Below are 143,342 nucleotides of genomic sequence, written 5' to 3'. Positions count from 1 at the left end.
TGCCTGGTTCATATCAAACTGTTAGGCGGGATGGTTAGAAAAACATCCATGATGCGAATTCAGACATTTCACTGTTATTTTAGAGCAGAAGGTTTCATTAAAGCTGCCTTCATGTTGAGATTATAGTCTTTTTCTGTGGTAACTGTTTGCTTTTGTGACAATATGGACATTTTCATTGGATATGCTCTGCAGCACAATGAAAAAAAAAACATTACATTTCAAATGTAATGGTCATCATGGCCACTCAAGTAGAAACTGGACAGTAACGTCTCTGACCTCCCTGCCTCACCTGAAATGTCCTCAACGATGCCACCAGACTGTACAGACACATTGGGGCCAGAAGCTCAGAGAACTAAAGGTTCAAGGAGCCACGAAGGTTTCAGCACCTGCTGTTGGTGAAGACCAGGAAGTTACAAACCAGACATGATCAGTCTGATGGTGGAGGAAAAACCAAGTAATGTAAGTGCAGACACTTCCCATCCAGACAGGACAAGATTAAGAATACCAACGTCAGACGGTCACATGGCCTTTTCATTCAAACTGATTTATTGAGACGTTTGATTTCAGGGTTTTTGCAGTTAATGCAGTCGTCCTGCAGGAGAGTTTGGACGTTATTCTATGTTTGACTCCCCAGTTTTTAGGCACTGAACACTGTTTTAGCACAAAGTGGTTTAGGGTGGAAGCAGGTCTGGTATTTTGGGTTTGCGTGAACAAATTTACTTAACAATATGGGAAACGTTCAAAGTAAATTTGATCTGATTACATTTCGAACAGTGATTGAATTGAAAATTGCTCCGTGCAATTAATTGTGGATTAATTTTTGAGGTGATGCACTGAAGCATTTATCATTACTACTATGAAAGAGTCGAGCTCCTCCTCTCATGTGGAAATGTATCCTTAACATGTTGGATGCGTAGAGTGAGGCTGTTGTTTGCGAAGGTACACAGAACAGCGTGACGTGTTCCGTTGTCTGACGAGAGGACCGAATATCTGTGGGTGGCTTGGGACCCAAAATACCAATACATTGAAGATTACAAGGTAAAGTTGATCCATTGAAAAGGATGAGAGTGTCTGAGAGGTTTTGAAGCACTTCATACTTTTAATCGCTGAGGATTATGACTTTAATTGCTTGTTTTAATATATTTCTTTTATTTCTTTGTGAAGAACTGTGAATTGCCTTGTGTCTGAATGGCGCTCTGTAAATAAATTTGCTTTGCCTTGCTTTAAAGGGATAGTTCGGGATTTTTGACATGAGTCTGTATGGCATCCCCGTCAGCAGTGTTGTGCATTCACACAGATTGACCCCTGACCCCTGACCCCTGACAGCGTCCAGTGAGCGGAGATCCTGTCCGGTTTTGGTCCAGATGAAAGTAGTCCGGCAAGTTTGCTGGGGCCACGAAAATTTAACGTTTTTCTTCTCAAACCAATACGTGTTTGAAAGAGTGATATATTTGCACCACAAACCGTTTACTGCGAAAAAGTCAGACCTCGTCAATGCCTTGGCACTATTTTCTCTCCCTTCATATCACTCCGCGCCGCCTCCAGCTGGCAGCCACACTGGTTTCACTTTGTTTCCCGCTAGTAAAGTTAGCTCCAAGCTGATCCTAGAAGTCTGGAACTGAACGACTCTCCAAGATAGCAAAAGAGTCCATTGATCCGAGATCCACACTCTGAGAGTGGAGAGGCTGGTCTAAATCTCAAACCCAGTGGATCTTTGTGGAACCCACCTGGGTGTGGGGCTCACAGGTTCGCTGACTTGGTGGCTCTGCATTGGCTGTAGATTTGTATGATTATCAGTTTTTCTGTGGCGGACACACAACGTGTTCGGGGGTCCACAGTACTATTGCCTAGAGTCAACTGGGACAAGTTCCAGCCCTCTTGAGTCTGGATGAAACAGGAAGTGGGTGTAGGAGGCCGATGGACGACGGCCATGACTGTTGAGGCATTCAGGAAGTGAGGCGGACGTTCTGACTGACACTAAAGCTCCCAGCTCAGTGAAGAGCCAAGCGACTGCCAGAGCCGGGATCAGTTTCTGAATCAGAAGCCGTCTATTGTGCAACAGGTGGTTAAAAGGGTCTTGCTCCAGCTCATATTGATTTTGGCCGTTTCACTTTATTCTTGTTTAAATAAACACACATCTTCTGCGTTAACACAACAATCAGAAAAAAACATACTGCTACTAAACAGCCTCAGTCTCCAGAAAAGTACAACAAACTTTCATCTTGAGTGATTCTTGCGGCTCTTCTGCTTCATGTCAGAGAGAATTTCATCCGAGGGCGCGGGCGGAGTCGGGAGCTTTTGCTTACTTTTGCTTTTCAAACAACATGAAAAAAAAAGGGGGATCAAAACCAGGTCAGAGTGTGTTCAAAGGAGACCGTCGCTGGGAATCTGTTCACAGGTCGCCGTAACAACGCCGCCCCGCCATCTCAAAGCTAACGAGCCCCGCTTCTCAAAGCTCTGAGACGTAGCCACCGGGCAAAACTGTAAATCAAAGTGACTCGTGGGAAATTATAATATTTATTACATGATGAAGTGTCTGTTTATTCTGGCACTCAGGACTGACAGTATCTGTCACAAATCTTCCCGCGGTAGTTAAGCACCGTGAGAGTGCGGCTCTGACAGGAGCTAATTAAAGCAGGGCTGGAGGGTCCGACTCGTCTCTCTGCAGCGCGACTCTTCAACCTGTACTTATTTGTTTCTTTCATCTTTACCTTTTCAGTAAGACTCTTCAAGTGAGCGACGGACGGAGGGATGTGTGCGCACACGTTTTCATCGGTCGGCGGTTGGTGCCGATCGGACTCGTCAAGCAGAATTCAATCCGATCGGTTGGTTTTGTAGAGGCGGGGGGGGGTTCGCTATTTGAGCGCAAGAGGGAGCCTCGTGGATTTTATGTTGGAACAAGTTCCAGCAGAGTGTTTAGCATTTCAGAAAAGGCCGGCGCGGAAACATGTCTGTGCAATATCAGGTAGTTCAGCGATACGCAGTACGTAATACGCAATCCGCAGACATCAGAGACTCACGGTGGGGGGTCCTGGCATCCTCCGTAATTTTAAGGGCTATAACGTTTTCAATGATGAGTCGGCATTGAATTCATTCATGTCGCAAAACTACGAAGTTTAAGCATTTCCATTAAAGTGTAATCAGCAGGAGAAAACAGGGCCTTTCAGGCTAAACCATCTTTTTCCTTGCTCGTCTGCATCTCTTCATGGAGATTCCTCCACCTCTCCACCCCTGCAGGGGGGGCCTCCCGTGCAGGACGGCGTCGACATGCGCAGCACGAACACAGTGCATTCAGACAAAATGAAAACATCGCAATGACAATACATTTGCCATAGATTGTGCAGCCCTGCTTTGGAAACGCTCGCTTTGCTGATGGATGTCCCAACACAAACATGAGTATTGATCAGCCTGTTCCAGATCCCATTAATCCACTCGCATGGCGTTCGGTGGCCGGTCCGTGGCGAGCCGCGGGGCTGCGAGACGGAGGCGAACGGGCCGGGGGGGGGGGGGGGTCCTGCGGTGGTGTGTGTGTCACACGTGTCGCGCTCGGCGTGGATTGACACAATTGTGCGGCGCAGAATGGAAGTTTATCTCTTCCACTAGACAGAGGAGTGACAGACAGCCAAGGATAAGCCCGCTGATTTTTCAAGCTTTTCTGTCAACAGATCCGGTGAAAAGACCAACGCTGCAGTGATTCTGCTCACAGGCATTGTGTGCGTATCTAAAGCCTGATGGATCTTATTGTTCCGGGACATTGTTGTCCTAATGCGATGAGGCAACTCGTCAATGGACCACACTGGAGCACTGGACGCTCCACCAAGTCTGATTTTTGATATTTTAACTAAAAAAAACTCCTTTCCAAAGACAACGACAAGAAGAACGCGTAAAAAACGTAATGTCCTGTAAAACGTCATTCCTGTACGGCTACTGAAGTAACACTGAACTGAAAACTAACCTCCAATCCATTTACCTTAACTTATTCATTCAACAGGTCAGATTGAAGTAGTTTCCTCTTCTGTTAAATATTTAATATCGAGACTAATAGCTTCTGCTAACCCTTCTGATAAACGTAAGTGATAAATGTGAGTTATTAGGGTTTTTCAGAAGCAGAAAATTACTACATTTTGGCAACTGTAAAAAAAAAATTTTACAAAAAAAACACATCATGAAAGAAAACACCGTCACACTGGTACATGAAACGCATCTATCCTGAAACTTAACTGAACTGTCATTCAGCCTGTCGTTCAGAACCGTCTGTGAATTTGATCCTCGAGCTTTTAGCCCACGATGAGCCTTCTCTCTATGTTTCAGCTGAATCCGCAGGTTCCAGTCTCCTGCATGTGGTTTTAAAGATGTGGCTCATCAGTGATGTGTGTTTTTTTTTTTACATTATATTTCATAAAAATCTATTTTATGAAGCTCCTACACTGAAACACCTCAACATGAGTATAATAGCTCCCTTTTTAAAGAGGATCTGTCATGGAAGTGAAATAGAAATTACATTTTTAAATAATTTAAATAGCTTTAAGACATAAAGCCGGACATGAAATATGTTAGTGGGCAGGGAGCTTTTATGAAACACGAATAAACTGAAAAATATTCATGAAATGAAAATGATAAAATAACTTAGATTTATTATGGAAATGAATGATAAAGGTTTGGTCATTTCACTGCTTCATTAATCTTACATTAACCTTCCTTGAGCAATGTACAGCATTTTATGGCACCCAGTTGGTACAGATGAAGGCAAGTAGCGCATCAGAAGAATCAGAAGGTTTTCTATTGTTTGACATGAACAGTGAAGCTGTTTGCTACGGAACAATTTTCAGTCATTCTGTTTTGACAGAGTTTAATCACTTCACAAGCTCCAAGAGTGAGTGAAGGGAGTCATTCACAAGTAGAACTAGCAATGCAAAATACACACACACACACACACACACACGCTTGTGGCTCCACAAAATAGATAAGAATTCACCTCCGAGGTTGGGAAAGTATGGAAAACAAAGACACAGACATCAAACTATATCACTGTTTACTAGGGCGTTAACAACTTCAGTTTTTTTCAGGTCGACTTATCCGTCAATGAAGCCGAGATCGAGTCGACAAGTCATCAGGACGTCTTCACATTGACAGGAGGAACAACACGGACACACAGCTCTCCAGCAACTTGTGTCAAAGTTCACTGCAACGTACAGCCTCGTCCACGCTTCGGAGGATGCTTTCGACGGAGAGAGCAGACTCTGGAGGGAGGAGAAGGTCTGCCGACAGAAGTGAAAGTATCTAATCGCTCCGGCGCCGCCCCGCGATTCAGAAACAGAAAAAAAAGGCTACACAAATTCTAATACTAAATGGTAATATATTGACAATGTATGTGTTTCATTTCTTTTAAATAATCTGTAATAAAAGAGCAGATAAACAGTCTGTAGAGCCGGAAAAGCTTCTCGAGGATGTGATCGGTGCAGCTGCATGGAACGCACCTCTGAGCCCACAATGCAGTATGGGAGCATCAAGATACAAGATACAAGAATCAACTGTCCTTCTGACATTTTAATCCGAACAAAACAAAGGCTAACACCTTGAGTTTCTTTTAAATTTAACTGCACAACATAAAGTGCAAAAAGCTTAAGGCAGCGGCAGCCGAGACGCCACCATGCATGTCCGCTTCATGTTGTCTTAATGAAATAAATAACAAAATAATCAAAACCCAATGGCTGTCTGAATTATAATTCAATACTGGTCTTGCTTGCATGGTTCACAGAACATTACCGAGACAACAGTTTTCAACGTGAAATAAATGGAAATTAAAAACTTCTGAACCGCAAATAGGCACCACTCAGAAACCAACTTCAGCTCGCAATAACAATAAAAAAATAGAACTCGCCACCGTCTAAAGATAAAGGATACAAAAATTCATCCTTATTGCTGTAATATTCTTAGATCTGAATCAGTTTTCATCTTCCCTCACTTTCTTGGACTTGCGCTGCATGTTTTCATGGGGAGAGATGAGCGCATCCACATGCGCTGGATGAAGGCTGCAGCGCTGTCGGGCGATCGGGTGAGAGCGAGAATAACCTGCGACTCGTCGACTCCTCCAGATTTACGTCGACTTGTTTGACGTGAGTGAACTTGTCGACATTTCCTATAATGCCCTACTATTTACAAGGGAAAACACATCATTATTGTGTTTCTCTTTCAGAAAACTGAGCAACATTTTGAAGACAATATCTGTCAACAGAAATGCTGAAATGATGCTGTTAGTATGTCGGACCATGAGGGGGTGCTGTTGGGTGTTTGTTGTGAATTAAACCACACACAGCTGAAATAGGCTTAAAAAAAAATCAACAATAGGAAAACACAAGCATTCACATGGCCAGATGACAAAAATGTGCCTTTTCCACATTTTCACAGAGACGTTTTCAAGAAGCTGCACATCGGGAGCTGTTATCAAAAAGTTTTCATTGGCTCTGACTGCCATTATTGTGCAAACAGACACCCAAAACACTCCAAAAGTTTTGTGTTTTCACATGAATTTAGGGCCGTAGAACAAAGTTTGACCTTTGCCCTTGAACTCACTTAATAGTATGAGGTCTAGGACGGTCGTTTCAAGTAATGTAAGGCCCGACAAAGTACCTAAAACAGGAAAGTCTTCCACACTCAAAAAACTGATTCAAGCCCCTCTTCGAGTTGACACATGAACATTTGGTTTTCCTTATTAAAGCATATTATACCTAACAAAGCCTAAATATGTTTCACGAATGTGACCCAGTAGTGATTCATTGGCCCCCTGTACTGCTCTTCAACCAAAAATGAAAGTGGTTGAATTGGGGTTTAGTAGTGGTGGCCGAGGTGATGGTAGTGCCGCAATGCATCATGGAAGTTTGGGATGAGATATTCAATATTTGCATTGTTTTTGTAGTTTATTTCAATGTCCTGATGTTTATAGTGTTATTGGTAGTTGTTTTTCAGTTAAAGCTCGTGTCCGGAGTTTTGAAAGAGAGAGGTTTTTTTAAATCCAATGTCTCGATGTTCCCTCCTCCCTCTGCTTACATGAGCGACCAAGCCACGCCCCTTTAATTGTGCACGCTATTATCTGTCGGGTGAAAATGAGAGCCTCCGAAACCTACAGCATCCTACATGTTTAGCTGTTTACGGTGGATGTTCAGCAGACAGTGGATATATCCGAGGTAAGCGGGGCGGCTGCTGTGTTGCTAACTCTCCTCTGCCTGGGCGAGTGCGCGTGCTCTCTGGCTGTGCGCACATTTTGATTGACAACACGAGAATGCGGAAGCTCGAAGTCTATTGGCTGACGCTGACCGGCGCTTTTTCGGATAACATTGGGGTCTATGAGACGAAGGCGGGGCTCAAAAATAAATTTTTATATTGCTTTATGCTAATATTATATTATAGTATCGAACCAGACTGACACATTTAAGCTCTGTTGAAAAATGATACATACGTTGGAAACGAACGGAAACTCCGGACACGAGCTTTAATCTAAATAATTTTGTTACTTTTCATGTCAAACCTGGAATTTGAAGTGTTTTGCTTTTAATCTGGCCCTGCTGCTGCCTCCAATTTTGGAGATGTTATTATTAAAGTTCCCAATTGCTGTCGGGTGCGAGCAACAGCCAGAGACCCCCTGGGGGTATATGCGTCTATACGACGCACACGGCGGTCCGTTACCTTGGCATTCTGCGCCACAACGGTGTAACGTTACGGGGCGTCCAGTTTCTGAAAGATCTGTCTGAAAATCAGTCATTGGTCCAGTGCTGCTTTCCAGTGTGTCGTGGCCCAGTTGGACAACACTGAAGCACTTGATTCAAATGTGATTTGTCATGAAAGAACACCCAACTGTTTCCAACCTTTAATTTTGCGTGGCTGCAGAGCACTTCAAAACGCTCTCTTCAAAACAGAGACTTAGTCATCAGTTCACCTCAAATCTAGGCTTTTGGAGGAAACTGGAGAGAAACCACACTCACCAAGAGAGACGGAGTGAATGTGAAGCTCAGAACGAATGTCTGTATAGTCTGCGACTTCTAAGAGAGGAAAAACACCTTGAAAACACAACTTCACCCTCAGATCCAAACACTCTGAACAAACAAAGTAGGGCGGACCCCACAAGTGCAGAAAGAGTCTGGGTTCACAGACCCGACAGGAGTTTGAAACAAGGACACACACACACAGATATACACACACCTCTCCCTCTGTGCAGACTTATTACGAGTCCGTTCCCACCCTCACCCTATATGTGACAAGTAAAGAGTGTAACACGCTGTGCTGTCATCCAGCAGACACACCTACAACACACACACACACACACACACACACCACCTCTAACGTTGTGAAGGTCAGGTTTCTCGTCAGTGTCCTGTCTGAGCCAGTTGCCCACAGTGGAAACTGCAGAGCGTGGACACTCTGTCCTGTCTACAGCTGGAGGGGCAGAAGGGGCAGAACACGCCGCCGTCACTGCGGGTGGGGTGGGGCGGAGGGGCAGCCTGTCAGCGGGGCAGGAAGGCCCTGCAGTCACGCCATTAGACTGATGAGAGGACAAAATACATAGCAGGAAAATATCTAAAGAAGCCCTGCATCTTAATGAGATGGCTCCCGGATGAAGTGCTGCACTGCAGCAAAGTCAGGGGGTTTCTGATCACCTGCCAGTTGCATCGTTCTGGAAGCTTCTTTGGGGCAGTTACAGTTTTTCAGACTGCAATATAAGATTAACTCCAGGCCGGAGTGTTTGAATGCAGCACGCGCTGCAGGACCGTCACTGTGTCACAACGGAAAGCGGAAAAGCTGCAGGTTAACAAGAAAACATCCTCCTGGACTTTAGTTGTCATTATCGATCCTACTTCATCATCTGTCCATATGAATGTCCATGTTGTTAATGTTTAGAACGTACCGTTCTCTGTGTGCATGTGTGTGAAGGTACGAGTACTGCGACACCCCATACTGGTATCGGTGTGTTCCTGATCGTTAGTGTTGTTAGAACCATCCCCGTGTCGATGTTCTCCAGACCGACAGTGCGTCAGGAAGCCGAGCAGCGCTGGTGGATTGTTCTGGCTGCATACATTTTTAAATGGGCTCTTTGAGAAGTGGTGTAAAACACTCGTACATGAAAGGAGAGGCCACGATTTGAGTGGGAACAGCTCAGCCTTTGATTCTCAGGTGAAAAAGGAAATCCTGCACAATTCATAGCATGGTTATGAGTTTGCTTAATTTCTTATGGGCCTTTGATTTGCTGCCATGTGATTTATTGATCACTCACGGTTGAATTTTTAATGGTGGCTCGGATCTGCGAGCAACACATCACAGCACAAGCCTCCAAAACAACAGTCGCCGAGCTTTGCCTGGCGCCTCCGATAAAGCCCCCCCCCCCCCCACCTGCCCCCCACCAGGCTCTGTTTAGCCCCGTTTTCAGATTCTCACTCTAAACAGTGAGCGGTGCTAGCCGCGGGCTAGCAGCCTTCATGGAGTGACCTGAAGTGAGGTGTCAGAGCGCACGCTGCGAGCGGATGTGTTCTGGAAAACAGAGGGGGGGGAAAAAAAAAGAGAAAACGGGCTCAAATCCAAAATGTCACCGGATTCCTTCAAGCTAAAGCAAAAAAAAAAAAAAAGAATGTCAGTGGCACATTTCAGCAAAATAACAAATCCCGAATGAACGTCTGCTCGCAAATGTCACTCAAAGTCTGTAATCAGCAACACAATGCCCGCTGAACTCGGGTAAATGACATTAGTCTTAAAACACTGAAGAAAAAATGTCAAACCTCACTGAGGAAAAAAAAAAAAACTGTTAACTTTCAGCTGGAGGGAATTCACTCACTCCCAAACTTCTGAACACAGAAATCACCTGAAATCGGCAAAGTCGAGGCCAGGACCAGGCGAGAAGGAGACTTGAATGTCAGGAGAGTGACCACAACACACAAAGCAGCGCATGCAATTCCAGGAAGTTTAAAAAAAAGTGGCAACAATCAGGCTGAGCGACAGGGCTCGTGGACGACCGGGGCGTACTGACTGAGGGACGGTCTGAGCCAACATCACGGTCCTGATCACTTTTGTTCACACTTTTCATTCAGGTTTCAAATTCTGTGATTTTGTTTTTTGTATTGCTATGTATTTGTGAAGTAATCCAAACAGTTAGCTGTTAGCTGTTAGTTGCAAAATAATAAAAAAAAAAAAGACGAAATAAAATTTAAAGACGCACGAAATAAAAAACGCGGGAGGGCGCTTTTTGACCCTCCTCGCCTACTGCAGCAAAACACTCGCTTCACAACGGAGGAAGACGAAGTTGAATAAGCTGGCGCTCCTTCGTCAAATAAATCAGTTGTGTGGACCTGTTTTGGCTTCCCATGTAAACAACGAGAGGACGGTGAGAAGATCGCGGATAAAACAAGAACTGTGTGCAAAATATGCCGCTACAGTTCACCAACTACTGTGAGGAGGAATGAGGACGGTTCTGTCCTGTTTGCAACAACAAAGCACTTTTTGCGATTTTGTTTGTATTTGCATTGTTGTCCAAGGACAAACACTACAAGTTTTGCTTTTTCAAAAAGCATTTTGTTTTGAACTGAAGACAGGCAGCAGGAACTTAGTTATGCTGTAGTTATCCTGTTTGTTTCAGCAACAAAGCACTTTTTCACTGAGATTTTATGCTTGTATTTGCACTGATTTTGTATTTTTTTCAAAGAGAATTCATTTTGTATTGATGCAGCATTATTTTTTTATACGTCTGCATAAAGAATAAAATAAAGAAAATGAGATTTTTGCTTAACTTCCTATTGTTGGGGATTTTCTTTTCTTTATTTCGTATCGTGAGTGTTTTATATGGTGAGTCCTGTTTCGTATTTCCTACCGTTGCGTGAGTTGACCATTTCGTCACGCCCCTATTAGTTGTTGATGTTAGCTGTCTCTGTTAGCTGTCACTGGTCGCTACACACGGGCTTAATATCAATCCATAAATATTTTTTTTCTGTAAATGAATGTCTGCACATAACGTTGGAGTTAGAATTTAGAAATCAAGTTTTGCCATCCTGTAAAAAAAAAAGAAAAAATCTGCCCCAAAAAATTGTACTTGTAGAATTACAAGTACTTCTATACTTCTTGGATGTGTTGAAACAGATTTGCATTGTTGTAAAAAGGATTTGCATATGAAAAAGCAAACTGTCCAATCAGGGAGAGGCGGCTTCTGTCCTCCCGCCACACACAGTTTCAACTTTCAACTTGGACCAAGGTGGGAGTACGTCTGCAAGGCAGGTGGGGTAGAATTTATGATACTATGGGAATTAAAATTCACATTTAAAGTCAGGATTTTATTGAAGGGAGCGATTGTCTTCCTATCCAACCATCTTGGTCCATGCTCAGAGTGACGCTGCTAGCGGTCACTGCTCGCTGCAGTGAAATCGTAACTTTGAGATCGTAATTGAGACTCAATTTACACAAATTCCAGTTTACACAACCTGTAAACTGCCTTTGATTTGTCGCTCGAGCCATCGGGAAACATTTCAGAATACACCTCGCCATACATCCCACTTTCACGCTGAAACAGACCCACTGAGCCGGTGTTTACAGGCTCCAAGTTTGTGTTACTTCCAGATCACTCATGTGCTCACACTGACGCGTCAACACGTGGGTCGGTCCTTCACCGGTTAACAGAGTTTGGTCTGAATTTACAAAGCAAACAGTGTTAAGCTGAGTGGATATTCACACTGGGGCAATAAGCTGCAGAGCCGTCGTCATTTGTCAAAACAGCAAACAACAAACAGTGATTAGGTCTGGAAACACTTTGGGTTTGGAACAAAACGTGAAGCGGTGAGACACTGAGACAAACAGCCGAGCTCAAAGAGCCGAGACGTGACCCCGCTTTCTCACGCCGGGCCGTCTCAGACATATTGTGGTGTGGGAAGCTGTGTTTTTGGTGGCAGCGTTGCCAGTTTAATGATTTTCTCACTACATTTTGCAACTTTTCAAATCTATGACCTTCACTGGAAAAGCTGTGAAGCTTCAATTCAAAAGACTAATTGGTTCTCCTCATTGTCTTCCAGCTACATCTCCGGGTTTTGTTGGTTTGAACATGATTTCACACAACTATTTAGATTTAATTTGATTGTAGACGAGTCGCACAGTGAGCAGAAAACAATAGATGAGAAGGTGCAGATGTGTCAAATTGAAGTTCAAGCCTTTTTTTTTATTCATGTGATTCGATAAATTTATTTCCAATGCTTTGAAAAGGTTTGAGGGGGATTTCACAGCTGTCGGTCGTTTTCAACCAATGAAACTTATAGAATAATGGATGTTGTGTTGAAGAGAGTGTGGGTTAACGGAAGAAAAGACTAAAACTTTGGAAACATTTGAGTTGAGTTACGCCCTGGTATTCGGATGAAGTGAAATCAAACTTCTGTCTGTACGAGTCAGACGCTGCAAACGGTAGGGCTCAAAACGCTTCGTCACACCGCAGTGCATTGTGGGCCACGGCAGCCATATTAGTGGCTTGCATTGTTTGTTTACATCTCGAGCTTCTGTGCGCCGTGCCACGACAGACGTTACACTGGGTAATTATAACAAAGTAGACTGTACCACAAAAAAAGTTTGATCCTGAGTCCAAGGCTCGGTACCTGGAAACAATCTGTGAGATCAGAGGAACGTGAGAAGCTCGCAGCGCCGTCGTCGTGCGGACGGACATCCAGAACAAAATGAAAGGAAAGTTCAGCCCTTATGAATGGAAAATCTCCTGGAGAACGTTCAGCTGAGTGGAGGAGAGACTGGCGGTGAAGATCCCAGCCTGCTGCCCAGCGTTCTGTTCACTGAGAGCGGCGTGGAGCCGGCGCCTGACGCTACAGCCGTGAGCGTGCACGGTTCTGATTGGTCACAGCAGGGCTGGGTGACATTGCAGTAAAAAATGAGCCCGGCTCTTTCTTTTTTACCCTCCGCCAGGCAGGAAGTGCGCGCCGGCACACAGGTTTATCACTCGCTGCCACATCCGGAGCTTCATCCCTCTTTGAATGCTCTCACAGAAAAAAAACGAGCGGCGTTCAGCATCCCGGCCGGGCTTTTCATCCCGGCGAGCTGACGGCCTGAGTCACGGCTCCACGTTTCTGTGGCGCCGCTCGGACTTTGAACCGCCGCGGGAAACCCAGGCCTCCCTCTGGAGGACGGGAACGAGTAATTACCCACAACTATCCATTACCTGAGAAGGTAAACTCTTCCTGCGGGCAAACGGCGGTGAATCAGCCGCCGTATTATCACACCTGCAGCAGAAAGCCGCTCCGCCGACGTGACGCCGCAACAGACGCCTCCACGTATCGCAGATCGCCGCGGTGGGAAACCGTCCCCAAGCAATAAATTAACAGTCTGATCAACCGGTGCTGAAGATATCTGACGTCAGCTGAAGGTGAAGCTCATCGAGAGGAAAGCTGTTCGAAGCATATTAAGTTTACATGAAACAACAAATACAGAGCAGCATTACCACTAACTTGTTACTGCAGTTAAAAACTGTTCTAAAAAGCACAGCAGCTTTAAATTAGTAAACAGTTTTGAGGAAAAGGCAAGCAGTAATAACATGTCAGCATAATGTCGTTTTCTTTTACCCTTTAATATAAAAGCGAAGGGAGAAACTTTAAATCCATACTTTACCTCCCTTCAAAACATACCAATCTTGGAGAGTTATTTAGCTGAAGAAGAAAGAATATTTCAAACAGCACAAGGTTTTACATGCTCCGGGTCTCTCTCTCTGCCCCACACAATCAATATTGTGAATTCCTCTCCTCAGCCGGAGAAAAGGACCCAAATTAAACCAAAAGCACTCGACAACACGGAGGCAGACGGGTGCCTGACATACACTGCCACATATGGATATCACACACTCTCAAGCAGCCAAAGTTCTCTCTTCAGTCTAGACATGTGGGCAGAATAATGACAGGGGAAGGCAGCAGGAAAGTGACAGAGTGAGGAAAGGAGGGACCGAGACAGGCCGAGAGATAATGAGAGCTCAAAAAAAAAAAAAAAAAAAAAGAAAAAGAAAAGAGGAAGAATGGGAGCGAGACAGCGGCAAACTGTGAGCAGACAGAAGTGGGTGGGCCGGGACAGACGGGGTGGAAGGTGGGCTCCTTCACTCTGTGTAACCTGCAGCGATCGGTGAGAGGAAGGCGCTGAAAAGGTGCGAGTGCAGAGCCGACCGAAGCCTTCAGCCACAGAAATGATTTTAACTCGCAGAATAACCACTGACCTCAGTGCAATGCTGCATTTCTGACTCCATTCACGACTTAAAATACCTTCTTTCTTTTTTTTTTTTTTTTCTTTTAAAGATCAACTGCTGGGTGTTTTGTCCATGAGGGAGTTCAGTTGATGAGTTAAACAGACACCCACAGAAAGACTTCACTTCATCAAATCTATGAAACATGACGGGAGGTTTTAGCTTTCTGAAGCAGTTTTAATATTAAAAGGTTAATATTAAATAACAAAAAATTCTGACAATATGTGAGAATGTTAAACTAAAGTTAAGCATGGAGTTTAGGGATGTCCCGATCAGGCTTTTTTTCCCACCGATTCCGAGTCCCGATCCGATTCTTTTCTAATATAGTAATTACGTACATTATCCATAAAAAAAACTAAAAAACTTATGAAAAGTTCTCCTTTTTTATTTTCTTAGAACAGTGCATTTCTGTGACTAAAAATAACAATCAGAAAATAAATACATTTTCTCTGTAATTACATGTTTCTGTAGCTCGGAAAACCTAAATACTTCTCATTTAACCCATTAAAGCCGGGCACGCATTACCGCTGAAGCATGCTTCAGTGAGCAGCAGTGGCCAGAAACCTTCAACGCAAAGTTAGGAGGCAGTGCAGCAACACGATCTGGACCCGGAAACAGGACCAGTTATGCATATGCGCGAGTTTGACACATTTCATTGCCCAAGAAACAGCTGATCAGCGTAAAGAAGAAGAAAAAAAGACCCAGCGTCAATGGTAGAACTGCGCTACAGCGCTTCCGGGTTTAATGATGGAATTGCGCAACAACGCCACTGCCGTAACTGTGTCCCTGCTTCAATGGGTTAAAAAGGAAATTAAAGAAAAAATAAACATCTGTATCCAACCGAGTCCAAATCGGGAGGAAACTTCAGATCCCGATCGAGTCCGTAATCACGTGATCGGGGCCGATTTCCGATCACGTGATCGGATCGGGACATCCCTATTGGAGTTCCACAGGGTTCTGTCCTAGGACCTATACTCTTCACATTAGACATGCTTCCTGTTGGGAACATCATCAGGAAACACTCCATTAACTTCCACTGTTATGCAGATGATACATCTATGAACTTGTCAAACTAGAAGCTCCTCTTAAAGACATAAAAACCTGCGTAAGTCGTAATTTTCTGCTTCTAAATTCAGGTAAAACAGAAGTTATTTTATTCTGCCCAAAAACATCCCAGACGTGAACGCTGGATGGTCTTACTCTAGCCTCCAGCAACACTGTGAGAAACCCGGGAGTTTCTTTTGACCAGGACTTACCCTTCAACTCCCACCTTAAACAGGTCTGGTTCTACAGAAAGCCTCCTCCTCTGAGTCTGGTTCTGCATGTTCCTTCCTGTGAAGCAGTTTCTCTCCTCTGCTCGCTCATGTGGAAAAGTTGGATTAGTTTCTTTTCTCTGTAAAGTGCCTCGAGATGACTGTGTTGTTATTGCAGCTATATAAACCCCCATTAGTTTTTTTAAACTCTGAGCAGCAGGAAGTTGTGGATAAACTCTGGAAGGCTTTAACAACTGCAGCTTCAGTGTTTTTTTTTTCACACAGCCCGAGTGAGATGTCCCTACACGTCTCGGCTGTCTCAGCGACTGGTTGGTTGGGTCCAGTGTTATGAAATCCTCCTGTTTTTTCGTGAGGCCGATGCAGAAGTTCCATTCCCACTGGAACAGCTCGTGTTAAAGGTTGTCTGGGGCTGCATCCACACTGACCCGGCTTCAAGAGGCAGGCAAACGTTCTGACATTCAGTAGATGTTGATACGGCGGCACCCCCCCCCCCCCCCCCCTCCAGAGCTCGAGTGATTAAACAATGTTTGGCGCTGTCTGCGCCGCCACGTGCACCACTCCCCGATTAAAGTTCAGCGCGGACCGCCGTCTGCCGACAGCTAATGAACTCCGGCATGAAGACGGGGCTGAGGAGGATGCAGGAGGGAATCGATCCAACACGGCGGACCGACGGTGGCGACCAGGATCCAGCAGGAAGCGGCAGAAAAGTGCTTCCCAGGCCAAAGCCGGCTCACGGCGTGTACGCACAACTTAATCCAACTTATCTCTGCGGGCTTTGCATCTCCTATTTGCGCGAAACACCACAACGGGTTCTGCTCGTGGTTCATGTCGGAGTCGTTTCCTCCAGCGTGGAGAGAGAGGCAGCGGTTGTGCGTTATGAGAGGGAGATAAGGGCGAGAGACGGAGCGAGGAGGAGAGAGAAAACAGAGCGGGAGCACAGAGGACGACACACTGCTGCATTGCAGCAGCCCGGCGAACCGCTGCTGCCACTTTGCCCAGCTTCGTTCCTGAGTTTCCTGTCCTATCGGAGGCTGATCTGAAGGGTCGCTCAACCCTCTGAAGATCATCATGTATGACCCGGAGGAGGAGGAGGAGGAGGAGGAGGAGGAGGAGGAAGGGGGACACGTGGTCAGACACATTACGGCCCTCTTTATCAGCGCAGGAGTCCACCGCCGTATCTCAATGTCATTGATCTGATCAGGCAGGAGACGCCCGCTGGCGTGTTTTATGGCGCTCCGAGTGCGAGCGCGACCAAGTGTGTTATAATCCGCTCAGGGGCGACGGCGATAACTTTATTTGTATCTCTGACAAGCAAAGTTTACACACGGCCCAGAGAAGCCGGGGAGACGCTAAAAGGGCGCGGGCTCAAGGTTAGACGAGTGAAGATTTCACGAGACGCCGAGCATCTGAAATCTGGACGGCCGCAGATCTTTCTGGTCTCCGCGAGGCGTTCAGGAGACTTTGTGTTTACCAACGCAGCGTCCGAGCAGCTCCACAAAATAAAGTCCGACCATCAGTATTCTCTTTTATATGGAGCAACTTACTGCTGCAGTGCTGACAGACAGAGAGAGAGGGAGGCAGACAGAGAGGAGGAGGAGGAGGAGGAGGAGGACGAGGAGGAGGGCAGAGCTGTGGGGACACTGCTGCATCCCAGTCATCCAGTCATCCAGTCATCCAGTCATCCAGCACAAACAGGCGGCCGGGCTGAGGCTGTCAGTCAGTTCTGCTGCTGCTGCAGAGTGGCGCAGTGCCTCCCTCTCTCTCCTCTCTCTCTCCTCTCTCTCTCTCTCTCCGTCCTCTCCTCCACGCCGTCCGGTTCTCCTCCTGCCTCGCCACTCTCTCCAACTCCCCGTCGCTCTCCTTCCTCCTCTCCGCTCCCGTCCTCCACATCCACATCCTCCGCCTCCTTTTCCCACATTTGCGCTCCTCCTTCTCCTCAGCAGATCCCCTTTCATCTTCTCCAAAACACTTTTCTCCTCTTTTTCTTTCTTTTTTTTTTTTTTTTGTCTCATTGCTATTCTGTCCTTGTCATCCTCCCACTTCCCAGTCAAAACTCCTCATCTCCTCACTGTCTCTCCGTCCTCATCTCCCGTCCCTGACGCTCCGGCATCCAGCCGTAATCAAAAAGAGTCTCTTTTCTGATTTGTAAGATCAGAGCGGATCAGTTGTCTGCCTCAGCCTCGATGCCGTGGCCGTTTGTGTCGACACTCCAGAGGAGCAACGCCGCGATCCTCTGGAAGCAGAAGTTTTATCCATATTTGAAAGAATTTGTCGGAGTGTGTGTGCAGATATTAACAGCAACTGTTCTGGGAAGAACCTCCAGATTCTCCCGTAGTTGGTACGGAGAGCCTGTGAAGACGGCTGAAGAGGCAGAACCGTTCACGCGCCGCTGAACAGACTCGCGAAACGCCACATGGCGATCTGACGACGTGAGCTGGCCTGAAGGGCGCTCGACGAGGCAGACGGGTAAAAACCTGGATGAAGCCTGAATTCCAGGATGGTTACAGGCCGGGAAAGCGGCGCCGAACGATCCTTCTGACTGTTTGGGTTTTAAACAGGAGGCAGTAGACAAACTAGCAGAGAAAAACCTGGAATTTTCAGCCAAGATGGACAGTTTCATCAACTCCTTGCTATCTCATCATCTAATTGTACTTCACGGTTTACACCTTTTGCAAAACAAATGTAAAACAACGTCTCTCTAAATTCCACTGTACTCGGCACGGAAAGCATGAAATAACCTTAAAAATTACATTCTTCAGGATTTGTTAAAACATTGTTCATTAATTGTTGACTTTTAGGAATTTAGTTGTACTTCTATGGACGAAACCAATTTAGTCCAAATCAATGATCAAATAAAGCTTTTTGAGATTTCAGCTAGTCCAAGCTGTATCAAGAGACAGAAGTGCAGCGATTATTGATTTTTTTCAATCAGAAAACGGAGGTTTTGAGAACACTCAGACTTTCACTTCAAGGAAATAAGTTGACAGAAGTTCAGTCGTGATAAAAACGGTCTTTTCCTGTTAGTCCGATAATGATTTTGCTCCCTGAAAGAGTCCAAGGTTTCTCATCCAGATTCAATGTGTGGTCCAACCGGCTGGAGCTGCCGGGGCCGAGCCGATTCTGTTTCCCAACAAAAAGACTTCGATTGATTACTGAAGCAGCCGGACTTTAATTCCGTGCTTTGTTTGAATCGCTGCCGGGGAGGATTAGAAACCCTGAGACCCGGTCAGTGTTTCAGAGTCTTCCTCGTCTCCTCTCTCTCGTTTTCTCCTCCGTGCTCGTGCGACCTTCTCTGTCTCCCCCTCCTCCACCCCACCACCTCCCCTCTGCTTTCACCTCCGCTCCTCTTCTGTCCACATTACTCTCCTTTCATCTCCCGCCCGCTCGCCACTCTCAACATTTATTCTGCTGGAGAACTCCTGGTCCGCTCGCCTCCTCCTCCTCGCCTCCTCCTCCTCCTCCTCCTCTCCCTCGCCTCGTCCTCAGATCTCGCCGGCTGAAGCTCTCTGGTCTCTCGTCTCCCCGGGCCGGAGGATCAGCCAGCCCATTTCACACATGACGGAGTGCTGCGCGCCTGTGATGTACGAATGCTGCTGGAGGTGGCGCTACTGGAGCCCCACACCTGTGTGCGTGTGTGTGTGTGTGTGTGTGTGTGTGTGTGTGTGGACGGTGGACAACAGAGCTGACTGGAGTCCATTTGAATTTCAATTCTCTGCGCCGAATAATTGAGATTCCACTCGTACGTTCAGAAATATTCTGAAATAAAGGACGGGGAGCGGAGCGCCCTCTCCCAGGCGGGAGCGGGCGGCCGTCGATATGCTCATTTACCCCCCGCCGGCAGGGAGAAGGGCCGGGCGGGCCGGGAAAGAAAAACAGGCAGGCACAGAGGGCATTACTTTTCGGTAAAGGGGGCAGGAGGTGACGGCGCAGCGGAGAGACGGGTTATGCCGCTCAATCACACATGAATCAAAGGGATCAGCTCTGCCGCAGGGCGAGATAAACACCGGCGTGTGAGAGCGGCGGCCGGGAAAGAGCGTCCGCGAGACGGATCCTGTCCGTCGGCCGAGCGAAGGCGGCGATCTGAGAGATTGGCTGGAGGGAGTCCTTCGACCGAAGCTCATCTGTACGCCGCACGGCGAGCTGAGAGGGCCGGGCTCCGCCCGGACCGAGATCTCTGCTCGGAGATGTTTCCACGCACGGCGCCGTCAGGCGCTGCACGGACACATCGTGCTCGGCCAATCAGACGGAGCCTGGCGGCGAAGGTCTCGGCGTGTGAGCAGAGAGCGAAGTGAGCGAGGTCGCGGCCGAGGAGGCCGAACGGAGGCGAGCCCCCCCCGCCCCCCGAGTCCGGAGGCAGAGAGCAGGAAGCGTCAGCGCCTCCACCTGTTCAGCGATCGATCATCCAGCAGGACCACAGGTCTGGTTCTGTTTAGACGACAGCGGCGCTCAGAGCCACTGGGAAACAGATCCCGAGGTGGAACTCTGAGGAAACACTCCGTCGCACAGGGAGTGTAGAAACACGACAATAACAGGCGACAGAATCCACTGCCTGAAAACAAGGCAGTGGCTCCAGATGTTTCTCTCAGATGTGTGTGAACACATGGAGGTGGGTCGTCTCCAGATGCTGGACCACAGCGAGACGAGATTCTGTCCTCATTCTGCACTGCAAACATTCTAAATCTTCTCTTCTCAATCTTAACTTCTCTTCAATGAAGTTATTTTTCACTTCTTCTTTTGACAGATTTTTCTTTCTTTTTCATAAATTAAGGTACCTTGAAAGTAAAATGATTGCAACAAGTGAAAATTGTCTTTATTTAAGAGAAGTTGTCTTAAAGCAAGTCTTTTATCTTGTTGAAATCTAATTTTTAAGTGTATGTATCAAGTAAAATGAGATGTTTTCACTCAGAATAATGTTTAAAACCTCGGTCAGATGTTGGGTTTCTGCAGTGTGGAGGTTTTCCGGCCGACTCGGCCGGAGAGAGAGAAATCAGTCTGCTGAGGAGCTGAGTCCAGGCTCTTCCACAAAACTCACTCTGAGGACCAAGAGGACGTTTCTGAGTGGAAGAGTGGAAACGGCAACTCCAGTGAAAACAACCGGATCTCTCAGCACTTCTCACATTTGCTCGATATTTTTTCGGAGGATCCCAGAGAAAGATGGATGTAGGAGTTTTTTTGGAGCCGTTTTCTGTGGATGGCTCCACAAATGACACTGATTCCTGCTCCTATTTCCAGCTCGTGGAGACTCTGCTGGACCGGGACTCTTCCTGGACGGCTCTTTCAAAATAAGACACCTGTCTTCCACTTCCTTCATCGTACCGGAAGTGATCCAGTTTAAATGATTCACTCTCTTCTCTGCAAGCTGGTCAATGTATTTACTGTTTTCAAATCAATGTTTTGACTGTGACATCTCCTGCCTGTTGAATTAAAAAAAAAAAGATACACACGAAAAACAATTTCCTCTCGGTTTGAAAAGGAGAGGCAGGAAGCGACTCTCTCGCTCCTCAAACGCCGACTGGTTTCAGGACGTCAGTGTGAAACTGGCTCCGGTTCTGACCAGGGCTGCCAGATCTACTGAGGAAACAAGCAAGGCTTCTGAAAACAAGGCAAATACAAGACACTTTACTGGAAATCTAGAGAAAAAATGCAGATAAAAAAAGATGAATGTAGAAATGTAGAGCATTAAACTGATGTGGGAAGGACATGAGATACCAAATAAACCAAATACTTGCTCTTTAGTTTTGGTCTTATTCACATATCTCCTTTTTAACCTATTTTCAAATACTTCAAACCAACATTTTCCCTTCTTCAGTTTCATTTCCAGCCTCTCAGAAAAACTAAATATAAAGAGAATTCAGCGCAGATCGTCAGAGACGCTTTGGAAACAGAAAAGAACATGTTTTACAGTAACTACATCCCAGAACCCCAACAAATTACAATTAATATGCTGTAAATAAGAGACTCCTAGATTAACAGATAAATCAGTGAGTGAGAAAAAAAACCTCACATAAATGTAAATGTTTTTTTCCCATATTTCGTCTTCACATTTCTCATAGAAACAAAAAAATCATCATGATCTTTGCCGTTTCACTTAAATCTGCTCCTATTTACTGATCCAGAGCCAATCAGCAACAGAAATATCTGTCTGATAAACTGTGAAGACGAGAACACGCCAAAAAATAAACACCACTCGCAAATAAACAACTGCAGCAGAACGAGCCCGAAGTCGCTCATAATGAGCAGACTTGGCAACGGAGGGAGCAAATTCAGAGCTTAAATTCAGCTGTTTGCTTTTTCCACTAAACCGGAATTAGAGTCAAAGCAGCTGAACAGGTGGTCGGGACTAACAGACAGAAATAAACACCGAGTCCGGGGGAAGCGCTCGGAAACGGAGGGAGTGTGTGAACGAGGGAACGGTCGGGCTGAAAGTCAGAAAGAGGAAAAGTCTAAATTCAGCAAATCAAAGGTCATGAAGACGGAATCAGCAGCGGCAGCTCGAAACCTGGACCAGGCTCCAGTCATCTACACACACACACACACACACACACACACACACACACACACACACACACCGAAGGGGAGGGCTTCCATGCAAGGTGTCTTCACACCACTGGGAGCAACACTGGGTTCAATGTCTTCCTAAAATACTCCGACACACGGACGGAGTGAGATCAGGATCAAACCGCCGGCCGGCCCCGCCGCTTCTGCACCGCGCACAGCGTGAGCCCCACGTACGGCGCGAGCGCAGGACGAGCTTCCAGGTTGTGGATGCGAGCAGGCAGACTGCGGTGTGAGCAGACATATTGATAGGAATCACACGCCGCCTTGGCCGGCGCTCAAACCGCCCAGCATGCTACAGCTGACAGACGACTGGTGCGGCGCCAGCACGGTCCAGGTGGAGCGGGCGGCGGGCGGCGGGCGCTCTCCGCTTTCCGCTCGGGGAGTATGAAGACATAAATAGACTTCTGACAGGAAGTGGTCTGAATCGAAGTCCTAACGCTGAACGGCGGTCCCGGACGAACACGAGCGAGAACCCGTCGACGGAGGAAGAGGGTCGAAGAGGAAGAGTCAGAGAGGAGACAGAACACAGCCCTCCGGCAGGTTATCCAGGAATCAGGCCATTTGTTGTTGTTGTTTTGCATCTCAAGGCAGTGTTCATCCCATGACGTAAAGCATATCAGCTTTTAAATCAGAATTAAAAGTCAAGGTTAAAATTTCAGCAGGGCGACTTCCTGCAGCCGCTGATTTCTGAGCGTCTCAGCTGGGAATAAAACACCGAGATAGAATTTTCATTTTGACCTTGTTGGGTTTTTATTTCAAAATAAAGTGCCATGTAGACCAATTTAATACAACATCTATGTTAAACATACAGTTTTCAAACTGAAAGAAAGTCCTAAGCCTAAATATATGATTAATCGCGATAAGAAAAATTAATCTTTAGTCATCAGATTAATGTGATTAACTCTGACAGCCCTACTAGAAATATGTGAAACATACCTCTGCTTCTGGTCCAGTCATTCATTCATTCATTCATTCAGGGTTTTTTTTTAATGCTAATTCTATTCTTTTTAATTTGTGTGGGTTGTTCTTTAAAGACATTTCTGTCTTTATTTCATAAAACTGTCAAATCAAACGGCCTGTTTCATTCAGCGCAGATTAACTGCGATACGTGGAGCCGTTGCTGCGAAGGCGTCGAAACCCCGGAGGTTCTGGGAGGAACTTCATTGTTTCGACGCAGATTTAAAACTGACAAAAAGAGACTTTATGTCAGCGGCGCAGCGACATAAATCCCAGGGTCTGGCCTTGTGCTTGACTTCCATCGACCTCTCTGGAACTGGCCTCCAGTCACCAGGAAACCAGAACGGGCTGAAAGGTTAGCATCACTCCCAGAGAAGCAGAAACGTGTGATTTAGCTCTCATTGTTGAGCGAGCGAAGCTTCCACCACACCTCCGCGAGACGCTCGGCTCGGATGCTAATCTTGTAGAATTCAGGAGGCGTGAGCTGATCTGCCAAACACCGGCGCTTCCAGCTGAAAGCCCGACCTGCGCCAGGTGATTATTTATCCTGTTCAAACAGTTGAACGGCGACCAAGCGTCTGGTTGGACGGCGCGTTTTTCTCTCGCCGTCTGGGTTTTAAATAGAGGAGCGGCTCGGCGGCGCTCTGACGGCAGCGAGGGTGTGATCACAGCAGTGGGTTCGGGTTGGAACCTTCCCAGCAGAAAGAAAAAAATAAAAGCAGGAATCGTAAACAAAAGCACACAAATAGCATGTTTACGGTGGCGTTAGCGGTTTCGCAGCCAGCGGGACCAAAGCTGCGGCTGAAGTTGATGATTAAGGACACAATGTTTATTTTCCCCCTTGAATGACAGACCTGGACTGTTTCTGAGGATCCAGACTTGATTGCTGTGCTTCTGTGACGACTTTTACAGCTAAATCATCTGATCTTCAGAGTCTGCGAGTCCCAGGTGAGCCATCGCTCTCCGGTCGGGTGTAAATGTTGTAATTCTCAGCTCGTTTGCTCACATTTTCTCGTCTTCCATTCGGCTCGGATGGAAACTCAATTAAATCAGAGAGCAGCGGCCCGCGGAGCCGCCCTGGCACGAGCGGAGGCCCCCGGGCAGACAGGAAGAGCCACGGAGCGGCGGCCGAGCGGGGCTAACGGCGGCCCTTCGGCGGCCCGGCGAGCCACCATCTGCCCCGGGGCCGGGCAGGCCGGGCCGGGAGACCGGCTCCGCTGACGGCGTGTTCCCGCCATATGCTGCCAGAGCGCCGGCGCCAGCAGACTGGCTCTGGACGGCGGGATCCGGTCTGCCACCGGCGGCCCAGATCACAGGAGCCTGCGGCACGGTGCATGTGGCGGTTCTGAAAGGTTCCTAAAGGTCCCGGAATATTCAGCTTTTCAACAATTCCACATCGGTGTCAGAGATCCGTCCATGGGGTTCGCCCCAAGTCCAGCCTCGATCATGAACTCCAGGGCGTCTCTGAGTCTGGAACTTCAAATGTTCATGAGCTGAGTCTGTCCACGTCTAAGCCACGCCCCCTTCTCGGGTCGTACCAAGCGTTTTTCAAACACTTTGAAGCTGAATCAGCCCCAGAAAGAAAAACTCCTGAAGGTGGTTCATTACAAGTACTGTGCCTGTTATCTGTTAATCTGGCCGTGTGTGTCGTTCCAGTGAAGGAATCTGATTGTGAACCAGGGAAAACTCAGTTTTTCCTGAAGCCTCGTCCGTAGCGGAACGTCTTCAAGACAAAATTCAGCAAAGTTAAAACGAGACATTTTGAAAACGCTCTGAACCCAAAACGTTTCTGAAACAAAAACACCCAAAACAAAGCGTTCTAATTTCAACTGTTGCTGTGTAAATAACGGCTAAGAATGAGAGTCTAAACCAAGGCTTAGATTCACTGCTTGAGCAGAATTTAGAGCAGAAAGTAAAATTTTCTGGACTTTTTGTACATTTTGTTACTTTTACCTTCACAAAGTGTTTGTTAGTGTCAAAAAAAAAAAGGAGTATTTCAGAAGAAACTTGACTGTTTCCTCCACAATGGAAGATGCGAGCTGGAAGTTTGCCAATCAGCAATTAGGAAAGACACTGAGTGGCTCACATATGGAGGGAAGCAGCGCGGTGCTGGCTGGACCCGAGCCACACGGCTTCAGCCCGCTGGAGATCCACTCCGTTCTGAAACAGCCACGAGCGAAGTGCTGAAATGGAGAGGAAATGCCGAACGGTGCGGCCTCACAGGACCGCAGCGACACACTGAACCTCACACACACACACACACACACACACACACAAACACGGGACGGTGAGGCGGCTGCCAGGTGAGCAGACTGTCGGGTCTTATGATCCGTGGACGTCACACACAGTGTGAGACAGGATCACATCCCGAATCTGCCACAGTCCTCCAGGCGGTGAGCTGTCTGTCCCCTAGTGGACGGTATCAGAATTACACTCAGTCAAAAAAATAAATCCATCCCTGCAAAAACAACTTCCATTCTCACATTTCTAAAACTACTAATTGTCATCATTCTAAACATGGTGTAATATTATGACCTGAACAATAAACTGAAGCTGCAGAAAACACAAACAGACCAGGAACCGGTGCTGAAGACTTTTTGAAAACGCTCCGTCTCCATGTAAAGGTGAGAAAACACAACTTTTAAGAAACGTTGCTAATGCAGCATGAGCACTCTGGATGAAGTAGTTCTCTGGCCAGTAGCACCAACTCGGTACCCGATACGATAACACAATATCATTTTTCAAAACGCTGCTGTGAAAACGCAAACTTTTCGGGAGTGAAAATGATAAAACAATCCATTTTTACTAGAAGTGTCGTGTAAATGGAGAATCGAGCTCTGAGTTCGGATTTGGTACTGAGCTCAGACTAAAGGTGTAAATCCACTTATCATCACGGTATTTTCTATTTCAGTCCAGCTGTTGTGTCCACAGTCACTTTAACAACTGATAAAGAGATGCTGTCAGTCATTCAACTCAACTCTTTCAACATTCACAGGACAGGAACGTTCCAAAAACATTTTAAACAATTGGATTTTGTTGGTTTCTCAGGCCTCATTTACACAGCAAGTATCAGTTTTGGAGAAGTTACACGTGTGTTTGATAATGACTGGCCGATACATGAGAAAGGGAGCATTGAGTCACAGCTTATGCAGATGACAGTGTGGTAAATGTGAGTCAACGAAGCTTTGAAGAGGCTGTTCTATATGAAACAGTTAGCAGCACAAACACTGGAATCCTCAACAGTTACTGCCCATCTACATGCAGGTGTACAGAAAACTGTTGTGTGCATGTGCATATGCATGTGCTCCACGTTTCAGAGAAGTCGGGTTTTGTCTGTTCAGACAAAGACTGAGAAAGACGCTTTAAAAACTCTTCTCGGTGACAACATTCATACCTTTACTAAGTGTCCCTATTTAAAGAATATTAGTGAAGTGGATGTCATGGAGGTGATGAATAAACACTCTATTGGCTCCACATTTGATCCAAAATGACAGAGGTCGTCTGTGACGCGGCTTTGGCTCGTTCCCCTGAATTCAGGCAGTGGTGTATGGAAAGTGACGCGCGACAGACGGCGGGACGAACAGATCCTCATCCTGACAGGGTGGAGGTAACGTGCAGCAGCTCCCATCTGCTGGAGCAAAACGACTCCACAGTCCTGTCAATAAGCACCGCCTAATGGTAACGCCGCCTCAGCAGGTTCCTCATACCTGTGGCACAATCACAATCAGCCAGAACATTATGACCGCCTGTCCAGTATTACTTCAGTGCTATCTTTGGAATGACGTTGGGCTTTTAAGGATATAAAATCATCTCTTTTATAGGATTCTTCCATAAAGAGCTGCAGCTGAAGAGACACATGGATCCACTCATCAATACAGTCTCAAACTCAACCAAAACTCTATTGCTTCATATTTTCTGCTTCTGAAACATCAAATCTGAGGAAAATAATGTCCATTCCCTGCCCGACGCAGGCGCTAAAAGGCACCATGCCACTCCTCCTCTCGGTGGTCATAATGTTATGGCTCACTGCTGCTGCCACTTTCTCTGCACAAGTTGGACCGTGCTGCTACTGCTTCTTTTTTTTTTCTATTAAAATTACTTTCATCAGCAGAAACTCAGGCCTCAAAAGTTGCCAGGAAATTTGCAATGTCCTATCAGCTGTTGAGATTTGATATCTCACGATTTACATAATAATACTGGAGGAGAGAGAGAGAGAGAGAGAGAGAGAGAGAGAGAGAGAGAGAGAGAGAGAGAGAGAGAGAGGCGGAAACACGGAGAAACAGACGGAGAGCAAAGTAGGGAGATAAGAAGAAAACAAAGATGCACACACTGAGACAAAGTCAGATGGTGTGTGTGTGTGTGAGGGATATTTCCACAAAGTGTATGTGCATGCGCACACACACAAACACACGCACGCACGCACGCACACACACGCAGAGTTCCACACGACAGACCTTCTATAGTCCATGGGATTTTATGGCGCACACGTTGCTGAAGAGCGCACACACCCCTGGTGGCACTAAGCTCATTTCAGCCTCGCTGACAGATTTATGGCATTTCCATCACCTCATGTGCCTGAATGGAAGAGTGTGTGTGTGTGTGTGTGTGTGTGTGTGTGTGTGTGTGTGTGTGTGTGTGTGTGTGTGTGTGTGTGTGTGTGTGTGTGTGTTCGACTTGACGCCCCAGAAAGTATTGTCACAGTTGGCCAGGTGCCAACTTCTGAACAGTTGGCAAGATGAGACTGCAGTGTGGTGCACACACACACACACACACGCACACACACACACGCACGCACACAAACACACACACTGCAAAGGTGCTACGGCTGGCGGTGAAGAATTGATGTTTCCAGAGTGTGCCGTTACGTTCAGGTGTGGGTCTCAGCTGAGGCAGAGGGGTTGCGGTTCAATTCCCCTCAACATGTACAGCGGCGTCGGGGGCCGACCGACACACTGGTGTGCGTGCACGGCGTCTGAAATGAGCACTTCGCATTAACATCCAGCGCTCCCCACGGTGGAGGAGGAAACGCTCCTGCAGAGCTGCTTGGCAGCGGCGCAGTGGATGAACTCGGCTTCAGAAGGTAAAAATTAAATTTCATCATTTAATGTTTCGACTGTTGAAACAACAGAACGAGATTAAAGACGCAGAGACATTCACTACTGAAGCAGCAAAGCAAACAAACCAAAAGCTTCAGTCCATCCGCATGAAGCATGTTCCAGTCGGTCCCACCCACCTGTTCACACACACACACACACACACACACACACACACACACTGCAGGGAGCATCTTGGGTTTCAGCGTCTCACTCAAGGACGTTTCCACACATGAGCGAGCGGGGAATCAAACCGCCGACCTTGGGACGGGAAGACGATCTGCTGCAGCGGCCAGGCCGCAACCGCAGTGTTCAACATCACGCCTTATCTTTTCATCTTCACCTCACACACACACACCAGTCCGGTCCGGCCCGGTCCGGTCCTGACCGGCTGGGCGGACCGAGTCGGTTTGACCAGCAGAAGTTCTCAGCAGCTCGACTTCTCCTCTGGAGGAAGAGCAGCTGAGTCACATGACCTGGTGGCTCCTCCACACACAGGATGCAGAAGGCTTTAGAGGCTTCGGCGAGCCGACCGCCGGCCGCCGAGGGAGAGGAGAACAACTCAAAGGCCGTCTGGAAACGTGAATCTGCTCCAACTGGCTGTCAGAAGAACCTGAGAGCGCCGCTCACTGCACCACCCACCTGCCGCCGCCACGCTCAGGATGTAAACACACCCCGGCGCTTTGATAGAGCAAGAAAGAGAAGAACATCAAGAGAGAGGAGAGAGTGGAAGAAAGGTGGAGAGTTAGCGCTGTCCCTTTGGTATTCACCAAGACTCCCAGCAATTAAAGCTCAGCGCTCAGAGCCAGGGAAACTTCCTTCAAGGTCCTGGCAGCGACTCCGAGGCTGTTCCTTCCTTCAGCGCACACACACACACACACACACACACACACAAGCACACACACTCTAAAGCGTAACCTGAACTAACCTCCAACAGCCAACAACAACCCACCTTATCTCACATTAACAGGCACCGAGCGATCCTACCAGAAACCTACAACAACCTACACCAACCCACACCGACTGACTCATCACACACACACACACACACACACACACGAACACACACACACAGCTGCCTAGTAACAGGTAGGATATTTTTACCGTTCCTAGCGTCTGTGGGAACTTGTTTTTTCCCCCTCGTGTAATTTAATTCCACAGTTTAAAAAAAAAAAAAAAAAAAAAAAATCACTCTGACGGAGTAATTTTAGTCGGCGGCGGCGATATGAGGGAAATTTACTCACCGGCTTCACTGCCAGCAGAGCACTTTGTGTTGGCATCCTTTCCGGGAGCCGCTTTTCCGAAACAAACGCACACGAAATCTGCAAAACAAAAGAAGGATTAATATGTTTGCGTGCACGGCTGCAGAGGGAAAACTCCCTTTTCCCCGCCGTGGAAACGCTGCGAACGCTGATTCTGACAGGCGACATCCACTCTGACGACAGGAAAAAAGCAATGCAGCATTAGCAGAGGTAAATATAAACGCTCAAACACAGAAAAAGAACTTAAAATCTGAAAAATACACCAATTTGTAAACCTGCAGTGACATCTAGTGGCTGGAGAAGGTATAGCAGGAATTGGTTTTTGAGTGGCTTTTTTTTTTGATGAACCGTTTTAACTAACTTGTCAAATATACAATAAAAAAAGTATATATTGCTTCTAGAAAACAAATCTTGAAAACGATAAAACCTGGTGCTGTTACTGTGATGATCCGTAAACACCTAACCGTCGTCCTTTGGTCCAGATCTTCATGTTTTGTCTCTTTTTTTATCGTTAAGAGACATTATCGTGCCAATTCTGTTACTGAAATATATAATAAATATGATGCATATTCCATCAATATAAATATTTTTGATAATCACACTGCACAAAATATATATTTCCAGTAAACGCAACCATATTTAGGCATTATTACATCATTAATGCTGCAATGCCAATATTGCGTTAACCTTAAGCCATTTTAATCTATTTAAATTCAAATCTTCAAATCGCTGCGCTATCAGCAGATGTTACGTGGCTGTGCGTGGATTTACTGGATCCGAGTCAGATGTAAGAGAATGGAAGTAAGAGTCAAAATATTAAACTCTTAACAAAGATCCTTTTAAAAATCTCTGCTTCGATGAAGCTGAAGATGAGAACAGAAACCTGAGACCAGCTGATGCGGATCACTTTCAACTTTTTGACTCTGCCTCTGTGGCAAACCACAAACCACGGTTTTAGTGAAGAGTTCTTCTGCACATGATCAGTAGCAAACAATAAGAACTGTTTCCTCCAGAGGGTCCGGACTCCAGTCCAGGTTCTCCTGGTCCTGGTAGTTTTAAGCTGACAGTCACTTGCAGCATTTAATTCTCTGCACACGTGTGGTTTAATAAAATCCATCTTTTCTGGCTGTTTTATCAGTTTTACCTTTAATTAGCAGCTTTTAGCCTGGAGACGAGAAACCACTTTTGAAAATTAAAGTGAAATGCAAATTAAAAACAAGAAAACAAAATGTTTACTTCCACATAAAAGAGTGAAATCTTCAGGGAGCCGCTGCAGAGGAGCTGTAGAGCCACATGTGGCTCCGGAGACGTGTACATTTTCAGATTCAGAACAAGTCAAAACCAGCTTTTCCATCGTTACAATCAAACGCCTGTCATTACTTCTGCAGTTCACACAACGTAAACCAACACTGTACGGCCTCAAAGCCCTGATTTATTGTCCAGTTTGTGCTTTTTAGTTACTGTCCTATAGCATAACCACATGCAGAAAAGTTTGAGTTTGCTACGAATTATTGATTTTCATTTCCTCAAAGTTCCTGCTTTACCTCCTGGAGTGTCCCTTAACTTCATACACTCATTGAGCACACAGAATTTGCAAGTGGAAGCAGTCTCATGGAGAATAACAACACGTTTTATTCATGATTCACTTTTCAAAACGAAGTTTCAAAGCAGCAGAAAAGCAGAATCAGTAAAACAAAGCAGAGTATAATTGATTTTGAACTATTAGCGAGCAGCCTGGAGCAAAATCTGGGACACTTGGGAGCATTTCCAGATAGTTGTAGAAGAGAAAATGCTAAACTCCAGCAGGAAGAACAAAAGCACGGCGAGGGGAAAACTGCAGAAGAGCAAAGTTTAAGGACTCTCGTTGAACACGGCGCAACACTTGAGGAAATGGGCGCAGAGAGGAGGATTTCAAGGAAGAAATCCAGAACGCTCCACTGGAAGAATTCACTTCAGATTTGTTTCTTTGTGGCTGACGAGGGAAACCAAGTTTCCAGGTAGCAGGGCTGCAACATACACGACAAACTCAACAACATCTGCAATATTTACACAGCTGGGTTCCTGTTGTAACGACATCTGACCAGTCTCATCCCAGGCTCTGGCATTTACTACCAGGAGAGCGACCAGGTTTTCAGCAAAACCTGCCAATGAAACAAAGGAAAACACTGTGTTACAAGCACAATTTAGATATAATTTATTACATTTTTATTTGTATCTTTATTTTTAATTCTTGAGCCTATTTTAATTTCTTGGGTATTTTAGCCTCTTCAGCACTTTCGTTGCTTTTAGCAGTTTTAGCTACACTAGTATTGTTTTTCCTCTGATATATTGAAGTTTTTTTCTTATTTACTTTTTGCAATTTTTCCCTTTTCCTTGATTTTTTTCCTTCCTTCATTTCATCGAAACTTATCTGTTTTACCTCGTTTATCTGTCTTTATCCTGGAGATTCCACTATTTACAAAAATCTATGTGGAATGCAAAAAAAATAAATAAATAAATAAAAATGAACACAAATTCTTATTGACAGTACTTATTCTGGAAACTTCCTGGAACCGCTACAGAGGAGCTGAAGAGCAGCAGGTGGGTCCAGAGCTGCAGGTAAGCTGAAGCGCATTAGAGAGAGCACCGTAATTCAGCAAAAAACCAAAGCTAAGAAGCATCAACCGGCAGACTGAGAGGAAGTTTCTTTCTCTTCTCACCACTTTGTTGAAGAACTCAGAATAAGCAGAAGCGGCATTAACAAAACTTTTCTTGTCGCCCGATGCTAAAAAAAAAAACCCCTTCAACTTGGTTTCAGTGGACGACGTCTATTGTTCTAACTTGACTTCATTAAAAGAAGTGTGTGGGACTCGTTACAGAATGCCAGCTGGCAGATTCTCGTTCCTGATTTAAAAGTCGTGCTCATGTCCGGAGGGCAAAATGACGTCAGCTGCCGATTAGCATTTCTGCGGCGTCAGCAGCCGCACTTCGAGAGGGTCTGCAAGTTTACTGAAGTACCAACATCTCCTCGGCAGCTTGGATTACATGAACGGACTCTCTGAGATTTAATTAGCCAAAGTTGACATTTATAGAACATCTGACTTCCGATCTGATGTGACTCAAGAAAGTAATAATAAAAGTGCTCAAGTGAATCAAATTTGAGGCATTGGAGCTTTTATTAACAGCGTAATTTGCATATATCAGTAACGAAAGCTTGAATAATTAAACAATATCAAGTTCTCTGCCAGGCACAGTCAGCACAAGCTGTGGAGGGAATCCTGCAGCAAACCTGAAGAAGACGTTCAGGACGAGCTGTGACTGCAGGGAGCGAGACATAGCGGGAACAGAAAAGTCTGGAAATCTCCTTTAAAAACACAAAATCAGTCAGTTCTCCAGCAAGCAGCCAGCAGAGAACACACAGGCGATCGGTAATGTCATTCACAAGTCAACACGGAGCCAACACGGTCCAGACAATGATTCCAATGTCTTGATAGGCCGACGGCACACGGTGCGGTTCTGACGATCTTCACCGCTCACAGCCGGACTCACTGCACCACACGAATCTGAGAAACCTGGACCGCAGCATGAAGCTCTCTGTGCAACCCGCAGGATGGAAACACAGGCTGAGGATGCTCGAGTCTACGGGATTACGCCTGAATAAAAGGTCATCAATGTGCACCATCCATCATCCATCCGTCCGTCTGTCCATCCATCCCTCCAACCATCCAAACAGCCATCCATCCTTACATCCATCCATGAAAAAGAAACTAGTGAAAAAATGAACAGAGCCCTCACGCTTGTGGCGTTTATGTGTTTGGAGTAGAATCCCAACAAAAGGAGAATGAAGGGAAGATGGATGCATAAACAGAGGACAACTTGGGAGCTGGAGGTGAGAGCGAGTGTGGCACTGATCACTGTGTCATTTCCATTGGTGGGTTGATGAAGGTCGCAGCAGCAGTCTCCATCACCTCAAATTTCTGACACTCAGAATCTTAATGCAGGTTGTCTTTGGTTGCAAGACCTTGACTAGAGCCGGTCTTGAACTGGCCTGACAGTGAGACCAAGCACTACTAATTTAGAGCCAAGGCCAAAGATGTCGCCAGGATTCTCTCATCATTGTTATCTTTAGTCTGGGACGGCTGGAAATCACCCAGTGTGCCGTGGGGATGAGTCGACCTGTTAGGTAAACGTCTGCAGTATTTCAGTGAAGAGGTACTAGCAAACACTTTTAATCTGCTGGTTTTATTTCCTCCAGGCGAAGGTGTAAGTACTCATGATGCAAGTCAAACATCAGTCTCTAATCTCCATAATTTGAACCACGCCGACACGCTTTTGTTAAAGGAATCCAGAGAATGGGTCCCTGGAGGGAACGCAGTGAGGTCCTGATCTGTAAAACACATCTGAGGAAATGGGTCACACAAGGCAGATTGTGATGGATGAGATCAGATGAAGACAACCGAGGTGGAAAACGACGGAGGGCGTGTGAAAGCAGCAGCTGCTACACCCATGAGCCCGTCTGTAAAGAGATGCAACAAGCTGGAGTAAAAAAAATCAGATGATCAATACGGGGGATTTCTGGGTGAAGATGGATCATGTGTAAAACCACTGATCTGATAAACACACACACCTCATCACACGCTGGAGAGTGAATCCAACGGCGCCACCATTCTGGTTGGGGAATCTCACTCTGGAGTCAACGCAGAGCGACTGCTCGGGGAGCAGATCGCAGGAACTCAATTTGGAATTTAGAGCCATCATTTCATGCCTTTGCGAATTTGTTGTCTTTGTATTGTAAAGCTGCTCCGCATCGCTGAATTAACTCCCCTGGAGGTACCTAGTATCAGCACACACACACACAAAGCGGTGCAAAACTGGTGCTTTTCAAGGGTTTTAGCTCCAGAGCCTCAGTTTCAAGTTGAACTGCGTGGTGGAAGATACTGGAATGACCTGGAACTTATTTTTCCAGGCCTTTAAAAAAATAATGATGAAAAAAAAATGCGTTTGGGAGTTTCTTATAGTATGTACTCTATGTGTTAAATCAGTGAATATCACAAACAGGCGTTTCACTCAGTCCAGGCTATAGCAGAATCTGTCTTCCTCAAGCCTGTGAACGGTCGTTTAAATGTAGACATGTCGGGACAGAAATTGTGTGTGTTTGTTTACGTGTGTTTAAAAGCAGCAGTGAACCGTGAGCCGACACACACTGTGAGTTGGTCCACAGTCCGGGGAGTTACGCTTATTGGAGTTGAGCAAACGGCTTCCTCTGATGAATTCACTGCGGGCACATGGGGGACCCATCCAAGATGGCGGCCACATGATACATCAGCCGATGAGTCGTCTACATATATTATCTCTATCAGTGCGTTTACATGGGACTTTTATTCCTCTTTAAATCCAAATAAAAGTTAATTCCACTCTAAAATGATCACATAAACACCTGAAATCTTTATTCAGAATTAAGTTTAAATCCGAATAAACTGGCCCATTTATTCTCCTCCGGGAGTGGAAATATATGCAAATCATCCGTTGCAATGCTGTCATATTCCAGGAATATAATTCAGAATTACTTAACACAGAATAATCTAGTTCCAAATTAAAAGCACCATGTAACCACAATCTGTGTGTCAAACAACCAACGCCAGTTGCAAAGCATTGTGGGACCTGTCCACGGACAGAACGGGAAGGCAAACCGGCACATCCGTCTGATCACTTTATTAAATGAGTCAATCTCGTCTTTCCGCTGCAGTCACGGGAAAGTGAGCATGTAAACGGAGCTACTGACACATAAACACGTGCTGGGAGGAACATGATGCAGCTGATGCAGTCAGGGAGCGATCAGGCTGGCGGCGGCCACCGGGGACCCTGGGAGCGGAGTCATGATCATGATGAAGCAGGATCTGAGGCAGGCGTGATAAAACCGAGAAGAACAAAGTAAAGATCCAGCGACGTTCACCTGCACCCTGACCACATCACCTGGCGGTCCTAATGTTCTGGCTCATCTGTGGGAAATGACGCTGGGAAAACCGTTTATCTGCTTGAATAAATTCACTGCCATCATTGCTGGGAGGATTTAGCCATTAAAAAAGTGGTGTTCAGCTCCGGAGGAAGCTGTTTTTTGGGAGCGGTTTGGTTTTTATGCACCTTGTCAAACATAAACACGAATCTTCCAAAGCAGCTGTATTTACTTCAGACTCGCCTCCTGCTGGGCCGCCGCCTCCCCGTTCTGCCGAATCCCACGTACAGGTGAGGATGGAGCCTCTCACGAGTGGGAAACAGTGAGATTTACATAAAAAGAACACGGCAACGTCTCACTGTTGCATTTTCGTTTTCAGAAAAGCTGACGAAGGCAGTGTTTCAAAAACGATCTGTTTTGAAAAACTTGCGTTTTCAGTGGCTCCGAACACCATCATAGAGCAAACCAACACCCAAAACGCTACCAAAGGTTTCTGTTTTCACTGGAAACCATCTACTGAACGCCTGTCGTCAGCAGATTTCCACCTCCAGTCCAGGTCCTGTCAGGAATTTTCCTGCCACTTCATGAGAGCAAAACCACCCAGACGAAGCATACTGTTTTCTTTGCACCCGTATGTATGCGAGCAGAGAGTGTGGACAGGCTGCTCTCACCCTGACCGTCGCTCTCCGGCACTGAGTAAATAAAAGAGGATGTACTTAACTCCCGCTTCCTTTCAGGCGCCGGTAATGTGATCAAAGCGCTCCGTCGACGCTCGAAACCACCAACACAAAAGTATGCAAATAGGATGGGTTCAGGTGAATGAATGCATTTATTAATGTACACATTCATGGCTGCAGAGTGGAGGGCGGGCTGCAGCTTTATGCGCTGGTGTGGTGGAACTGATCTCAAACTGTAAAAGCACAAGGCGACTGAGAACCTTGCTGGAGGGTCGTGTTGAGCCGTGCACGGGAAGGCCTGCCGGTCTGCCCTCCGCCGGGTGATTTACGCCGTCGGGCAGCTTTACGGTGTTGTTGGTGGCTCTTCTGGGTTGATTCATTCGACCAATGCAAACACCGTAAGGAGGAACGATATATTTACAACAGTACCGAACATGAATTGTACCTGTACTATGAAGCATTTCGTGCATTTGTTCAGTAATACAGTGATTTAAAATGGAGAGAATTCCAACAATAAAACACTACCTGCAAACCGGACAACGCTCAAACTCTGTCTCTGTGTAAATGCAGGAAAACACAACTTCTGGGAGACGAAGCTGCTGTGCAAAACAGCTGCAGTAAATACATCTTCTGCACATGCACGAGGAGAAGTTTTCAAAAAGCTGCGTTCTCAATGGATCTGAGCATTCATTTCAGACCTAAAGCCCACAAAACAAATCAAAAGTTTCCCGTTTTCACTGGAAACCCTCAGAATGAATGAACAGACAGAAGTGACCGGTACTGCTCACCTGCATTCAGAACCTTCCCTCAAATTCTAAACTGAAACTGCTCTGAAACAGTCGTCTTGTTGTTTCATCCTGCTAATCACCGACTTCTTCCACATAATCACATAAAAGCTTCGCTCGTACTTCATAAGAGCTCCTCTGGAAACGAGCAGAAGTCCTCTGGACGCCTCCTTTTGAAGGCTCTTTCTCTGTAACCTGTTTCATTTCCTTCCACGGGGCTCAGCCTTCTCTTTAAATAGCCTGGTCTCCTCAGTGCGGCTCAGCCCCGATCTAAGGCAGACTGTCTTAAACTTTTCCGGCCCACGAGCCAAATTTAATCATCTCGAGTCTCGCCCTGGGACCCGGGCTCATTAAAAAGTACTGGTAAACTCGTCGTGTCGCCGGAATCAGGTCGTCTCTCAGCTCCCAGACCGAGACACCTCTGTTAGAGTCTGAACCCAAAAAGCCTCCCGCGCCTCGCCGGCCCCCCCGTCTCCGCGGCCTCCTGCTAAATTCACGGCGGGTTCAGCTGGAGTTCACTCCACCTTGTGGTTTCTTCAGCTGTAGCCTATGGCCCACGCGCACCCCATCAATAATGCAGAGAGCGGCGCCGGCGAGCATCTCCGCCGTGAGCGGGAGGTCTGCGCACAAAAGCAGGCCGCCGACGTCTCAGACGAACGCCACGAGGACCAGAGCACTAAGACCCGGGCTATTTTCGGTACGAGTACACACTCCACAACTCCACACACACAGACTGTGGAACACACAGGCGGATGTGCGGATGAAGAGCTGAACACACTGCGCCGCTGATAAAAACACAGCCGCGTCAGATAGCATTCAAAATTAAAGAGATTGCGAAACAATGAGTGTTTTTTTTTTTCTTTTTTTTTTTTTCTGTTGTGGAGAAAAAGGAAAAGCTGAAAATCTGGAGTGGAGTGCAGTCATTTAAAACAGAAGGATGCTGGTAATCTGGTTAATTTTCCCACTTTTATCTCTTCTGGATGCAGACAGAAGATGTGGAAGCGTCGGCCGAACAGGTGGTTCTAATGTTGTGGCTGGTGAAGCGGCATCGGCGAGCGAGAGGAAGACTTATAGACATCTTCTTGGCAAAATGTTCTCTGCTAAACAGTACCATACAGGACACACAGTGATAAAGAAAGGAAGTGTTTTATGTGTGAATAATGTATATTGTGATGATAGCTGGGGCCTATTGGGCCAATAAGTGTGTGTGCGCGTGTGTGTGTGTGTGTGTGTGTGTGTGTGTGTGTGTGTGTGTGTGTGTGTGTGAGATGAAGTCCTTCAAGGCTGGCGTGCAGAAGTGGCTCCTCAGCCTAGTGGCTCCTCTCCTGATAAATGATTGTATACAAACCGTGGGAAATATGAAACTCCACAATATAGAGGACAGAAGTGACGTTCACGGCTTTCTCTGCTGCTTTGCTGAGCTTTTTTTTTTCTAGATTCCTGAAGAAGAAGAAGAAAAAGAGCAAACGTGTTTGCTGAAGCCGTCCGAATAACACACACACACACACACACACACACACACATATATACGGGTGTAATCAGGAGTGCGCAGCCACTCTGTTGAATTAGTTGGAGTCGCTGGCGGCTGCCCATCAGGCCGATGAGAGACGCGTCCAGCTGTCTCATGAACACGTCTTCAGGACGACGCGGCAGAGTTCAGACGCCGCGGCTGGAACGAGGTTTAGATCTCCAGCTGGCTTCGGGTAAATCCTGACGCTCAGTCGAAAGAGAAAACCTGAGAAGGCGAGAGGTCGTGTGACGAGTGCGTGGCGAGGTTGGTTTGAGGTGAAGCAGACTCACAAAAACATGAACCCAAAAGAGGAGCTTACACTGACAAACTGAAGCATGTGGAGATATTTACACAGACGAGGCCGGGCTGAGCTTTCTTCCATCGGCGGATGTTTTCTTTAATTCAAGATTAAGTCATTTAAATGATACAAATGATAAAGAATTCACCTCCGGAGCACTTAACAGTATAGAAATATTAATATTTATTGAATTCTCGGATTAATTGCCCCTTACTTATGACAGTAAGAGCCAGGCATTCGCCTGTGTGTGTGTGTGTGTGTGTGTGTGTGTGTGTTATTCTCTGGTAGGTTTTCCCATGCAGGGATGTTACTGAATTATTAAATCATGGCTCTGGCTTTGTGGTTAAATGAAGCTATGCAAACAAGGACGAACTGCATTAAGAGCACTCCAGCAGTAAGTGAGTGCACTGTTTGACAAAACTGTTTAAATGTCTTGTGTGTAAAGCGTGCAAAGGCGAGAAACAATATCGAATCGCTGTCTGCAGCACTTTCCGCGTGTTTCCAGGGCTTCTTAACTACTTCATCAACAGCTTAATGCCGCCATTTCTGGGCTGCTTCTAATCAGTGTGGGAACTGTGGAGCCATTAGCCAAATGCCAGCCAGTCTCTGCTCTCTAAAGCTGGAGGGGCCGCCAGATCTGGCGAGCGGGGCTCCCAAAGAAGCGGAAGGCGAGATAAATGAGGAGAGGCGAACGACTCCGGGCGGAGGAGAGAAGAGTGTTTATTCACGATAACCATCGTAATAATGGCGACGCAGCGGAGAAACGTGCCTTTCGCGGCGGATGATGCATTCCTCCTCAGCCAGAAACATTAACCAAATGCGCCGCCTCCTCTCTGAGTAATTTGAAAAGTGCCACAATGAGACGAAATGTTTCGTTTGCCCAGCTTTTGTCAAAATCCAATTATCGGTATCGAGATGCTGCGTGTCAGAAGAAATAATGCGGCCTGGAACATGAGGCCGGCTAATCTGTTACCCAACAGATAAAACATAAAGCTGAGGCGGATTCATCTCACCTAGATTTTATCCAGACAGGACCTGCGGTAATACAGACGTGGAGTGTGACGAGCACACACAGTGTCCGCCAGAGCCTGCAGCGGCGCCGGGACTTTAAAAAAGTTGAACAAAGCTGTTATAATTTTTTTACTGTTCGATAAATATTTCTTATTTGAAGCTTGAGACCTGTAATATTTGTTATCATTGTGTCATTTTTTTTTAATGGAAATTGAGGGAGCAAAAGCAGTATCGGCCCCAAATATCGGCTCAAGAAAATCGGCAGTCCATAATCGGCCATCGGCTAAGGGTGATGGAAAAAAATCGGCACAAAAAAAAAGTCCATATCGGTCTATCCCGAATCCAAACGGCCATGGAAGAGGTTCAAAACTGCTAAAAATAAGTATTCCTGTCTAAAGCAGTGTTCAAATTTTAATCTGGGGATTTTTATTGAATTCATATATGTTGTCCTGACGCCATATTTTAAAGGTCTGATACACGATTTTCTCGAAAAGACGAAGCCCCACGTCTGTTACTCACTTTTTGAACAACGCGCATGCGCCAGATCATCCGCCCGGCTCTCCTGCTTCTCCCAGGAAACGCGGAAGTGTACGAGCGCGATCTCCTCTTCTCCGCCGTGCACGGCTCTGTTTACAGTTTCTGCGATCCGCCTCGCTCACAAATAAAGCTTTTTTTCCGAAACAGCTACAGTTTCATTATGTCAGACTCGCCATCGGTAAGTACTAGCTCAGAAGCTCACGGCTACATAAACACTCTGAATGTGCATGCGCAAAAGGGAGAAGCTGATTGGGCGCAAGCACGTAGAACCGCCTTACGAAAGCAGCTCGTCAGAATGATTGACAAACAGACCAACCAATTATTTAGGTGATCCACCCGGAAATCAAAATGTTGTATTACACCTTTAAGTGACTGTTGCTCCCTTCAATTGGCCCCTGGGAACAAATAAAGTATTTTACTTATGCTACAGATTTACTCACACAGTCTTTCCTGGAAGAGATCCATCATTTCTTCTTTCTTCCTCTTACTGGTCGTGCATGAGCGACACCACAGAATGCTGCCCCCACAAGTCATCGGTGGTAAAACTCTGCAAGATCCCTTTAAATGTACCGAATCCCAGAAGTAATCAACGGAAAAGACGGAAAGCGCTCCGTCGCTCGACCAGGAGGAGATGAGGTTGTGTGACTAGTGTCTGGATGATAAAAAAAGAAGCTTGCTGGTTCGTCTGTGACTCTAAAATGACTCCATTCGTTCTGTTTCCAGACTGGTTGGTTCGGTCGCTGCAGATCTCTGACATGTGACGGGTCTCCGAGTCCCGTTAAAAGGTCAAGTTCGCCTTTCGCTCAGTCGGAGAGGATCGACCCGTTGTGACGTCAAGCACCTTGTTTCACAGACTCCTGAACCATGTAAATCTGCTGAAACGTCACGCAGCGTCGGTACCAGGCGTGAAACCCCCCTCGGAGATCAGCGGGATGTGAATCACGGGCCGGGCTGAGCAGTGATGGAGCTTCGCTCGCCCACAGGACGCGCACCTCGGCACGCAACAACGCGCCGCCGTTTGGGCAAATGACTTCTTTGATCAACTTATCACGGCGTGCCAACCCGGGGTTAAAAATAAAAACGGCGGCTGTTCTCAGAGGGTTCCACGCAACACTTTGATCTTCCATTTGACTGGCGCCGCGATTTTGGATGCCTTCAGTCGGAACTTGGCGAGACGATCGCTTCAAACCGAGAATGAATCTTAGGAGAAGAAGAAAAATACAGAAAACTGGGAAAGAGATGCTGAGAAATCAAAATGCTTTCCTTCTCTTTGGTGAGAAAGTGAAAAAATCTTTCTTGTATTTTTTTTTAAGGACGCGCTGCATCACAAACAGGCTTTTTATTTCTTTTTTTGAAGGGTTGCTAAATTAAAGAAATTGCAGCATCAAGCTGTTTCTCACAAACCTTTTCAAGCTGTTGTAGAGGAGATTAGACTGGGGGGAACAAGCGGGCTCGTAGCATAAATATAATGAACTTCTCCTGATTAATTACACAGCAGCACCAAACATCAATTCGAGACGATTACAAGAAAACAGTCCAGAAGTTGAAGGGATTGATTTGAGCGTATTGTGCTGCACTTCTTCGCTCGCTGCTTCTGCTTCCACCTACTCAGGGCTTTTTTTTTTTTTTCCTCCTTCTTCTACATGAATTTCATCCATTCACCACCTGCTGCAGCCTTCACAATCACACAGTGTGTTTGTGGTGTGCAGACAAAGACACACACACACACACACACAGAAACACACACTCCGACGCAGGCTGGCGCTCGTCATCGTCCGTCTCGCGCCTTCCACCAACACGATCCTGTCACATTTTGGGGTGTCACATGGACACGGAGACAGACAAGGCTGTATTATCAACAACTGGCCCGGGCTCACTTCCTGTGTGCGTGTGTGTGTGTGTGTGTGTGTGTGTGTGTGTGAGAGTTCAGGTTAAGGCTGAGCCGTCAGCGGGAGACAAGCCCCGTCAAGCCTCCCTCCGCCGTCTAACACACACTCACCCTCTCGCCTCGGGAAGTGAGAAGCTGCTAATTGGCAAAGGGTGAAACACACACACACACACACACACACACACACACACACACACACGTGCAGTCAGAGGGAGTGACGGTCAGTTCCAGTCTCTCACACACAGGCTGGTAGAACAAAGAGACAGACAGAAACACAAACAGACAGATGGACAGGGGAGTCCGCGGCTCGGCACGGCCAGACATTACTGTAGCTAATAATACACACCGTCTGCCTGCTGACTTTCTCCTCAACTTCACCCGCTCACTTATTATTTCATGACTTGATGGTTTTTATTCACTCCCGTATTAATGGACTCCACCTTGGCGGTTTAGGGCCGACCTCACAGCAGAGGATCGCCGGTTCTCGTCTTTAAGTAACGGCTGAATTAAAGAGCGGGATGAACCCGCTCCGCCATCAGGCTCTCATGAATACCAGCACTGTGGTCGATCCTCAGAAGTGTGTGTTTTTAAATGTGTGTGTATGTGTCTTTAGGTAAACCGAGTTTGGCGCTGTTGGCTGTTTTTGTAAAGAAAACAGACTTGCAGAGACGGATGTGAGGAACATGAACGATGGGAGAACTTGGACTTCTGGACAGACGACAGACCTCTGTCTGTCTGTCGTCTGTCCAGGGGGTCGGAGTTATTTTCAAAAAGTAACATTTTCAGTGGCTCGGAGCTCCGTTGTCGTGTACACGAACACCTAAAACACTGCAGAAATGTTCTGTTTTCACCTGACATGTAAAAACGGTCTGAAGGAGAGGCTTTGCAGAGAAGTGTAGCTCACAGAGCGGCACCGATCACAGACAGACTTCATTTTTTAACGTTTTCTTTGAGATTGAATTAGGAAAAGTAAAACTCAAAGTAAATTCTTCAAAACCATTCCAGTCTGTGAAGGACGGCTCGCAGGACGTTGCCATGAATACCCGCCGGCGGCTGAAAACCCTCGTCAACAACCTGTTAGCATGAAGTCACGCCAAACAATTTCACCCATTCAGCCGCAGACTTCTCAACGATGTGTTCCTGAAAGCCGTCTGGAGGAGTACGCTGCCCTTGACTCCAGCGGCGTCAATTAATTAGAAATGATTCCCTCTGTTCCGTTTTTAGACGTTTCTACACGTGAATTTGCTGTAAGAGCTGGTGAAGCCGAGGAAGACTTCGGCACTCTTCCACCGTCAACACAACGCCGCTAACAGTCCGACATATGGGTGTTACTCTATACAGAAACATCAAAATTTTCATATTTTTCAAAAATGTAGTTTTAATATCTAACATTTTTTCAGCTATTACCTGCTCAAAGATCTGAAATCTTTTGTGTGCAGAATATTGTGGCTTCAGTTGCACAAAGAACGCACCAAGTCAAGGAAAATAAACTGTTCCTCGCTGACTACAAGACAGTGAAGTGTGGCGGCCAACGTCTGTCCGCTGAAAGATTATCCACATGTATATTTCCTAATTTCATTAAACACCAGCTGCAGTGTCAGTTTCCAGGTTTCCAAAATCACTCAGTCCCTTCAAACCAGCTCGAACAGCAACACGAAACGAACTGCAATGAACTGGTTGAACAGTATTTGTGTTTCAGCAGTGAATCCAAACCTTCACACTAACATTCTGACTCAGACGCCTTCCACTGATAAGTACTTCCTCTTTAACTTCCTGTGCAGGTCAGACTGATACAATCACTTCAACGATTATTGGCGCTACCAGAAGATCTCCAGCTAAAATTTGGCGGGACTGTGGGATCTAAAATAAGACAGCAAAGACAAAATGGCAACAAGTGTTAAAAGGCTGAGTTTTGGAAAGCTTCCCAAGTTAAATGTTCAAAATATCTAGGAGCCAGAAACCCAAAGTGAATATTTAACAGCAGAGATTCAGAGGGCTGAAGACTTTTCTACTGCAACAAAACAAGTGGAGCTTTCAAACAAATGAACACAAGATTTAGATGCAGTGGAATCAGTTGTTGGACCTGAGCTGGAACAAACTGTTTCAGTCTGAACCAAACTGACAATAAACCAAACTGGAGTCCAGGGACCAGGACCAAGGAGGTCAGAGGGACTGGCAGAAAGAAACACATCGACACAAGTGTCAGAAATGCTGGAGAGAACTCTTTAAGGATCAAATGAAGAGCAGGAAGAAATAACAATCTGGCCTACCTACTGTAAAGCATGGAGGAGGTACCATCATGCTGACAGGCTGCTGTGCGGTGTCTGGCACGGGCGCGATTAAACACATTGAAGTGACAATAAACTCTGAAGGTGACAGAAATGTTGCTGTAAACTGTCTTAAAGAAAAATCCTGAACGTATCGTGGTGGAAAAGTGTCAAGAATGAGAAGCAGAAAGAGCAAAAAACCTCCTGGAGGAGGCGTGGACCGCCACTAGAGGGAGCTGGAGAGCTTGAAGGAGTCGCAGGACATTACGATGAAATAAAAAAAATTAGGATGACAACACAATTTTAATTAACAGCATATTTAGAACAAAATTTACTGTTAATCTAACAGACTCATCAGTTGCAGGCGATATACAAAGACTAACTAGATATTTCCAGTTGAAAGTGTCTCAGTGTGAGGAGAGTGATTTTTTTAACATTAATAAAGGCCAAAAACAGAAAAGTAATGCAAAAATGTTCTTTTGCATCTATTTTGGAGGGTTTTTTCTAGAACATCAGCTTAAAACACACACACACACACACACACACACACACACACACACACACACACACACACACAGAGTCACCAGTAACTGAGAGACACCGTTTCCATCAAAGCTCTATCGGGACGCCGTATGAGCACCGAAAATAAAGTTGACTTTTCCGTCATTTGATGCACAAACAGGTAATAAAGGTGCAGGTTAACATGACTTATCTACTCAAATACGACTAATTTAATATTTGCCAAGTGCCCCATCCAGCATTTACTAATTAATCTCCAATATGTCCTTTTTTATTCCTGAACGAACCAAAGACAGGCGAGGTAAGACGTCTGCTGCCTTCACAATAAGAAAATAAAAATACAGCGACTGAACTTCATAAACATAAAATGAAGAAAATAAAAAAGCTTGTAAACATAACATTTCCTCCAGTGTCCTGACTCCCAGTTACTCGAACAACAATCCAGCTTGATCACTGTCCCTGTGAATCTAACGTCCTGCTGTCGAATGTTAATGGCGTATTGTTCTCTGCATGCGTGTGTTTCTGCTTTAAGCACAAAAACAACCAAAAGTGCCAACCGAAGTCAGGCATGCTAAACTTCAGCGTTTCTGCTGTTTTCCGTGTAAAAGCAACATTTATCGGAAACGAAAATGAAGAAACGATGTGTTTTCATTTAAAACATCATGAAAACGGGACAGGTGTGTCACAGAAGCAGAGACCTGGGGGTGGAGGGGGCGTCTCTCATTCATCTTGAGAAGAAATCCCAATTAAAGTAAGTGACCTGAGAGAAAAAAACCGTGATAATTTGATTAAATGACATTTTTATTTAGTGCTGTCCCCTCATCCACAGCGAGCTGCTGGCTCCAGAGTCCCTGTACAGGATAAAACATGGATGGAAGTTTTCTTACTAATTTATTACTCTTCCCACTATGATAAATCTGGTTTTTCAATGAATCAATGAATGAATGAATTATGTCTTTATTTCCTGGGTTCTATTTAGAAAAATGTAATTTATTGAATTGTGTGTGTGTGTGTGTGTGTGTGTGTGTGTGTGTGGGGGGGGGGGGGGGGGGGGTGTCATTCTCAAACATTGATTTGATTTCAAATCTGAATGAAACATTTTAAATTGACAGAGATCATGAATAAGTTTGTCCTTTTTAATAATTAATTACTAATTAATTATTATTAATTATTATTATTGTTATTGTTATTTCATGAGGCGCGTCTCTAACTCTCATCCAGTTTGATGAAATAGAATCAAGATCCAGGATCTGATTCTCAAGTTACTTTTTCCATGAGGAGATATGACACACACACACTCTCACGTAGTGTGTGTGTTGATGAGCGGAGGTCGGAGGCAGCGGGAGAGGCAGCCTCACCTCCCGCAGCGGGGAGCGCCTGAGCCGGGGCGGACCGGCTCCGTGTCCCCGGCGGACGGACCGGGTGGATGGCCGGCTGCCAGCAGCTAGCCTCCGCCGCCTGCCTGCTAACGTAGCCCGGTTAGCTTAGCTCCGCGGTCTGTCGCAGCTCCAGAGAGCGGCTCCAACTCCACGCATCAACTTCCCCCCGTCTGGAGCGGAGTCAGAGCCCCCCCTCCCCCTCCGCCCCCGCCCCCCGCCGGGGAACCGGCCGCCCGGCAGCCCGCCGCCCGGCGTCCAGCCCCGGCACGCAGCCGCCGCAGCCTCCCTCCAGCACGGGCCGGCGGCGAGAGATGCATGTCAAAAAAAAGATGAGACGAGGAGCGCGCGGGCTGTCCTACCTGAGCGTGCTACGGCCGCCGCGCGCCTGTTGAAAGCCCGCGATGTGGCTCGCGCGTCAAGTCCACGAGCGGTCCAGAGGTTTCCAGGCTGGGAGGCGACATGAAGCGCAGCTGTCCGCCTCAGCGCGCCGAGCAGCGGGGAGCGGCGCGGGGGCGATCTGGGCGACACCTGCAGGCCGCCGGCGGTACTGCCGCGGCGCGCTGCCTCCTGCGGGAGGTCAGGAGGTCAGGAGCACAGACACACTCCAGGAGGCTCCTCCTCCTCCAGCCCGCTCAGACAGCCTTCCTGGGGCTTCTCTCTCTTCGCTCGTCCCCTGCAGCAGGTTCCAGGTGCTTCAGGGGCAGCAAGAACACGAGTCTTTACAAAGCAGGGTTTGTTTTGTGTTTGTTTTTTAACACCCATGTTTGAAAGATTTATGAACGCCAGTAAAGCTGGATAAAAATGGACAGACAACATACATTTGGGCTATATTCCTTTTGATGGATGGAGTGATAAAATGTTACTGCAGCAGAAAGGCCATTACAAGATGAGAAAAGCCTTTAATTTATCTGACAGTGGAGGAATTCACCATTTTCAGCAGCAACAGAGACACACGTACCAGACAGACCGATAAACTGCATGTATAAGAATAAAAATGTAAAAATACTGCACAGACCATAAAAATAAAGGAAGTGACTTCAAACTCCTACCTATTGAATACATGATGTCCATCTAAAACAGATAGGTGACACAATCACCAGTCATGTGGACTGTATGTAGCAACATTTGTTTTGATTTTGTTTTTAACCAGGGGGTGTCAAACATCAGGCCCGTGGACCCAATCCGCCTGCAAGACGCTCCAGTCCAGTCCGCCAAACCACCAGGAACATGGTTAACAGTAGAAAATAGTCTTTAACCCCATTTCTTAAGAGCAGAAGACGATGATCTACTGTTTTCTTCTTCCCCTTCATGTAACACTGCAGTATGCACCAGTGTACACATCCCATACCGACTCACTGCAGCCTCCTGTGGTGAGATGTGGTATGACAGGCAGGTGCAGCTGGTTGAAATAGAAAGACAGACAAGTTGAGCTGTTTTTGACAAAACTTTATTCAAAACGAGTGCATAAACAATATATTACATAAAGAATCTGAAGCATGTGCAATGTGAGTGAGGACTGTGACCACCTTCATATTCAAGCTCCACACTAGTGTCTTCCAGAGCGCCGGCTCCCTGCGTGGCGTGGAACAGGCTAACAAGACGTCCCTGATCATGTCTGGCTCCTGATGCCCCCCCCCCCCCAACTCCTGGCCATGTGCCCCACAGTGGAAAGAGGAAACGGGGAGCTAATCTGCAGTGATTAGCAGCGTTTTGCCATGGTAACCGGAACAAGCGGCCGCTGGCGAGCCGCCCGACAAACAGCCCCGCCAGAGGAAAACGCTTTCAGCCTGGAATAACAGTCATTAACCGCGGCGCTGCTGCTGCTGCGAGCTGCCGGCACCAGACCCACATCTGGACGGTTTGGAGGGAGAGGAGGCGGTGTGGGGGGGGGTTCAGGGCAACGCCTCAGCGGTCAGCTGAATAACAAGACTTCCACTCGTCTCGGACTGGATGAGCAGCAGGCCGGAGTGGCTGCCTGCGGAGCCGGGCCGGAACTGGACGGGCAGCTTCAGGTAGTGCTGGACCTGAGAGGGACGGACAGCGGGACGGTCAGAGTGAGACGAGGGGGGAAAACACTGCAGAGGTCTGCTCAGCGACAGGAAAAAAAAAAAAAAAGAATAAGGGTGGGAATAATGTAGGATGTGAAGGGAAACGGAGAGAACAGCCAGACTCCATCCTTCATCCTGCGGGCGTCGGGAGCCGCGGCCCCTTCAGTAATAACTCCTAATAACAGGATCAATTATTCATTCAGATGGAGCGATCGCCCAATTAAAGTCCCACCAATTAATTGAATGTCCAGGGATAATTTTACATGAGGCCGGGGGAGCGGCGCGGCGGCACTGGATATCACTGCGCTTCAAATATTTACGAGGGCTGGGCGAGCCGTCCGGGAGCCGGACCGAGCCGCCCCGACGCTCGGCGCAGCGCGAGTGTTCGTGAGACTCATCTACAGCCGGATCGACGCGCGCCCGGGGTGGAAGCAGGGAGGTAATGAGAGTCATCATTAACCGGGACTCCCGGCAGAGCGCCAAGCAGAGTGTGTGTTGGGAGAGGACCGTCGGACTCACCTGAGGGAATATTTGGAATGCTTGATGTGGAAAGGGCCCTAGGGTTTCAAATTTCAGCTGCAAGTCAATTAGAGAAGCCACACGTGAAAAACACAATCCATGCAAAGCACAGAGGCTCATGTTAGCAGCAGTTATCACGTCTCACGGCCTCCAGGCCGGCGCTGCGGCGTACCTCGTGCGTGTCGGCCGAGTTGTTGCGGATGTTGACCTTCAGAGAGCTGGACTGTCCCACCCGGGTGGCGGGGAAGGCGTAGACGTCCTGCGGGGCGTAGACGCCCCTGTGCTGGGCCTCCTCCTGGCTGAGAGGGAACGGAGGAGCGACTGTGAGGAGTTTCCAGGAATTCCAGCGTTTGACCGTTCACGTATGAGGACGATCAGAACGACCAGAGAAGATCTCGGGGCTGCTGGGACGGACCTGGATCTGGGCGCCGCGGCGTCGGCCCTCCTGCGGCTCTTCACCGAGGCCTCGGTCTTCACCAGGGAGCAGTCTCCCTCCTGAGGCGCCTCCGGCGGTCCAGACTTCAGTCCCTTCAACCAGAGCAGAGGAGCAGAGTCACACCTGGTCCCCCCCCGCCGCTCCCGCTCCCAGGTGAGCGCTTTAACGCTCCGCTCCACTTCAACGCCACGTCTGAGAGGCGAGGCGGGCGACAGCGGAGACGCTCCCATCACAGCCACTTAGCCTACTTCTGTGGCGCCGTCTCGCCGACTTCCCGCTCGCTGTGCTCTTAAGCTAACTGGCTCTGTCACAACACTTCACATTAAAGCGGCGGCCCTCGGCGGTGGCGCGGGGGGCTCACGGCCCACTCCGCTCATTTGTTAATTCTGTCGGCGGCGCTCCGGAGACGCGGCTGAAGCATCAACATGCGTGTCGGAGAGGAGGACGGTTTTCCCCACTGAGCTCCGAGTGTTCTGAACGCTGAGAGCAGATTGAGGAGCGTCTCCAGGCAGCTTGTTGGACGTAAAGAGCGTCGCTCACCGTGCCGCACAGCTGGAAGCGGACCCTGCTCTTCTGCTGCGGCTCGCCCACCGGGTGGCTCTCCAGGTCCCAGAACTGGGCGTAGTCGCCCCGGTCCCGGGGCAGGAAGGTGATGGGCACCTGGGGAGCAGAAGACGGGAACGCCGTGGGGTTAGTCCAAACATTCACTAAAGAATCACGAGTTCCAGTCGACCCGATGCCTCGTTTCCGCACTGGAACCAAAACCAGCAGCAGCTCCAGGTCAGGTCACCATGGTGACCAAACCACTTCAGACACACTGATATTTCAAGATCAACACACTTTTAAAGTAACAATAAATGACAGGAGACAAGTTTATGAGTTTAAAAAGAAACTTTCTCCATGATGCGTCAGCTGTTTCAGATCAGGGAATCAAACCAGGAACCTCTTCTTGAACCTGAAACAGCTCAGCAGAGGGAAAAACCTTTTACCATCTTCTGTCAACTAATACATTGTTTAATAAAGATTTGATTCAACAGGCAATAAAAACTTCTGATTTTCTGCAGAAATGTCTTCAAATAAGAACCTTGTGTAAACAAATATGCAATTTTGAGGATTTTAACCCTTTAAAATCTGGTTTGATGATTTGACGTCATTGTTATTTGTGGTGGAAAAAGTCAGTTTCAGACATTTGAAAATAGTGACTTACAGCTTTTTGTGCAGCATCAGATTTAACAACAACTGTTTTGGGGGAATTTTTGATTTAGTGGGTGCTTTGTTTAAATTTTTTTCCTTTTGTTGTATTTTAATGTGACTGTATGGACTTTTTTACGATATGCTGATATGACTGAACATGGTTTGGTGAAAAAAACTGATAAGTGTTTTTCCTTTAAAACATTCGATTCATTTCTAAAAAATAATTAAAATTAATAAAACAAATCAATAGCATTAACAAGGCGAAACATGTTTAACCTTTATAAGATGCAAAAAAATTGAGGGATAAAATAAGACAACAAAAGACAGTTCACCTATCTAAATACTGATGTGTGATTTTTTTTTTCTTGAAATCAGCTCTGGACAGACAAACCAAACCTTACATCTGAAATGTTATTACTTTGTGTAGCATCTGATTAAAACTGTCTACACTCTTAAGACTTTAAAAACAAAAAAAGTGAAACCACCTCTTATTGTTTTGATTGTCAAAGCTCTGCCGATATGTAATTTTGTAACTTTGCGTTGGAGAAAATTTCTCTGGTTTTGATGGTTAAAAAAAAAAAAAAACTGCATTTTTCTCCTTTAAACAATAAACAAAACGATTTAGCAAATGTCCTCACAGAGCTGAGTTCTGCTGACTGAAATCAACCTTTGGATCTGAGAAGCTGAAACTCTCCCAGTGAGCAGCGACTCTCCTCCCGTGTTTCCATCACTTATTCATCAGTCTATTTCTCCTCGGAGGAACAAAAAGCCGTGTGTCTAAAAGTGGCTCTTCTCGCTGGAAGCTTCCTCTCCAGGCCTGCTCTGAATCTCAGTGAACCTGCTGTAAAGGCCAGAGCCGTGCTGGCCGCTCGGCGGCGGCCCACCTGCAGCCTCTGCTGAGCTCCCAGGGTCCCGGACGCCCGCGAGCACCTGAAGGCGGTGTAGGTGGCCCGGTAAACATCTTCGCTGTCGTCAACGCCCTGAGGAGAGACGAGGGGGAAACGGTTTTCACCTGAACAGCAGCAACTCAGACAGCGACAGGAAATGAGAGAAGCCTCCTGAAAACACCAACAGCAGCAGCAAAGGAGGAACAACAGAAAAACAGACATGAAGGAAGTGACTGGTGGCTCCTCACCTGACGTACGGAGGAGCGAAGGACGAGAGGTACCACCGGACCTCCGCCTCCCGCTCTGCACCTCCAGCTGGGCCTCTGAGGAAGAGGAGGACAGGAAGTCAACTCTGCTGGCTCTGCTCTCAGGTCAGCTCTCGCGCTCCTCCTACCTGAGGTTTCCCCGGACAGGGTGGCGGGGAAGACCACCGTCCTGCTGCTGACCTCCAGCAGAGGCTGGGGGGTCGGGCGGGGGTCCGGGGGCCAGTCTGGACACCGGCAGCACCAGCGGGGTGGCGGCCTGGGCGGGCAGGGCCGCCGGCGGGTCGGCCGGGGCGGCGGACACGTCCAGAGCCAGGTCCTGACGGATCTGGACCTTAATGACCTGAAGAGCAGCACGGCCGTGAAAACCTCACTCCGGCTAGTGTAGCGTGCATGTGTGTGTGTGTGTGTGTGTGTGTGTGTGTGTGTACCTTCTGCTGGCCGTCACACTGGACGTAGACCTGGCCGCTCCAGGCAGGCAGGGCGGGCCGGGAGGCCAGCGAGGGGTTGGGGCTGATCAGGATCTGCAGGTGGCTCCTGGGGGAACAGGGTGGTTCATCCAGTGTGTTCACAGCTTCACCTCGGCCTGAAACAGGACCTGCTGCAGGGAAAACCTGGCCGCACTCTGCTTTAATCTGTTCTGAACCGGTTTTCTTAAAAACCTTGTGGTATGTACTGTACATAGGATCAAAATGTCCTCTGTTCAGGAGTCTCTAGAGGCGCCACTAGAGCGGCGGGCGTGGCTGCCGGGTCCTTACTGAGGCTCCAGGAGTCCGTGCTGCGGCGTGACGGTCAGGCAGTGGGCGGGCCACGACAGGTCGAACCGCAGCTCTCTGGACGCGTTGTTCCGGATCTGGACCTGAATGGGGACGGACGCACCGCCTGAAGACCGAACACACAAAAAACAAAACATCCGCTTAAAACACCGCTTAAAAGGCCAGAGTCAAAAACAGCGATGAGCCGCCGTTTGACGCCTTTCTGATCAGAACGAGTGCTGAAAGCCGAGATCAGGTGAGAGCTGAGTTAACAGGCGGTAAATACAGTCTGCTCAGTATTCCATCACCGCTCCCCGCCATCAGAACCAAAACGTCCAATAGATGACGATCATTTCTCTCACATGTTTAACTGATGAAGGAAAAGCATTGAAGCAGCCTCTGCTTCCTGGTTGCACTGCAGGTCCGTTAACACCAACAGTTCCTAGATTAACCTCCACCGCGAGGGGCGTCCGGACTCACCGAGGGTGGGGGCTGCGAGGACGAGCTGTTCCGGATGGACGATCCAGGACTCGGACTCTGAGGGCTGAGATCCATAAACACACTCAGGCTAAGAACTCCCACTCATCCAGCTGGAAACGCACCAAAACATCAAGATGAAAGCAGAGAGAGTCTTCTCGGGCGGAGCGCTGGGTACCTGGAGGGGGGGGCTCTGCCACTCGGAGCGCCGGGCCCTGGGGACCCCTCACCGGCAGCACGTCCAGGGAGACGTTTCCGTTCGACGAGCCGCTGGGAATTACACAACATTAGGCTGCAGGTCCAGGCTGGGAATCATCAAAGAGCTGAATACAGCCGAGGACGGCGAAGCCCACAAACACTTAATGTGGAAACTGCAGAAGCATCAACTCCAGCCGACGCCTGGAAGAAGACGTCGTTGACGCGGTTTGGCCACTAGATGGCAGTGGCTGGACTCATAGCTTACACAACATTTCAAAGAGAAAACAAACGTCCACTGGCGTTTCAGGAACAGCTGAGATTCTCCAGTCACCTGTCAGTTCCTGAGCTCTGCCTCCGGATTCCCTCGCTGCCCTCGGCGTCGGCGCCGCCGCCCCTCCCGCTGCCCAGCAGCGACACAGCACCTTGCTCATGTGCCGTAGAAGATGTGCGCCTCGTTGGGCCTCTGGGGAAGGTCGCAGGCTGCGGGCAGGACGGGAAACCACACACGTCAGACGACCACGTTTTACCACGAGTCCCAAAACATGTGGAGGCGACAGCCGACGGGACGGGGCGGGCACAGCGGCTTCCTGACCTGGGAAACAGTGGGAGGAGGAAAGGACTGCAGAGATTTTACTGTAGAATAGTGTCTGGGGGACGTTCTTCTATGAAAAACACCTCTGACTTTACACCCACACTCAGGAAAAAAAATCTATTTTTGGGAACGACAAAAAGAGACAAGAGGAGACTCCTCACTCCCCCAAACTTCTTCATTCTAGGATGGGAGGACGGCGGGCGTCGTACTTTCTGGGACGTTCTCTTCTCCAGGAACTTCTCGTTGAAGTCCACGTTTCTCAGCAGGCTGTTCTCGGACAGGGGCCTTCTGCGCCACCTCCGGTTTGCTCTGAATCAGCCTGAACATCAAACAAAACCCAATCACCTGTAAAGCGCAACAAAAACACACAGGCCTCCACTACGGTATAGAAATCATATCATCCCTGACCTCCTGTACTGCTGCCTGGAGACTTCATCCCCACAGAAGAGGCAGGACCGTGGCCAGCAGAGGGTTGGAGGACTGGCAGAGGCTCTGCTCTCTGAGCGAGGACTTCATCAGCACCGTGATCACCTGGAAAACAACACACGATGTCGATGAAGCAGTCCGGCAGAATGTCAGTTCCTTCAGTACAGTCAGAAGCCAGAACAAGCTGCTTTTCTGCAGAGCAGCTGGACCTTCCAGTTACTTCCTGATAAAACCTCTGACTCATCACTGGGCTCACGTCTGGAACTCACACTTCAATCCCCTCTGCTTTCACATGAAGCAGATGAAGGAAAACCCGGAACGGGCTGCTGGTTCAGGATTATTAAATCCATCTCCAGTCCAGAAAGCTCAAGCTGCTTTCCTGCAGGGAGCAGGTGAAGCTGGAGGAGTCTCTGATCCATCAGGATCTGGATCTGCTGCTTCTTTCTACCATGCTGGACTGAGAGCAGACAGTGACTCACTGCGCCACCTGTGGGGGCAGAAAGCGGGAAGTGAAGCTGGGCTTCAGTTTAAACTCGAGTACTCAGCTATGAAGAAATCAAAGAGATTAGACCAGAACTGAAATTTGGGGTTTAATATTGAATTCAGTTACATTAGAGTATTGGTTTTCACATTCCTTATAAAGCACATACTGAAGGCTGCCATTTCAACCAAGGTTGTTTGGTTAATGTGTAAAGGAGGGATTTGTCCCAGTAAAGAGAGCAGCTCAGGATTTGACTTTCGCCAGGCTCCCGTACTTCCTGATCAATGCAAGTTTCAAAAGTGAGTTTCCCATCAAGTCAGATACCGAAAGCTTTCCCTGAGGCCGAGTCTCTGAGCTGTCCTCACCATCCTGAGTCCTCTCCTTCAGGACAACTGTGACGGCGCCAGGCTGATGACGGACGCCTCCATGACGGTTCGGCTCGGGAGGGTCGGAGAAGGCCACGGCTTGACGAACGCCGCTCTGGAGCCGGTGTTCCTCACGCACAGGCACACTTTGCTGACGTGGCCGACGGCGACGCCGGGCAGCGTGGCCACGTAGCCGTCCGCCTGCTTCCTCTGGTCCTCCAGGATGATGTTGCTGGTGCCGCCGTAGCCGGACAGGGGGATCTGCGGGCGTAAAGAGGAGTGGCGTTGAGTCTGCGGCGCACAGGGAGACAAGGCGGCGCTGCGACGGCGAGGCGAGGCGCTCACGGTGAACTTGACCCCGGGCTGCGACGGGCGCACGCCCGCCTGCTTGATCTCCAGCTTGGCCAGCATGCAGGCCACCCGGGTGGGAGCGAACAGCAGGTGGACGGTGACGTCCTCCCGGGGACGGATGGACAGCTCGCCGTGTCGGGTCAGACGCTCCTCGGGGCTGAACATGCTCTGCAGCTGAGGGCAAACAAACCCGCAAAGGTCAAACGCCACTCAGACGCACTTTCATTTTCAAACTGAAAACGTCCCTGTAAGGACATGCTCATGACGCAAAGACCACAGAAACCGTGTGTGTGTGTGGGTGTGTGTGTGTGTGTGTGTGAGAGAGGGATGCATCAGTGCTGTGATCCTGACTCCACCTGAAAAGCTCCTGGTCTTGTCCGCGGATCAGCAGGCGCAGCTGCTGGGTGACGCTGGCGAGTTGTTTCTCAGAACCAGCTTCTGTTGCCTTTAGAAAAATAAATAAAACAAGTGACCAAACTTTGCTTCCTTCCATCAGATCGGGGCTTTAACGCCACGCCTCTGGACCCCGGCCCGGGTCAGACCCTGTCTGTTCTCCACCCTTCAGTCGGTATAAATAAACAGTGAATTATGCAGAAACGGCTTGTGAGGAACAGCACTCCCCGCAGACGGCCTCCGTCCCGTCTCATGAATAACATTACAGCAGCCTTAATGGAATAACGGACCGGTGGGGCTCGCTGTTTTTTTATTGATTACTTTCCAATGAATAATTGATACCTAGAAAGTGTTTTTTCTTTCTTATATGAGTGAAAGGGGAAAGTTGCTTACACGGCTCGTCCCAGGGTGACCCCTCCCCAGGCCACGAACTGCTTGTTGGAGAGGATGGGGGGGACGGACGGGGGGACGGCGGCGGGCGGAGCCTCGGGGGTCACCTCGCCTCTCAGGGTCACCTCGTACTGAGGTCCGCAGGGGGACACCAGGATGGTGAGCAGGCTGGAGGAGGACGGAGTCGTGAGGAAAAGCTTCACCGCGTCTGTTTATCTTTAGTGAGATTCAAGGTTCTGAGTAATTCTGCTTCCTTCCATCGCTACACACTGCTGTTACGGCAATATGTCCTCATGTTAATGCAGCCACCCTGACTGACGTGCAGATGGATAGAAACCGTTTCACATGTTGGTTTAATCCTTTAACCCAGTGGCTGAAACTAATTCAAACTAGTCTGCAATGAAGCATTTTCTGCTGCTCTGAGCACGTTACTGCGTAAACACACATTAAACGCTGCAAAGTTTCCGTTTCCACTTGAAAACGTGTAAACGGTATCAGAGAGGATTATCCTTTTAAATACAGGTTCACACCTTTCTCTGTGTTTCAGGCCGGCCTGAGCTTTAAAGGAAAGCACGATGCCTCGCTCCTCTCCCACTCTCAGCGACAGCTCTTGTGGGGAGACGGAGAAAAGTCCTCGGTATCACTGATCTGGGAGCAGAGGGAAGACGTGTTCACATGTCGGCAGAGGAGAAACGGAGCGGATGAAGCTCAGGGGCAAATCAGGGCAAAGCAGTGAGGAGCAACCGTCACAAAGAGGAATAAAATTAAGCAAAACATGGACGGATCCCTGCTGCACGGGCCTGAAATGTCACCCGGGCTTAGCCAAACCCCAGACCTAATAAGAAAAGTAAAGGTCAGAATTACCTTCAGTTTCAACTGCACGTCATGTTTCCTGCGTTCTTTAACGGCAGCGTCTGTTGACAAGATTTCCCCGGCGGAGCAGCCAGGCTGACGGTCTAGACAGAGGAAGCACAGGGCGGCGTTGGCTGTCAGCGCCACGGGAGGCCAGGAGAGGCTGGACTGCAGCCAAGTTAAACGCACTAATTAAAAGTTGTATCTGGTGGCTGCGGGCGGAGGAACTGAGGCTTCACTCATCCTTCACATCTGTGAGTCCACCGTTTGACTGGACTCCAAGTTCCTCCAGCAGAGAGTCTCCGGCTCAACGTTTAGAGAGCCGACGCTAAGCGTTCTCCACTCGTACACAGGTACTGTTTTCCTTTTTGACCACACTAAAGGATTGAGTGTCTGAGATGCCGGTGGTGTGTTTGTTACCTGCAGATCTTTGGGGGCGTGGACTCTGGCGGTCCCGGACCGCGCTCTGAGGGGAACGCTTCTGATCACGTGGCTGGGACCGGGGCCGTCCACTTCCACGTCCACTCGAGCGCTGAACTCCTCGGCCGGGCCGAGCTCCTCTGAAACGACACACGGCCACGTGAAGCGGTCCCTCCCGGGTCGAGACCGGCGGTGGCGAGCGGCGAGCACCTGAGGGAGCGGCGTACTTCTGAGGAGCCTTGAAATGCACCCAGACCAGGAAGCTGTCCACGGTCTGGAAAACAAGCCCGGCACAGCGGCGTCTTTAGCTGCTTCAGTAGTGCAGGTCTGATGCTGAGGTGAACAGTGAACACATCTGAACTCCAACCTCTCCGTAGCTGGCGTGCAGAACGTGACTGATCACCGACGGAGGTCACCAGGGTCACGTGTCCGGCCTGCTGCGGCGCCTCCGACGCCACCGGCTGCTTGGAAAAGGAGAAGCAGCGCCATGCTGAGGCGGTCTGGAGGGGAGGGGAGCAGAGAAACACTTCAAGTCACGTCTCAGCGCTGAAGGATAACACTGCTAATCTCTACATCTTTCTTTGAGGAAAGATCCTGTCAGGACGATGCCGACTCACCGCGTTGATGACCAGCCGGATCGGCACCGTGGCCTGAGTCCTGTTCAGCAGCTTCAGAGGGAGCGACTTGGCCCCGCCTCCTGGCAGGTCCCCGAATTCTAAACAACCAGAGTTGCCGGCTTCAACCTGAGGAAGGAAATGAGATCCCGTCCTTCACAGAGCTTGGTTTCATCTTGTAATTCTGTAGATTTTTTTTTATTACTACATGTGAACTTAAAAAAACGAACTGATGTTTTGTGGAATGAACTGCTGACTGGAGCGTGACGCGGCGCCGCTCACCTCCACCGCGGGGTTCTCCGCGATGGCGACCAGCACCACCCTCTTGGCGAACATGCTGGCCCGGGCCGCCACCTCCGGCTCTGCAGACGCCGGCCAGGAGGAGACGCTGAGGACGCAGTGGTAGGCCCCGGGCCGCGGAGGCACGAACAGCACCTTCTGCTCCTCCGTGCTCCGGGGGCCGATGATCGTCTTGTTCTTCACGATCAGCCACTGATAACGCAAGCTGTCCACCTGGAGGGGGGGGGGGGGGGGGGGGGGGGCACCGGCAGCGCACTCAAGACTGGACCGAAACAGTGAAGTGAAGATACCGACGACAGTTCATCTGTCGCCTGGCCTCGTTCTGAGGTTTCATTCTCTTCCTCATTTCATGAAACTAATAGAAAACTAGATCTTACGGTCTCTGGGCTCATTCTCAAATATGGAGATATGAAGAGATTGTTAGGTGTAGTAAACATGCAAAGGTTTTGTGTAACTAAAGGGAAAGCAGCTAAAGCTTAAAATAAAGAATGAGGGCTTCCCGTTGCTGTCGTCAGGCGAGAGCGTCAACGTTCCACGCAGCCAAAGAGTCAGTAAAGAAATGCTCCCAGTACTAGCACATCTGGCTAATATGCAGCAGATGTAAAAAAAATCGTAAAACTTTGGAGATAAACTGAACTATGAATCAAAAATCACAGCACTTGAACAAAATGTAAAAGCAGAATGATTGTTTTTCTTTCCCTTCAGTGCAGAGCTGTCCCGCTGTGAGAAATGATGATGGTAAGTGACTGAAATGACTGTACTACGAGTAAATCAGTCCAGCTGATCAGGATTACTACAGATCTAGATAAGTGTCAACAACAAAGATAATCTCTGGAATTAAACTAATTATGCTGACAATAATAAGAAGTAGTGTTTTGAGTTCCAGCAACATTATCTAAATGTTTATAGTTTTGAAGACGTAAATAATGCAACAAAGATCCACTGTGATGCTCTGTGATAAAGCATAACTATAAATGACCAACTGAGGTGAAACATTGATGAATTACAGTTATTTTACACAGAAATATCCACTGTAAAAGAGTCATTTAAAAAAAATCTGAACGTGTTAATATATCAATATTTCACTGCATTAAAGCAGAGATTTCAGGTTGTACCCTGCAGGCCACCATGCTGTTATTTCCTGGTTCGGCCCACTTGAGATCACACTGCGCTGACGTGGCCCCTGAAGCAAACTCAGTTTGACAGAGGTTACCAAAACACCCGACTGACATGATCCCCTGTGAGGAGCAGAGAAACCAGCCCAGAGCAGAAGTGATGACAACCAGGAAGTGTGTGTGTGTGTTGTGTGTGTGTGTGTGTGTGTGTGTGTGTGGTGTGTGTGTGTGTGTGTGTGTGTGTGAACACATTTCCAGCCCTGCTTTGGAGTCAAATATCAAAACCGTTCTGTAACGGTGGAACTTATCAGTCCTCGGTGAGCCTCTCCTGGACACCAGAGCTCAACCGATCACAGTCATTGATTTTGCTTTAGCAGCCGTCCCTCACAGGCTGAGCTCCACTGCATGTGTGTGCCTCATGTTTTATATCTCTATACTATGAGAACACAAATAAAAACTCAACTGAACTTGTGAACTCGCGTGTCCGTTTCCTGACATCAACACACGAAGTTCAACGAGATCCTCACCTTCTCTCCGTCGACAGCCAGACTGCTGACGGCGATCGACACCTGCTGCCACCTGTCGGAGGGGTTGAAGAGGCTGAGCGTGGTCTGCGAGGCGATGCCCACGCAGCAGGCGTGAGGGAAGAGCAGCTCCTCCGGGGCCACCACCTGACCTGAGGGCGGAGAGGCCGGAGAGGGTCAGCTGCTGCGTCCCGCCAGGCTGGAGCCGCGACCGCAGGGACGGCGTTACCTCGCATTTCTTCCACCAGCGCCTCGGCACCGTACTGACTGAAGGGCTTCCCCAGCATGGCCATGTCCTGCTGGCTCTGGTGAGGCCTGGACAGGAGCCACCGATCCCCAGAGGATCCACTGTGCAGCAGGAGGAGGAGGAGAAGAAGAAGGCTTCAGATGTGTGTTTGGTCAAACACGTCTCTGCTGCACAGAGCGGTGGAGGACAGGACTTGCCTGTGGACGACACAGAGTACAGAGCGCTTCCTGCGGCGTGATAAGACCCGGGATGCAGAGAAGGTTCCGGTCCCAGGTATGGGCGGGCTGGCTGGGGGGGGTAGAGCGGGCGTCCCATGAGGAGGGACTGTATGTTTCCCTGAGGCAGGTCCACCACTCCGGGACAGCTGGGGATGGGGACGTAGTGGAGTCCCTCAGAGGGGAAAGACGGCGGCGGGCCGAGTGCGCCGGCAACGCCGCCGAGGGCAGCGGGGCGGCGGCCCCCCACGGCCCGGGGCCGGCCTGCTGGATGTTCAGGTTGCTGCTGTAGCCCGAGTCCACCTTGGTGAGCTGAATGGCGCCGGGCTGGGAGGCGTGCGTGCGGCTCCTGCAGCCCGCTGACGGCTCGCCGGCGCGGCGGCAGTTACACTCGCTCAGGGCGGAGCCGCTCCGGGGCGGCTCGGCGGTCTCCCCCGTCTGTCCCGGCAGGGGGTCCAGGCTCCTGGAGTGCTGGGCCTGATCCGTGGCGTCCGGCTCTACGGGCGGGGTCGGACTGAATCTGATGATGGTGGTGCTCAGAGCCATGCTGCAGTTAGTCTGTGGACACACACACACACACAGACACACACAGACACACAGACTTTAAGAATCCAGAACTGAAACTTTTCTACTGAAAGTCGTCACTTCTTCAGTGACAGAATGCGGACAGCTCCGTGCAGAGGCTCGGCTCACTCGGTGAGGGACGCTCGGCCCGGCTCCACTGACACCTTCGGCCTCTCCGGCGTCGGCCCGGCTCTGCCGTCGTTCACGGAGATGAAGGTGAGTCGGCTGAGGCTGGGGCTGGAGCAGGGAGAGCGGGGGAGAGGTCCAGGGCAGGACGCCTGTCTGCCACACCGCCGCTGGACGACGGAGACAACAAGCTGCCGGGACAAGAGACCGGGATGAACCGCAGCGCTCAGGCCAAAACTCAAAACGGTGACAACAGAAGAGACTGAGGACTGGACTGTTAGCTCCCTGACTGTATCAGTACTGAGTGGAATTTCACATATGTGAGGTATAGTGAGCGTACGGTACCCGTCTGCACTGGGAATGGAGGTCTGACTGGGGAGGAGTGGGTGAGAGGAGAGGTGGACGGTCTGAAGCTGCACTGACTCTCCTCCACGCCCGGCGCAGGAAACGCTTTGGGAAGACGAGACAAGACCAGCGGTCAGGATTTCTGGTCGGTTATCATGCAGGCAGTGTTTCAGCTGAGGGGCAACATGCTGCTCAAATGTAAATTTTATCCTTTATGACGCAGATAAAAATGTCAATATTTTCACCAAAACCAAACAATCAGTCTGTACAATGACCACAATCTCAACATGGAGCCAGTTTAAACGAAACCTTCTACTGCAAAATACAGTGAAACATCCCAAAAACATCTCCTGTAGCTGCTGCGTTCTTCTTGCTCTTCACTCACCGGATGCAGGATCTGCTGCTGGCTTCTCGCTGTGGCCGGACACACCGGCCGGCTTCTCCAAGCTCGGCATTCTGGGAGCCGCCGTCGTACTTCCTGTTGGCGGGTCCGTCTCTGAAGACTCGACAGCTCTGTCCTGGCGAGACTGAGAGGGCAGTTTGACCCACGACCCGATTCCTCACTGTGGGATCCCAGGCGAGGTGGAGAAGCAGAGGTTCTCGTCAGGTGTTGAGTTTCTGAAGTCAGTTGTGGTTTGGACCCGTTCGAGGCGGAGTGATCAGAAGCAGTCGACGAGCCCACGGATCTTCTCAGAGACGACCGAGGACGAGGGATGGAGCTCCTCTTGCAGTGGGCCCTACTGGGAGGCGACAGAGCGCTGGGATCGGCTGCTGCTGATAAACTCTTGGTCTCTCTGGTTTTCCCCCGCGGCGACCTGCCGGTCCCGGCTGTCGCCGGCGGAGCCGAGCAGCTCCGGTTCTCAGGATCTGAAGCCTGGGTTGTTCCTCTGGGATCGGCCCAGGCTCTCGGCCCAGGCGCTCAGGTCGAACGTGGTGTGCGCCGCGGAGGCGTCGCTGCTGCCCGACGTGTCCCGCCGCTCAGGTACTTCTCCATGTCGAAGGCACTCAGCTCCCCAACGCAGGTGGTTTTCTGCAGAGCTGCAGTCTGATCCCAGTCAGGGAGCGTCTGTGTGGAGAAAGCAGCGCTTTCATTCCTGACTCTTCGTTTTGAAACAACATGTGGAAGAATAGATTGACTTTGGATAAAGTGGACAGTCCCAGATTCCACTCCTTGAACCCGCGCGGCGGTGCCAGACCTGAGCTGCGATGATTCTTCAAAACTGGCTGAAGACGACCAGTTGCCATGGACACAAACATATTTCACCAGTTTTTATCTGCTCGTTTCATGGAGACGGCAGAGAATCACCTCATTTACAAGACTGGAAAACTAGAAATGCACTGATATCAGCAATACGGAACATTTCTGTCCTGTGAAAACCATGTTCATGTAAACCTGATAAAACTAAAAACAGCCTGTTTGATAGAGCTTTTAGTTGGAGCTGGTTCAGGACTATCTGCTTGGGAAGCTGCTTTCTCTCTCCTGTTTCCCCCTCCCTGCAGGATCTCTGACCACAGAAGTGGAAGTTCATGATCAGCACTTCCTGTCCCACAGTCTACAGGAAAACAATACAGTAAGCGTATTTCTAAAATCTGAGTTCATGCTGGATTCAGACTGGATTCTTACAGGTGGAGCCGAGGTGTGTTCCTCGGTGCTGCTCGCCGCGGCCCTGCTGGACTGCCTCGACTCTTGGCCCGGCTTCTTTTGGACAGTTCCACGATCATGGCGGCCAGCTGCGACGGGTCGGTGCTGACGGAGGCGTCGGCGATGGCCGAGGCGATGGTGCTGATGCTGAGCATCAGCTGGCTGTTCTCGGTTTCAGGAGACGTGCGGCTTGACCGCCGACGCTCGATTCTGAACCGGAGCCAGTCTCAGACGGCGAGGCCCCGACGGCCTGCTCCTGCAGAGGAGAGGGTTTAGATCCAGGAGACGAGTGTCAGGACTCAGAGGTCTGCCACATTCCTGACTTACCTCCTGCTCAGACCCAGGATGAGGATGTCCTTTTGGTGTCAGCCTCGCTCCTGGAGCTTCCAGGGTTTTGTCCAAGTCCTCTGCAAGTCAAATAAGTGAGAGTCAAGTTCAAGATTACTTTATTGTAGCCAGAAAGACTACGCAATGCCGGGTCCCTCAGGAAAAGGTCAGGAATCACTGATCTGCATCGTAGCTTCAGCACCAACACACCAGGCTGAGGGTTTTTCTCCGTCGCTCACTTCCACGGTCGCATTGAGAGGAGCCGTTGGTACCGGAGAGCTCCGACGGGTGGATGAGGGCGAACGGCTCCCTCTTCTCCGGAGAGGTATGACGTACCCAAACGACGGCTAGAAAAAATAAAACAGAGAAAACCAGCAGAATGAGGCAAAACGGATAAAAAAAATAATAAACATCGCACTGTACAGTGATGGCGCATGTCTGGACTCTTGAACTGTCCGGAAGTGGTGACTGACCCGTTTCACTGCCTCCACTGTGCCCAAACTGCCCAGAGCCTCGGAGCGCTGGCTGAAGAACTCTCCCAGGGAGAGCCGCAGGTAGCTGTCGTCGCCCTGCTGGAACTCGGAGAGACCTGGGAGGTCCTCATCAGGACGTGGCCGACGGCCGGGGCCTTCCAGGAGGCGTCGCTCTGACAGCTGCTGTCTGCCGCCGCCGCCGCTGCAGGCGGGATCTGCTCCTCCTGCACACAGACAGCATCGTCGCCCTCTGGTGGCCGGCTGCAGAACACCTTCAACACTGGAAACATCTGTCCTTCATGACTTCAGTGGTTTACCTGCATGAACTGGTGCTCCTTCTCAAAACTCCTGGTCCTTAATGATTCGTTCCATGGCATCGCCTGCAGATGACACGGCGTCAGTCAGGAACTCCGGCAACTTTGGAAATTTAAAAAAAAAAAAAAAAGATTTGAAGGAACTTACAGGCAGGAACGAAGTCCTCTGTCTGAAGGTGTCCGTCGGCCTCTGCTGTCCTCCGTCCAGCTCTTTCTCAAAGGAGGAGTAGTAAGCCAGGTCTGTCACCCACTGGCCTTCTTCATTCTGGTAAACCACGCCCTGAGCCGCCTTGGCTCCTGGAGAACAAACCAAACACACTCCAGATTGGTCCAGTCGGAGAGAGAGCGATGACAGCCCCGGACCGAGGCTGACCCTGTTCAAACTCCAGCTCCAGGTTGTCGGGGCAGTTATTCCAGGCGTCGTCCGAGTCGTCCGGCTCCTGGTTGAAGCTCTGGGTGAAATACTTTGCTTCCAGGGAAGTGGACAGGACGTTGTTCTCCTCGCTGGTGGCGTCCGAGGCCTCTGCACCGTCAGCGTGCGCTCCCTCCTCCGGCCCGCCGCCGTGACAGTCGGGGATCAGGACCTGAGGGGAGGAGCAGAGCTGCTCAGGCTGCGGCTCAGGTTTAAAACTCATCCAGACCCCGAGCGGCGTACCTGGGAGAGGTGGAAGCTGCCTTGAGTCCCCTGAAGCTGAGATGCGGCCAGGTTTGTTGCATCCTGAGGCTTCCTCGGTCCGCCCCGGTCCTCAGGTAGACGAGTCCAGCAGGCGGTCGGCTGCAGGACCGGAGTCGGTGTTCTCCATGGCATCCTGCCCAGAACATCGACGTTTCAACACGGGCCTTATCAAGGGTTCACTAGAGCCTAATGAGGAGATTTCAAGTCTGTTAGTACTCACCAGAGCCTCCTGTCGGTCCAGCACCATGCTCCAGTTGACGGAGAAAGCCTCTGAGAGGAGCTGGCCTCGCCGGTCCCCACAGGGCCCACCCGGTCCCCCATCTGGAAGACCAGCAGAGGTCATGAGGTTCTGGGTTTCCCGTCATCCGTCGCCTGCAGCTGCGTTCTCACCTCTGCGAGTCTGAAGCTGCTCCTTCCCGTGCCGGCGGTCCGTCCTCGTGGCCGTCCTCATCCTCGCCCACGATGCCCAGGCCGCGCAGGGCGTCGTACGTGGTCAGGGCGTTAGCGGGCGGAAGGGGGATGGTGGACACTCCTCCGTCGTTGCCGCCTTCTTCGCTGCCGCTGCTTCCGTTCTCCTCCTCCGTCCCCTGGACGTCACACCCGACAGGTCAGCCAGAGAGCGCAGAGGCAGCGACAACGGCAACAGACCAATCAAAACTCCACCTGAGACCGGGGAGCTGATGACTTGTCCTTCAGCGGATCGCCTTTGTTCGATCCCGGAGCGGTACGGAGCCGGGCCGCCGCCCGACGCCTCATCGTCCGAGCTGCCTCCTTCCAGGCCCGGGCGGAAGGTGGGCCTGTTGCTTTCTCCGACCTGCGGACGATCACGGGGAGGAACGCGGTGAAGGCGGCGGCAGCCAGACTTTCCACTGCGCAGCGGTGAAGTGGTTTCTGGGAGTCTGACCAGATGTCGGGACGTGCTGGGCAGCAGCCGGGCTCTGGCGCCGCTGCTGCTCCTCCTGGCCGTCTCCAGCTCGTCCTCCGTGTCCTCGTCGCTGGCGGGACAGGAGTCCATCCCGGTGGCGGCCTGGCGCACGTCTGGCATCCGGAAGTCCTCCTGGACACACAGACACACACACAGAATGAAAGGAAGTGCAGTCGAGCGGTCAGAGTCTGACTGCGGCCGTGGACTCACCTGATCGTACTGATCCAGGAAGTGGTGTCTGGTGCTCGGGTTCTGCTGAACTCGGGCTGGACAGATCAGCAGCGGCAGATACTCCCTGTTCAAGACAGGCTTCGTTAACGAGGAACTCAAAGAAACGTCTTTCCCGTCCCGTCGCATGCGAGCGTATTGATGCAGTATGAATGAGGCGGTCTCACGGTGGGGATCTCCTGGCCCTCCACCCGGCCCCTCTGCATGGCGGGGGGCACCAGCTTGTTGAAGTACAGCTCCAGCTCGTCGTCCGGCAGGTTGTTCAAGTCGATGTCGTCATCTAGCGACCAAATGCAAACATTTTAGAGCGGCGCGCGCCGGCTGTCATCTCGCCCTCGATGGCGGCGAGAGCTCGCCATACCGGTGAGGTCGCTGCTCATGCTGTCGGCACACATGAGCTTCTCGTTGGCCAGGAAGCTGGAGTTGCTGCCGCTGAAGTGGTCGCTGTCGAGCCCTTCGCTCCGAGCGTGGTCGTCCTCGGCCGGAGGCGGAGCCTGGACGCAGTGAGACGGACAGGGCAACTTGGGAAAAGCAATTTGAAACAAAGCCTGGATATAGATAAATATACATATAAACCAGCCGAACACCAGGGAGCAGAAAACCTGTAACTTACATGATTGAACATGGTTGCCATGGTGACAAGGTAAATATTTTGATCAACCATAAAAATTGATTGAGAACCAAGGAGAATCAAAACATTTCGTCTTTAAGATCGTACAATTTCTGTCAAAACTGGGACTCACGTTGTCAAAGAAAGCTGAATCTAAATGTGACGCATTCCTTTTTCTGAAGGCCATAAACAGAGTTTTTTATTTTAAATCTCTCGGCCTCGCTTTGAATTGCGATCAATAGAAAGCTGAGTAATAACCCATGTAGACAGCAGGGTTTATGCATAAAATGCATCACAAGTGAAAAGAAATTGTCAATATTAAAAGACAAGAGGGTGGATTAAACTAATAATAAAAAAAGTGAGAAGTAATATGTGGGAAGCTAAAACTAATCAAATGAAGTGGATGATTCCAAAACGAAAATGAGCAAAAACACTCAAATTCAAATCAAAGGTGATAAAGCTGCTTGATAAAAATCAGGAATAAATCCTGCAGAAAATAATTCACAACAAAATTCCACAGGTTTTTTCCATCATAAGAGAAAAAGCAGCTTCATTTGTCTTTTTGTGTTTCTTTATCAGAATAGTCATTTAAGTGAGCTGATTTAAAAAAAAAAAAAAAAAAAAAAAAAAAAAAAAAAAAGGTCTTGTTTGGAAAGGTGGAATTCAGAAAAAGAGGTGGCAATTCAGGAAATAATTTATAAATAGCGGAAATATCAAATCTATTCTGAAGAGGAAAAGCAGCTAAATAATGATGTTCAGGCCCTGTTTACGTTTTCCAGTGACAACAGAGCTCAGAGTGTCTGAAAACACAACTTTCTGAAAACGCCCGAGGTGGAATAATTGAAAACTGACTACGTCTTGATGGAAACAGAGAAACATCGATTTGAGAACGTCTTGTAAACGGTTCCTTTAACTCTGTTTTGCCGTGTGGGTTAGTACTTTAGACTAAACTGTCCATCAACAGAAGATTTAACTCATTTAGAATCGATTCAATTGAGTCTTGAACTCTGAATCTGAAGAAAATAGAATCTTTTAGACACTTCAAGTGAATCCAGTGCTTTGATTGACGATGATGACCACTAGATAAATCCATCGATCTGTAGAGGAAATGCGGTACCTTTGTATCCGGAAGATCGTTTTGCCCAAACTGTGCAAACGTCAGGAGTCCTGTAGACAGATCTAAACAGAGAGAAAAGACGAGTCCATCAGCATCACAAAGACGTCAAGGTTCACATTCAAACCTGAAAATATGTTTTCATTTCAACAATCTGATATTTCTCACTAGGAATATCAAATATAAAAAATAATGCAAATAAGGACGCATGACATTGAGGCCCATTCATAATATTCAGTACAATTCACTTAATATATTACATACATTTAAATATTTTGTGTTAATATCTGATATTCCAGCAAACAACGAATCATATCACGACTGCGATGAAATCATGGAATCACTAGAACAATACCAGGAGAAAAGAGAGTAAAGCCAGAGAGAAGCTGCCTCTGAGTCTCAAAGGAGTGTTTACCTGTAGCGAGCTCTGTGGGCCGGCCGCAGACCGGGCCGCTCTGAGTGGGAGGCAGGACGCTCCTGGAAGCGCTCTCCTCCAGATTAATCTTCAGCAGCATGTCTGACAGGCGGTGGGCCGCGATGAAGTCGTCTGCATTGTCCCTGTGATGAAAACAACCGGGGCATTTGATCCAGGGTCAATCTGATACACAGCATAGAACGCTCAGACTCTCTAATTTAGAGGAGATGAAAATGCTCAAAAAAAAAAAAAAAAACTTGGCAGAAATCTTGTGAATCCCAGCCCAGCTCAGCTCCATAGTGAATGGGCCGGAGTGGTAAAATACTGTTTCAACAACATTAAAATTCAAACGTGAAAATCAAGGAGGATTCTGAAGCTGACGCTTTCTTCATACATATCTAAGACTGAACAGTTTCACAGGAGTCTTTAATGGCAGCTGAAGACGTTTCTCTACTCACAAGTCGTCTTTGAAGCCGAGAGTGAACCTGGGCGGTTCTCCAACAGTCGGCGGCGCCGCTGCCGTTTTTCACCCTCCAGATACGAAGAATCCACAGGATCTCTGCAGAAGAAGCACACAGGAGCGTTCACGGGCACAGTAACCGATTGTACATGCTCCAAATTGTTATCAATGCTCCAGAATTAGACTCAGCAGCTGCCTGCTGACTCGGAATAAACAACCTCAGGCAAGCGTCAGAAAAGAAAGAGCTGCTTCTCCTTTACTCAAACTACAAAACGTGCTGAATTCCAATGAGATGACGCTGAACTTCAGTAGTCAAGTTATCAATTTGCTTCACATTTCATAGAAAACTTTTCATACATATAAATCATGGCGAGACGTGCATTTTAGTACCTCTAACTCCACTTTTGGAGGAGCTCCACTTCTCTATCAGTGCACGTGTGGATGGCTGGTGGGTTTGTCTAAATGAAGATTTTTTTGGGAGGGGAAATGATCTGGTGGGAACAATGTCAATTTTGAAATGTATGGGATATATCCATTTTTGAACATATCCAGCGAGGTGTAAAAACCCTAAGACACCTTAATGACTTGAAAGATCATCTAATCATCAGGCTTGTAAAAAAGCCCAATAACGACGCCCTCATTTCAATCTGATGTGTTGCAACTGCAAGAGACCTAAAACTGAAGAAAAGACACGCTCGGGTCCTGGAACAGTGAGTCTTCAGCCGGGATTTCAAGCATGCACATCTGTCCAGAAGCTGCTGAACAGCAGCAGTGCACCCACCTGTTGTCAGTCTGGGGTTTAATTTTAGCCACAGTGGAAGCAGCCACGGGCAGTCCAGGGCCTGAACCCAGGGTCATATTCTCCAGGGTGGCACGGCCACTGGTGCTGTCCAGAGATCTGCACAGGAAGCTGGGGAAGGCTTCATCCTCCAGCCTGTAGAAGCTCTCTGCCATTGCTGAGAGGAGCGGATGCCAGTGGCTCAGATTCACATCAGGTGAAGAGCATCTGCAAAGTGTAAGGGGGAAAACAGAGGACAGGATTAGCACTCATTAAAACTCAATACCAAATGTAATTTTCGCTAAACAACAAGTGAACAAAGTTTCTACTTGGTCTGATCTACTCAACAGAACAGTGAAACTTCAAACTTTGCTAACTTCTCGAGGCTAACTAGCTACATGCTAAAAACAAGTGGGAATGTGTCAATTTAAGCTGCTTCGCAGTCTTATTTCAATGAATTCAGATGGAAGTGCCGCAGTAAAACGGTTCAAGAGATTATAAAGTTAAGGAGTCACGCGCCCTCGATAAATGTGTCAATAAAGTGTCGTTTTGACCAGATTAACATAATAATGAGGGAAAACGTTACATGGATTCAACTCACATTCAAGTCTCCCAAACCGGGCCGAGAGGCGACTTTTTCTTCTCCGGCGGCAACTTCTGTCCGTTCAAAACTGGCGGAAACACGTCCACGGACTTGTTTAAGTTGTAAAAATACCACCGGGAAGACTTGTGCGTTCCATAGAGACTTAAATCAGTGATATTGAAGCAAACGTGAAAGAGTTGAGAGAACGCAGCGACCGCCGAGTCGCCACAGGAAGCCCGCCTCAGCGTCATATCACGAGGGCGGGACTTATTCAGATTCCGACGCTCTGATTGGTCGCTCAAACCGAGAGAGGAGAAATTCTGAGAGGTGATTGGATAACATTGTTGTCAATCGGGTGAAGTTTGGGTCAGTTTCGAGATAAGGCTTCTTCTGATGAATGAAACACTGGGAGGGATTATTTTTAGGCTCCAGAGATTCTTGGGATGGAATTGAGGCTCCAACACTTCAGAAGAGAGTTAGGGCAGCTCATAAAATGCTATCCAAAAATTGTGAGGGTTCTGATGGAAAACAAAACAGAATTTAATTTAATTTAATCTAATTGTGAGATTAAAGTCAGTGTCCCTGATCAACATGATTATAAATCTGAATTTAATCTGATTTAGAAGAACATCAGAACTCTGTGGAATTCTGAGGGAAAAGTTAGGATCTGAGGGCAGAAAGTCACAATTCTGACACGAACGTGATTTGAGAAAAAGCCCCCCCAAAAAATCTTGAATTTCATTTTCAACCGACTTTAAAATCAGTAGAGAAAAGTCATTATCTTGAAGGTAAATCAGAATTATATGTTTCATCTGATCAGAAAAGGACAGAATTTTAGGTCCGAATTTTTAAATCAGCATTCTGGGAAAAAAAAATCACAAATATGAAGCCAGAAATCAGAGGGAAAAGAACCATTGGGGTCACAATGTACATAGAATAAAGTCTAAATACTGGATCTTATGTGATTAATGGGAAAAACGTGAACTCTGGGGAAAAAAAGTCAAAATTCTGACTCCAACACAATTAGAAGATGGGTAGAATTCAAAAGGCAAAAATGTCAGAATCACAAACAAAAAAAAAACACAACTGATTCCACTGCTGTGTCTCTGGGTTTCTCTGGAGGCTGATTTGACATTGTTTCTGCCAGCGAGGAGCACTCAGGCTGCAGAATGAGCGTTGGAGGCCTAACGATCCGTTTATTGTATCATGTGTTGGTCCAGAGCAGCTGCAGCAGCGTCTCTCTGAGCCGGCAGCTGCCATCACAGCCATTCCTGTTTCTGAGTCAGCCCCAACATGAAATCTCATCCTCCCAGTCAAAACAAATGTCCACATCCCTGCTTCATATTCTCACATGAGTCTGATTTCTTCCTCTAAAGGCTTATCTTTTCTCAGAGCAGGTCAGAATTAGCAGGGATTCACAGAGAAATGTTGGTACTGAGCGAGCTGCCGGTCACGTCACCCAAACAGCTTTTCCCCAGAATATGAACCCGCTTTCTGGTCTCTGCTTGGACAAAACACAGCAGTAAAACACTCGAGTGGCTGAGGGTGAGCTGTGGAAGGATCCAAAGAAAACATGAACTCTAAAATGTTGTTTCTAATGAGTTGACCTGGATTCTTCCAGCTGTAGTGACGATCCGTCACACCCTGACCCAGCTCTCCAGAGTCGTGCTCAGAGCTCTTCCTGCTTTTTGACTTTGAGGATCATTTCCTCTCTCTTCATGGCCATTTCACACAGTTTTACACTCAACAGACACCTCACTCACTGAAATGATCACCTAATTCATTGTGTTTTCTTAATCCCTTTGCTTTAACATATTATTTCCTAATCTTTATTGAGAAAGATTGAGTGGGTTCACATGTGACTTTTAATTCAAGGGAATTAAGTTTAATTTGAAATAGAGACCTCATTCAGAATTAGGTGTTTACATGGTCATTTTAAAGGAGAATTAACTTTTATTTGGAATTACTCTTGAATGCTTCACACTCTCCTTTGGGAGATGAATAAAAAACATTGTTCAATTAGTTCATTCATTTTGAGGTTATGACAGATTATCATCACAACCTATTGTTTGTTTTTTATTTTAAATTTCAAGTTTATTTGTCACCCAAGTTAAAAACATGCAGTGATATGATACAGATCGTCCAAAGACTCCGAAGTTTACAGTAAAGTGATAAGAGGAGTAAGGGTCGTGGGGCAGGCGGGGTGGAGGAAGGGGGAGAATAATAAATATACTAAATGTAGTGCAATTCACAGAATCCAGATTGGGGGTGGCAGCTGGATAATGTATTATTATGTACAATAACAACCATTATACCCAGTAAACACAGTAAACACTCTATAATTACCTAGCTACTCCACCTGAACATGACGGAGTGTTCAGCAGGCAGCAGCACCAGACCGGGAGTTTCCTGAGTCTACGTTGAGGAGTCTGGTGACCGGGGGAAGAAGCTCTCTCTGTTTTGGGAAGAAAGCTTCTGTTGTCCTCCCGGATCTCTGGAACAGGCCACTGCAGGGAGGAGTCAGATCCCTGAGCATCCTGAGGTTCTGGTCCTGGTTCTCCTGCAGTGAATGCGGTGGCGGAGCAGTCCCCACAGAAAGCCCAGCCGCTCTAACCACCCTCTGCAGACATTTGATGTCCACTGCAGTGCTGTTCCTGAACCGGGGGTGATGTTCTGTGTCAGAACATTTTCCACAGCACCGGAGCAGAAGGTTCTTAGGATGCGTTGAGAGACCCGGAGCTTCTTCAGCCGTCTCAGACATTCACATAGCCTGGCTTTCTTGGAGTGAGCAGTTATGTGGGCAGTCCAGGAAAGGTCCTGTGAGATGTGAACGCCTAGGTACTTGTAGGTGCTCACTCTCTCCACCGCAGTACCGCTGATGTTGATGTTGTTGGTAAGGTATCTGTTAATGAAATATCATTCTCAAACTTCACACATTCCCTTTTCTATTATGATTTATTACGGAAAAAAAAGAAATGTCAAGTAAAGGCGTCAGTGATTGGTAGACAAACAGATCAATGACTGCTGTGAATGATACCCAACAGTTCTTCTACTGGTCAGATTTCTCCTGCCTCCATTGGCTCCCACCGCTGACTGAGCAGCTGATACAGATTAATGTCAAGCATGTCAAATGCCAGACGTGTGTATCCATGGAACTTGATGATATTAGGTCGGGTGGGATCCAGAGTGTGGATGGCCTCTAATATGGACAGCTGCAGAGAAAGAGGAAGACGTGGTCATTTGGATGATGACTAAAACATACTCAAGTTGATCTCATACAGTCTATGGTTGATCTGGAGTAAATCTCAGCTTGAACAGTCTAAACATGTATCTCATCTCCCAGCTCGCCATTCTGTTCCTTCTTCAGGAACTTCACAGCCACTTTCTCTTATGTGGCGTGATTCAGGCACCTGACCACTGTCCCAGAGTAGCCCGCCTTAATAAACTCAGGCATGGTGTAGAAGGCAGAGCTTCCCTCAAGGAGGTCTCATTCCTGTCAGCGTTTACAGCCAACAGAAAGAGGAACTTTTAGTGAAGTGTGAGAGAGACACTGAGTCCTGGATCCGGTCCATGGACATGAACCATGACACCATGAACCCGCTGAAGATCTCTTCAAACATCTGCTTCTTCTTCTTCTTTGGAGGGTGGCGACCGACAACTTTGGTGCACAGCGCCACCTACTGTGTCTCTTGGTGAATGCACTTCAGTTTACTTCCTGATCACCGTATTCACTTCAGAGATCCTTAAAACCGCAGCAGCATGTATTTTGCGACACGGCTGTGGTGGAGGAGAGGCTGAGTGGACCATGAGGAAATATTGGTAAAACTAATGAGTTTTTGGACGATTAAAACCATTTTGGGAGCCGGGGCCACACATGCCCCATTGGCTAACAGTATATGGAGGTCTGCAGCTGGACTACGGATCTAACTTTCTCCCGAAGCACTGTTTGGATCAGAAAACCCCTCTGAGTGAGTATATTGTTCTACATCTTTCTATAAACAATGTGAAAACTGGTTAAACCGAACTATCCTTTAAAGACCTTCGACTTCTCCTGGTGTGGACGGCCCCACTGGTAGTGTTTCCCATGATGCTTAGTGCCATGCCATGTCTCCAGCTGTGCGCAAAAATTGGTAGTTTGTCTGTTTGTGTATGTGTGTGGTGTGTGTGTGTGTGTGTGTGTGGTGTGTGTGTTCTTGTATTTCTATCCTTGTGGGGGCCAAATGTCCCTACAAGGATAGGAAAACCTGCAACGACGTGCCTTGTGGGGACCTTTTCCCGGTCCTAATGAGGAGAAGCAGCGTTTTCTTGACCATGTTGTTGTTACTGAAAAAAGTAAAAGTGCAAAAACATTTCTTTAGGGTTAGGCTTTGTTGTGGTGTGGGTTAGGGTTAGGATAAGGGTCAGGGTTAGGGGCTAGACATGAATGGAGTCAATGGAAGGTCCCCACAAGGATAGAAATACGAGACTGTGTGTGTGTGTGTGTGTGTGTGTGTGGTGTATACTGATTGATGGTGCGGTTTTTATTCTTTTGTTTTTATGACTGTTTTTTTACTGTTTAGCACTTTGCATTGTTTTTATAAATATGAAAAGTGCTTTAAAAATAAAGTTTGATTGACTGACTGACTGACTGAATGGTTCTCCCACGTGGAAGCTTTTAATTCCAGCTATAATGGGGTTAAAATGTCTTCATTCTGACAGTCACAGGAAAACAGCAGAGGAAATGAGGAACTGATGCTACTGGTTACTGCTTTTCCCCAGAAAATTAATTATTGAAGTAATTTATGGTGACAGAAAGTAACTTGTTACTTAATAAAGTACCTTTGTAATGAAATGTGTCTCTGGTTTGTAGGGGTTGATTTCTCTGCAGAGTTCAGCAGCAATATTTCATATATTGGGGCAGATTTCGGTGTACAACTCTTTCTTTCTGCTTCTATATCACAACAGCGGGAGATTACAGCTTTAGCTGAAGGTAATCATTTTTCCGAAGGGATTGAAGTCCCTTATTTTGAATATATATAGTAAATGTGATTTAAGTTACTACTTGATGACTTTAGAGTTAATGGAGGAGTTACTCTGTGTGTGTGAGAGAGGTGACAGCTTGAGATGTTCACTTTTAATTTATCTCTAATAAGATAAGATGAACTTGATCAACCAGGGCTGTTTGTCCCTCCATCCTCCCTGCAGATCATAACCTGTGTAGCATTTTTGCTAACAACCAAACCGAAATGGCTTCTCATGATTTAAAGTTGTTTTTTTTTTAAGATTCATTGATGTGTTATTCATCTCGTATCAGTGGCCATACTGTCACAAGTTTACAGACACGACTTCACAGTAATGTCCCAGATGAAAGTGTTTTTTTTTTTTTTGTGAGGAGGGAAAGGCAGAGAAAAGGTCCAGGAGGTGAGGGCTCTGGATCATGTCGTCCCTCAAGGTCTGGCCTGAAACACACAAGAACAACTGCGGTTACAGGAAGGTTCTCCGCCTCCTCCTCATCAGCCTCCCAGCAGGTGCTTTGATAGCACTGTCTGGGGATTTAAACCCTGGCGGACTGCAGCGCTGCTTTATGTAACAATGGTCCAATAAGTAATAAAGGAGATGGTGGAATGAGTCCTGCCACATGTGGAAAATGTCCTGTCTCTGACAGTAGTGAAGATTTCATGGGCGTTCCTAAACGGTGCTGCCCTCTGAGCGATTGTGACGGCCTGGAATCCTGTGGCGTGCTGCGCTGTGGCTGTCGAGGGTTCTGATGGCCTGTAAGCGCTCTGTAACGCTGCGCTGTTGTTGTTCAGGGTTCCTGAATGCCTGGAGTTGCTGTGGCAGGCCTCTCTGGGGTGGTTCACGGATTCTAAAGGCCTGTAAGCCCTGTGCCAGGCCAGTCTGCGGCGGTTGGAGGGTTCTGTGGGCCCGGAGGCCCTGTGTTAGGCCGGTCTGGGGCGGTTGTTGAGTGGTTTTGGTTGTCTTTGGGTTCCACACTGCTGGACCCACTTCCACAGGCTGCTCCCATCTGGCTCCTTCAAAGTATTGCTGTGGGTATGGCTCCCAGTCCATATCCTGGACCTCATCATTGAAAACATCGCCACGACGGGCAAAACCATCACCTCTGCCACCACTGGCACCACCTCTCCAAAACTCCATGATATGCCGTGCATGTGATGAAAAGAGTGGAAGGACGGGGGTTTAAAGCTACGTACCTTTTAAAAGCTGAGCATCAAAGTAAAACAGAACAAAAACAAACAAAAAAAACAAAACACAAAACGTAGGCCTGCTGGGGCCGAATGCACTGGGAGAACACGAGAAGGAACACGGAAGCTACATTTACAATAACATCACTGCAATAACTAAGAAAAAAAAACTGCAATAACTACATTCAATCCGGGCTAGACTGACGTACTTCCGCTAGATTCTCAGCCAGCATAACCACTTCCGGTCACTCGTTTAAAATGGCGAAGCGCGAAAAACTCAATCTGCAGCGAGTGGCAAACAGCACCTCTGCGGAGCATTGTTCTGTTCCGCTGTGTCGGGCATCCAGCAGATATAATTCTGTTCTCAGTTTTCACTCTGTGCCTGCTGATGCCGAGACCAGAGGAAAGTGGAAAGTTGCTATTCGCCGGGACAACTTTACGATCACCGACCGGACCCGGGTTTGCAGCCGGCATTTCACTCCGGATGATTTCCGTGACACCGCAGGGCGACGGCTCTTGAAGAAAGGAGTCGTGCCCTCGCTGTTTGAATGGAACTCTTTTTCCTTACCCCCACACAGACCGGGGGTTTGGCAGAGAACAGAGCGACCGGCGGCAGCGGCGGTGGCCTCGGAGTCCGAGGAAGCACCGCAGGAAGCAGCAGCAGCAGCAGCGGGCGTAAACTCTGCCGGTCACCATGACTACGCCTCTCCCCCAGACCCTGCAGTGGTTGATCTTGCTCTGGAGGAAAATAGATCACTCAGAGAGGAGATCAAGCATTTGAGGGAAGAGATGGAGAGGATGACATTGAGGCAGCGGTTTGGCGTCCATCGCTTTGCCCACTCAGACAGAGACATCCGGTTTTTCACAAGGTAAATAATGGATCCTCCTGCTAGTTCCTCCTGCAACATTAAAGTAGTGACGATCCTTGTAACGTTATTTGGAATTCCATTATTATGAATATATATAAAGTCAGTAACTTCAGGTGTGTGTGTGCATGGGTGCGTGGTTGGCGAAAGGCAGTGGGAAGTGAGAATAGTCCATAAGGTGAACCACATTTTCACTAACATTACAAAATGTGTCCTTTTAAGGTTTGCATCCTATTCCTGTCTCATGCGGTTCTGGGCCTTGATCGAGCCTGCATTGCCATCCATGGTCCACGTGAGACAAGAACCAAGGAACCTTCCCAGAGCACAATTCAGCAGCAGTAAGTACTGCTTACAAAAATGACTATGATAATAGGTTAATTATAGAAATTAGAAATTTGTCAACAACTCCTGGCACCCTGCGCACAAACGTTTGAACTGACAACTGCCAGAGAAAATTGCTCGTATGAGTCCTCACATTTGGTCAATCCAGACGATTCTGATTCCAATAATTGAGAGAAACTTAATATAACATTGAATTTCTTTTAAACAGACACATCACTGCAACCCATAGATGAGCTCTTCCTCTTTCTCAACTTCCTGGCCCTGGGTTCCAAACAGCGTGATCTAGCTGACCGTTATGGAGTTCACCAGTCCACGGTGAGCCGGATCATCACAACCTGGAGCAACTTCCTCTACACTGTCCTAGGAGCGATCAGGATATGGATTCCTTCTGAGAAATAAAGGAGCACATGCCAGCAGAGTTTAAGCCAGACTATGCAGACACTATTGCTATCCTGGACTGCACAGAACTGAGGTGCCAGTGTCCAACATCTCCTCTCCTCCAGAGTGAAGTCTTCTCTGCATACAAGTCACACTGCGCTCTCAAAGGGCTGGTCGGTGTTGCTCCGCATGGGCCGACCACATTCATCTCTCCGCTGTACGCAGGATCAATCAGTGACAGCAGATCATGCGAGAGTCTGGAATCATCCCCCTGTTGAAACCCGGAATGGCCGTCATGGTTGACAGAGGTTTTCTTGTTGATGAATTTGTGCCGTGTAAGATCTACAGGCCACCCTTTCTCTTTGGCAGATCTCAGACGTCTGCTGCCGAGGTCCGGGAAACGCGAGACATTTCACACCTCAGGGTGCATGTGCAACGCTTTGTACGCAGGTTGAAGGAACACAAGCTTTTTGACACTGAGATTCCTCTTCGCCTGTTCGGCAACATCAATCAGCTGTACACTGTTGCTTGTCTCCTGACAAACTATGAAAATGGGCCTCTTGTAAAGGCACAAAGTCTGGAAGAAGATGTATAATCATTCAGTGTCATATCAGCCTAGTACAGTTCGGGACATGACTTAACAAAATAAAATATAAACAGCATCCAAATACAGATAGCTGAGGTTAAAACAGACTTTCTACATTCGCTTTTAAGTTAAACACATACAAACTGACAATATAGCTGTGATTCTTCCATTTCGGCTGATTTCTGCAGTTTTTTCCACATTTTATTCAGACAGCACTTTATTGTCATAACATCTGTAGACACACCTTATTTTCAATACAGTATATTTGCTTCATTATTTGTGTTGAATGAATTTTTTATTAATGAATGCAGATTTAACAAAAAGCAAAAAAAAAAATAAAAATTCTAATGCAATGGAAAAATGATGCTATGATTAAAAATGACACTATTTGCTCAATCTTCCCTCATTTCTCCTGGAAAACCACTCAGTCATTCACTCAAGATTTATAAGACCCCTGTGTGGCTGTGTGTTTATATGAATGCATTTATTTTACGGTTTAATTTACTTTTATATTTTTGTTTGAACTTAAGATCAATTATTGTTTTGTGACGAATCTAAATGACTTTTGCTCTGTTTGCATGTTTGGCTGGAGATGGTCCTCTGTTGAGTTTGTAATGTAATAATGTAAATACGTTTTGGAACATCAGCTCCAGACACTCCATCTGCAGAACTCGTTTAAGTTTGGTTTAGCTGAATAAAGAGTCCAAATGTTAAAAGGGATGCTGCAGGGTTTTTTTTCCCCACAAAACAAACACAAGTTTATTATTCACATCGTGACTGGAATATTCCTCCTGTGTGAGGATGAATCACTGACGTCTTTTCAGGGAAGCTGTTTGCTCATCAGTGTCTTGTGAATGAGCGCCGCTGGTGCAGAATAGCTCTAATACTACAGCAATGTGATTCATGCAACTTCCTCAACCCTGCATGAGCTCAGTTCTCTATCCTCAGAGGGCGCTTGTGACGGTCCGATTCTCACCTTCATGCCACCTTTTACATTTTCGAAGAAAACGCCACAAATTAAAAACATCTGGCAGTCTTTTATTAGAAATGCAGCGGCTGCGTCACTGGCCCTCGGCCTCGGGCAGAGGCAGCAGGGCCCTGGAGGAGCGTCTGAGGCTCAGAGCCTGCGCCGGAGGCTGAACGGGCTCGGCCTCACAGGGCTCTATGAGGGAGGAGGGGGGCAGCAGGTGACCGTACCTGGTCCCCGCCCGGGAGGGTCCAGAGGAGGAAAGAAGTACCTGAAGCCACAGGGAGGAGGAGCAAGGAGGAGGAGGAAGACAGGAGTTAAAGAGGAGGAACGAGCGGAGCAGCGGAGTGTGTGTCGGAATCGGTCTCCATGCCAGACGCGACGCTCCTGACGGGGCGGCCACACCACACCAGGCGTTAGTAATACGCAGGGTGCTGGGAGATCTCTGGAGAGGTCAGCCGCCGCGGGGGAGGAGCTAAGGGAGCTCGCTTTCCAATCCTGCATGCAACAAGCAGGACAGTCAGGTCACCAGGCCGCAGGCGGCTCGGACGCCGGAGTACAGCCCGGAAACACACCGGAGGCCTCGGCCAGACTCCGAGTGCTTGATGAGGTTATTCAGGTTAGAATCCACAGCGGCGGTCTGAAACCAAGCTCTTCTGAAGTCTCGTTAATGTGATTACAGTTTGAAGTGCTGATAATGAAACAGAGGTCAGAGGTCACTGTGGAAAACAAAAACCCAGAAGCTTGATTGGTTATAAATCCAGTCTTCCATTAGTTTGGACATGCCTCCATTCAGGTTACAGGGCGCTGCTTTTAGAGATCTGTTAGTGGTGATAAAGAGGACCTGTGTGTCGCCTTCCTCAAATCACTGCTGCTCAGCTGGCAAGCCGACGAGGCTGGTGTCAAATTACAGGCATTTCATGCTTCACATGAGCAGATTTGGAGCAATTGAGAGGCTTTCAATAAAGATCCGGGACATGAAAGTAAAAGAGTCAGAACAGGTCGTCTTTTTGCTTCATCGATGGAACACCGAAACAGGAGGAATCAGCTTGGATTGGATTATCACATGTCTTTAAAAGGTGGAAACAGATCAAGAGTGATCTCCTGAAAGTCTTTCTCCAAACTGAAAAACAGCCACATATCAAATTCATAGAAACCAGGTTTATTTAACGTTGTGTACTTAGAAAACATTCGCCGACGCCGACAGTCTAGACGGAAACAGCCGGGACGCCGTCAGCGTCCAGCTCCACCTCAACACTGGAAACTCAAGCCAAGCTCTGCGTGGCAGCGGCACGTCCGGTCGGTGTGAGGCGTTAAAACACACACGTACACACACACACACACGATGTGGGTCAGTCCAGAGGTGAGTGGCGTCCGCTGGCGGCACGCCGCCTACCTTCCCGCGGACGTCCCGTTCAGCACGCTCTGCGAGGTCTGAACGGAGGAGCCCAGCATCGTGCTCATGGCCGCCGGCTGGCCCGACGAGCCCGTCAGCGGGCTGCCGTCGCCCTTCAGGATGCCCGTGCACTTCCAGTTGTCCATGTAGTTCGCTGCGGGGGCGCACGAAAAAAACAAAGTGTTGGACGCAAATCAATCTGATGATTAACGAGGAAACCCTACATTTCAAATGAACAGGAAACTGCTGGACTAACACAGATCGATACGAAATTTCTCCGACGTGTGACAGAAAGCAGCATGATCAGTGACTCCATCGGCGGTCCCCACCTTTCCAGAGGCGCACGCAGCCGTCGTCCCCGGACGAGGCCAGCAGCGTGCTGGTGATGTTCCAGCTCACGCGCCACACCTGCGAGTTGTGGTTGTCGAACTGAGCCACGATCTGGACCTCGAACTTGGTGGGTCCGCTGGAGGAGCTCTCCTTCCTGGGGGCCAGAGGCAGAGGTGTTGGCAGAGACCCGGTGATCTGAGGCCGTCCGGGAAAGAGACCGCGCGCACGTCACCTCATGGGAACCAGCTTGAATATCCGCACGTCTTTGGTGGCGATGGCGAGCACGTGGAAGGAGCGGCCCAGGTTGGGGGCGAAGGCGATGTCGTGCACGGCGTCGGTGACCGTCATCAGCGTCTCCGCCTTGGCGTATTTCCTTTCAAAGCCAGAAGAGACGACGGTTAGAGGAGAGAGCTTTACCCTCCTGCCGGCGGATCAGGACTCACCGTGTGTTCTCGTTGTACTCGTAGATCTGAACCTTCCCTCCGTACGTCACGTTGCCGTCGTCGCTGCCCACGGCGAACATGGGGGGTGGGCTCGAGAGCTGGGCGGCGCAGAGGACACGATAATAAGGATTCAAGCAGGAAAAACCCTCACTAATCAAACCTTTTGATCGGGATGAGACAGCAGGATGTCACTCCAACCTGGAGGGGTTCCAGGAGATGCAGCTGCAGCTCAGCTTGCAGGAGATCTCGTGCTGCAGCGACCACTGGCTCAGGTTCATGACGTCGGGCGCCTCGTAGATCCGCACCACGCCGTCCGCCGAGCACGTGGTCAGCATGAGGCCCATGTGCTTCGGGGCGAATTTCACATCCGTCACCGAGGTGCGGCTGTCCACCAGCGTGGTTCTCTTGATCTGAGGCGACAGCGGCGGGACGTCCAGGTCAGACACTCAGAGGCACGCAGCAACATGTGGGAGCAGCGGCAGACCCACCCAGTGACTGAGGCCTCTCTGCTTGTCGTTGGACTCTCCCACGATCTCCTCCCACACGGCGGCCGTCCGGTCGAAGGAGCAGGAAGCCAGAACCTGACCGAACTCGGGGTGAGCCCAGGTCACCCTCCACACCGAGCCGCTGTGTGTCTGCGGGGCAGAGGGGGCTGTGAGAGCAGCCGCTGGGCCAGTGGTCCAGTCTCATTCCACAACCACCAAACAACCAAACTTTCTCATCAGTTAATCACAATAGTTCTGTGAATTACTTACACATTTAGTTTTTTCTGGAAAATGCACCTGTACTGGCAATTTTATTCATTCATTTAAAGTTTGCTATTTTTTACTTATTTTGTTTTATTAGGTAACTTTAACTTCTTTTGCTGTTTTAAAGCAAATGCTTCTTTTAATGGCTACATTTCCTGTTTCACTTTAAGGTTTTTCTTATCATTTTTTAAAATCAGTGTGGAATGTAAAATAATTAAAACTGTAAACAAAGTCTTTACCTTGCAAATAAGTGTGTGAAGATGTCATGAAGCCGTTAGAGAGGAGCTCAGAGCTGCAGGTTGCAGACTTCTGGTTTAGATCATGGTGACAGGTCAGTTTGATGATCATGTGTTGTTGCACAGCTAAAAATAATGTCTGCATCACACTTCAAAACAGCAACTGATGCTATTGTCAACAGGACCATGTGACATGATGATCTGTGCAGGTGAAGCAGGTGTTTTACCTTCCAGCTGGCTGTGCAGAGCCACTCTCCATTCTCACTTTTATCCCAAACCTGAAGGAAACATTGCAGTCACTAAGCATCACACACACACCGACCCTCCTCGGTTCTTTAAATTAAATGTTTTCCCACATGCCTCCAACAACCATCACTCAAAACTTTCAAACTGTTAAAGGAAGCTAGCCTGCATGCTAACCACATTACTTCACGATATTGAAAGACAAGAAGACTTTCAGCGGTTATCTGCGTGTGTTGCCAGTCAGCAACACAAGAAAAGTATCTTCAGCAGAGACACAGGACACGTGGATAAAGTGAGAACATGAGCGAGCCTCGGGAACCAGCGTTAGCGGGGCTAGCATCGGGAGCTAACGTTAGCCCTGGGCGGCGCGGCCCACCTTGACGCTCTGGTCGCTGGAGCAGGTCGCCATCCTCCGGCCGTGGAAGTCATACGACACATCGTGGATCAGGTCTTTGTGGTCCGCTGCGATGCTCCGAGCTACAAACATGCTACCGGCTGTGAAACACCGTCTGTTATGCCTCCACTGCTCCCCGCAGAGCTCTCATGTGTCTGTATCAGTGTGTTGGCGGGTCTTCATCAGTGTAAACATACATGTGGCCAGACGGGGGCGCCATCACACTGACAGGAACTTCCTTCAAAACTACATTAAAAGCAACAATAATAATAATAATAATAATAATAATAATAATAATAATAATAATACAGACTGCACACTAAAAAAGAAACCCTAAAAGCAAGCACCTCCACCTCTTCGAGAGTTATTCATTAAAAAATTAGTTTTAAAGTTTAAAACTTAAAACTTTAAGTTTTAAACTTAACTTTTAAACATTAATGTTGATGTTGTTTTTTGTAAGTATGAACACTTAATAAGTCACTTTGTTGGTATATTTTTTATTGCATTTAAAGTACACTGCAAAAAGCTGTTAGAAATTATATGTTCCATTAGAATCCTATCTAAACCTGTATCTTTCCTAGAGTCTGCGTTGATTAAAAGGCTTTCGTGATTTTTTTAAGTAAAAAATAAATTAATTTTAGATTTTCTGTTTACGTTAATGTGATTCATGACATGAGTCAAAATATGGTAGTTTCAATGCCCAACTTGTTTCAGATTTTTTTCCCCTTTAGTCATTAAACAGAGACAAATAAATGTGGAATATTTTGAACACATTCCCAATAATTCACATTCAATTGAGGAAATTTTTTTTCGAACTTATGTGTTGTGTGTTTTTCAAACTTTCGAGTTATAATCCTATTTGTAAATTGAATATATGCTGTTTTTCTTCATATTCAGTATAATTTACTATTTCTAATTATGAACAATGAACTCTTTGAAATATTAATTCTTATTTGACATGTTTTGTGATGATTTTCTTTCATAACTTAATCTAATTATGTAACAATATCCTATTTCACTAATAATAATAATGATTATGCGTTTTCTTCAATGTAAACGAAATGTCAATTTCGTTTTGTTGGTGAAGAAACATCCAATTCCTTATTGTTCGCCTTGAGGTTGCCATGGTTGTTCCAAGCATATTCATTAAAGAAGCCTTGTGGTGAACGCAGAACTGGCAACCGCGCGTTTCTGCTACTGTGTGTGTGGTGTTGTGCGGAGCGGCAGACTGACTCCCAGCAGGGATCCTACTCACACACACGCACGCACACACGCGCCGCGTTCAGATGGCTGACAGACTGGAGTGCGTTGGTGGACGGTGCCGCGAACACCGAGAGTTATCCCGGCAGAGTGTTTCCGTTTACGGACACCATGGAGCGGGAATATGAGGAATCGATTCGTCCGGGGGATGGCAGAACCTCTACAACGTAAGTCCAGATCCCGGGCCGTGGATCCTGTACCCCGGACCTCCGGGCCTCGGACCCCCCGGTGTTTTCGGATTAACTGGTTTTCCCTGTTAAGTGGCGGCCAACTTCCTGTAGCGTTGGTCTGTACTGCAAGTTGAAAGAGAGCTATTAAACCCGACTGAAACCCGTGGGTGTCCTGGCGAACGCTGTTTATCTGCATTTCATAATAAAATCACGAAGAGTTCTGCTTTTTTGTGAATTGTATTTCCACATCTGCTTTTTACCAGCAGGACGCTGAAGGGAGTTTGTCACCAGTTAATTGGGAATCGAGTTAGCCCAAAACACCGGGATCCGGGCCTCGCGTGTTTCTATGACGATTGGCTGCTAGCTAACTTAGCTAGGCTAATTCTTTAGCCATCACGTTCAGCACTTCCTCCTCTACTTTAGCGGCCTATAGCCTCATGCCAGACACATGTAAGTCTGTGAACTTGTACGCCTTGTCGCGCCTTTTCCCGGTTACGTGTAGCGGCGAGAAAGTAACATTTTGGAGCTAGCAGTCAGTGACTTCCGTAGCCGTGAAACGTGCAGCGGCGGGGAGCTAAACGCCGGCTGACGCTACCGACGTCAAGCTGCAGTTTCTGAAGAACTCATCGGGACTTCCAGAGAAAACTGTTTTTAGCCAGCTGTCTCTCTCTCTCTCTCCTCTCTCTCTCTCTCTCTCTCTCTCTCTCTCTCTCTCTCTCTCTCTCTCTCTCTCTTCTCTCACGCACATAGTCAATCTCTGTGTAACTGAGGCTGTTACACTGCAGTTATTCATACACAGGCTGGAGGACAGCGTGGGGCTGCAGGTGTTTGACTCCTGACATTTACCTGTGGTAAACAGATACCTGATCCACATCACCTGTGTTACACTGTAAACAACATCAGTGCTGTAACAGTTACCTAAGTAGTTTAATATAGAAAGATGTGTAGCTGATGAGGGGGGATTAAATCCTCCTGAAGGAAATGGAATGGATTTCACTTTCAACTAAGCTAATCATACTTTATTAATCTCCTTTGGGAATTGATTTTTTTTTTTTTTCTGAATTCACCCATCCAATTCCTAGGATTTGGTGTGTGGCCACATTACAGTCCTGATGGGGTTCAGGGGTCATGCTCAGGTGACCTATGGGATTCGAGCCTGGAAATTACTTATCTGAATCCGCTGCTCGACTATCACTGCACCAAACCAGTGAATGTGGCTGTGCCACAGATGGGAAGTAATGTGATCGTTTCTCAATCTTCTGATTGCAGGTCCCCGAGCATGACCCTTGACCCCCATCAGCTCCCCTTAATGTGGCTGCCCACCACATCCTATAAATAGAAGGGGTAAATGTAGGAATTTTTGAAGGGATTAATAAAGTATGATTAGTTTAGTCAGTTGCATTATGGGTGTTTTTACAAATTCATGATGACAGCGTGACTTTCGTAGTTGCTCTGGATTCTTGTGTGTGTGTGTGTGTGTGTGTGTGTGTGTGTGTGTGTGTGTGTGTGTGTGTGTGTGTGTGTGTGTGTGTGGTGAGTCTGGCTGTGTTCTCCTCTTTCTGGAGGTTTTTGGGAGTGCGGAGCGTAGCATGGAGGACAGGTGATGTCCAGGATGGGTGGGGTACCTTCATCACTAACAGCATGTGATTCACTGTCATTACAAGAGATTTCAGCCGCACCCACACACACTGAACACACACATGCACAATAGCAGTGCAGTAAAAATACCATTTGAACACACTAGCTTGTCAAATGTAAATTGAACAAAGCAGATCGGTGCCAGATCGTCAGACAATAGCTTTACTGGAATCAAGCTCTTTAGAATGTCAGTCTGCTGTTTAGCTGAAGCCCGGCTCTCAAGGGAAAGTAAATCCTCTGTTTCTGTCTTTACCAGGAGATTCGTAACCAAGCCGGCGAGCATCCGTACAAAGTGGCGAAGCTTCCCGTCAACCGCAACCTGAACCGCTACAGAGATGTCAGTCCATGTGAGTGTGGGGGGGGTTTAGAGACGCACCGCGACGAGGGTCCAGGGGAATGTTTGAGCTGTAAGCCGCTCTGTGACGTTTGCTTTGGCTTTCAGACGACCACAGTCGGGTCAAACTGGAGAACTCGGAGAACGACTACATCAATGCGAGCCTGGTGTCGGTGGAGGAGGCCCAGAGAGCGTACATCCTCTCTCAGGTGGGCAGCCGGAACACCCAGGCAGACACGGTTTGGGGTTTTTTTCTTTTTCCTGTATTTTTCACCTTTCTCCCTCGGTGTGTGTTCGGATCAGGGGCCTCTGAGGAACACCTGCGGTCACTTCTGGCTGATGATCTGGGAGCAGAACTCCAAAGCTGTGATCATGCTCAACAGAGTGATCGAGAAAGGATCGGTGAGTCCAGCCCGGCGCTGCACGGCACACTCCTGCTCCCAAACACACTCCAGTCACACACACTTCTGCGTCAGTGATACCATTATTCAAGATCCTTTTAACCAAAATAACTTAAGGGAAATTTCTTCTTACTATTTCTGTTAATCTAATACTGTGTTTTCTCATCTTCTATACAATACTGCGTGAAATTAAATCTCTTTTTATTCCTGAGGTAGGTACAGCAACTGACTGGAAGACAGATTTTCTTTTCAAAATATGAACTTAAAATATCTTTTGTGTTAAAAATGAAAAAATCAAAAGAGCAGAAATCCTTAATTCCGGAGGCTTTTTTTTTTCCAGTGTTGCTCCACGCAGAATAAAAAGAAGAGAAAGTGAGCGTAGCAAATGAGACAGGATAAAAACTAATTGATAATGAACATTAGAATCTAAGTTTATATAATATTGTATATAAAATATGTCAAACTTCCTGATACATTAACTTGTGTTTTGTGGGTTTCATATCCTTAAAGTGGTTGAATGTTTGGTATTTTTAAGGTTTTATTTACCTTGATTTATGATCAGAATGATCTTAGTTTTAGTTTATTTTCCTGCAGTAACGTCGCTTCAGCACAATAATAACCAGACAGCCAGAATAATCACAAAACAGGAGAAAATGGTGGAAAAAAATTTTTTCTAGAAACATTTAACAATATAAAGATATTTATGAAAAAATATCCCATTTTAATGTTGTCTCAAGTTTTACTTGTTAAATAAAATCAGCTCTCTGTCTGTCAAGATGAAGGATTTCATGACTTGCTGCCGTGTTTTTTCTTCTATGGTGAGATCAGCAATAGTCTCTAAGTAACAGTGATTGTTCAAAGATTAAAGTAACTGTGCGAGCGCCAGCCTGAGCCGACACCTCCGCCGTAACAGACTGAAACACTCAGAAGCCTCAAACGTCTCGGATCCATGAGCTGCCTGTGTGTGAGTCGTGGAAACAAGCTGCCGCGACCCCGAGGGCGAGTTACATAATCACAACGCCACATCCCGTCACATTAGTCCTGCTATCGCTCGAGTAGGACGGATTCCTGGAATCACTAGTGAATAAATAGTGAACACACACACACACACACACACACACACACACGTGCGGCCATGTGGGCCTTGTGGGCGCTAAGCGGGCGTGCTGACCGGTCTGGGTCTCTGCAGGAGAAGTGTGCGCAGTACTGGCCCACGTCGGAGGAGCAGCAGCAGTCCTTCACAGACACGGGCTTCGTGGTGCGGCTGCTGTCGGAGGAGGACCAGTCGCATTACACCGTCCGGGTGCTGGAGCTGCGCAACACCAAGGTGAGCCGGGGGGGAGCCCAGGCAGAAACTGTCGTTTCTCCATGGAAACGGGGAAAACTCAACTTTTCTGAAATGTGCAGCACGGCACACACACAGACACACAAACACACACACACCCCTTCGTCAGCATGTCCACCTTGTGTGTTGCAGACGGGGGAGTCCAGAGAGATCTACCACTTTCACTACACCACGTGGCCTGACTTCGGCGTCCCCGAGTCCCCCGCCTCCTTCCTCAGCTTCCTGTTCAAGGTGCGGGAGTCGGGCTCGCTGGGGCCCGAGCACGGCCCCTCCGTGGTGCACTGCAGCGCCGGCATCGGCCGCTCCGGCACCTTCGCCCTGGTGGACTCCTGCCTCGTCCTGGTGAGGAAAGGGTTAAAACCTGGCGCTCCCTCTCGGATGAGTCGTGGCTTGTCGGTTTTATACTTGGAGATTTCCGCTGCAGCGAGGCAGGAATGAAGGCGGCGATTGTCTGAGACGTGTGTGTTTTTCTCACCGCTCCAACACTGCCACGCAAGTTTTCTCACTTCACAACTTGAGAAGTTTACACAGGAGTGACGGAAGGAAAAACAATGAGTGGTACTGTGTAGGAGCGCCATTGTTCCTGAGTGTTGGGTTTGTTCCTCCCTCTATCTCCCTCTGCTGCGTTCAGGGCTGGTTCATGAAACGTTCAGGCGCCTATCATTTCTTCAGGTTTCGTTAATTCTCCTCTCATGTTGTGCAGATGGACAGGAGGACGGACCCTTGGTCAGTGGACATTCAGAAGGTGCTGCTGAGCATGAGGGAGTACCGCATGGGCCTGATCCAGACCCCCGACCAGCTCCGCTTCTCCTACATGGCCGTCATCGAGGGAGCCAAGCTCATCCTGACCAGCAGCCCGGCAGCACAGGTACCTGAACACCCCGGGGCTGGCTGCCACTCCATTCTTGGTGGCTTGGCGGGCCAGGTTAGAGCTTCCTGTGAGCTGGTTTTGGCCCACGGGCCTTATGTTTGATCATCAGCAGGGACACAGCACCTCTTCCAGATGGTGTTTTGGTTTGTGTGGTCTTAACATCTGAATCTGGCTGAAATCAGAGCCGTTGTGGAGGCAGACTGGATTTTCATGGCCAGCTCTTGAGTCCTGACCGATCCTTCATACTTCATCAGTTTGAAAAGCCGTGCAGGTCACTCAGAAGACGTAACGGCCGCCTGTTAGATCTGAGCTCTGTTGAGTCGCCTGTTTGCACCACGATCAGAGCTCAGCCTGAACAGCGGGGGTGAAGTTCATCTGCTCGTCTTCCTCCGACCCTCCGCCAAGTCTCTGCGTCTCGTGTCTCTCGTTCGCAGCAGAGGGTGTCGAGTGAGGAAGACTCGGAGCCGGACCTCCCCCCTCCCCCTCCGCCCCCGCCCAGACCTCACCTCAACGACAGCAGGCCCAACGGGCCGAGCCCGGAGCCGCAGGAGGGCGCCTCAGGGGACCAGCAGCTGGCGGGAGGAGACCACAGCACGGACCAAAACTCTGGGAAGTAAGTGACGAGAGGAAGACGACCGCTCAGAGCATTTTAGAGCGTGGGGCTGACCGGTCTCAAACCGTGTGTCCTTCCAGTGTGAGGAAGCGGCACCGCGAGGAGAGGATCGCCAGCACGGCGCAGAAGGTGCAGCAGATGCGGCAGAGACTGACGGACTCTGAGAGGAAGCGGGAGCAGTGGCAGTTCTGGAGGCCCGTCCTGCTGAACGTGGGCGCCGGCGCCGGCGCCGTCCTGGCCATCGGCCTGCTGTGCTGGATGTTCTCCCAGTGAGAGCCGGGACTGAGACTCACTCGTATTTTGCACCTGGTACCTGGGATTAGGTACTTTCTTTTCTCTAAGTAGGTTTAGGTGGTAACGTTGCATAACTGAGGGTATTTATTTCTTAAGGTCAAAAAACTGCGGGAGCGCTAGATCAAATGAGTGTGCATATATTTTTCATGTAAGATCTTAACAAGGACAAAAAACTCGTAACATCTCAGGATCTCGGTGCCAGCACGGTGGTTACGTTTCCTTTCCCGTCTCGTCTCTGGTCATGAATGTGCCGTTTCCCAGCAGAGGGGCTCTCTTAGCGCTGTGTCGGGAGCCGCGCTCAGACAGCGGGGGGATTCAACCCCAAAACCCTCGTCTGGAGATCAGTAACCATGGCAACCTCAAGCCAAACTGTTCTGCACACATCAGCTAGGTTAATTCAGTCACTTCAAACACTGGAGAGTCACGTTTTGAGTTTAAGCACGTTGTAATGTTTTCACATGTCACACGACACTGTAAAACACTGAACCGTCACTCTGGTTCTGGTTGGAAAGGTGAAGCTGATGAGATCGGGATCATTTGCTGTGATTCGGAGTGAGTGAAGCCGACGGAACCGCCTGGAGGAGCCTTTCTCTCAGCTTCCCTCCTCTCGGGGTTTCATCTGCAGCCTGCTGTCTGAACGCGGCTCCTCGGCTCACCTTCCGGGGAGGTTCTGTAATTTGAGGGTTTCTGGGGTGTTTTTTTTTTCTTTTTTTTTTTTTTTCTTCGGAGCACCACTTGTTCTTCCACTCACGTCTTTTTGCAGGGCATCATCCCCGGTTCGGCCAGATTTCTATTTTTGTGTGAGCGGACACTGCAGCTCAGATGTTTAACCTTTTAACCCTCCGTTCTTTGTCCTTCTCCGAGCGAGGCTTGTTCCTCCTCTCAGATTTTGGTTGTGGCCTCTCGACATGTTATGACCCACTGGATGGGTGCGTCGGTGTAACGTTCCAGTTCTCCCACTGTCTGTTCTTTTGTTTTTAAAGGAAAAACCAAAGCAGCGCTGCCGGGCTGTTCAGTGTGCTCCCATGATGTGGAATGTATCCTCTCTCCCATCACTTGAACCACAGCGTCACCAAATGAGTTTCGGAATGTCCTGGACGACCTGCAGCCGCCACGCTGACGGCTGTGTTCACACTCGCTGCAGTTTGGGTTCACTCTGGGATTTTCCAACATTTTTACAAGCTTCTATCATGTATGAAGCAGTTCTGTTAGATTGTTACTGCTTCAAACGTTTGAGCCGTCAGAGACGACACTTCACCTTAAATAAAAGCTCACAGTGCAGATCTGATGCCTTCCTGGTCCCTTTAACTCCTCCTCAGTCTGCACACCCACCTTCTGAACTCTGAATTGCTCCTTCAGTACACTTCTTACATGTGAGTTATGGTTTTCATGCTGATCCAAAGAGGAAGCTCTTCTTAGCGAGCGTTATTCGCTTCTCCAGTTATTTTTCTTATTGTGTGAACCTGCGCAGTGTGAACACAGCTCCCCGGAGCGCCGAGTTAAATCCTCGACTCCCGGGTTTCCTGGTGGCTATAGCTTTAATGTGCCTTGAAACGAGCTGAAGCAGAGAACGTGGCGAGCTCCGAGGGTTTCCCAGGAACAGCATCAGCGGCCGAGCGCCCGCCGAACGTGTCGGGAGTCGAATTCACACCAAATGTGTCTTTGGCGTGTAGTGATGCAGAAATGAAATGTTTGATTCTCCTCTCATCCATCCCAGACGTCTGACCAGAACATTCCACTCGTTTCCCTCTGAAGACTTCAGAGGAAGTTTTGTACACAGTCCAGCTGCAGCAAAACATGAAATTCTGACAAATAAAATGTTCTTTTGTTTTTCTTCCTTTTTTGTTTTCTTAAATCAAACCCTGCTTGTGTTTTTGTTGAAATTGTGAATATTGAGCAGGTCGCTCTCGTCCACAGTTCTGTTCCACTCTTAATCTCATTCTGACCATGAGCTGGATCGATGACTGCAGACCGGAGGCCTCTCTGCCTGTTCCAGGAACACATGCAGGATTTCAAGAAGAGGCCTCGCACTCATCGACTGCTCTGCTAATTTCGTTTTCACTTCCCGGGGGAGCCGGAATGGGAGGAACACTTCCAGAAAGCAGGGGGATTCTCCTCGTTCCTCTTTAAGAGCTATAAACAGATTGATCATGTGGGTATTTCAGGACAGATTTGGTCAGATTGAATATAAATTGACTTAGAAGTGAAAATAAAACAAGTTAAAATTACTTTGCTGAATTACAAATGGGCACATAAACTTGCTTATCAATATTTGGATGATTAAAAGTTGTACAAAAAAAAAATCTTCACTACCGGGGTGCTTCAAACATGAGGTTATATCAGGATTTCACTCGATTTGGTAAGAAACAAACTGTGCAAATTGAATATATTTAATCAGAATACAAGTGTTTTTTTTTAAAGGTAAAATTAATTCAAGAGCACCAGTCAGACACAAAGTGAGGAGTAGTCATCCTGATAATGGTGGTAGCAGGAAAAGTAGAAATAAAAAAAAAATAGTATTACATTTATAGTAATATTATGGTAAAGTAAATTTGAGTGTCAGTAGGGAGTCTTCCAGTGAGAAGCATAAGAACTAAAAGCTGCTTCATCTTGTTTGTTCTGATTATGAACATTCTCAGACCTCATTATGGGGACCTCAGCATGTTCAGGATGCTAGAAGTAAATCTGAGATGTATTCAGGCTCGAGACTATAAAGCTTTTCAGAGCAGAAGTGGATCCTTTGACAAGCAGACAGCCAGCGCAGAGACTGAAGCTCACGTGTAATGTGCTCCACACATAAAATGCATTTCTAATTGCTCAGGGCTGCTGGAGTGGTCAGCGGTGATTCCTGGTTCAAATGCTCTTTTCACTCATTCAACCGATCATTTACGGACTTTTGGGAAATGGCTTGCAGGCCAAAATGGGATTGGAAATCACATGTGCCACTTTACCCACGTCTGCTTCAGGGAAACCAATAAGTTCCCTGGAAAACAAATGTTTATTTTGAGAATGTCAATTTCATCATGAAATATATCCAAATCTCTGGAAAGCTAAAGTATAAAGTGACAGGAGATGAATTATTTGTTTTGTTTGAAATAATATCCATTAATCTGGCAAGTAGTTAAACTAAAAAACTGAAATATAAAATGTTTTATTTACTACAACGCTTCCAGAAGAAGAAAAAACTACAGATTGGACTACAAAAGGTCCTTTTTGCTAATAGGCGCTTATTGTGACGACATTAAGGCATATACTACAATCTCCTGATGAAAAAAACAACTATTATGACAACAAAAGCGGGAAGAAACTTAAACCGGTGTAGCATTAAACGAACACAATCTTCTTTTTTCACAGCTTAACACAATAAATTCAGATTTACAGTAAAATAGTTGCATTGTTATTATTTCCTTCAGGCATCAGCAGGGGCACACTCCCGCTTGCTTTTCCGCCACAGTTCAAACTGCTAGCTGTCAAACTCCGGAGTTAAGTTTTAATTTTTACAGCACAAATGTCTTTCTCTATCAAATATAGCTGGCGTAAGAAAGGATACAGTCGTTCGTAGTTGTCAGGAGGGAACATTTTGGGGACTCTGGACGAACAGCTGAGCTGAGCAGAGATGTCTTTACCTCCACAGAAAGCTTCCGAGCTGAAGCAGATTATTCACAACCATCTGCTCCAGGTGAGCCAGACACACAGATCTTCACTCTGAACACGCTTTATGCCCGCAAAACATAGATATTAGCTCTGTACATGTTCAAAGTGAGACAAACGCATTGGTTTTTAACTCTCTACATGCTCACGCTGAGCTAAATATACATATCTTTACTGTACACGAATGCAGACAACCACACACTCACATCCACACCTAGGGACAATTTAGGGTGACCAGTTAACCTCATGAGCTTGTTTTTAGACTTTTTTTAGAACGAATGAATGAGCTGCAGCGTATTTCCCTCACACTGTCGGGGTGGATCAGTCTGTCACTGAAGCTGCTCCTCAGAGAGGACAGGACGTCCTGCAGGGGGTGTGACTCACGGTCCAGCATGGACCTGTCTTTATCCAGGACCCTCCTGTCACCCACCTCATGCAACGAATTCAGAGGATGGTCCAGGACAGAGCTGGACTTGTCCAGCTTCTCCCTCTCCTCTCTGTGATGCTGCTGCTCCAGCAGACTCACACCGTACAGGATGGCTGATGCCCCTGTGTGAGACAGAATTTTAACACACAGGTTGAACCCATGCAGACGGCCCAACTGTAATCCTGCGAGGTGAGAGTTTATTCCCCTCAGGCAAATCAGAAAGTGACACAATACCATGCCTTTGTGTGTAACCTTCAAATAAAAAGCCATAAGAGCAGCAACAACAGAGATTGCACATTAATCAGCTTAATTTCATCTTGAATGGGCTGCACCAGAAATATAGTGCTATCATAACCTCGAAATGTAAACTTAAAGGTTTTTCTTTGTCGTGGTGCTGAGCATACGTGACGAAGTTGTCTGTTTTCACAAAACCAAACTATTACTATAGAGAATGCAATCCGGTGTGGCCTCAGAATGAGTGGTCATTGTCCATGGATATGGACGGTTCATCACATTGCTGCAGTCCAGCAGGGTGTGTGTCCTCTTCAGCCGAATTCACACAGCCCTGCTGTTGCATGTGACACCTTGAAGACGTCTGTTTTTGTCGGGAGTTGGCTCCCTGTATCGAATCACAGGCCAGACAGTTTCTCCGTGCATGATTTACTTTCGTGCGACTCAGTGAAGAGGGGCTTCATTCTGCGTGAGCTCCTTGTCAAAAGGGGCTGCTGTTTGTTTTCCTGCAATGTCTTACTTTCCAACACATCAGTGACATCAAAAGGCAGGCGGTAACCAGTTCACAGATTCTGATAATGCTTGTTTTAGGGAAAGACATTTCAGTGTGATTCTGTTTTCCAGATGGATATTCACGGGAAGATCCGAGACGTGTTGGCAGAGAGCGTGAGGGACGACCCTGGGCCGGCCCAGCGCGCTCTGTCTGAGACGGACTTCCTGCACACTCTGCACCGCAGAGGCATCATAGACGACGTCATGAAGGACCTCCACTTCACTCAGGTCGCTCATCGCTGCGCCCCGTCGGATCCGAGAGCACGTCTGAAGTGTCTTGATTGTGAGCTTTCTCCTGTGACAGGAGGCAACCACACGTCCTGAGACAACATCTCGTCCAGAGCCTGCAGCTCATCCTGTTGAGCTGAAGAAAAGTGAGGTTCATCATAAACACATCAGAATCTCCCCACATCGCATTGCATTTTAAACGCTGTGTGTGTCGGTCCTCTCAGCCAGCATCGACCCCTCCAGGCGCTGCCTGTACCTCCAGGTGCTCGGAGGCAAAGCCTTCCTGGAGCACCTCCAGGAGCCCGAGCCGCTGCCGGGTCAGGTGTGCTCCACCTTCACGCTCTACCTGCACTTTCGCAACCAGAGGTTTCGCTCCAGACCGGTTCCCTGCGCCTGCGAGCCCGACCTGAAGGAGGGCTTCCTCTTCCAGATCCACAAAGACGCCGCAGGTCCGCCTCCCCCGAGCGCTGTGGCAGCGCAGCCGAGCGTCCGGGTCCGTCTGGTAAACTCACTGTTGTCGCCGCAGGAGAGGGCAGTAAGATGGTGGACGCCACCGGCATGCTGTCCATGTGCGACCCGGTTCATCTGGTGCTGATCAAGACTGACACCTCCGGCGAGACCGCGCTGGTCTCCTCCTACTTCCTGGACTGGAGGGCTGTCCTCAGCTCGCCCGGCGGGAAGACCTGCATCGCCGTGGAGCTGATGGGAGTCGGTGAGCAACGGCGAGGAACTGTTTCAGCCACAGTTTCAAGTGAAAACGCAGAAATATATCATTTATATTGGAGTAAAGCTTGATTTTCTTCTTCCTCTGTGAAACAGATCCAGTGTTCTTGTTCCTTGTCTGTCAACACTCGGCTCTCAGTGATCAGTTTTCCCGTCTGCAGGAAGCGAGTGTAAACTCCCCGCCGGGGTTCTGACGCTCAGCCTGGAGCTGTTCCCTCCTCTCTCAGAGACCCTGAGCCGGGACGTGGTCCGCACGCAGGTCTGCTCTCCTCTCCACCTCCGTCTGTCTGCTCGCTGCCGTCCAGCGCTCTCAGCCGCCGGAGTGACGCCGCCGTGTCGTTTTCTCACCCAGCAATCGCTGGAGAGGCAGAGGACGGCCGAGAAGGAGCGGCTCTTCCTGGTTTACGCCAAGCAGTGGTGGAGGGAGTTCCTGGAGATCCGTCCGTCGCACCAGTCCAAGCTGGTCAAGATCTTTGCTCAGGTTTGACAAAGAGAAACAGGAATGACAAAAACAAACAACACAGGCAGGAAAAACACTCATTTATAGGATGAAACTTGAAAACTGGACTGGAGAAGGAGTTCATAAGCTTCCTGTTTTGAGCATGTTTTCACTTTCTTTGTGTTAATTTAGAATTTTTTTTATGTCTGAAATTAAAAGTTAAAGAGAATAAATGAACAGAAAGGGCTAAAAGTGTTCCGCCAAAACAAACTACATCGTTTTCAGAGTTTCTGTCATTTCCATGGAAAAGGACGCCATTTTTAAAACATTGTCACGGAAACATGAAGCTTCACTCAAATGAAAAATGTAGATACGATTCACAGGGCCGTGGTTTCCTGATGTTTGGATGCTGCTCTGCTCAGAGTGGGACGGTCACGAAAGGAGACGCTTCTCATCCAAATAGATTCACAAAGATGATCCATTAACTCATGAAAGGATTGTATTAAGGTGAAGCCCTCGTTGTTTGGCCACGGTGCAGAGGTCAGAAGCAGAAAAATAAGATTTTAAACTTTGCTCATGTGATGGAGAAAAGTTTTCACAGGACATAAAGCGTTCAGATCCTCTTCCTGAGAGTTGAGCAGCTGCAGCCGTCCTCCAGTCCTCCATCCGTTCTTGTGACCAAACCGTTCATAATCTTCACCCCGCCTTCATCCGAGCCGCTCCGTCGAGCGTGACGGGAGACGCGGTCACGTTGACGAGCCGAGCGGACCTCCGCCCGGTGACGAGTGGCCGAGCCGCAGCCGGGGCTTTCTCCGTAAACATTCCAGATTTACAGCCTAAAGGACATGTGAGGACAAAACCCTCCACTGACGGCGGATTCACAGGCTCAGAACGAGATGTTTGGATGCTTATATTCAGTGTTTGAAGTGACACAACGCATTGTGTCTGCTGTGAATTATCTGGAAGAGCACTTCTTTACAAAGGCATGATAAAAACATGTTGTATTTTCAGAACTCTCAGCATTGTCACATGTATTATTACCACCTGATGTTGTGCAGGAACGTTCCATCAGCCTCGTGTGTGTGTGTGTGTGTGTGTGTGTGTGTGTGTGTGTGTGTGTGCGCGCCGTGCAGGATGAGAACGGCGTGAACAGGCCGGTGTGTTCCTACGTGCGGGTCCTGCGCGCCGGGCGCCTCCTGGAGAGCCCCCGCCAGGCGGCCTGCTTCGTCAGCCTGCTGGCCCAGCAGAGGGCGCCGGTGGTGGGGGGCGGGGCGGGCAAGCAGGAGCAGTGGTGCACGCTGCTGGCGTTCCTCTGCACCGGGAAGGTAACGCCGGGAGAAGCAGCTTCACACCAGAAGGCTTCGTTAAAATTGGCGTTCTCTGTTGGAATTGCCTGGTTTGGTGATAATATAGTCATTTCCTCTAAATATCCTCTGAATCCTAAAGAAGTGCAGAATATTCTTCACTCTGAATTTAATGTGGTCCTGAAGTTTAGGAACTCAGCACGTTACCATGGCAACAGGAAGACGAAAAGATGAGAAGCGCTGCTTCGGGCCCTCGTCAGGGTTTTTTTCTGTGCTGAATTTCAGGAAGGTTTGTTTTTCGCTGAGTGCAGCGGGCTGACCTGAGGCGGGTTCAGTGGCGTGCTCGGCCGCGGCGCTTTCTCAGAACTTGACTGACTGATGTGTTTTCTCTCTCCCCCCTCCTCCTCCGCCCGACGGCGGGGAATTTCCCAGACCACCGCGGGACGAGCGTTCCCCTGCCTCCCCTGGCAAGACAGACGCAACACAACTCTCACAGAGTGGCCCTTGTCAGCCGTGATTTATGACTTTCATTCCGGGGAAAATTAATTTGGCCTCATCAGTCCCCAGCCTGTTCCCGAGCTTCCGTCCAGATTAGCACTTCTGGGGAACATCTATCATTCTGCAGCAGCCCGGGCCTCTTTACAGGAACGCTGCTCCGCCAGGAGTCACACTACCGCACTGTCACACACCATCCGGTGGCTGCCAAGCCCTTTCCCTTTACTCGTGTGTGTGTTTAAAGGCCAGGAGTGCAGCCAGGACAGGGTATTGTGGACTCTTCAGGTTTCAGACAGAATGATCAGGAAACCGTCCTGTCAAACACTCTTCAGTTCAGGGGCTGCAAACAGCCGCATTTCATGTGGAGTGAGCCGGACTGGTCGAATATTCCAAGAATAACCTTTACAAGTCTGCATTTTCACCAAACCAAACAATTACTACAGAAAATGAATGAATGACAGTTTTATGAAGAATAAAAAATGATGACAATCTCAATATGAAGTAAATCTGAATGAAACCTTCTGGTGCATGTTTGGTCCACGGGCCTTACGTTTGACACCCCAGATGAATTTGTCGGACATTTTCATTCCACCTGATGATCCTTAATCACGTCCTAAAAATAACGGGAGTTAAACTGTTTCGCAAAGGAAGTTTTAGAATGAAGTCTCCGCCTTCGAGGTTGAAGTCTGTATGAAAAGTGAGTGTTTCTAAAGCAGAGCTGGACTCACTGTGAGGCAGAGGCCTCTGTTGGAAATGAGACTGAACGTATAAATACTAAAACTAGATCTGAGGAATAGAATCGTCTTCCTGTACTGTGATGATTTACAGTTGTTACATCCAGAATTTACATTTTTGGATTTATTTGTAATATAAATTAACAATTTGAGATGTCAGGAAATAAATGTCAAACAAATTGTGATTTATTTAGGTTAAATTAAAGTTTTGTAAAGATTTAGAAGGGTAGAAGAAATAAATGTAAATGTTGAAATGCTTCGGTTGTTACATAAGAAGTTGTTTACTAATTTGGGATTATAGTAAATATTCGTTAAATTCAGTTCCAGATGACAGAGTGTGTCTCCGTGTCCTCAGGGGGACTGCGAGGACCACGCGGCGCTGCTCTGCAGCCTGCTGCTGGGCTTCGGCCTGGACGCCTATGTGTGCGTGGGAACCAAAGGCAGAGGGACGCCGCACGCCTGGGTGCTGAGCCGCGGCGCCGACGGCAGCGTGACCTTCTGGGAGAGCCTGACGGCGCACAGGTCAGACACACGGCCGGGGCGGGGGGCGGCGTGCGGGGCGATGCGGGGACGCTGAGATACCGAGGCGGGTCTGTCGCTGCTCAGGTACCTGCACCGGGCCGTCGACCCCGACGCGCCGCCGCTGGCCCCCCAGCCCAGACCCTCGTCCCCGTACCGCACCGTGGGCTGCGTCTTCAACCACCGCTGCTTCCTGGCCAACTGCCAGCCGTCGGACGCCGTGGAGCTGAGTGTCTTCGACTTCCAGGTAGGAGCGGCGTCCCCCCGGCGCCGGACCCCAGACCCCCGAGCCGCCCAGTCAGGAGCTTTCCCCTCGCTGCAGAATCCGTCCCGCTGGAAGGCCATGAGCGAGGAGGCCCTGCAGTCGGTGTGCGCCCCCGGCTCCACCGCCTCGCTGCCCCCCCTGCCCCCGCTCTGCGCCCCCTCCCTGGACGCTGCCGCGGCCAGCAACCAGCTGGAGCTGGAGATGCGCCGCCTGGTGTCCGAACACCGCAAGGTACGGAGTTCAGAGGTCGCGCCGTCACTGTCCACATTCAGATTCCCCCGAGGAGGGTCTCCCTGAGGTCCCTGTCCCTCCTCCAGGACCTGGACCTGGCCACGGTGTGGGACGACCACCTGTCCTACCTGCTGTCCTCGGCGCTGTGGGCCTACGAGCTGGAGCGCTGCGCCGGCGTCTCCTGCGGCAACGAGGAGTTCCAGGACGCCGTGCGGAGAGCCGTGCCGGACGGACACACCTTCAAAGGCTTCCCCATCCACTTCCTGCACCGCAACGCCCGCAGGGCCTTCTCCACCTGCCTCAGGTAACACGGCGCCACCCAGTGAAGGAGCAGATGTTCCATGAGCGAACTGACCAGGTGTGTGTTGCAGTCCGTTGTGACCAGCGAGGGTTCAGAGGGTGTTTCCTGTAAAAGTCTCTGAGGGAAGGCAGTGGTCAGTTCATGATGTGCTCAGACTTCCTCACCACCTGCTGCAGGTCCTTCCTTAATACATCTAGTGATGTGTTCAGACTCAGCAGGGGAAAGCGATAATTAACTTCATGATTCATGATCACATCAGACTTTATCACAATGTTAAGATGAAACGTTGTAAAGATATATTCTAGTGTTTTTGTTATTATTGGAACTGCTTAAAAATTAGATTTGAGAAACAAAAATGGATCATTGTAGAAAATATGCAGTAAACACAACTTTGTCACAAAAACCAAAGAAAATGAATTTAAAAGAGAAAAACACTTTTTTTAACCCTTTCAAGTCATCGATGTAATCAAATTACGTGTAAAAAAAAAAACAACCCAAAAAAAAAAAGGAAAAGTTTAATATTCCAAATGCAAAAAGTGAAAATTTGTTACACATAAATTCAGATATTTCAATCCTTTTTCTCTGTCTTTTATGAAATTATTTTTGTTAATAGGTGATAAAAACCAGTGATACATAATTGATTCACTTCAATTTGATTCTGAGTGTAGAAAAAAATCTCTTTTCAATGATTTTAGTGTGTTTTTAGTGTGGTCAGATGTTTTATTCTCAGAAATGTGAAACATGACGTCTAAATGTTGAAACTGAAGTTGTTGACAGAGCTGAAGTGAAAGCAGACTCTCCTCCTCCTCTTCCTCCTCTTCCTCCTCTCCCTCCTCAGGTCTCCGTTCTGTGAGGAGATCATCTGTTGCCGTGGCGACCACGTGAGGCTGGCGGTGCGTGTTCGGGTGTGTGTGTATCCTGAAGACGTGTGCGCCGTGTGGCTGATGTTCGCGTGTAAATACCGCTCAGTGCTCTGAGACACACACACACACACTCTCTCTCTTCGTTTTTTCACTGTGATATTTATTTTTTACCAATAAAACAACTTTTGTTCACTTTATTCTCCTCTCATTGAACACACGCACACACACACACACACACACACACACACACACACACACACACACACGTGCAGAGCATATTTCCACCACTAGATGGCGCTCTCAGACAGCCAGTGAGATTTGGTTTCTGGCCTCTCAGACCTGATTCTGAGGAACAAAACACAGCCGAGCTGGTTCTGCTGGTTTCTTCCATCACTGCTGTCAGAGTCTCCGTCATTCATCCATCTTTCTTCCTGCTTTATCCGCCGCCGGGCTGCAGGCTCCTGTGTGCGGCGGTTAGGGTCACTTATTGACCTCGAACTAATGGGAAACTGGAGAACTTGGAGAAAACCCACACAAGCACACAGGGGCAACGTGCAGACCACACACAGAAAGGCCTCCTGACCCTGGCTCGACCTCAAACCTCGGGTCCTCGCTACTGGTGGCAAGTGAAGGGTAAATTACCAAGTGTTGGAGGAGTTTTTCAAGATTTAGTTTTGTAATTGAGTTTGGATTTACTCAAAATATATTCAGATTTGTGTGACAAAAAAAAAAATCACAATCTTCTTTGTGTTTAGTTGTTGAAGTCGGGTTCTTAATGGCTGGCCGTTGGTTGGCCGCGCTGACTGCAGTGAGTGAGTGAGTGAGAAACCGACTTCAGGAGAGCAGTTTACTGCCTGATGCTCAGATTACGTCCAGCTGTGATAAACTGTTAAAGAACCATTTCAGCTCCGAGGCCACAAACAGCGGAACTTCATGGTGAGTGGGCCGGACCGCTAAAATAGTGCCTTTAAAATTAAACTTTTATATTTAATGTAATATACTTAACGAAAATGTCTTCTTCTTTTATTTTTCAATAAAACCAATTAGTACCTGAAATGACCACAATCTCAAAAGAAACATAATTTTAATGCAAAATAGTATTTCTGAAGCTCACACCTAATTCATCTAATCTAAACAATGCAGTAAAGCAGAATAACCATCAAAAACGGAATGTTAAGCCTTGAAGTGTTGTTGTTTTTGCACAGGAAGAGGATCAATAGCGCACCTACTGAACCCACGGTCTTGATTTGCGATCTGAGATCACAGCGAGCGGCGACGCACAGCTCACTGATCGCAGGAACTTCAGACGCTGGTCCCTGATTGGAGCTGCTAATTGAAAGTGGAGGTGCTGTAGTGGAGGCCACCCCCCCCCCCCCTCCACTGCCGTCGCTTCGGAGGGGAACCGCCGACACACTCGGGCCCCAAACTTTGACGGGAAGCCTGCGAGGGCGAGCCAATTAATTCCATTTTTTTTCCAGGAGCTAATTTGCAATTCTGCTTGTGGCCCAGAGTTGTTGAACAAGGAGGATCAGGAGGGAGGCAGAACGAGCCAAACACAGAACTAATGAATAATTCCTCCCCCCATTTTTTTTTTCTCTTCCTTTTCACTGTGAATGTGGCGGCGTGAACACCTCCTCTCCGCCCGTCACGCCGTACCACAGGAAGTGAGCTCAGGTATACGAAACGGCAGCGCTCAGGTGTAATCGGCTAATAGGCCCCGGGGGACAGAGGGAGAGAGGGGAGCTGCTTCATGAAACCGAGCCCAAATCGTCGGTCACACCCGGAGTCTGCTGACGAGCAGGCGAGACGCCGCGGCCCGACAGCGCCGCCGCAGCACCGCCGCAGCGCCGCCTCACTTCTTACTCTTCACTAACGCGCCCAGGAAGCCATGTTGTTGGAAATAATCAGAAACTCAGAAGGTCTGAGTTGAATTAACTCCCCTCCATCACTACACACACACACACACACACACACACACACACACACACACACACACACTTTGTTTTTCACACGTCTCCTTTCAGTCATCTTCGGAGGCACCGGAGCCGATAATGAGAAGTCACCTGCACTTCGCAAGTATTGTCAATAACTGCATCATCAGGCGTTATAATGGTGTTGATTGGGGGGAATATATTGTTGCTTGCAGCCGTTTTTAGCACATTACTGTTTATTATGCCTGCCGGCGGTGTGTGAGCGCGTCGGGAAGAAACGCATCCAGGAAATTCAAACATTCTTTACCACGCAAAGTTCCATAAAACTTCCATCATGGCTCTGCTGCACCGGGGAAGATGATTCAATTAAGCTGCAAACTGGAAGATTGAATTTAAAAGACGTTGATTCTAAATTAATGCAACAACATTTACACTGATTTAAAGTTTAAGACAAACATGTCTCAATGCTTAAAGCAGCCAATCATGAACAGTGACGTGCCGAATTACTCCAGAGGGTCAGGCTCCAGGCCGGGGAGGGAACTCATGAGGTTTTTATGATTCTGGTTCTATTTTCCATTCTGCTTCAATATTCACCGCTTTATCAATTCTCATTTGGAAAAATGAACAAGGAGACATTCATTTAACGATAACAGTAAAAACACGCTTTGCAATAAGGCATGATAGGCAGTGGTTGTTAGTTAGTTAGTTAGTTAGTTAGTTACCTCTTCACCTGCTCTTCACCTGTGCAGGCGTTGATCATGACGCCATTATTGCCCTCTGGAATCGATGAAGGGAATCATTGGGAGAAACTGACAATTGCTTCGACGGTCAGATCTTACTCTACCTGTGGGCCGAAACCGGCTGTAGTCCGGTCTGCCAGTTAGCCCGCTGGTTAGTCCACTGGTTAACCCGCTGGTTAGCCCGCTGGTTAACCCACTGGTTAGCCCGCTAGTTAGCCCGCCAGTTCTGATTTCGGCTCAGCTATTTTTAATTAACCACATTAACACCTTTATAAAGGGAAAGTTATTCGTTTATTGTTTGCTGCAGTGCAAAACAAGTGTAACCAGTGCGACCTTTAAAGGCTGAAGAGACCTGAGAACTACCTAAAAATTAATCAAAAAGAACTTTCAGCTACTCCACTTCTTACTTCTTTAACATGGATTTCATCTCAAATTTAAAAGTGAAGTTTTCCTCTTCACTCTCTCTCTCTCTCTCTCTCTCACACACACACACACACACACACACACACACGCTGTGTGTTGTGCATATAAATTATTCGTCAGGTAAATTCTGAGGACGGAGCCACCGGTTGCTCAGAAAACACACATCTGGTCACATGTGGTCCGGGGAAACGTGAATGGGGTTGTGGGAGTCGGCCTCGGAGCGGCGGCAGCGGCGCCGCCTCATTATTCTGCTGCCGCGACATGAACCCCATCCAATGTATGGGCCCTGGGCTCTGCACGGGTTTGTCAAGTAAATGAGAAGACTAATGGCGCATCTCCTTATCAGTGCTGTTTTTCAATTGTGGTAATACATCTGCCGACAGACTCTGATCTATCAACTAATTACCGTATTTCAGCCATTAGAAGTGAGGGCCAGCGGACACACACCGTGCCTTTTTGCTGATTAATTAAGAATATTTAAATGACGAGGCCTTTATGAGAAGTTGTAAAAAAGCAAATAATCCTTATTTTACCCGCAGATAGGGTAATTATAAGATTACAAAAAAAGGAAAAAAGAAATTACATTTTGATTATCTGCGCCTGCTTTTGAGCCCGCTGCACATAAATGACCTGCGGCTGATAGTCAGCGTGGTCATTAGGGTGTACCTGCGCCTCCTTATCTCTTCAATTACCACGGTATCTCCCTGCCACCCATCGCCCGCCCCCCCAGCCTCCCGCTCCTCTTGTCTTACTTCTATTTTTGTAATGTAAAAAACTCCTGCAGGGGGTGAAGGCAGAGAGACGGAGCGCCGGGCGCCAGAGAGAGCGGCGTAGCGTGGCCCCGAGCCTAACGAGTAATAAAGTCATTAATTCAGCTGATTAAGTTGGCCTTTGGGTTAAAGAAAAATCATATCCGTCTCCCTTTGAGATGTGACTGGGGAAGCTCAGAAGAGGGAGAAGCCAGCTAATTAGTGGAGGAGAGCAGGAGGGGGGCCGGAGAGAGGCAGGCAGAAAGGGGAAGAAGCAGAGTGTGTGTGTGTGTGTGTGTGTGTGTGTGTGTGTGTGTGTGTGTGTGTGTGTGTGTGTGTGAGGAGGGATGATGTGGAAAGGTGTTTCCACTGAACCACTAATGAGGCGTGTTTGGGGCGAGGCAGTGACAAGCTCATCAAAACGCCGATTCTCTCAAAGAGCCGGGCCGGGCTCCTCCGAGCCCCGCCGCCGCCACCTAATGATGTGAGGCGGGAGAGGGAGGCAGGACGCCGGGCCCCAAGTCACGGCGCCGCCGCCGCCGCCGCCGCCGCCGCCGCCGCCGCCGCCGCCGCCGCCGCCGCCGCCGCCGCCGCCGCCGCCGCTTTAATGAGCTTGTTGTTGGATGCAGGAGGAAGAAGAACTGAGAAGAGAGCAACAGGCGAGGAAAGAGGCGGCTTGGAAAAGAGCTGCAGGTCAGTCCAGGTTCACGATGTGGATTTCATGGTGGTATTGAGCTGTTATTGTTGCACTGGCGCCCTCTAGTGGCCGTTTGGAAGCAGACAGGAGCTATGGTTAAAATGAGGGGACAGTAGATAAAACAGACCCCACGACTTGCAGCCTCTCGTTTCATATTTTCACTCCAATTTCTAAAAGTTTAAAATAAAATATTGGTTTTGCAGGTAAATTTAAATCATTTCAGTCACATGTTAACCAAGTTTCAGTTGGAATGACTGTCCTATTGAGCTTTAGTTTTGATATTTAAAATATATTTTGTTCCAGACCTGTGACTGCAGACACGTACAATAAAGAAAAAAAATGCATTTACACTTCTATGACTCAGCCTACTTACAGTATGCAAAACTTCATACACACAAACATTTATATAGACCCCTCAAAATATCAATATAATTTATTAATATACTTATACACAAAATACATGCATACCCAATGCACACACTAATAAGGAGGAAAAAGTCAAACTTGTTTAATCCTACTCCAATATTTCATCACACAATGTGTAATAAATATATATACAGCATCTATGAATATTTCAAGGTAAAATGAACACAGAACTAACAATTCTCATAAGTTCTTAGAAGAAGGTTTTTATTTCTTTCCACCTCTGGTGTGAACGGTTCTAAAATCTGGATGGTGCTGTTGTCCTAGTTAGAGGCTATTGGACTTAGCCAAGGTCAGATTAATGACATTTTTAATCACAGATCCTGCATTAGATTGATAACTTATAAAGAATGGACCTGACGCGACGTGTTTTTCGTGCAGTTTCAGGTTGTTGTGTGTTTCGTGGTGCCTCTCCCCTGTTGGCCGCCGGGGGCAGCACACCCGGGTGAGCCGTTGACCCCTGGCGTTACGAGAATGTAGCTCCCGGACTGTTTCCTGCAGGACCCGGCGCAGCGCTGCCGACCGGTGGCAGGAGCTGGATTATCCAGCCGGTGAGGAGCAAAGTGACTCCTAATGGGACCAAACCACCGGCTCTTAAAAAGTGGGATTACTCCGTCTCTTTTATCTCCGCACGACTCATTTAGCAATTACCGCCGATGATGTGCTCTGAATGGGTTATAGGAACAGTGTTCTGCTTTGAAAACAACGTGGAGCTGTGAGAGCAGGGGGAACGTACGAACACGCTAATTACAATTTATGGATTTCTGCCACTGAGATAATTCAGGGTTCGCCTGTAAAAGAAGCAAAATCAGCGGAGCTTCACGAGGGTGTGTGCTTTGAACAATGCATATTAAAAGAGAGACATTAAAAACCCTGTGAAAAATATACACTTGAAAGAAATTACGCTATTAATGTGTCTTAAAACAGGATAATCATTAACGGGACAGTTCAGGGGTTCCCAAACCGCAACACGTGTTTTCCTTTTCACTTGAGAACACTGCCGTGTCCATGGGGCCTTTGGCGACCTTGAACCTTGCTGACTGACCTTCAGCTGATCTTTGCTTTAGCTGTATCCCTGTCTTCATCCTCAGAGCAGACGGCCGCTCTCGAAGCTCCAGCTCCGCTCTGGATAAAGGACGGATCCATAAATGTGTTTTTTTTTGTGTGTGTTTCAGCATGTTCCTGCTCGCCGGCTGCGTTTCCTCGCTCTCTGCTGTATTTGGCTCCCGATATGCGAAGCTGTTGAGCGCAGCTTTAATGCGGTACAGCAGAGGGAACAGAAGGGCTTCCAGGGGTTAGCGTTCTGTCTGCTGCCTGGGTACATCTGGTCCCATGGCAAACACCGAGAGACGCCTTTGTCAGCGTCTACAAAGGCAGAGAAGGAGAGAGGAGCGAGGGAGAGAGGGACTCTGCTGGCCTTCTTTATAAACCCATTCAATGGACTCTCTTCTGGAGTCCGTTCCAATAGCAGAGTGTCTTCTTCAGTTGCAGAGAGGGACAAACAAATGTGCTCTGTGGCGGCTGCCAAGTAACCTTGGCCGGCGCTATTGAAATGGCGGTCAATCGAGGGAAAGAGATCGGAGGGGAGAGAGAGAGCTGTGAAGCAGCGGAGAGGCTGAATGCAACAGTGGGACGGAAATAAACCGAGAAAAGATGCGGCGAAGGTTCAGGATGCAGAGGAAGCTCAAAGCAACAGGTTAACCTGAGAGCTGCAAGGTGAGACAGAAAATCATCTGGCGCCTGGAGTAAGTAAAGTCTGAAAGTAAAACTCTACGTTTACTGGCGAAGTCAGGATAAAGTCCTGTTTGCTCCAAACTGGTTTAGGTTGTGTTTCACTTGATAAATGTACCAAACTCTCCTCTGAGTGCCGTCAGTGTCCTGACCAGGAGAGGTTTTCCAGGCCCGGCTTTAAGCTGCTGACAGGTGACACTGGAGACGCCCCGACTTCAGTAAAGAGGTCAAACCAGCAGGAACAAATGAAAAAAAGAAACAGCTTCCCCTCCCCAGTGGTGCTGTGAACTGAGACAGAGAGGGATGATACCGGAGCGCCGGATCAATGCAGAGCCCGATAGAAGTGTGTCCAGGCTTCAGAGGGACATCAGATGATTCGCTGCTCTAATGGAAGCTTTAAAAGGATCGACGGCGGCACAGAGCAGCCGAGGGGGACAGAGGGAGGGAGGAGAGGGGGGCAAATATCAAGGATTGTTGGGAAAAGTGAAATTTAAAAGCGCCATGCTCCGTCCCTCCGCATGGCGGGGGAGGAGGAGGAGGAGGAGGAGGAGGAGGAGGGAGGAAGGAGCGGATGAAAGCCTTCCAACGGACCTGTTAGCGCAAAGTTGTTTTGCTGGGCCCGGGTCTTATATCCTCCTCACTGCTCCCCGGAAGACTTCACCGCCAACAATTAGGGATTTATATTTTCAAGGGACTTTTAATGCCATTTCAAAGGAAGAATTAATTAACGGTCCGCTTTAGCGTTTTTACACCAATTTCACACACCTCCAGTGACGGTAATTGCTTCAGGGTTATATGAGAAACCTTCAAAGTCCACTGTCTTGTCATGTAATTAAAAATGGATCCGTTTCAAACGCTTTAATGCGGCTCATGTTTGTGTTTCTGTATTTATTTGTTTGTGTGTGTGTCTGTGTGTGTGTGTGTGTGAGAGAGAGACTATAAAATACTGGAAATCAACTCTACTCTTTTCAAGCAGATCATCCACAAAGGAACATAAACACATTTTAAACACTTTCAATTTTGCTCTGAAGTCTCAAAAATATTTAATCCTCATTGTTCAAAGTTTGCATTTCTTTATAGATTTAAAGTGAAAACTCGCCGTTTAGCACTTCAGAAGAATTTCACTTCTTCACAGTAACGTTTTGAAAATGATGCCTGTTTCCATGGAGATGATAGAAACAGTGAGAAAGCTGTAGCGATCATGCCAGGCCACGAGGTGGCACTGTGGTGAATCATGTATTTCAAACATCCATTTACGCAACGTTGTCAAGTGAAAAAGGACAACTTGTGTTTTTTGTGTCTGTTCACACGACAGCGATGCTCAAAATCACTGAAAATAAAAGATATTTTAATAAATCAGAAGGATGAATCCATCCGCCCTGTGATTCTCCATCCAGCATAATTACTGAATAATCTGGTCCCTCATCCTGGAGAAATCCCAAATCTTGATCAATTTTTGAGGTTATCTTTCTCGGTTCTGTGTTTGGAGACAAAACCGCTGCAGTTAATGGGACTTTTCTTTTTTCTGATCATCCCAGAAGAATCCAATTACAGCCGTGTTTGGAGATGGTCCAGATTAGAGCGTGTCTAAGAGAAAACAATCAGAGCCTATCTGATTCCCCGCTGCAGCAGGAGACACTGTGATGAAGCTCCTCGCTCCTCCTCCTCTCCTCCTTCTCTCCCGCTGTCTTCCTCTCTTCCCTCTCTGATCTTCTTCACTTCTTTCCCTCCATCATCAGGAGCTCCTGGCGAGTCCACCGGGGCTTTACCCCCGCAGGCCTGAAGGTGGCGCACGAGCACAGAGAGCCCGCTCAGCTGATGGCTGGATGAGTGGATGAGTGGGTGGATGAGTGGGGGGCGGGGGTTGGGGGGGGCTTCTCCCCCCCCCCCCCCCCCCCCTTCTTTTTTTTTTTCACCTCGGTAATGAAAATATCACAGGAGACCCGGCGGGTGGCGATGACCTTTGGAGAGCGCAGCGTTTTCGCCTCGCTTGCTTGCTCTTTCGTAAAATGCCCGGCCGCCCGCCTCATCCCCCCAAACACACACGCGTACACATGCACACACACACAGACAGACACACACACGCACACACACACACACCTCTGGGCGATGCAGCTCACAAACTGCACGGAGAGCTGGAAGATCTCTACTCGGGGTAAATAAATGGTCTCAGGAGGGAGAGCGGGGCTCTGCCCACAGCGATGGAGAGGATGAAGATGATGATGATGATGATGATGATGATGATGATGATGACGACGAAGATGAGGGAGGTGGAGTCAGGTAGGGAGTTATAAATGATCCCACTTCTGACTGAAGTTTCACTGAGCTGACCGTTAGCGTTAGCGTTAGCCACGGCTGTGGTCGTCATGGTGACCTTAACGCTAAACTCCTGTTTACTGGCAGAAGAGGCGCCGCCCCTCTTCATCCTTCAGCTGTAATTCCACTGAAGGAGTCGAAGCAACAGAACAAGGAGATCCTTAGAGAATCAAAGTGAAACAGGGTGGTGCAGATCTTATCACGCTGGTCGTCGTGGAAACGGGGCCGTGGTTCTGCAGCGGTTAGCATGCGGGTGTGAGTCAGGAAGTGGGTGAGGTTGCATGTTCTTCCTGTGCATGTGTGGGTTTTCCTGCAGGTCCTCCGACTTGTTTCCACATAACTTCTTTGCAAAAAAAACCTCTTCCTCCTCCTCCAGTCTGGATCCATCACAGCCTGAATAAAACCTTCTAATCATCATGAACAAGTGTTTGAAGTCACTTTTTATTTTCAGTTCCCTCCCTGCTTCTCGGAGGAACTTTACATTTTCCATAATTTGCACCGCAGCAGTGAAGTGAAGCCGTCTTTACCTGAATCGCCCGTCTGTTTATCCACATGCTTAAAGTCAAACGCTGCTCATCAAATCCTCGGCAGCAGCTTGACGTGACGGCCTAATGTCGCCGCTGACTGCTGGTCCATAAACCCACAGCAGACGAATGCATTATTGGCACCATTATGTTGAAATGTCAGTGTGTGTGTGTGTGTGTGTGTGTGTGTGTGTGTGTGTGTGTGTGTGTGTGTGTGGGACTGCTGCTGCAGCTAATGAATCCTCTCCACGGTCCAGATATGGCTCTTCTCTACATGCAGTGTGGATATTTATTTACAAGAGCTACAAGAAAGAGTGATTTAAAAAGATTCTCACTCTGTCAAACTGTATTTTTTTTTTGTTAGATATCAGACAGAATTGAGGATGTTTTGTCTTTGACTGGATTTGCTGAGGCACTCAGTCATTAATGCACGCTGTTTGAAATCTGCAGCTCTTGTAAATTACATTAAATTGAGATTTATTGACAGATTCTCTGTTTCTCCTGATCTGACTCACGTTTTAAACTTCAAACTGTGATTGTCTTTTCTTCATGACTCACTTTACTGCAGTTAAGCAGCTTTCTGGTGTCTCTCTAGTATTTTTAATTTAAAGTGTTTATGCATTCCTTCTGATCTGCAGATTGATCATTTATTCTTTAAAAACATTCATTGTTTTGCTTTATTTTGGTTTTAATTTTTTAAATCAATATAATTTCTAGATTATTTAAATTTTTAGATTGCAGAGGGAATCCCTCTCAGGGAATCAATCACATCAAAACCTTCCTCTTTGGTTAAAAACTTGCTTATTTTTCTGAACTCCCTGTTCTTCCTCCATATCAACAAACTCTTCTCTCTCTCTCTCTGTCTCTCTCTCTCTCTCGCAGTGCATGCTGGGAGTGATTGGTAGTAGGAGTGTGTGAGAGCGTGGTGTGTGTGGTGTTGCTTTTTGCGTGTGTTTTCTGTTCGGGGATGAACAGCGCTGTGGTGATCTTCCTGGACCAGGTGGAGCAGGTGGAGTCGGGGACAGGTTCGTCCCGGTCCAGCCGGCTGTCCGGGTCGTCCTGTCCAACGTCTGACGGTGAGGTGGAGGGACGGGTGGAGCTGGATCAGGGTGAGACCGTGGTGGAGGAAGAACAGGATGGAGGAGCCTCATAGTGATTTTAATAATGAGGCTGAGTGGAGGAGGGAATGGAATTTACTTCATGCCAATAAAACTCTTCTCATCAGGCCCGTTGGTGTCCACTGCTGCTCAGCTGGACTCTGTGTGGCAAGTCGTCTTTCATTCCAGACAATGGTGTGACTTCCTGTGTTTAACATTTCACTGAAGGACTATGAAACTATAAATACCACCACATCCCTCGCTCCTGTCCACAGAAATGTTCATAAAGGCTTCAAGAAACAAAGACAATGTAAATTAAGTGCTGCGTTAAATTGCCAGGGTGAAGTCAATGAAGAGACACACTGTACCAAAGCACACATAGTTTTCTTACTTATCAGTGAACTGAAGTTTTGGTAACACTTTATTTGAAGCCCCCCTGTATAACACATTATAAGTACATTTATAAAGCATTATAATGCCATTATAACACGTGTAGCTATAGTTATAAGCATTCATAGATGATCACAATGCCAGGACCGAACCCTAACCCTAACCCTATGCTGTATAGTGAGTTATAAAGCATTGTCATCATTTATGAGTGTCGAAAACTACTTATAAACACTTATAATGTGTTTTACCGGGTGCTTCAAGAAAAGTGTTACCGAAGTTTTTCCTTCTCAGTGTTTTCACTTTTAAGCCAGATGTCAAAACATCCTAAAAGCACAGCAGAAGAATACAGGTTGTCTGATTTCTTTAACCCTGAATAATCGTCCTCAGGGTTTTCCTCAAACCTGTCAGTGGCTCAAGCAGTGACCTCTGACCCTGCAGGCAGCTGGCAGTCTTGGGCAAATCAGTTTTCTCACACAGGCCTGAATCACATGCATTGCAACATTATCCAGGAAACGGCTGACAGGTGGATCTTCTGGCCACTGCTCAACTACTGAAGATGGAAGAATAGAAATTTATTTTGACAAATTTCCAGAGGTGGAAAGAGTTCTGAAAATGTAGTCGTGAAGTACAAATACTGCTACACTGATTAATGCTCAATTGCACGTAAAAATGCTGGTGTCAGAAAAATACTTAGGAGTACAAAGTATGTTTCTAGATAAACTGCTCAGAGTATTATTTCTTTAAACCAATGGATGTTTTACTGTGTTGTCAGTAGCAGCCATCTTATTTGATTCGTCTGATACAATGCTGCATTTAAAGCTTTTTCTCAGACGAACAATGGAAAAACTCTGCCGAGACAGTTTGTCTTTCTTGTGACCAAATGTTAATATAATCAGGAATTTATTTTGATTAAATGAAGTCCCCCTTTTAAGAAACTTCCAGTTTCATATCTTACTCTATTTATTATTTTTTATTTTTAAATAAGAATTACCTGAACTTCTTACAGGTAAAGGAAATCAAGTGTCTGATTTTGTGAATCATATCCAGTAATTACTTAGAAACTTATAATTTTTCAGTAATTTGCAACATTACTTTGATATCTTTACAAATCAGATTTAATCCCATTTAAAGTAAAATAAAGACAGAAGATCATTTAAGTGTTGGTTTTGAAAGTTTAACAGTTAATAACTGAGGCTGAGAAAATCAAATGTTTTCTTATATTTAAACTTTAGGTGTAATATTTTCTGATTTCACTCAGTTTTCTTTCTTTAACTTGATGAACGGAATCATTTTTGCTCATCGGAGGCAGAAACAGATGAACAGATCAATAAAATACATGTACTGTGTGTATCTATAAGGATTTATCCCAATAACCAGCTGGTCTAAACCGTTTCCCTGAGTCAGTGTAAACCCTCCTGGGTGTTGAAACCCCCGGGGAGGGGGGAGGAGGGTGGAGGAGGAACACACTCCGGGGGTTTGTCAAAAAGACACTTGCACATGTCAAATCTGACCTTCTAGACTTCCTTTGTCTTTTCTTTTAACCTGCTGCATGTTGAGGAGGTGGAAACTCTGTTGATCGCTATGAAGGCTGCATCTGATTGAAAATGTTATTTGCTCCACAAAAGCATCATTTTGTGTTTTTTTTTTTTTGTTTTTTTTTTACCAATAATTTCACATTTTTTATCCGAATTGCACATATGGGATGATATTTATGTGGAACTTGTGATCCAGAGAGAGATCTGTTCCCAATGTTAATCTGTGTCATTCTGCAAACTGAAGCCCAAAAAAGCTCCATGTAAAGAAATAAAGAATGTCCGGCAATGAACTTTGAGATCCAGATGAAATAAAAAGCTTTAAGCCTCTTCTTATCTCAAACAAATTTAAAAAAAGCACATTCATGCATGAAAATACATGTTTTATTTAGCTTGAGTCAAACTCCGTGCATCTATATTTTGTGTTTTTGATTGTTACGGATCCAGAATCCTTCATTCTTTTCCATTTTAAAAATAACTATCATACCTCAAACTGAGAAAATAAATCTTTGTGGATGTACATCTATCCCTCTAATTACTGGGGGAGAAACTAAACACAAATAAATCTCTAAAAAGGGTCATTTCAGACAGTCACCATATCAGATTTTACTACATGTAAAGGTTATTATTGGTGAATACTGAGTTAAACGTGTGAACAGAAATAACTTCTGGAAGTGAATCAGCGCTGCACGGGTCTGTCTTCCTCCCTCCGGTCCTGCTCTCATCCTGTTGCGTGCTGAGAGCTCTGCACATTGATCGGAGTATTGATACTGGGCTCTTCCTGCTGATCGATGCTGATCGGGAGGCTAAAGGTCAGGAGGTGAAGAAGCACCGGGGAGAGAAACTTTGTCTCAGTTTCCTCATTAAGCCGAAATCGTTTGAGGAGAGGAAGTTTTCCTGCAGCTCTGCTCCTCACGCCGGTATGAAACCATGGCACATTTCACTCTAATCTACACACACACACACACACACACACACACACACACACACCATTGTGATGTCTGGATGTGTTTCTTTGAACCATGCTGCGTTGCCGGCCGTCTTCCCCGGTACGATTCCTCCATTACTATGTAATGATATTCATGAGCTGGGCCCACCATACGGCCGTGTGTGTGTGTGTGTGTGTGTGTGTGTTTCATGCTATGGATCCACCCACGGTGTGTCCTCGGGGCCATTTGGCTGAGGCCTAATGACCGGGGCCCGGCTGGTCCCCGGGGGGGCCGCACGCCGCGCTGGCCTCTGTAGGGGGGCTTCTGATGAGGCCTTTGAAGGAATGTCACACCGGTGTCTCTCTTTGAGTCGCCTCTGGCTCATACTAACACACACACACACACACACACACACACACACACACACACACACACACACACACACACACACACACACACACACAATCTGCCCTCAAGACATAAAGACAAAAAAAATGCACACAAACACAATGAGCAACATCTTCTTGTCTCCCTCTTTGCATTTGCATTAACACGCATTTCTATATGACCACACCCACACACACACACACACACACACACACACACACACACACACACACGTGTGCGCAGTGGGGCCCCTCACAGTAGGGGCCGCAGTAATAGGCCCCCTGCCATCTGGAGACCCTGTCCAGGGGGCCGTAAACAATGGAGGCCACTCAATATGGCAGCACAAACCAGCAGCGTGTATGAATATATGTGAGTGGTGTGAGTGTATCCGTGTGCGTGTGTGTGTCAGTGTGTATGTGTGTATGTACAACGTATTCTCGGCCCCTGGATCCACCCCGAGGCGGTGAGTCGCGGCGGCCATCGGGTCCATATACTCTGAATAATGTAGAGACTCATTTACTCTGCACTTTAAACATGGACGCACTGCGTGTGTGTGTGTGTGTGTGTGTGTTTCAGTCATACACTCCTTTATTTTGTGCATGTGTCTGGGTGTGCATGGACGTCAACTTTCCGTCGGAGTCGGACTGTTGCCCCGTCCTCCTCTCAGCCGGTCGCTGCTCTCCTCCATGTTAGACACTAATTGGAAGAAAGGCAGCGGAGAGGAAGACTCTCTCAGAACACACACACACACACACACACACACACACACACACACACACACACACACACTGAACACCTTCCGCTCTCACACGTCCACAGTTACATTTAAACTTCACCCCCCTGCTCCTCAAATGCTCTTATTCTACTTTGAAACTCTCACACCTATCAGTGGACTCAGGATCAAACTTCATCATGTGTTCTGGTTTCTCTTGTCATATTATTTATATTTATATTATTTGTAGAAGTGCTGATCATCCAGTTTATTTTGCATGCATGATGTTTCTTTAAAGAAACTTGTCACTTTGCAGCGGCTCCTGCTTTTTATATCAGTGAGACTTTCTTAAATGGAGCAGAAAAAGGAAAAGACAATTCAAAGCCATAAATAATCATGCACCTATTCTCCAGGATCAAATTCGATCATCAATTTCCTCTAATTAACTCCCCGCTTCGTTAGCTCCAGCGACGCCAGAAAATAAAATAAAGCAAAATGAAAAAAGAAAAAAAAAAAAAAACACAACAAAGTCTTTGTCATTTTAAAATCAAAGCGGAGTCTTTTTGCTGATTTTCTTGAAGGTGCAGAATACTAATAACCATTTATCCTTTGTCCCCTCTTCCATACAGCCCTATGAAAAATAATTGTCATAACCAGCCCCCCCTGCACCCCCCCCCCCTCCTCCCCCGCCCCCCCTCCCCCGAGCCTTTTATGAAAATCAGATCTAGAGAGCGCCTAATTAGGCGTGATTCACGGTAAAGGAAGGGGAAAAGAGAGGAATGTGAATAAATTGAGAGCGGGGGGAGGAGGGGGGGGGGGAGGGGGGGGGCGACAGACTGGTGATTAATGTGAACGCTGTGATGCACGTCAACGGGGGGAGACAAATGAAAGGCTGGGAAGAGGGATTCTCTTCAGGAAGGAGAAGAAGAAGAAGAAGAAGAAAAGAGGACACGGGTTGTAGCGCTTGAGCCCGGGGTTGAAGCTGCTCTGGCGCCGTGCGCTGCCGTCCTGCGCATGTGCACGTGAGCACATCCACGCCACGGCGTTTCAACTGGACGCACTGTCGTTTCAGGAAAGTTTTGTCTTTACACGCCAACAGAGACGCCGGCGGCCATGCAGTGAGCATGCCAGACCACCAGTGGGCGCTGTTGGATGTTTTTAAAAGAAAACCGCGAGGTGGAATTTAGAGTGGATCACTTGGAAAATGCATGCAAATTTCATGAATGTGAGTGGATCTCAGTAAAGCCGCGGCCCTCGGAGCAGAGCCACTCACGAGGAAGCCTCTTCAGGACTAATTACCGCACTCTTCTCCGCACAGCCCCCGTTCACTCAGACACTTTACACGTGACAGCAAATCAGACTGAATTTGACTGAATAAAGAAAAAAAAAAAAAATCTTCCATGAAGTCAAAATTTGAGTAAAAGTCAGAAATGATCTTGTGGTGAAGTCATGGCGAGCCAGCAGAGTGTGGTAACTCACAAAGAGGATCTACAGCAGGTCAAGCCCTCAGTTCATTATTCCTCTTTATCCATCATGAGTCTTACTCGATTACCCACAGAATGCAGCGAGATGTGAATGTGTCATTTAGTGCGCCGTATTCAAGATCTCACTAAATCTTCGTGTATTTTTCTGAGTTTTACTTGTTTAATCCAAATGAACTCACTTGGCGTGTCCTGTCTGTGCCTTGGTTTCTCCAAAAAAAGGATCACTGTAAAACAGTAAAATGACCAAATGTGGTCAAATTTTCAATTTTCAAGCCCGTCTCTGGCGTCCTGCAGAAGCTCCTGATTTTTCATGTCTCCACTGGGATTTTTGACCATTTTCAGCAATGAGCTCCAGCTCTTTTGTTTTAAACTTGTCCTCCATTTAGTCCTCATCGCCCGTCCCTCTAAAGAGACACCTGTCTCCGGGGGACACTACTGCTTGGATTAGAGGCTTTACTTTATACAATTACAGAAAAATTGTTGTTTTTGATTAAAAAAAATAATAATAATAACACAAAATACTTACAATAGCACACGTTTCAATGCTGATACAAAATGTTACAAGTATAATTTGCAGTTCAGGACCACAGACAGAGCAGATTCCTTGCAGTGTTGTTTGTGCTTAACTTCTGCAGAATTTTCTTTGCCTTGTTGTTAACTTGGTGACCTGTCTGGTTTCAGTGCTTCGATGAAGCCTAATTTGAGGAAGTTTCAAATTACTTTTTAAAAATGTTTCATTAATAAATATCTCATGAGTAATATAGTTGTCTTTGTCACATTTTATTTGGCATTAGTCAACAATATGCACATTTAAGATATTTGACATGATATTTTACAGGGATAACACACGTTATAAAGGCTGTTCGGCAGAACCGGTGTGTGTGTCTGAGATTCTTACTCGTCCTTTGGTGTGTCTTGGGCACAAAACGTTTGGGAACCACTGCGCTGGGCAAATTTGAAGTAAGCTAAAGTAATCCAAAAGTATTTAGAATACCTTACTTCACTTGAGTAATCCAAGAGAATATGTTACAGATTACATTTTAGGACATGTAATCAGTAATCTGTAGTGGAATACATTTTAACAGTAACCCTCCCAACACTGCAAAACCACTATAGTTTCCTATTTCCGAGTATTTCTGTGGAATAAAAACAAAAAAAAAATCCTGCAACAAATTGACTGAAAAGGATCAATAGACTGATTCTATTTTTCCTGGAGTGAAGTCAATCTGTTCCTCAGAAACTCCTCCAGAAGTTTAAATGTATGTTGCTGAGCATCCGACAGCATTTCTCCAGAAACAGAACAGTAACAGAGCACATTAAAGAGTGTGGAGTCTGGTTCCTGACTCTCTGAACTGTGTCATGATGTAGTGACGATGACACACACACACACACACACACACACACACACACACGCTCAGTCTTGTATTTCTATCCTTGTGGGGACCGTCCATTGACTCCCATTCATGTCTAGCCCCTAACCCTGACCCTTACCCTAACCCTAACCCACACCACAATAAAGCCTAACCCTAAAGAAATGTTTTTGCACTTTTACTTTTTTCAGTAACAACAACATGGTCAAGAAAACACTGTTTCTCCTACTTAGGACCGGAAAAAGGTCCCCACAAGGCACGTCGTTCCACGTTTTGCTATCCTTGTGGGGACATTTGGCCCCAACAAGGATAGAAATACAAGAACACACACACACACACACACACACACACACACACACACACACACACACACACACACACAGGAAAACCTTGTCATTGTCTGAGCTTGAGCGCAGTGCTGGAGTTTCACCACTACTTTTGCTAAACGTGGTGGTGTCAGCGTTTGGCTTGGCGATGGGAGGAGTGGTGATGAGACGAGAGCGAGAGGAGGAAGAGACGCCTGTGAAGATTACCAGGTAGCACTTTAATCACCCATTAAGCATTTACAGGCCTGATATAAACACTTAATAAAAGGCTTTACAGCTCTTTGTAATGAAGCTGTGAATGTCGCCTTCATCCTGCTACACCAGGCTGCTGCAGTCACTCTTCACTCTGCTACCAGTTTTACTCTCCAAGATGCTGCTTTTCAATGGTTTACTTTGGTTGATGAAGGTCAGTGTAGGTTTTTGATGGTCTATTATGGACTCATGTTGACTCATTCTGGTCTATTTTTGTCTTATGTTGCTTTGACGAGTGTATGTTGGGTTGATATTGATCGGATGTTGAAGTATGTCAGTAATGCTGGTTTTGCTGGTCTGTTATGATCGTATACTGCTGCTCATACTGGATGTTGATCAGGTGTCAAATGGACTTTTTGCTTTATGGGTCTAGGCTTGTGTGGCTGCAATAATACATTTTGTAAGCTATAGATTCACACCACAGGATGAGGAAATGTAGATGAATTGGACATCTGGTGTATTTAGTTTGGCACAAAGCTGCTCGTTCTTTATCATCCAATCAGAGAAATGTTCTCCTTCTGCTGGTCACACTTCGTTCGACTTGAGGACGTTCAGCCTTTCAGCTTCATTTCCTGTATGGGAGCCGAAGCGCCTCCTCCTGCTCTGAAGCTCGCCGGTCACGTCGACGGTCCCGCCCGCTGCGGGGCCCCGTTCTGCCCGCGCTCGGCGCCGCTCTGCCGTCAGCCATCGCCGTCCTTTTCTAGGTCACGGTTGTGCGGCGCCGAGCCGCTGGGAGCTCCCCCGTCTCCCCGCTCTCCCACCGCAGGAGGAACGAGCCACTTCTCCAATTAAACCGCCCTCCACCGGCTACACCCTCCCGCCGCCCGATCTGGAGCAGTCATCTCGCATTCAGACGTCTTCGCTCTCGCTCGCTGCCGCGGTCCCTGAAGATGGCGGGGAGAGACAAGCTAAGATTGTTTCCTGATTGCCGGCAAGAGGAAAAAGAGGGGGAAACGTTGAAATATTGAACAGCAGAGCGGCCTCGTGGCAACGAGGAGGTTTTGTTTTGTTGTATATTTGATGCTGGTAAACTTCAGAGCTACACAGGTCTTCCATTTAAATCACAGACATGTCAGAGTCAATGAGGATTCACTCGGCGCCACGCATGACTTTTTAAAGCCGGAGCAGCGGAGGGGAAGACACAAGGATGTTTACACAGCGTGCTCATGAGGGAGAGCTGGAATTTATGCAGCAAGTTCCTGACTAATTGAAGAAACGGAGCGTTCAAAGTCTGAAAGTCTCCAGATGAAACGGGGCCTGAGCTACTGACGGGCTGCAGGACGGCGAGGAGTGAAAACTTGATGCAGCTGCAGAAGTGACGGTCTGAGACGCTCCAGGGTCCAGTCTGACTCACAGGGCTTTAGAGGGGCTGCGTCGCTCCCAGATTGCTGGAAAAACTGGAAATGTACAACACACAGTGTGATTTACAGTTTCTGAAAATGTTTGCAGTATTGGTGCAGACTGCCTCTTGCACTTATTCCGTGTTTCCATGGGACTTTTTATGCCTCTATAAATGTGAATAAAGCCTAATTCTGCTCTAAAATGACCATGTAAACGCCTGAAAACTTTATTCAGAATTAAGTTTAAATCCAATTAGACCGGTGGGTTTATTCTCCTTTGGAAGTGGAATTATCTGCTAATTAGGCGACTTCATTCTGGTCGCTCTGCTCCGTCGTGATGACGCAATATTCCAAGATGGCGGCCCGCGGTCCGCTTGTCGACTCGTACGGAGACGATTTATTTAACGGCAGTTGTAGAAGAATTGGATATGATGAAACGAACGACGTTTAACAACGCGGACATTTTCAAAGCTGTAGTGTCAAAGCTAATCAAGAAAGAAAGAAAAGAAAAACGGCGTTTCCTTCCGGGAGACATCGGTACGTCACGGCCACGCCAGTGAAATCAGCATAACACCGAATGGTTGAAATCGGAGCTCACCGGGGCGATTCAGTACTCGTACGCATGCGCAGCCAGCTCAGCTAGCCAGGTGTTAGCAATAGTTGAGATGATCCACCCGGGAAGCCACAGAAAGAGAAATCATCCACACCACCTTTATACCATGAGAGAATAGCTTCCAGATTCTGCAGCCGATGCACAGATGGTAACGACTCCTCGCACGCCACTGGGAGCAGTTTAGGGCTGAGCGTCTTGCCCAAGGACACGTCGATACATGGACAAGGGGAGATTGAACCCGCAGCCCTGACTGGAGGAGCAACGCAGCCGAGAACATGTCGGCCCAGAGGAGTGAAAAACCCGAAACGGCTTGCAGCTCTTTCACACAGCATTATCAAGGGAAGCTGAAACGCTTTTGCTATGTTTTCAGTGTCATTTTACGTGACAACGGTGGTCCGAGCGGCTGGATAAATGACTTTCTGAAACCAGCTTCGACTGTTTTCTGGCCTGCCAACAGTGATCTGATTAAAATCATTCAGAGAGTAAAATTCACAGAGTTTTTCTAATGAAGCGAACATTCATAGCTCAAATGGGGAGAAGCTTTTGTTTTGTTTTTAAACAAAAAGCTGATACCGAGTGGAACAAAATGATGAGGACAGGGTTTCCAGTGAGCTGTTCTCGGTGTTCACACATGGAACCTGCAGCCAGTGAAAACGGCCTCTGTGGTGAGTCTGTCTCTGTGTAAACAGACTGCTTCTTCTGCGGGATGCAGCAGTTCAGTACGGCAGCAACAGTGAAGACAGCGGGCCGGGCTCGGTGAGCAGAGGGAGAGAGACAGCAGCTCTGCGGCCGTTTTCAACACAAGAGAAGTAAAAAAAGTTGCACAGAAGTTTGTTTAAGAGGAATGTTTGAAGCAGCAGTAGATGACGGCGTCTTTCCAAAGGTCACTGGACCTCATGGAGCGGAGCAGCGTCTAGCGTCTGGTCTTCCTCTTCCTCCTCCTCTTCCTCAGCCTGCATGAGTCTGCGCCTCCTCCGGAGTGCAGGGAGCTGCAGGAGGAGTGTGCGTCGCCTCCTGATTTGCAGCTGTATCGACTCATCAGTTTTACAGGAGACATCAGACAGCTGGGCCAGAGCGGCGTCTGTCAGTCGCCGAGGTGGAGGCTGTCTCCTGTTCGGCGGAGGTGATTGTGTCGCAGGCTGTTCTTGGTAATTTACATCCCCCCCCCCTCCTCCACCCCTCCATCCGACAGGGAGGCTCCTGTGCAGCTGAGGCTGCTCCTGTTCTCTCGGCTGCTTCACCTCCGGATCAGGACGACGATTTCAGTGTTCGGCGGGTGAAAACCGCCGCCGCTCCAAACGCAGAGCGACAGTTCACAGTGAACGAGGTGGAGGAAGGTGGAGGAAGGTGGAGGAAGGTGGCGGCCGCTCCTCCGCTCACCTCAGCTAACCTGCAGGAACAGATGTCTCTCCCACACACCATTTGGAGTGTTCCGCCTCTTCCTCTTTCTAAATCACCTCATTGTCATTCGCTTTGGGAAGAGCCTCAGATGTTTTGCTCGGCTTCAGTTGGCTCAGACGACCTCCGCTCCGAGACGACGACTCGACAGCGTTTGACGAACGAAGCCTCGGGACTCGGCGGCAAACTTTCTCCTCTGAACTAAAGCAGCGCTGCAGCCGTTCAGAGGAAAGCAAATCCTGGATATGAGGAACTCACCTGAGTCCCTCCTCCTCTCGTGACAGAGAGATGTCGGTGAGTTTATATAAGACGGACTGAGTGGCTGGAAGATCCCAGATCACAGGAGACCCCAGTCCGGCCCAACAAACCACCAATGTTGAAGATTTCAATGAAAACCAAATTCCTTCAGAGTAGCAGACACAACACTGAGGCTGGAGTTGAAATATCAGTGATGCTGCCATGACAGCTAGCTGCCTCGTTGGTATCAAATTAGCCTCAAAGGGGAGTTTTTAAAAACCTGCAGAGCGCAGCAGCTAGAGGAGAGCTTTTGCACCAGAAAGTTTCCATAATGTTGGCTTTATGCTGGGATTTTAGTCTTTTAGTAACTGGTTGGTTTTTGCAAAAATATTGACATTTCCACCATGTACATGCTCTGTGCCACAAAAAAGAAAATCTTCATTCTGTAGATTTAAAGGTTATTATGGCAGCTTTTTATCAGTCGAGAGGAAGTTGGGCTGTTTGTGACTCTGAACTAAAATGTTTTTTTGTCACTCCAGCTCTCAATCGACTCTAAGCTGGACTAAAGTAGAATATGCTTGTCTGAAGCAATGTGATTTTTGTCCACTGGAGGCAGTAATGAGTCACAGAGTCTGCAGTTTCTTATTTCGGAATGTATGAAGTTGAGTGGCTCAAAGCGACACCCTGTGGTTCAAAGTGGTATTACAGCACAGATCAAACTAGCTGGATGATTATTTTTTGTCTAAATGTGAAGCCCACTGTCTGTTCAACATGAAAACAGACTCAGTCAATAAAACATCAGTTTGACTGAAGTCAAAGTGTGAACAGAACTTTGAGAAAATACACTGCAACTAAACTAAGGTTAACCTAAAATCCACTAAAACTTGTATTAATTATAAGAATTCAGTCAATATTTGATTGTATTTTGGCTGTCACGGTGTATTTCTGCAGTGTGACTCATCTAGATAAACTGAACTAGTGAAGAATACAGATTTCAGCGTGATCCTTCCATATTATAAAAAAAGTTTTTCCTAATTTTATGAGTAGCATATTTATAATTTGAGCAAATTTGAGATATTTATGATCTTTTGGCTCCTGGAGTACTGGAATAAAAACACAACATGATGAAGCATTTATAAATGTTAATTTATTGCGTTCTGTGGTGAAATCATCTCGGGCTCTAATGGTGTATTTGTAAAGTGTGATTGCTACTTCAATAAATGACCTGAATATTTTCATCTCACCAGGCCTGCTAGCAATTAAAATGATAAATCGCTCGATATACTTCAGCCTTTTCATTCCACAAATTCTTTTGTTTGCTGGGAACAAATGTTTTGTGCTCTCGAACATCATTATAGCCGAGTTACAGAAATCTCAACACGGTGTCATGTCAGCTGCTTCAGGCCAATTATGCACAGGAATAAAAAAAAACCACAAAAAAAAACCCCCACAACAACAAAACAACAACTACGCCCACACACAACAAAGCAAAGCCGCGAACACAGGCAGCGTTTGCGGCTCTTTTAATAATGTTGGAGACCTTTGAGGAACCTGCGCGGCGCTGCAGACAGAATGGACGCTGGGCGGCCGATTAGAGAGGCTGCCAGGCTGTGGAGAGGAAGAGGCGCCCGGGGAATCCGTCCGTCCGTCCGTCCGTCCGTCCGTCCTGCTGCATCGGGGGAGGCTGAGGCAGGAGCAGGGCCTCCTCATCTAAATATTAATAATGCCTCGGTGGCGCGAGCAGAAGCAGAAAAACACGAGGGGACAAGCGTGGAGGAGAGAATCTAATTAAAACGCTGGTTAATAACTTTGGCTTCCTCTTATCGTCCTGATGCGGCGGACTCAGCTGCGATGGCTCGGAGAGACGCCCGTCAAGGATGGACTGAAAGCTCCAGGACGCAGTGGAACAGTCGCCGCTTTAAAAACAGGATATGAAAAAAAAACAAAGTCTCTAAAAGTAGATAATGGATTTTTCCATTTGTGAGCTTTGTGTTATGCTAATATGATCTGCATGTATCTGCCATTTACTTGGAGTGTTTGTCTTTGTAGTAGAAAGCCTATACAGTATGTGTCAGGCTGTGTGTGTGTGTGTGTGTGTGTGTGTGTGTGTGCTTGCATGCCCAGTTTCACTCTTGTTTTTGGGCCATTGATAATTCCTCCATTTACTAACTGGAAAATAGCTAATTAAAACCCACTTCAGCTAACAGGCTGTCTGGGACGACGCTAATGTGGCTTTGTGCTAATGCCTGTTTGCCATTTCCGCTCCCGCACGCCATAATCAGCGACTCTGGCCCGCCTCCACCTCCCCTGGTCCCCGTGCGCCCGGTAATGCCTCAGAAGCAGGGAATACTGCACTGTAAGTACAGAGCGCCGTACTGTACTCCATCATGATATTTCACCGTAATCACGCCGCTGGTGTTTCACTTAAACATCCGGTTTGTGTTCGCTCCGGCTCGTTCTGATGAATCCCTGCTGATTCGCTGGTACTGCGAGGATAATAGTCCTCTGTGCAATGGCTGTACCAACAAACGGCCGCTTTATTTCCTCAATTAAACTCCAAATGTAAGGAATTTAGACGCGATCACACAACAAGCGGTCGCAGTGAGTCTGTCTGAAGGTGCTGTGTAATTTTCAGTTTTGTTTCCATCCTGAATCCTCTGCACCACAACAAAGGAAAAGTTTAAAATCGCAGGTAATGATGCTGCTATTTTACCTGTGAGGCCCACTCAAGATGAACCTGCAGGGTGAAGTCAGTTCAGCCACAGGAATCCTCAAATCCCTGTTGTTCAATTAAAAGTTAATTAAAGTAAAGTGATCAGTGCAGAGGTATGGCTGCTAATCAGCTGTCTGAGATTGATTTATTCAAAGGTTCATGCTTTTTTTGGAGTTTTGAAGCCAAAACACAATATTTGCTTGAATGCTTTCAGTCCAGGAAGGATTTAAAGAACATTTGAGATCACGTGTTTTCATTTGACATGTTGCTGTTGCAGTGTTTGAACCACTGCCAGGTTTAAATAATCTTTAACTCTGCTCTGTGGGACTATATAACATCACTGGTAAATCATCGCATCAAAGCCAAAAACACTGAATTCCTTCGCTTTTTAAAAATATTTACATCCTACAATGTTAAAATCCACATGAAGTTTCCGAGCTGAATCGCTCTCAGACAGCAGATTTTTCTTTCTTGCCCCTCATATGTTATTTATAATAATGATATCACCACCTGCACGAGGAGTGAGAGTGAAAACCTTTTGACACACACACACCACACTGTAACTGTGAACCTTCTACCGGGAGACATATGGCGTCTCGCTAATTTCCATCGGAGGGTTTTCGGCTCCGTCTCCGCGCTCTCATCCCGCGTTCTGCTTTAATTTAGCTCTGCAAATTGAACCTCCTCATTAAAAACGATCCTATGTGAACATACATGCCAGTAGCTGCTTGTTTGTAAAGTCAGTATTGTTCTCCCTGTTCTGGTGGCTCGAGCCCCCGGAGGCCGAGGGAGGAAATGCACGGGCCCCGCTCTGCTTTTGTTAATTAAAGCTGTCAATCAGGAATCTGACTGGCTTTTTTTCCCTTCCTTCTTCTTCTTCTTCTTGTGTTTTCCTCTCCCCGGATCTGTTTGTGTCACTCTGATCAAAGCGCCGATGAAAGGAGAAGCTCATTTCTTCAAGTAAACAAGAGAATTTTTCATGTCTATTTAATGCAAGACTCTTTAATGCAAACTTTTTGCCTGCGTTCAAAGTTTGTTTTTTTCCCCCCTTCTCTGTTTCTTCATCTTTTATTCATCTTCTTTCTCTCAGTAGATTCAGTCGCCAGCAAAAAAAAAAAGAAAAAAACATTTGGGTTCATTACGCCGCACTTGAAGCACAAAGGAACATTGTTTTCTCTGCTCTGAAACTTTGTGAAAATGCCTGATTTATGAGACAATGCTCTCCTCTTCCTTTCAGAGTGACATTTAGCCTGGGTGCGGTTTTAATCGGTGCATTTTTGTCAGAATTAACTTACATCACTTCACCTCAAATATGAAAATACCTTCCTATTGTTCAGCGGGATTCGTTTCTTTGTGCGCTCTGCAGCACAACCCTGCAAGAGGAGGGGCTGCAAACCTGGAAGGTAACCAAAGCTCTGTGTTAAAGACATTTGCATATTTACATGCAGTTTGCTGACTGGAAAAATAACTCATAAATGTCAGCGGTTCACGGCTGACTTGTTGACTAAAAGGCCGGAGGGCCTGAGCGAAGGAGCCAACCGGCTTTAAAAAAAATAAAAGAGAGAGAATAGAGGAGGTTTAATAATGGGCCTGAGTACTGTATCTGTATTCAGGTTTTTTTTCATTTTTTTATGTAGATGTCTTTTCACAGCTTTGAAAATAACTTTCAGTTCATATTTGCCTGAATAAGTCTGCAGGTTTGCATGAACAGCGCTCATTCAGGAGGGTCAGTCTCAGCATGTTGTAACATTAATCTCAGTGCATAATCTAGATAAATTGTTAAAAACGTCCATGTGAATGAACTCAGTGCACACACACACACACACACACACACACACACACACACCGCGTCCTCCTGGAGCCGCGGAATCGAGAGGAAACAAATAACTTTTAGGATAAAAGGAGCAGAAACTGCTGTGTTTGTCGACAAAATAGAGTAAAGACCTGCTCGTTTATTGGACGGATTCTGGAATCCCGTTTACACGACCATGATCGACTGAAATCATTTTAATTATTTTGTTTCAGAAAATTTTAAATTTTTGACGGCAAAAAATTTGAAGAAGACAGAAACCTGCATGCAGAGAGCAAAGCATCAGAACCTGCTGTAACAAATGCAGAATGATGCTGAAGAACTCTTCACTGGAGCAGTGCTGTTCGATTCAAACCATTGACAATCCTCTGGATTCCGCCATGTTGTTGTCGAGCTACTCGTTTAATACCAGCGTTTCAGAAAAGTTCCACTGTTTACACAGGAAAGATAGACTCAGGAAGTCATTTTCAAAATGGAGGGAGAAACAGAAAGGAAGTTTGCTACTTTCTCTCAAAACATCAATCTTCTGCTGAATGCAGAACGTTCCTCCATCCTGTGTTTGGAAATGTGTGTGTGTGTGTGTGTGTGTGTGTGTGTGTGTGTGTGTGTGTGTGTTTCATACCTTCTTGGTGTAGTTTTGGGGTTTTCAGTTGGACAGACACATTGTGGGGGGGGAAGCTTTATGTGGACAGAAATGATGGATGAGGATATAAATCTAGAACCCGGTGCATCCCAAAAACCTTTAAACCATCTGTCTTTTTCTTTTTTTTTTTTTTTAAATGTAGGCCTACGCTGCAGCCGCCTAGTGGCAGAGCTAGGAAATGTGATTTTGGAGAAGGAGGAGGAGGATGGGGTGGATGGATGGATCAAACACAGGAAAAACGTTTAAGCTCAGTGAAGAACAAATTTGTTATGCTGAATCATTATTTCCTCTTTATTTTTGTTGAGATAAAACCAAACCAGTAACTGTGACTCTCATCATCTGCTGTCATTTAAGTGCGTTGACACATCTGTCCTCCAGGGGGCGCACGTCATCTCGTCAGTCTGTGCAGGTTTTGTGTGAAGCAGTGTCAGCGGCGCTGCCCATGTGCATGTTGGGTGATTTATAGACAAATTATTTTGATAAGAAACAGCCCGTCATGTTGGGAAGCGTTCCCCAGCGGCGGTGAGACGTCCTCCAGAACTCAGGCCGTAGAGACATGGAGGGAGACGTCTCCGTCCACACGGCAGGACTCGCTGACAGACGTGAGGAACATCGATAGAAGACGGGAGGGTTTGTGTCTGTATTGATGTGATCCAGAGCTCCCAGGTGACCACCTGTCTGTCCGTCCGCCTGTCTCCTCTCTCTGCCGGTCTCATGTTCTACTGAGAGCAGAGTCCAGGTCTGAGACCCCCCCCACCCCCGCCCCCACCCCCAGAGAGCAGTTCGATCAGAGCCAGAGAGCCGCCCAGCAGGTGAGCGTCTGAGTCTGAGAGGGGGAATATCATCCCCATCACCCGGCCGGGGGGGCGGGGGGGGGGGGGGGTGCAGTGAGCTCCAGTCCACTGACGCTGCTCGTATTGATCCACTGAACTCAGCGTCACTGTAGACCCTGTTCAGAGCACAAAGACTGAGTCCACATGAGTCCAGGACCCCTGAGAGGCCCACCGGAGGTCACCGAGACCAGACCGACCCCCGTCTGAGGCTGGCTTCATTAGAACGTCAAACCTCCTCGGTCCTGCCTCGTACTCTGCAGAGAGAACCTGCTCGGACGTGGTCGTCGTTTTGCCTTGCTGGGAATCAGTTAGTGCTTCTTTGATCGATCGTCGTGTTTTTATTCAGTCTCAGGCTGTCTGTGGTCGAACCAGCATGTCGGCTGCTGTGTTGGAACCCCGGTCTGAGAATTTAAACCACAGTCAGTGACAACGACTGCCTGTCCGTCCTCCCACAGAAAGCTTTCTACTGAGGAATCGTTTCTCTAAATCAGGAGAGAGGCTAATTCAGAACATGAGACGATATTGGAAAAATGGAAGAATGCTGACGTTTGCAGTTCTCCTGCCAGACAATGACTTTATCTCCACATCTTGTTAAGATGTGCATGAAACGGCAGACCGACTCAAACTACTACAATCAATTCACCGAGAAGAAGAATCGGACAATAACGTCCACTCCACCCGGAGCCCGGCGCCGGCGGCAGGAGCGTTCTGCTTCCTGCTGGAGGTGAGAGTCGGCGGCTGGAGGCGAGATAAGGACGGAAGGAGGATCAGCGATGAGGGGGAAAGGCCAGAGAAATGCCAAGTCAGGCTTCAGTCTGCGATTGTTCCCGGGACCCTCTCCCTGAATGGGAGCAATTATCACGCCCAACAATGTTTCTCCTCAATACTTTAACGACGAAAAGCCACCGAGCTCTCAGGAGTTAATTGGTTTTTAAAAAGCAATATAAAATCCCGTCGCAATAATCAGTTCTCATCGACTCTTTTCTCTCCGCCATCAAACAACCACGCTAATTGTTTTAAGGCCGACTGCGAGCGTTTCATGTGAAATTACCTCCAGTCGGTGTCATGATGTGCACAGCTTGGGCGTTTGGCAGGAGACAAATTCTGCTTGATCCTTCACAGCGCTTCCTTTTTTTTTTCTTCTTCTGACTTTCTGTTCTGCATTCAGACAAAGAAAGTTTCTGGTCAGATAGAATTATCAGTGCGGAGGAAAAGTTTCCAGATGGGAGGAGTTGACAGGTGAAGAATTTACTTTTTATTTTTGGCCCTCAGGCCTTATGTTTGACACCCGTGATCTGAACTGAACAGTTTTTAACCAAAGGACTTGATTCAGCTTCAATCAAGATTTAGATCCAGACGTTTTACAAAAAAAAAAAAAAAACTGCAATCAGTGATACTTTGAGAGTGATAAGACCCTAAAAAATATAAAGTGAACATGTAAATATTGCTCTTCACCCCTGACATCAGTAGATGAAAATATTTAATTCACATCAAAAATCAGGAGTCAGAATGGAAGCAAACATCCAGCAACAGCACTGAAGTGGATCTGTGGAAATTTAAACTGCAATAAAAAGCTCTTAGGTGCAGGTTTTTTTATTTTCTTTATTTTTTGTTATGGGGGATAATTTACAGATTCACCACTTACATCTACAGTAATATTTGCTTCTAGCTGGATCGATTAAAGCTCATTTAATGTACGTTTTCTCACTTTTTCAACAAGAGCTGCTCTCGATCACAGTTTTATATTTTCACAAGACAAAAGCTGCTTTCAGATTTCTGGATTACACAAAAACAGACGAAGGAAGCACAATAATTTGCATGTCAGTCTTTAACGTTTCCAGAAATACAGGTGCTTTGTTCTCGCCTATCCCTGTTCTTTCACTTGAGCTGGTGAGGCTATGAAAGGGCGCTGCAGCTCTTCGCGGAACGTGCACGTCGAGGCGGCGTTCTCCGAGCCGCTGACCTCTGGAACCGGCCTTGTTCCGCCGAACAATCCCGGCCTGGTGTTAATGCTCATTTCCACTCCGGGGTGAAGGAGGCTGCCGCCGTGATTGTGTTCCCTGACACGCGACATGCAGGGGGGTTACGGCGATACAATAGCTCCATCATGTAAGGAAGCCACAGACGCTGGCTGGGAAATAGGAAGCAGAGAGGTGGGCTCGGCATTAATGCGCCGCACGTACTTTATATCTGGAGCCTGATCCTTCGCCTTTTTTTTTTTTTTTTTCCTTTCCCCTCCCGTCCTCTGTCCTTCAACAACAACAGTGCAATTACATTTCTGATGATAATAAAAGCCCTTGCACAAGGCCAAACGCTGGCTGTAGGGGAAGGTGGCTTTGTTTTTCTGTCATGTGACGTCTTTCACTCACATATCTGTTATTTTAAAAGCTGATATACTACAAACCGCAGGTTTTTTTTTTTTTATGTGAATTTAAAGAAATCTGTGAATACAATCCTTTTATAGCAGCCAGTTTTATTATTAGGCACAACATAAAACATTTGAACGCAGTGTGAAATAGGTTGCTGCGTTGTTTTTGTCTCGTCTTTGGAAAAATCAAATATAAACACACCTTCCCAGCCTGGTCCCTGAAATCAATTCCACAGATGTGAGCAGAATTATCAGAACAAATTCAGCCTGATGAAAAGACGTCTCGTGCCGTCGCCACAGGAGTGTGTGTGTGTGTGTGTGTGTGTGTGTGTGTGTGTGTGTGTGTGTGTGGAGGAGGGGCGGCCAGGAGAAACAATGGGAGAAATGCATAATGCTCCCAAACAGTGGGATCCCTGCTCCCTCTCCACCTGGGACTCAGTGTGCAGGATCCCCTCTGACCGCGGCCCAATTAAATCTTACACACACACACACACACACACACACACACACACACACACACACACACACACACGCCATCTCCACGTGGAGTGACCTGCTTCCATCATGAATATGGATGTTTTGGAGGAATGCAAATAAAGCGAGATACAGACAGACAGAGAGAGAGAGAGAGAGAGAGAGAGACATACAGACAGACAGACAGACAGACAGACAGACTGAGGCACAACAAAGAAGATGGTGGGAAATGAGAACAAAGGACCAGCCCAGGTTGAAGCTGCACGGATGCCTTCACACGTCTGACTGATCCCCTCAATAAAACACAGAAAGAAAGAAAGAAAAAAAAAAAATCCACTCTTAATGCAGCAGGCTGTGTTTTCACTCTGCATCTTTCTTTAATGTTTTTATCCACAACAGTAAAAAAAAAAAAAAAAAAAAAAAAAAAAGCGATAAACTCACAAGTCAGTCAATCAAGCCCGTCCTGCAGCCTCCGCCGCCGCCGCCGCCGCCTCTGTGCATCTCGTCATTTAGCCTGAGACGGAGGCTGAGGGAAGCCAGGGAGCCGAGACGCGCCAAGACAAATGTGACGGCAAATGAATCATTCTTACACGCCTTGCAAATATCTGCAGCTCCTCAGAAGAGAGGAATCTGCCAGTCAGCCAGTCAGTCTGTCGGCGGCGTGCAGACCACCATAAATATTAGATGAAGCAGAGGAGAAGGCTGCCCAGAGGACTCTGCTGATCCCAGATTGCAAGAAGGCTCACTTAAAAGAAAAGAAATAGCTGTGACAGTGCAGGCGGGGACCATTAGGGAGCATTCATGCCTGTTTAATGGCTGTTTTTCTGCGGCTTCTCCTTAAAGACGTCTTGAACGGCGCTGTTTGCTGCTCTGGTATTAAACAGCTTTATTAAACAGGACTCGTTTCTGGACGAGGAGGCTGCGACGCAACAGATTCTCCGCAGCGCTTCCATAGAATAAGCAATAAAACGGATGGCTTCATAGATAGTGACATTTAATGCAGGAGAAGTGCCAAGCCAGACGCGGAGTACAGGGGTCTGCTTGTAAATAATTAATCTTTGCTCTTCATGTCTTCTTGTCAGTACAGACGAGGGGCTTGTATCCTGGCAACGCGCCATGGTTCCCACATGCTGCAGGGAGAGCCGGGCCCTCAGGGGGGAGACAATCTTCAACCTGCCTGCAGCAAGCACTCACACACACACACACACACGCACACACTCTCACGCCCACATAAACAAATACACACACCCGCGCAGCAGCCTGCAGCGCGCTGGCATGCGAGAGCGAATCGCAACTGATGCTAACTAGATGTTTGTACACGCACGTGGTAAACACACACACACACACACACACACACACACACACACACCCAGGCACATATGCTGCACGCTTCCCCGCAATGTGAAATAATTCATAGTTGTGTGTCTGCACAAGCAACGCACAACTCCCAGACAGCAGCAGCTCCGATTCTCCTGGACACACAGAAACATATGCAGGGACTCAGGCATGCATGCAGGATGCACAGTAGCCGGCAAGTAGACACACACACACACTCACACACACCTCCCCTGTCTCCGGAGTGTGCCTATTAGGGATGCTCTGGCTGGTGCCTCCATCACTAGACATGCTTGACTGGAGATGTTTTCAGTTTTTCCGGGCTCCTCATCGCTGGCAGACCCAGAGGTCACAACATGTGTGCAGAAATTAAGCGCAATGTTTGAGCTTCAGGCAAAATAGTGGAAAAAAAAAAAACCAAAACAAGTGTTACGTGGGACTGGTAGCCACCCAACACGACGGCGTGGGCTCGCTGTTTACGTGTAGCTCACACCTGTTTCATTTCCTTCTGATGGTGAAAGCCAGGCAGGTTGGACTGGACGACATGAGGCAATAAATGTCTGATGAAACGGAGCTACATGCATTTCTATTTCACTGTTTTTCCTCATGTGGAAATGCTTTTTTTTTTTTTTTTTTTTTTTTTTTTTTGATTAGACGGCTTTAGAAGTTAAAACTGAACGTTCTCCTGATGGGACTCGCCAAGCAGTTGTGAAGGTGACAGCTGGAGTTCAGGGTCCAGTTCAATAAACAGGTTTAGTAAAACTCTGAGTTTTACATTTCACGATGCAACACAAACCAGAGGAAGAGGTTTCTAAATAATGTTCAAACTGCAGTGTGATAAAAAAGATGAAAACATCTGCTGTCATTCTCTGACGCTTCATGTTCTCAAGTCAAGACAAACGTTACTTTAATGCAAACAGCAGTAATGCTGCAGGTTTGTAGTAAACTCAGAGATATTATCACCACAAACAAGCAATATTTGACAAACACAACTCCAGAGTTTGGTGTCATTAACAAAGTGTGCAATAAAAAGTGTCTAACTCCACGATAACCCTGCTGGAGAGGCTCAGAAACAGATTTTATTCCGTAGACAGTCTGATGTGTTTTCATCAACTCAACATAGCAATGTAGCATCAATGTGAAACAACCTCACTTAATTTTAAAACCCTGGTTTGATTAGTTCTCCATAATGTGAAAACAGAGAGGTAAACCGATCCGCTGCACTGATGCATCATGGGAGTGACTGCTTCATTTATGGACAGATATTACAAGTCAATCGGAGCACAGCAATAATTAAAATTCAATGCAGACAAAAATATTTTCTTTATATTTAATTTAGTTAAACACCATATACATATATCACTTTGAACCGTAAATAAACACATTTCTACACAATCCTGGGCTTTGGGGAGGAACGACCGGGACATTTAGCATGGCACCGTGCTCCACCCGTTCAGGTGTCCGCTGACAAACTGGCCGATCACAGAATCAGTGTAATGTTTGGTTTCAGTGAGAGGATTCAGTTTAATGCCAGCTTTGCATTTCAGGTGATCTGACTAAACGTGGCGAAGGGTAAACAGGCAACCGAGCTGGAAAACACGCCACAGACGAGTGTGAAGAGGGTCTTTCCTCTGAAATGAACTGAAGTTCCTCTGAGTTTTTTTTTTTTTTTTTTTTTTTTTTTTTTACCAGAATGCCATAAAACATAAATAATCAAGACAAAGAGGCTCGGAACCGAATGTCTCTGGGTAATCATTCTTTATGAGTGTCTCCAGCGTTTGATCCATTGCTAATGCAGAAACACATTCATCAGCACGGATTTGGGATTTTCCCTCAGAATCTGTTGGCGTCTCGTCCGCTCGGCTTCCGCCCCCGCATGTAAAGACAACCTCGCAGACCGCGAGAGGGAAAAGACAAACCGACGGTCACCTCTCTGCGAAGGTTTTTGTGGCGAATCGGCCTGTAATTGGAATAATGTGTCATCCGTGTCAGCTTGAGCTGCTCCGACAAAGCAGCCGCTGAACGCCGTCGGCTCCACCTGCCTCTGTTCTCTCCGCCGCCGCAGGAGGAAGACGGACAAACCGCAACAGCCAACGATCAGAGACACGCAGTGAGACGGCGGATACAGAGAAATGAGGAAGTGCTCCTGATTTAAAAGATGAAATATTCCTGTGTTTGTCCCACAGTGAGGAAATTAGCATCGTTAGCAGCAAGAGGAGCAAACACACACATTAGATAATAAGCACAGGACGTAAAATGATAATCATTAAAGTATACTGGGACAAATTCAGCAGTCCTGCAGGAGTAATGTACCAGAGAGGATGCTCTTATTGCACTTAATCATACCTGATCAGTATTTGCATTCATGTTTTCAGTGAAGTTGCTCTTTGTAAGGATATTTTTTTTTATAGTTGCTATCATATTTATCCTATTTTTTCGTCTAAGTTTTCCATTTAACTCCAGAAAGTAAAACATTTTACATTTGTATTTCTTCATGTTGAGATTGTGATCATTTTCTGCAGCAATCATTTGATTTTGTAAAAATATCAACATTTTCATCACAAATACAAAGCAAAGAAACTTAAATTTAAAGGTTTAGGAATCTCAACGCTAGCTTCTCAATCAATTCAAATAAATATATAAAACAGTTCAATGTAATCTCCCTATGATGTGTTTTTATTTAAGCTTACTATAAATCACTGTAAGCTGATGTTAAAAAATCTTTACTCTGCATTAAAAACATCTTTTATTTTCAGAATGTTTGCCCCGCAGGAGCAGCCAGCATTTTACTGTAAAGGATGAAAAATGTTTTTCATGAAGGAGGTTTGAAGTAAAGGCTGAAGGAAAAAGGTGCGGCTCCAGCCTGCTGCGGGTCTCAAACGCTGCTAATTATCAGTGATTATTTTTGCCTTCAACGTGAAAAATCACCACCCAGGCCAGAGATTTGTACATTAATGTCATAATGAGACTGGAAATTGGGCACATTAGCACGCATGTGCTAAAAGCATGTGATACCCATTTTTCATCCCATTTGCCAGAAGTCCATTGTGCCAGTTTGGAGGACGATTAGTTCAGAAAAAAAAAAGAAAAGAAAAAGAGGAAATAGAGAAAGAAAACAAATCTCACTGAAATTACTCAGCAGGATTTTTCTGTCCACTCATGTTATGTTTTCTTTTACTTTCCTCAGACCCATCGGAACTGCAGGACGGTAAAAAGTTTCATACTTCAAATATGCAAACACACACACACACACACACACACACACACACACACACACACACACCCGCTGGAGCCCACCTGGGCAGTACTGAAAATCCCAGAAGCCTTGTTTGTGCAGACTGATTGCAGAGACGTATTCAGCTAATGGAATTACATCTATGTGTTGGCCTTCCAATCTTTTCACCAGTAAAGCGTGTGTGTGTGTGTGTGTGTGTGTGTGTGTGTGTGTGTGTGTGTGCGCACCTTCAGACTGGTGGTGGCTGGTTTTGAGCTGACGAAGGCCTTCCCTCTCTGGTGGGTCAGGCTAATTATTATTCTAATGGCCTCTCAGTCAGATGCAAATAGCTCTAATGGCAAAGCTACAGTAGAAAGCAGGGGGCAGTGTGTGTGTGTGTGTGTGTGTGTGTGTGTGTGTGTGTGTGAAGGGAGGGTGGGGAACGCAAAGCAGAAAATGGAAGAGCACAAAATTAGATTAGCATTTTCATGGTAGAAATATTGGATTGTTTTTGCGTCAGGAGGTGAGGGATGTTGGACATGAGGAAGTGGGGGATGTGTGTGTGTGTGTGTGATATGAAATATCCCTTTTCTCCTCATGACTTTATACGAATATATGTATATGTAAATGCTATGTTGCTATATATCCTGCTTTTTAATTAAAGCTCTCCAACAACAGCTAAATCAAACTCCTTGTTTGCTGAACATGCCTGGTGAAAGTCCAGATTCTCCTGGTCCTGGTGTGCTAGCTTGTGTGCTAGCATACTGACGCTTTCTACTTTCTACAACCACAAACACGTAAAGAATTTCCCTCTTGAGACGATGTGTAAATGGAGTATGAAAGGGTTAAAGTGCATTTAAAGGCTGTGACGCTGATGTTTCAGCGCTAATTTGAGGCTAAGCTAGCATCACTGGCATCAGGCTAACTGCGAGGAATTACTGACGAATGATTTCTTGTTGCTTTCAGTCCAGCTGTGTTTCCATTACACTTCTTTGAAAAATAAAAGCGATATTGTTTAAATTTCGCCCAGTACAGCTGCGATTTTCAGCCGTTTCCACTGAATGGCGTTCAGCTCGTAAGCCGTAAATCTTGAACAGACTCAGTTTAGAAGAAGACGGAGGTACAAAACATTTTGCATTTTCCTTGCAAAACTTTGCATTTTGCTGTTGTTTACATCCAAGGATATCAATCACATATTTCCTTTAAATTATGTTTAAAAAGATTTCCGTGTCAAAACGCACAGCGCCGTCTTTACGTGAACGGACTGGTCACACAACGCCATTCATCACGTAGATGCAGAAAAAGTGTTTCCATTACACTTTAGTGATATACGTCTTTATCGACATGTCTGGAAATCCACCTCGGGAGAGCATACAAACCTTTATCAGGGAGTGTTTCCAACATGTAGGTGTTTCCATTACCAGCGTTTCATTGCGATGTTTATGTTTTGCGCATTTCTCGGGGTAATGGAAATACAGCTGCTGCTCTGTTCTGACTTCTCATACTGAAACAGTTCAAACCCCAGGTGACAACTGAGGTGAGGCGATTTCTTCTCTGTTGTGTTTCCACTCTGAAAGGTCAACCTGAAGGTCACACTCACCCCAGAGCACTTGTTTCGAATGAACAAATGAATGAATGAATGAATTTCATGTGTCGGCCTGTGACCAGACGTGAACCTTAACACCAACAAATACTTTTCACTTTGAATGACTGAGAAAAGCACTAGACTGATGCCAGCGGCTCAGTCATGCCTTTCCTTCTGGTCTTTTTGCAGAAGGACTGATTTCATCATTATATTCACAGAGTTGACATTTTTATTTATTTCTGCTCCAAAGTTAAAGAAACATTCAGTTACAAAGAGATGGAGCATCAGCGCTGATTTTACAAACATCTGAAATAGTTTTTTTTTTTAAATGTTAAAAAATGCTTTGTTTGATTCGATCTGTGCGTTTGGCTCTAAAAACGTCTTTCTTTGGATGTCTGAGGTGAAAAGTGAAAGCACCCGTGTGACTTTGAATACTTCCCCCTTTTTAATTTCCGTTGCATTGTCAAACTCACGGACGCACGCCGACTGTATCTCATGTCTGATTATTAATTCTGTCACTTCCAGACTCACGTGCTCCGCAGCACAAAGCGCCGCAGCCGGCAGCGTGGCGGTAATTGTCAGTAGGTGGAGGGCAGCGCGGCGCGGCGACCTTGGCGGCCTATTTAAGCTGCAAAGACAAAGTCACGTCAGAAGAACAGAGGCAGGCAGCTCAGACACACACACACACACACGCACGCACGGAGAGTGTGTGCTGCATTGTTTCCCTGCCCTCCACCTCCCTCATCTTCACCCGGGTCCCGGCGCGTCCCTGCGGGCCGGACTTTGTAGTCTTGTGGGTGAACGCCGTTGCCACACAATGAGATCAGTCCCCGGCCGCTCGTCGCCATAATGAGACGACGGAGGCAGAGCGGGACGCAAACCGCCGCGCCAACGCTGCGTCTCGCTCGCAGCTTCGGCGGAGGAATTACTGCGGCACAAAGGCTGAGTCGACGCTTTGCCGTGATTTGATTTCAAGGCCGCCGGAAGAAGAAAGGGAGGTTTTTATTTCGAGAAGCTGAATTGCGACTGTGATTGCTGCTTCAGGCACTCGTTTAGGACAAAAAAAAAAAAAAAAGAAAAAAAACAGCTCCTCGAACAGGGGTGAGGAAGAAAGGACAATTCAAACCACTTCAGAAATCAGCAGAAAAAGAAAGGAACAGAGGAAATAGAGAAACACTTATTCTGCTCTGACAATTCTAAAGGACACAAATAGAAGCAGATTTTTAACCTGCGGTACAGAAAACATGCAGGATCCCAGCCAGTTCCACACAGTAATCCAGGATTCTATTTGTTTTTTAATTCATAAATCCTCATTCGTCCTCAAGAATAAACAGTAAATAGATGACGGCGGGCCGCCTTTTGAGAAGCCGTTTGCAGTTTAAAAGCTGTTGTTAATGTGACTCTAAAAAGTGTTTTCATTCATTCTTCACCATTTGCAAAGAGTGTCAATGGATTCATTGTGCACCGAGGAAAGGAAAACACACACACACACACACACACACATACACACACACACACAGGAAGAAGATGAAGTTCCGTCGGCTTGGTGTAGAATGTAAAAGACATTCGTTCGGTGTGTTTTGTTGTGACTGGAGATGGATTTTATTCTTCCCTACAGTAGAAATCTTTTCTCAGAAAAGCGGGATATGTAGAGCATTCAGGCAGGGCGTTCATACACCTATAACCTGCATAACAATCTCCAGTGGATGAAACCTGTGAGTAATATAATGATATAAAGAATCAGAGTAATGTCGTCATCCTCAACAGGGATGGATGTGATTCCCAGCAGATTCCCAGTATCCATGGAGAGGCAGAGGCAGTGGGGCAGCATTCCTTTGGCAGGACGGGAAGCTTCTTTTTCTTTTTTTTTTTTTCAGAGAAAGGGGTGTTTATTCAAGCTGAGAGCCAGAGCTGAGCTTTAAGAGCGCTATAAGGTGGCGGAGCTGGAGAGGGATGTGTGTGAACATCAGAGGTTTGGCTTTCAGGCGAGGCCTCTCGCAGCGCGTCGTCCTTACCTCTCGAGAAAAAGAGAGGAAAAAAGACGTGTGTGTGTGTGTGTGTGTGTGTGTGTGTGTGTGTGTGCCAGCTCCTCGGCGCTGAGCCGTGCGGCGGGTCGAGTCCCGGGCCGTGACAGCTGTGGGCCCTGAAGTGGCGTTTCCCAGAGCGCCGGCCAAACATTCCTCCCCGCTCTGAGGCTCACAATGGCCACAATAACTTCAGCAACAGCTCGGCACTCAGGCGACCGGAGGAAGAGGAGAAGTGCTGGCTTGTTTTCCGAGAGTGTCAATTAACTGCTTGGCCATATAGTCGTCCCCCCCCCCCCCCCCCCCCCCCCCGCGCTTCTCCCGCTTCGCCTCACATTTGAGGAAACATTATATGGTTTGAAATACAACGCTCTCCCACTTTGTCTTAAGCTCGGCGGCGCGGCCCACGCATTGTGTAGGAGCTTAATTTCCATCCACTCTCGTCTTAAGTGCAGCTCGATTCATGTGGAGAGGATTTGAAGGCTTTCTGCCGGAGTTAAAAGAATACAAGCAAATGAGCGCCGACAAAGAAACCCAACCTGCGCGACGGAGGGAGACTCCGGTCTGCTCCTCACTTCGTTTCTGACGGGCTGCGTTCACTTCCCATTCCCCCCTCCGGCTTCAGATCACATATCAAGACACTTTTCCTCTGAAATGTCACATCCGACACGCCTCACACACACAGGAACTGACTCCAGCGCCACCATGACTTTTCCTTTCAGGTATTATGAAGCTGCAGAAATCCACCTGCCACATGACCCGGGAACAGTGGTCAAAACATGCATCGTTAGGAAGAAAAACAAAGAAGAAGACAGATGTAATAATCCTGGTCTCACAGCTTTCAGCCCACCATTAGCATTCTCTGTTTCCTTCATCACACTTTCTCTGTTTTCCTCCAATCAGGTTTCTCTCATCAAACCTCCATGAAACAGGTTATACACCCCTAAACTAAGCATGTGTTTCATCGGTAGTGCTTAAAATGCGGTCTGGAGGGATAATTTACTGCACAGATCAGCCATCTTCATTTACTTGTGAGCATTTAAATAAGGATGGCTCACTGTGATGAATCAAAGTCAGCACATTTTATTCAGTGAAACGATATAAAATAAGGTTTTACCAGAACAGCAGGGGTGTGAAACATACTTTACTTCATTGGCCACATACAGCCCCACCCTAACCTTCTGATTTAGTAAAATCTGAAATAAACTTCTCTTTTGCAGACTCGCCTTGACAGCGTGTCTTAGAGGCTAGGTTGATAGCGGCGAGGGAGCTAGCTCTCATGTCAGCATCACTGATACCTCAGCTCGGCCTCAGAGTTGGGTTGTGTTCACCACTCTTAAGAAATTCATTAAAAAAATGACTGCATTACAAACTGTAATATGACGAACACACACCTCAGCTGTAATGTGTGTATCAATGACAGGGCCTCATCCATACTGCCAAAAATGGCTTTTTAATTGTTTTATTGGAGTGTTTTGCTTAAATACTTGCAGAGCCGTATTTTCAGGCTCCAATTAGAGGGAAACTCTCAGGATTTATGCACTTTTGTAAGTTCTCAATTGTTTCCATCTTTGTTTTCAAATGCATGAAAGTATTCTTCATTATTCCAGGCTGACTGGAACTAAAGCCTGCTGCATTCTTGTGCACAGTTTGTTTTTCTGGAGCCAATTTAAGTAATTTTCCATGTTTTAGTAAAAGCAGTGACGATGAGTAAGTAATCTGCATAAAATTCCACAAAGTGGAATGGGCTCTCTGCGACACACTTCCATTTAATGCATTCAAACAACAAAGCCTTTTAGTGTGTTTTTTTTTTCCCTGAGCCTCACGGTGTGTGTAGTCTCTTCCCTTCTGATGCCTCATTAATGTGTAAAAGTCTGCTTTCCTGTTTCTTATCATGGGTCGTCTCTGTTCGAGTGACCTCCTCGCGCGACCCTCACGTCTCCCGCCGTATATCCGGGCCTCGCCTCATAAAGGCAGTTTGGCCTCTTGTGCAGGATCCCGTCTTTATACCTGCAGCGTGCTAATTTGTCTCCGGGTAACAGGGCTTTTAGAAAGCATGAGGCAGAGCGCGAGGCAATTTATTAGTCTAATTTAGAATGTCTGTCAGCAAAACGCTACGGGAGGCGGTAACTGGCTCCGTGATGACAGCGCCGAGAATGGAGAGTGTCATGTTATAAAGGGAATACATACAGCCACTGTTTATTATGCTGGGTTCAGGACGCTGACCTGTGGGAGGAAAGCTGCGTGTGTGTGTGTGTGTGTGTGTGTGTGTGTGTGTGGTGGAATCACATACACAAACTCACACAGATATAAAAACATCCAATTGCTCGGAGACTCATTTATTATCCGGCGCGCTCTGAGCTCAGCTGATCTTGAAATGGCCTCACACACACACACACACACACACACACACACACCTTCTCCTCGTCTCGTCTGTGTGTGACTCACTTCTTGGCAGAGATCTGCGCCGTCAGACGGCGTCTCCTCCAATACTCGCCGTATCACCTTCCCAACAGTCACCTCCAGTTTCCTGGACAGAAGTAGTTTCTCCGGCAGCCAATAACTCGACTGTGGTTGAAAGCAGAGCATCAGACGTAGAAGAAATCTGAAGATCAGCAGGAAAGAGAGGGGAAAAAGAAGGAGCAGGGATCACTGTGGTGTACAGTCCCTCTCTGTTATGAATGTCCATTAATCCATCCATGTTCTGCTCCTGTTGTCCTCCTGATGGGGTCGCAGGGTGACGCAGCAGATCCCAGATAACATTAATCTAAAGGTAGAAAACACTGCAGACAGGTGGTCAGTCCGCCACCATGCTAAAGCAGCTAAGCTAACGGCTGCAGAACTGCGGTCAGTTTACCAGTCTGTCTTCATCCCCACCTTCACCTACGGTCATGACCTTTGACTCATGACCAAGCGCCAACCTCCGCTCATAAAACATGAAGATAATGCGGAAGTGCAAAAAAGGTGTGATTCCAGCAGGGGGCGATGATGCTGGTTTCAAAAAGAGCCCCGGTCTCATTGGAACCCATTCAAAAATGCCGATTTTCAGAGTGAAAATAAACATAAAAAGCGCCCGGTTTCAGAACAAGTTCTGGTCTCTATCACTAGTTTCTATAACCGTGCTGCTTCACCAGACTGACTTTCACATAAATCATCTGTTGATTTTATATTACGAGTTAAAGTTTTGCATGAATCGCCCTATCACAGCGCCTCCTCTGTCCACGTGATACGGTCACGTGACGGGCGGGACCAATCACATTTACATCCGGTTTCAAATGTTCAATATGGAGACGTCCTGCTGGACTCGCTGAAGTCTGCAGAACGGCATTTGGGAACGCTATGGGTGACGTCACGAAAGCTCTATCCATTGTATTAATGATCTATGCTCACGACCGAAACAATGAGATCGCTGAAACAAGCAGCTGAAATGAGTTTTCTCTGCAGGGTGAGGGCGGCGCTCTTCATGACAGAGTGAAGAGTTCAGCCATCAGGAGCGAGTCAACGTGGAGCTACTGCTCCAACACTTTGTGGATGGATGGTGGATGGATGGATGGATGTAGGATCAGGCCCATTGCAAGGCAGACAAACAAAGCAATTGCTTGGGGCCCCGAGCTGGCCGGGGACTGCCAAACAACGACTGGTTATGAACTGAATGCAAATCAGAAAATGGCATATCTTTTCGTTCTCCCTCAAGGTGCTTTGCCCTTTTCCCAAGGAAGCGTCCACTGATGAAGGTAGACTGAATTTATTGGATGTTTGTTGGATTTTTGAGTATGAAGCCTTCCCACTGTCTGTATGTGTAACGGTACGGTTCTGAGGCTCAGGTGTGGATTTCAACAAAGAAGATGGTAAAGTTCAATTGAGAATAGAATATTTGATATTTTGACATATTTAATATTTGATTAAA

At 47.4% G+C, this 143,342-nt stretch overlaps 4 protein-coding genes across 4 annotated transcripts; 2 read left to right on the top strand and 2 right to left on the bottom strand.

Annotated features, from left to right (window-relative positions):
- Positions 1 to 47,630: 47,630 nt before the first annotated feature.
- On the bottom strand, positions 47,631 to 70,090 carry cep192 (centrosomal protein 192). The gene is given in 79 exon segments (XM_030102431.1): positions 47,631 to 48,216; positions 48,756 to 48,807; positions 48,809 to 48,816; positions 48,932 to 49,058; positions 49,175 to 49,287; positions 49,736 to 49,855; positions 51,274 to 51,371; positions 51,526 to 51,579; positions 51,582 to 51,599; positions 51,671 to 51,740; positions 51,742 to 51,882; positions 51,971 to 52,076; positions 52,298 to 52,421; positions 52,775 to 52,831; positions 52,941 to 53,041; positions 53,205 to 53,229; positions 53,405 to 53,449; positions 53,771 to 53,794; positions 53,797 to 53,842; positions 53,844 to 53,880; positions 53,970 to 54,013; positions 54,015 to 54,092; positions 54,834 to 55,094; positions 55,179 to 55,368; positions 55,550 to 55,598; positions 55,601 to 55,629; positions 55,971 to 56,135; positions 56,498 to 56,597; positions 56,600 to 56,615; positions 56,832 to 56,854; positions 56,857 to 56,923; positions 57,240 to 57,379; positions 57,450 to 57,513; positions 57,607 to 57,649; positions 57,651 to 57,739; positions 57,857 to 57,982; positions 58,136 to 58,366; positions 59,796 to 59,944; positions 60,022 to 60,151; positions 60,153 to 60,201; positions 60,233 to 60,470; positions 60,473 to 60,812; positions 60,983 to 61,071; positions 61,074 to 61,135; positions 61,290 to 61,323; positions 61,326 to 61,394; positions 61,671 to 62,170; positions 62,172 to 62,268; positions 62,271 to 62,389; positions 62,914 to 63,118; positions 63,121 to 63,187; positions 63,259 to 63,341; positions 63,471 to 63,587; positions 63,590 to 63,605; positions 63,732 to 63,844; positions 63,847 to 63,955; positions 64,049 to 64,076; positions 64,078 to 64,111; positions 64,194 to 64,244; positions 64,247 to 64,342; positions 64,419 to 64,629; positions 64,701 to 64,800; positions 64,802 to 64,854; positions 64,942 to 64,979; positions 64,982 to 65,042; positions 65,129 to 65,294; positions 65,296 to 65,308; positions 65,385 to 65,535; positions 65,626 to 65,778; positions 65,857 to 65,890; positions 65,892 to 65,941; positions 66,042 to 66,154; positions 66,236 to 66,368; positions 67,602 to 67,663; positions 68,014 to 68,156; positions 68,472 to 68,520; positions 68,523 to 68,572; positions 69,255 to 69,479; positions 69,853 to 70,090. Coding segments are annotated over 78 exon segments (7,761 nt in total). The 5' UTR covers positions 69,428 to 69,479; positions 69,853 to 70,090; the 3' UTR covers positions 47,631 to 48,084.
- Positions 70,091 to 79,221: 9,131 nt separating this feature from the next.
- On the bottom strand, positions 79,222 to 83,137 carry seh1l (SEH1-like (S. cerevisiae)). The gene is given in 11 exon segments (XM_030102475.1): positions 79,222 to 79,398; positions 79,401 to 79,426; positions 80,552 to 80,705; positions 80,881 to 81,035; positions 81,114 to 81,254; positions 81,325 to 81,409; positions 81,412 to 81,422; positions 81,523 to 81,734; positions 81,813 to 81,959; positions 82,537 to 82,587; positions 82,929 to 83,137. Coding segments are annotated over 11 exon segments (1,242 nt in total). The 5' UTR covers positions 83,040 to 83,137; the 3' UTR covers positions 79,222 to 79,249.
- A 1,015-nt stretch (positions 83,138 to 84,152) lies between these two features.
- Positions 84,153 to 91,708, top strand: LOC115396556 (tyrosine-protein phosphatase non-receptor type 2). Its single transcript, XM_075410442.1, is given in 10 exon segments — positions 84,153 to 84,336; positions 84,339 to 84,373; positions 86,271 to 86,361; positions 86,457 to 86,557; positions 86,652 to 86,750; positions 87,939 to 88,076; positions 88,227 to 88,436; positions 88,798 to 88,962; positions 89,400 to 89,578; positions 89,659 to 91,708. Coding segments are annotated over 10 exon segments (1,230 nt in total). The 5' UTR covers positions 84,153 to 84,317; the 3' UTR covers positions 89,852 to 91,708.
- Positions 91,709 to 93,319: 1,611 nt separating this feature from the next.
- On the top strand, positions 93,320 to 101,021 carry cep76 (centrosomal protein 76). The gene is made up of 13 exons (XM_030102474.1): positions 93,320 to 93,551; positions 94,806 to 94,961; positions 95,038 to 95,107; positions 95,186 to 95,410; positions 95,488 to 95,673; positions 95,846 to 95,943; positions 96,037 to 96,165; positions 97,257 to 97,448; positions 99,012 to 99,178; positions 99,263 to 99,422; positions 99,498 to 99,671; positions 99,758 to 99,975; positions 100,811 to 101,021. The coding sequence occupies exons 1-13, from the start codon at positions 93,489 to 93,491 to the stop codon at positions 100,947 to 100,949; spliced, it is 1,977 nt and encodes a 658-aa protein (XP_029958334.1). The 5' UTR covers positions 93,320 to 93,488; the 3' UTR covers positions 100,950 to 101,021.
- Positions 101,022 to 143,342: the final 42,321 nt, after the last annotated feature.

This window comes from Salarias fasciatus, chromosome 11 (genome assembly GCF_902148845.1).
Source record: "Salarias fasciatus chromosome 11, fSalaFa1.1, whole genome shotgun sequence".
Classification (NCBI taxonomy): Eukaryota; Metazoa; Chordata; class Actinopteri; order Blenniiformes; family Blenniidae; genus Salarias; species Salarias fasciatus.
Note: the sequence above shows the minus strand (reverse complement) of the source record. Positions and strands in the feature narration are given on the sequence as shown.

Excerpts from the sequence above, each read along its gene's own strand:
- cep76 (XM_030102474.1), top strand. The coding sequence starts at position 93,489 with ATGTCTTTACCTCCACAGAAAGCTTCCGAGCTGAAGCAGATTATTCAC. Across the intron at positions 95,411-95,487 it reads GATCCACAAAGACGCCGCAG|GAGAGGGCAGTAAGATGGTG; the intron begins GTCCGCCTCCCC and ends TTGTCGCCGCAG. Across the intron at positions 99,976-100,810 it reads GCCTTCTCCACCTGCCTCAG|GTCTCCGTTCTGTGAGGAGA; the intron begins GTAACACGGCGC and ends CTCCCTCCTCAG.